Source organism: Zalophus californianus, chromosome 8, assembly GCF_009762305.2.
Source record: "Zalophus californianus isolate mZalCal1 chromosome 8, mZalCal1.pri.v2, whole genome shotgun sequence".
Classification (NCBI taxonomy): domain Eukaryota; kingdom Metazoa; phylum Chordata; class Mammalia; order Carnivora; family Otariidae; genus Zalophus; species Zalophus californianus.
In genome coordinates, this window is record NC_045602.1 from 16,233,951 (window position 1) to 16,343,042 (window position 109,092).

Below are 109,092 nucleotides of genomic sequence, written 5' to 3' on the forward strand. Positions count from 1 at the left end.
TGCTTGTGTTCCCTCTCTCGCTGTGTCTCTTTCTAATAAATAAATAAAATCTTAAAAAAAAAAAAAACTGACCTCGGTAGAGACTGGAAAGGGCCTTCCTTAATTTGGACAGTTTGTTTTCTCCCCAGGTCATAACCACACTGTGGGAAAATTTTTAAAAATCCCCTCTGCTCCAGGTACTGATCCCTTCCTACCACCCCCCAACTCTTGGCAAACCCTGATCTTTTTACTGTCTCCATAGTTTTGCCTTTTCCAGAATGTCGTGTAGTTGGAATCATATGGTATGGAGACTTTTCAGATTGACTTCTTTCGCTGAGCAATATGCATTTAAGCTTCTTCCATGTCTTCTCACGGTCTGATAGCTCATTTCTCTTTATCTCTGAATAATATTCCATTGTCTGGATGTATCCGTTTGCTTATCCACTCACCTGCTGAAGGACATCTTGTTTGCTTCGAAGTTTGGGCAATTATGATTAAAGCTGCTATAAACATAATCTGCCTGCAGTCTTTTGTGTGGACCTAAGTTTTCAACTCATTTGGGTAAATACATAGGAGCATGATGGTTGGGCAATATGTTAAGACTGCCTTTTAATCTCATAATACATGAATAAAATCACATCGGATTCAACTGATACACATATTAGTTAGGAGTCTTGCATTTATATGCATATATGAAAATAGCCCATGTTTATGGTTTGTGTGCCACAGTTCGGATTTTTTCAAGGTCATTACAGTTTTGTAGAGTAACTTGGGAAATTTTCGTTTTCCATGCTCCGTAAAATTTATATAAGCTAGGCATTTATATATTCCTTAAAGATTTACAGAACTTGAGGTGCCTGGGTGGGCTCAGATGGTTAAGCGTCTGACTTCAGCTCAGGTCATGGTCTCCAGGTCCTGGGACCGAGCCCCATGTTGGGTTCCCAGCTCAGCGGGGAGTCTGCTTCTCCCCTCCCTCTGCCCCTCCCCCGTTCATGCTCTCTCTGTCTCAAATGAATACATAAAATCCTAAATAAAAAAGACTTACATAACTTGTCCCTTAAAAGAGTCTGGGCTCATGACCTTATATATCTTCGACTGTCTTTTTTCTTTTCTTTCTTTCCTTTTCTTTCTTTCCCTTCCTCCCTCCCTTCCTTCCTTTTCTTTCTTTTTTTTTTTTTGCTATCTTAACCATTTTTAGGTGTACAGTTCAGTAGTAATTCACATTGTTACGCAGCAGCTATCCAGAACTTTTTCATCTTGCAAAGTAAAACTCTATACCCATTAAACAGCAACTCTTCATTTACCCCTCCCCCCAGTCCCTGGAAACCACTGTTCTGTTTCCATAATTTTAACTACTTTAAATAACCTCATATAAGGGGAATCAGACAGTATGTCTTCTTGTGGTTTCACATATCATAATGTCAAGGTTATTCATGTTGCAGCATGTGTCAAAACTTCCTTTCTCTTTAAGGCTGAACAATATTCCATTATATGTATGGACAACGTTTTCTTTATTCATTCATCTATTGATGGACACTTGGATTGTTTCTACCTTTTAGCTATTGTGAACAAGGCTGCTATGAACATGGGTATGCAAATATCTCTTATTCTTTTGAATATATACACCTGGAATTGGGATTGTTGGATCATATGGTAATTCGATTTTTAATTTTTTTGAGTAACCCCCAAACGGTTTTCAATAACAGCTGCACCTTTGGGTAGATACGTGACATTTGATGTTCCCAGCCGTGCACAAGGGTTCCAGTTTCTGTACATTCTAACCCTTGCTGTTTTCCGTTTCACCGAAGCCATGATGAGTGATATCCCACTGTGGTTTGATTTGCATTTACCTAAAGATTAGTGACATTAAGCATCTTTTCAAAAGCTTGTAGATCTTTGCATAGAACATCTTCAGAGAAATTCACTTTGCCCTTTTTAAAATCAGATTCTTTTTCTTCTTCTTGAATCGTGGTTCTTTATACGTTCTGGATATTAACCCCTTATAAGATACATGATTTGCAAAGATTTCCTCCCATTCTGTGGGTTGCCTTTTCACTCTGATTATTCCCTTTGATGCATAGATTTTTTTTAAGTTAGATGTAGTCTCATTTTGCTTCGTTGCATGTGCTTTTGGTGTCATATGCAAAAAATCACTGCCAAATCCAAAGCCATGAAGTTTTCTCGTTTTCTTCTAGGCGTTTTACAAGTTTTAGGTCTTTCATTTTAGGTCTTCAATCCATTTAGAGCTCTTTTTTGTATTTGGTGTAAGGTAAGCGTCCAATTTCATTCTTTTGCAAGAGGATATCCTATTTTCCTGACATCTACTTTCCCTATTGAATGGTCTAGGCACTCCTGTTGAGGACCATTTGACCCTATATGCAAGGATTTATTTTTGGGCTCTCTATTCTATCCTATCGGTCTATATGTCTGTCTTTATGCTAGTACCACATATTTTTTTTAATAAAAAATTGAGGTATAATTGAAACATAACATTATATATTAGTTTCAGGCATATAACATGCATGAATCAATATTTGTATATATTGCAAAATGATCACAATGTGTAGTTAACATCCAGTTTTGATTACTGTAGGTTTGTAAAAAGTTTTGACATCAGGCAATGTGAGACCTTCCTTCACCTTTATTGACTAGCTTCTTACTTTTATAGTTATTAGTCTATTTTTCTATTATTCCTTAATTCTGGAACTTTATATTTCCATAGAAAATTTGATTTTTAATTTATAGGTAGGCTTGGTTTTTTTTTTTTTTTTGGTGGACTTGTTTTTTAAAAGATTTATTTGAGAGAGCGAGCAGGGGGAGGGGCAGAGGGAGAGAGAATCTTAAGCGGACTCCCCACTGAGCGCAGAGCCCAACACAGGGCTCGATCTCCCCACCCTGAGATAATGACCTGAGCCAAAATCGAGTAGGACACCTGACTGAGCCACCCAGGTGCCCCTATAGGTAGACTTTTTACACAAGGTTCTATAATTTAAAAAAACCTTGCAGTTTCATAAATCCCCATTTGTGTTTTTCACCTATTTTTAAAATTCTGATTTGCCAAACGTATGTCTCATTTTTGTTTTTAACCAGTCAAGCCTATTCCTTTTTTGTGACGTTTATTATTAATCCTTCCTATATTTTTTGTAATTTTGTTATTTTACTAGCTTTTTTTTTAAAAGATTTATTTTAGGGAGGGGGGAGGGGCAGAGGAAAAGGGAGAAAATCTGAAGCACTCTGTGCTGAGCATGGGTCCGGGAGCCCAGAATGTGGCTTGTTCTTACAACCTTGAGATCATGACCCAAGCAGAAACCAAGAGTCAGACACTCAGTTGACTGTGCCATCCAGGCGCCCCTTACTAGCTTCTTAAATTATCTTCAGACTTCCTTGGCTAAATATTTTTCTCTGAATAGCCTTTGGCCCAAGTCCCCCAAGTTTTGATATATAGCACTGTTACTCATTTTGAAGTTGCCCCAAATGGTTTATTCCAGATTATCCTCTAACCTAGGAGTTAAGAACTGTATTTTAAACATTTCTAAGATGTATTTCTAAGCTGTATTTTTGGCCTTCTTTTCTAATTCTCTTCAGTGAAAACTACTGCATTCTATTCAACTGAATTGTGTCCTGGACGATGTCAGAACTGACTTTCAAAGTGGGGGTGGGGGAGCCTCCCAAACATCCCTCCTCTCCGCTAGGGTGATCTCCATGCTCCCCCCCACCCCCTGACCCCCGACCCCCGATGTAAGATGGGCCCACCAGGTGTTGAGACACAACTTTTCAGGGCTTCTTCCCATGAAAGTCCTGGGGTGAGACTGAGGTGAGATGGGCTTGGCCCTCGCGATGGAACTCTTCTCTGTAATCCGCAGTGCCGACTTCACCCTCCCTCCAGATTCCCGCTACTTCCACGCTTTGCCCATCATGCAGACAGGTCACTCCACTGCTCCTGGATATAGGGCAACTCCCTATTGTTAACATCCTGGCAGTCATCAGGACTGTATTAGTACCAAGAAAAAAGATTAAATGTACCAACAACTAAAATGCTGTTAAGTTCCTTAATCCTTTCAACAGTTTTCCTAGTGATTTATTCTGCAACTTGAATCAAGAGCTCATATGCAGAAACATAAATGAGCTCCAATCCCAGTGTTCTGAGGCTGCATGTAGGCAAATTAAAAACCCCTCCCCCCAACCTTTCGTTAACTCACTGTAACAGGAGTCACTCACTGCCCCAGAACGACACAGATCTCATTTAATTCTCACAATTTTAGGAGGTAGGTCTCATTTCCCTTACCTACACATGAAGAAACTAAGGCTTAAAAGATGAAAACCATTTGCCTAATGATGTAAAGCTAAAAGCTTGCAACCTGGGCTAATCCCAGAGTCCTGACTCTGAACCATTATACTCTGATGTCCAAGAAAACTTGAATTAAACTCAACCTAGCAAATTTCTTTCTTCAAACTACAGGGCTATTTCATTTGGTTTAAGTTCCTGGTGAATATTCAGAAAAATGTCCTGTGACTGAAACAGAGAGGAAATGAGAAATTGTCTACAGGATATAGAGGTAATGACATTAAATAAAAATTCCAGTGAATTTTGAGCTTCCTGTAGATCTGTCCTGCAGTTCTCTTAGGTTCTTAGCATCAAGCACTCCTCAGATGCAAGGTTCTGGGTGCAGCCAAGATAGTATTCCCATTTTTTTTTTTAAAGATTTTGAGACAGAAAGCACACGTGCATCAGTGGGGTGAAGGGCAGAGGGAGAGGGAGCAGCAGACTCCCCGCTGAGCAGGGAGCCCGATTCGGGACTCAGTCCCAGAACCCTGAGATCATGACCCGAGCCAAAGGCAGACGCTTCATGTACTGAGCCACCCAGGTGCCCTGACAGTATGTGACTTGACAGATGGGAACACCGAGGCCTAGCGGGCCAGGATCACACAGCCTCCTAGAGGTGTGCACCGGTGCCACAGCGCTCCATGCTTCTCACCTGTGTTCGCAGATTTACTGTCTGGGAGCATCCAAATCCCGTCAGGTTAAATCGGTCCTTGAAAGCTAGCTAGGTAAAGTAGACAGTGAACACTGCTCCTCTGGGGTTCCTGTGCCCTTCCCCCAGCCTTCCTGAGAATCAGTCGTGAGGGCCGAGAATGACTACTATCCAGGCCACCTAGGAAACTTGCTTTTCTTAGGTTCGTAAAAGCTAGGGTGGGAGGATGTAATTTCACCTCTATGATGTGGGATAGGTCAACAATTCCAGAGGGGTTGCTTTCAGCTCAGAACAGAACCAAAACAAGATAAAATTAAAACTGGCATAAAATTAAAAGTGTATGATGAACATGTCTTTTCCCACGTAGTTTTATGTAGATCTCTGCTTTGGAGTCTTATCAAATTATCTGTATGGCTTAAAACAAAATGAATAGCTATAGAAGGGAGAGGAAAATGGAAATGGTATTAGCATTAGCTGAGGATTGGGTTCTACGTACCTTTTTAAGATCCTCTCAATTCTTAAACTCAGTGACCTAAATAGTACTCATCCATGGGACAGGTGGAGTTAACATACCCAAGTTCACAAGGTTGTGAATTGGGAGGTAAACTTCAAATCCATGCCTGAACCCAAACTGTATTCTCCTTCAGACAACACTGTCTCTGGAAGTTCATGTGGAAAGGAGACAAACACCTATAGGTAAAGGTAAGTGATTTGATTTAATCCTCAAAATAACCTTGAAGAAATATCAAGGAAACAGGCTGAAAGTTTAATCCTATGAAGTGTGTAATCACTCTATGTAATTAGACAGAGATCCTAAATACTAATCAAAAGATAGGAATACCATCAGAGTAATCAGTAGCCCCAGATTAGCATCCATGTGATAAAAATGTTTGCTTTTCCTTAAATCAGAGTAAACTTGAATGGGCAATCTGAATTATAATTGAGGTACAGAAGGGTATTTTAGCTAGAGAAAAACACAAGACCAGGTTTATTTCATACAAGGTTATTCACACATTTTTCATTTTCTAATTTATACATAATATACAAAGTGAAGATAACATTATTTCATATGAACCAAGAAGAGCCAGGACTTAGACAAACTGGTCCAGAAACAATCCATATCAAAAGGAGACACTCAAGAGTAAAGTCTAAGTGGTTCTGCCCAATTAAAGTTTCTTTATTCTGAAATGTGATGTTCAGATTTTAGCAAAATTCCATGCCAACTTATTAAATGGTGGAATCAGAGAGGTGGACACCAAAATGGCAGACCATAAAATTTCTACAATAGATATTCTTCTAGAACAGGCCCCAAAGTATTGGGAAGATGGGGCTGTCAATACTGGGACACACGGGAACATCAAAACCCTAGAAAGGTTCTCTTTCCCAGCCATCCCCTAGGGCTCTCTAAAGTTGCAGAGATAACTGCCTGTGCCAACAGAGGGTAGGAAAAAGGAAAACCAGGAATTCAACTGTGCAAATCCAGGAAAGTCACTTATCAATCTCCAACAAGAACAACTTGGATCATGATCAGCTCACAACCATGAGCTGATACTGGAAACAAATTTCGACACGGGGCCAAGACACTCTGAGGCTGGCAAAACAAAGTAGGACGGGGTGAAAGAGCAGCGTTATATGTAAGGGGAAAAGCACTGCCTCTGTGACTGGGACATGCTGATGAACCAGTAGGACTATGATGAGAGGGGACAGTGACAAGTGGTTGGATTTAGTGGACTCAACATGGAATGTTGGGTTAGAAAACTAGAGTAACTCAACATCAAACAAGAAAAAGTATGCCTGGCACCCCAAACTTTATGCCATTATTTTTAGGCTCATGATAGGAACAGCTAAGTGATAAAACCTTTATATTCAATATTGTGCTCAGAAGAATGATTTTCTTCTGCAGACTTCCAATAAAAAATCCCTTACATGTTCAATCGAAGGAGATAGCATGGTTCATTCGTTTTCAGCACTAAACAGAAGTGGGTCAACATAAATGGTTTTATACAAAATACTGACTTCAACAAAATACAAAGCACTTTCTTTATCTTTCAGAAACTGAATATACAAAGCAAGTTTTTTTTTTCCAAAATATTTTCATAGGCAAAGGATTAAAAACGATTTTAATTATACACATATGGTCACAATTTTGCCTTAAAAAGATTGTTGGGAAATGTACATAAGGCCGCTTGTAAATGTACATCATGTTACTGTTATGTCTTTCAGAGAAAAAAATGTTATCATACAGATTTGCTCTTACTTGGGAATAGGCTATTCAAAAATACAGTACTCTTCTGTACAAAGAAAAAAGTCACATCACATTTAATAAGATGGAAAAAGCATTGGCCTCCATGGTAACCAAACATCTCAGTCCAACACTTTCTTATTATGCACAATACCCTGACTTCTTGAAAGTGATCCAAATCCTAGTATGTCCATATTAACAGAGTCAACAACTATGTTATAAAAGAAAATGTTTCCCACAATAATAAAAAGAAAGCTGGTTCATACTTGTGAAACCATATAAAGATAAAAAATTTTTAAAAAATCACTCTCGATTTGGAGAAATAAATTTACATTATACAACACTATATGCCAGGTCAAAGAGGGCAGGGACATAAATGTACACTAAAATGCAAATGTTTCCCAAAGAGATAAAACAAATTCCATTTACAGCATGAAGGTTTACAAATGTACACCTGTACAACCAAGGAAAGCATCACTACTAAATTAGCAAGGCTTTTATAATAAACATTGAAACAAGATTGGCTTTCAAAGTGTAAACTTACATCTATTACTACACACACAATGCATATATTTATAGGAAGCAAAAAAAGCTATCTGAATATGCAGTCATGCTTAAATGTTGAGCTATCAAATTCACTTTTCAGTGGCCCCTTTCACCTCTATCTGGTTCCTACTTTCTCAAAATCTACTATGAAAAAGCAAAATAAAGCTCAACACTTCCTCAACATGTCCTTGTAATTCTATAAGCAAAACAATATACAAATTTCCACTCTTTCTCAGATTGCAAACCAAACTGAAAAGTTAAAAAGGGACTTAACTTTTCAATTAGTGCATTTAACTGAATGGAAGTGTCACCATGATTTTGTTTTTTTTCTACCTCTTACAACAATTACATATGTAAGTATATACAATACTTCTATACATTGCCAGAGACGTTTTAGGGCAGTATTTGTATTAAAATCACATCCACTGTAAATAATGTAAGTTCTTTTCATCTCAAATCATTTAATTCTTGTCTTACTTGCCGAGTTTTTACTTGCATGATAAGTTTGTGAATTACCAAAATACAACTTAACTTTCTTTTTAAAATATTAATATTTATGCAGTTGATTGTTAATTGGTTATAAAAGGCTTCACACAGAGGACAAAAAAAAAAATAAGGACTATATTTCTATATACATCTCTATAAACCTGTTGTGCTATGGGGTCCATAGACCTACCAGACTGCAAGCCAGTTTATTAAAAGAATACTGTACTTTTTCCTTTAAAAACTATTTTTGTGACTTTACAAGGTAAAAATTTACAAAATATGTGACAGCTTTTTTTTTTTGATAGTTACATCATATACAGGCATTCTGTGCTTTGCCAGCAATCCAATCTGATAGGTCTCCACTCAGGGCTGAATATAATTTATAATTCACCACCCCCACCCCCCAAATATACACAAGAACCTTAAAAAATTTACAAATGGATGAATAAAGTCAATAAATAGTTTTGCTTTAAAAAAAATTTTGAAGATTCATGGTTGAGTTGTGTTTTGATAATTCACAAAAGAAACGTTCTTTTCACATGGTTATATCATCTTCTTTCTCTTTTCCCTTTACAGCATTCCATTTGGTGGTCCTCCTATAGGCCCTAGATCTGGGCTATTTTTCAAATAATATTTTTCCAACTTGGCCAGTATATGCTTCCCATATGTGTATTTGCGCAAAGTAGTAATGTGAGGTCGAATCTGAAAAACAAATAATCTGCTTAGTAAACTTAATTATTTTAGTTTCTGGTTTCTTAAAAAAAATCACTCAATATCAGTGATTTAGAAGAATAATTGGATTTTAATATTCAAATTCTTTAAAGAAAGTGGATTTTAATATTCCAATTCTTTAAAGAAAGTTGTTTGCAAAAGCAGTTCATTCTACTGAATCTCTCCAAACTTCTACTCTCAAAATTGTTCAATGAATAAACAAACCGGTTGTTACTTCTAAACTATTACAAATGCAAATAGCAGAGGGGCTCCAAACACAGCAGGAAAGCATCACTAGTTAACTACTAAGTTCTTAAAAAGTTGATGAAGGGAGAATTTTCTACCTCAAGTCTGCTGGATAAAAATTCAATAAAAATGGAGCAAAAGACATGAATGAGCAATCAGATATGTGATGCCTAATACATTTAAATTGTTCAGTATCTAATACTTTTTAAAATGCAAATAAAAGAATCATATCATTCTTTCCACCCAGACTGGCAAAAAAAAATTTTTTAAGATTTTACTCATTTATGAGAAAGAGGGAGAGCGAGCGAGCACGTCAGGGGAGGGGAAGAGGGAGAGGGAGAAGCAGGCTCCCCCCTAAGCAGGGAGCCCAACGTGGGGCTCGATCCAAGGACCCTGGGATCATGACCTGAGCTGAAGACAGATGCTTAACCGACTGAGCCACCCAGGTGCCCTAGACTGGCAAAAAATTTTATAAGGAATAACAACTGGTACTGATGAGATGATGACAAAACAGGCATTCTTCTTATATTCTGGTAGATGTGCAAACGTGTACAGATTTTTTTAGAGCAACCTGGCAGTATCTACCAACACGTAAAATGTTTACATACTTTGAACCAGCAATTCCGGAAACACCTAAGAATTTATTTAGGTGTTTCCTTCTACAAAAACAGGTAATTATGCAAAGACATTCATATACAGCACTGCTTATGACAGTTAAAGAACTAGAAACAATCCGAATATCATAAATGATATTGGTTAAATAATGTAGTTATTAAAAATAAGAATGACAATTTTTGTTAAGTCATATATTTTTTAAGCAGAAATATTTTTAAAAAGTAAAAAAATTTATATTTCTCTTTATATGACAAGAGGTCCAAAGAAGTTGTATGTCCAGTTCTTTTTTAAGATGTTATTTACTTGAGAGAGTGAGAGAGACAGAGAGAGCATGACAAGGGTGAGGTGCAGAGGGAGAAGCAGACTCCATGCCAAGCAGGGAGCCTGACATGGGACTCGATCCCAGGACCCCGGGATCATACCCTGAGCCGAAGGCAGACGTTTAGCCAACTGAGCCACCAAGGCATCCCTTGTCCTGTTTCTTAAATGAACTGATTTAGAGAAAGATTGGGTATTTAATATTTCTTCCAGTATTCTTTTTAACAGTTTTCCCATGGAAATTAACGTCGTTTAAAAGAATCATTAGATTCTAGGGAGCAAACAGCTTGTTTAAAAAAAAAAACCCAATCAAATCAAAATAAATTCTCTCTTTAGGAAAATGTATTGGGTTAGCGAGAAAACCTAATTAGATTTTTTTTTTAAAGATTTTATTTATTTATTTGAGAGAGAGAGAATGAGAGATAGAGAGCACAAGAGGGAAGAGGGTCAGAGGGAGAAGCAGACTCCCCGCTGAGCAGGGAGCCCGATGTGGGACTCGACCCCGGGACTCCAGGATCATGACCTGAGCCGAAGGCAGTCGCCTAACCAACTGAGCCACCCAGGCGCCCAACCTAATTAGATTTTAAAATTAATGTTCAACCCATGTATATGGCAAACCAAATATATTTAAATAAGATAGGGATGGGCAATGCTAAAGTAAAGATAGGTAAACAGATGAGAAATGGATGTGATTTTGAGACTTTAGGAATTTAATGAAACAGTACACCATACCTACATTTGTCTATCCACTGATTTAGATTTTTTTCTCCAGTTACAACAAAAGAGGAAATTAAAACCTAGAAAGCTAAAATTGTAGCCTGAAAGTCACACATATTGAATCATCTATTTTAAGTGCTATAAACTATATTACCTTGTGCATGATTATCTTTCTCTGAGCAGGTTCAGCCATATCAATCATCTTCTGAACCACGTAATTGGCATACTGGTCCTTCATCATGGTGTATAAGGCACTGTGAGGACCATCATTCTGGCAGCAAACTTCGTCAATCAGTAAAGCTCTCTCGGCACGGGAGGCATGAGTAACACACTTTTCTACTACGTTGCTAAAAATTAAGTATATACACAGAAAGTTATTTAAAAGATTTTTTTTTAAAGATTTTATTTATTCATAAGAGACAGAGAGAGCGAGCGAGCGAGCGAGCGATGTGGGATTCGATCCCAGGACCGTGGGATCACGACCTGAGCCGAAGGCAGACGCTTAACCGTCTGAGCCACCCAGGCGCCCTAAAAGATGTATTTATTTATTTATTTATTTGGGAGGGAGGGAGGGAGGAGGAGTGGGGTGGGGAGGCAGAGGGAGCAGGAACAGCAGACTCCCCACTGAGCAGAGAGCCCAGGATCATGACCTGAGCCAAAGGCAGATGCCTAACCAACTGAGCCACCCAGGCACCCCCAAAAAGTTATTTTGTTACTTTTTTCTTTAAAGATTTATTTATTTGAGAGCAAGAGGGCCCACCCCCATGCAGGGGGAGGAGGGGTAGAAAGAGAGGGAGAGAGAAACCCAACTGGACTCCGGGCTGCACACAGAGACCAACTCGGGACTTGATCTTGACGCTGAGATCACAACCTCGGCCAAAACAAAGAGTCGGATGCTTAACCAACTGTGCCACCTAGGCGCCCTGTATTGTTACTTTTTTCTTTATAGCAAAATATCCTTGGTTTTGAAAGAATTTGCTAAACACATCTGAAGATATAAGAGTCAAGATGGTATTCTCTTTTAATTCTCTTACCCTTTACCTTTAAAACAGAAATTAGTATCACAGAGGAACCCAGACTGGATACCCTCAGGTTTAATTATATGCCTCTTAAAATAATGATTGTAATTCAAAAAGGAGGAAATCAGGTCATTATTAAGTCTGAGATTTTCATTAACATGCACTAAGAATTTGCATTGACAGGTTTGGGGAGACAAATCACTTTCTGAATACAGACTTTAAAAATGGAATATATGTGGGCAAACCAATTTGTCATGTAAGAATAAAAGGAATGTTCAGAAAGATTATGGTTATTATTTTTTTAATTTTTATTTTCAAAATTTTATTTATTTAAAAATTTGTCAGAGAGAGAGAGAACAAGCACAAGCTGAGGGAATGGCAGGCAGAGAGAGAAGCAGGCTCCTTGTTCAGCCACAACACGATGCAGGACTCAAATCCCATGACGCTGGGATCATGACCTGAGGCAAAGGCAGACACTTAACCCACTGAGCCACCCAGGTACCCCAAGAAAGATTATGTTCTAATGCTATAGTCTACATGCATTTCTTTGTTTACTGATAAAACCCAAAGAGTTACAAGAACTGACCCCTGGAATTTGAAAATACTGCAATACCTGGCAAATTTGTGTTGACTCAGGGCTAAGACTTTTCCTCTGATTTCAGAAACAATTTTGCTTTTGTCTTCAGGTCGACCATGTTCCAGTACATGCTGAATAACGTAATTGCCATACTGATCCTAAGTACAGATATTTAAAAATTACTTTCCTTAAGTCATTTGTTAAGAATTATTCTTTAAAAAGATGTTAATTATTTTTTCTAAAAATTCAGCAGTATATAGTCAGGAGAACATACCAAGCTTTTTGTCTATGTGTTTCTACAGTGTGTTAATTTAGGAATAAGTTATATTTCCCTAAACTTAACAATAAATAATATTTGCCTATGTTTTGAAGCATTTTCAAAAATACATAAACATTTAAAACTATTAGGGAATTTATACCTGTACCAACTGCTCTGTATGTTGGTGGAGTTCTTCTAAGATAGGTAAGGTCTGCTCTGCAGTACAATGCTCTAGGATGCGCTGGATCACTCTGCAGCCATAAGGATGAGTTGAAAGTACAAACACCTTAAAACAATTGGAAGAAATACATTTCCATTATCTGACATTTTTGGAAAGCTCTATGAGGCAGACAGGTTCCTGATGACATGCTGAATTTCTTTAAAATAGAAGGGTGGGGAGTCACCTTCAGTAAGACCACCACCCTGTTAGTAAAGACTGGAAAGCAGGGTGCTCAATTTAGGAGCTAACAGATATTTTCTTTTCTTGCTCTTTTTAAAAAAAAAGATTTTATTTATTTGACAGAGAGAGAGAAAGGGAGAGATCGAACACACAAGCAGTGGGAGCGAGAGAAGCAGGCTCTCCGCTGAGCAGGGAGCCCAATCAATGCGGGTCTTGATCCCAGGACCCCAGGATCACGACCCAAGCTGAAGGCAGACACCTGACTGAGCCACCCAGGCACCCCTCTTTTTTTTTTTAAGATTTTATTTATTTGAGAGAGAGAATGAGAGGGATAGGGAGAGAGAATCTGAAGCAGACTCCACACTGAGCACTGCCCAACGTGGGGCTCGATCCCATAACCTCAAGATCATGACCTGAGCTGAAACCAAGAGTAGGATGTTAACTGACAGCCACCCAGGCACCCCAGGAGATAACAGACATTTTGATCAAAAGATACCAAACCAGAAGATGGAGGGCATGTAATAATGAAAACAAACAGACTGCAAGGTGAGGGTAGTGCACAATATAATTAGCAGGTATTTATTACTATGTATTAGTTACAAATTGATACTTATTTTCTGTGTTTTATACTAAAGGATCTGAAGTCTTCGTTCCTTTCCTTCTCAAAAATTTGGAAAACACTGCTGGGTTCATAATTCTAAGAGCTGTGATCCTAAAGTAGTATTAAACTATTTCTACAGTTTTCAGCTTCAAAAAAATTGAAGCTATCTATTGATGTACTCTATGAAAGAGGTAGAAATCATTGTATATTTACTGTTTTGTCTCCTATGTTTGTATGACAGTACTGGGTATTATATATCTTGTGACTTATGAAAAATGTGTTAATGCTCAAATTCTAAAAGAATGCCCTGCTAACTAATGAGAAGCCAAAAATCAATCTTACTTGTCCTTTGAAAGCATCAATGATGAACTGTAGTGACTGTGGCTGAACACATTCAATACATTTTTGCACAACATGGTTTCCATTCTGATCTTTCACACATTTGAGTACATGACCATCTAGCTCCTTTACCATTTCACTCTGCAAAAAGATGACATTTAAAAAATTACCTCATCAACAAGCTATCAGGATTAAAAATAGAGTACAAAAGTACACTAAAAGTTTCTTTGCAATTTTTTAGATATCAGAGTTTAAAATCTGCCACCCCCAGAAGCCAACGATGGTATTAGCAAAACATTTTTGCAGGATTGTAATATAAATGACACTTGCTGAAAAGTAACCTAGTGATGCTAAATTTGCCGTATTTAAACAACTCTCTTCACTGTATACACCTTCTACTCCTTTCTCAGCTGACAATATATATAATTCAGAATTCTCCACTTTTTCTCTACTTAGCAACCCCCCTTACCTCAAAAAAATAAATTTTTAATTTTTAAAAGTTACTTATTTAGAGTGCATGCAAGTGGGGGGGGAGGGGCAGGCAGAGAGGGAGCCACGTGGAGCTTGATCTCACAACCATCAGACCATGACCTGAGTGAAATCAAAAGTGGGACACTTAACTGACCTAGCCATCTAGGCGCCTCTTTGGAAATGAATTCTAGGGAAATTTTAGATTTTTGCTGGTTTAACCGGCAAAAATGACCCCTTTTCTTTGTTTCTTTGCTCACTAATAAGGTTAAGCTTATTTACAGTAAGGTTTATTTACTAACTGCGTTTTCTTCTAGCTAGTGATCATCATTTTTTAAAATAAATTTGTTAAGCCTTTATTAAACAAACACCTTAATCCTTAGAGAAAAATACAGGTAGGCACAAGATAATCTGTGTGCCTTATTAGTACAATAGGAAATAGTATTGTGAAGAAATGGAGTACACACATTTAAAGTCTCTCTCACCCAAAGAACTCTCAACTACATACTGATATAATTCTAGAGGAATTAAGCCAAGATATAACACAGATGTTTAGCTATAAACTAAACAAAAAAATAAAATATTCTAAAGAATCCAAAAAATACCATTATTCAGTTACAGGTTCACGTAAGGCTTATTCCCAGTGATTTATATTTTCAAATATTAAAGACATTTAAGATATCTTTATTATTTATTACTGAAGTATAACTGACAGTTTCAGGTGTGCAACATGGTGATTCAACAATTATACACACTACACGTTGCTCACCACGAAAAGTAGAGTCACCATAAAACGTTATTACATTACTGACTATATTCCCTATGCTGTATTTTTCATTTCCATGACTTTTTATTTTATAACTGAAAGTTTATACCTCTTAATTCCCTTCACCTGTTGCCTCCCCCACCTGCCACCCACCCCACCCCCCCCGGCAACCAAGAGCTTATTCCCTGTATTTAAGAGTGTTTCTTCTGTTTATCAGATTCCACATGTAAGTGAAATCAAAGGTATCTGTCCTTCCTTTGACTTATTTCACTTAGTATAATGCCTTCTAGGTCCACCCGTGTTATTGCAAATGGCAAAATCTCATTGTTTTTAAAGATTTTATTTATTCATTTGAGAGAGAGAAAGACAGAGAGAGATATCACGAGCAAGGCGGAGGGGTAGAGGGAGAAGCAGACTCCCTGCTGAGTAGGGAGCCCCACACAAGACTCGATCCCAGGACTCCGATCCGAAGACAGGCGCTTAACCAACTGAGCCACCCAGGCACCCAAGATCACATTCTTTAAAATATCTTTAAAGTATCTAAACCAGCTTGAGGCTTATGGTAGAGGAGATATGTCGACAATAATCAAAATCTGTTGATCTTTCCATTGTAACATATCTCCAATTATTCTACTCAGTATTTCCTCCAAAGAAGTAATACTGTTTCTTCTCACAAATTTTTACACATAAACACACACATAACCATATAAATGTTATTACTGTTTTTCATTCTGCAATTTATTATACAATAATCTATGTGGGTAGAGAATCAAATGTGATCTCTTTCCAATTTTACTAATTACCAATGCCTTTTAAGAAATAATTATTTCCTTTAAGTTTCATTTAATACATAAACTAGTTATATATATATGAAATAGTATCTATTTGGGTTACAAATTTCATTTCTAAAGTCTGCTTAATCTGCTACAAGAGCCACACTAGTGATGCTTCACATTTTAAAAAACTAGCAGATCAGCATTTATCCTCATCCTCTTAATATTCTTGTCTAATTCAAGTAATTTTAAAAATTATTCTGATCAGTTTTAATTCCCAATTTTAATAGACTTTTTCATACAAGAATATGGTATACTCCCATTTATATGTGTTCTCTTTCCTCTTAAAAACTGTGAATTTTGTTAATAGAATTCTTAGGTTACTTTTCCTACTCAGTGAAATTTTTAAGAACTTTATATAATTTTTAACTGGCATATAGGAATGCAACTGGTTTTAAAATTTTTATTCTTATGCTCGCTTTGGAAGCATATATACCAAAATGGGAATGGTACAAAGATTAGCATGGTGTCTGCACACAGATGACACACAAATCCATGAAGCGTTCCACATTTGTGTTAACTGGAATTAAAATAAAACTTAAAAATAAAGAGCACTCTACTCAATGAAAAATTTTTTTATTCTTATGATAGAAATATAAGTACAATCCAAATACACTTTGGAAATACTAAAAGGTATTCCTGATACTACAGAAAATCAAATAAGCAAGTGTAGCAAAAATACCCATCATTTAGCATTCTGCTTACCACACAGGAGGCACTCAAATATCTTCATTTAAAGATGAAAAGATGCTGAAGAAAATGAAGAGGACAGAACAAAGATCCACTGTATAACAATTAATAATGTACTGTTTGAGACAGATTTTTTAAAGTATTTTATTCTAACTGTGGAAATATTTAATGTTTCACTCTAACATTCTAACATAATAAAGTAGTAATTTAAAAACCGAATAAAATACAAAAATTTTGTCTTAACTTACAATTACCTGCTGGTCAGATGAAATAGACTCCAATGCTTTCTGAATAACACGGCAGCCATACATCTGCAAGGCTAAAGGCAGAACATGACCACGAATACGAGTAGCGAGGGCTAATTTTTGATCCAAACTCCCAAACTGATGGAAAAAAATTAATATTAATAAAAATAACCATATTATTTTGTTAAACCTGAATAACCCGCTTCTTGCAGCCTCTTCACTGTATTTTAAAAACATCACATTTGGTAATCATGTAGGAAGGAGGATTTAGGTAAAAGCTAATAAAGATACATCCAAAGCAGCCTGAAATAACTGTGCTGCTTGTTTGTGGGGTTAAGTCTCACTATCTAAAACTTCCTTGTTACTAATACATTAACCATCTGTTATTCTTTTTAAAATAAACATCTTTACTCTTCATTTTAAACAATCTCTTCATCTTTAACTTCTGAGCCATACATTCAGACCAGATAATTCTCAACTATATTCTGATGTTAACTGTGCAGGAAACTTAAGCCAGGCTACAATACAGAAACTTAGTTATAAACTGAAAATTAGCTAAATCACAAAATACACGACATCTAACAAAATCAAAAGGACTATATTATTATTAATTTCTTCACCTACGACTTACTCCCAATGCTTTATATTTTCAAATGTTAATCAGGTTAGTATTAAACTTCTCATTTAAAGTAGGCCCATGTGTTTTAAAACTATTTTTGTGATAAAATATATAGTATAAAATGCCATTTTCACTATTTTTAAGTGCATAATTCACTGGCATTAATTATATTCACAATGTTGTGCTATCATCATCACAGAGTGTTTCCAAATCTTCCCTGTTGTCTCAAACAAAAATACCGTATGCATTAAGCAGTAACTTCCCACTTCCCCCAATACCTGGCAAGCCCCAATCTACTTTATGTCCCTATCAATTTGCCTATTCTAGGTTATTTCATATAAGTGAAACTCTATGGTGTTTGTCCTTTTACATTTGGCTTATTTTACTTAGCTTCATCCATGTTGTAGCATGTTAACAGAAATTCATTCCTTGTGGTTGAATAATATTCTATTGTATGCATATATCACATTTTGTTTATCCATTCATCTGCTGGACCTTTGGGTTATTTCTATCTTTTGGCTATTGTGAATAATGCTGAAACAGACACTAGTGTTTGGAGTCCCTGTTTTCAATTATTTTGGGTGTATATATAGAAGTGGAATTGCTGGGTTGTATGATAATTTTATGTTTATTTTTTAAGGAACTGCCAAATTGTTTTTCACAACAGCTACACCATTTTACATTCCTACGAACAATGTATGCTTATCAGTTTAATGTATGAGGCTTCCAATTTCTCCACATTCCCACCAACATTGGTTATTTTCCTTTATTTTTTCATTACAGCCATGCTAGTAGATATAAAGTAGAATCTCACTGTGGTTTTGATCTGCATTTCCCTAATGACTAAGGTAGTTGAGGATGTGCAAATATTTTCTCCCAAGCTCGTTCATATATATATATATATATGTGTGTGTGTGTGTGTGTGTGTGTATATATATATATATTTTAAATTTTATCTATTTCAGAGAGGGAGCACAAGCAGGGGGAGGGGCAGAGGGAGAAGCAGACTCCCCAGTGAGCAGGGAGTCCAAGGCGGGGCTCAATCCCAGGACCCTGAGACCATGACCCGAGCTAAAGGTAGACGGATGCTCAATGGATTGAGCCATCCAGGCACCTCCCAAGCTCATATATTTTTATATTAAAATGACTCTTACCAACTTTCTGGATTTTTCTAAGCATTAAAAACATATAGTTGGATAGACGTACAAACATATATGTGTGCTTACCTCAAAAAATTTCTGTATAACATAGTTTCCAAAAACATCTGTCATTAATTGATAGGCTGCTTGTAGAATTTCATTAAATACCATCTGTCGCTCAGCTGGAGTAGCTCTCTCTAGTTTTTGTTGAATGAATCTATGTAGAAAAATTTTACATGCCATGACAGCACACTAGAAACACGCTTCTGTAAAAATCTGACTTGAGATTTACATGCCCCCACATATATACACATAAAATTATTTCCAGAAATAGTACTAATGCATTTAGTACTGTGAACAGCCAATTTAAAGCAAAGAAGACAAAAGTTATGAAGCATTTCTTTATAACACCTTAATTAATTTTTCCCTGTAGAACACCTTAATTTGAAATAACTACTAGTTAGGCAAAAAGTCTGGACATAAAGAGGTTTAACACTTAAGTTAGTTCTGGTTGCATTATAATCAATGAAGAAAAATTAGATTTTATTGGTTATTCACATATTTTTTCATAGTATTACTAAATAATATCTAAGTTTAGAGCATAATAAAAGAAGCTCTTACAAATAAATTCTTAGCCACTGTGAGTGATACAAGGTTGATTTGCTACTCTTAAGAATTTTCAAACATAGGGAGATAAAACTATAAAAGGAAAAAACAATTCAAATTTAATGTATGTGTTACAAGTGAAATGTTTCAACTTAACCCACATCACATCAAATACAAATCTATAAAGGAACACAAAAGCATTTAACTTTCTAATATTTTTTTTTAGACAAAGTCTACATCAGGGACACTTAAGTCCACAAATGTAATTCAGCGCAGTTTTAAAAGGAAAATTAAAGTCAGTTAATGTAATAAAAATAATCCAGTAAAAAGGCACTGCTATATATTTGTTATACAAATATTCTCATTATAGAAAACTGGGAAACCATAAATAATTTAAAAACCTGTATTTTTATCATTTGTCCTAATATCAAAGAAAAAATCCGTATCGGGTATTTATTTTTTAAAAACTTCCAACTTCCATGCAGATTAAATGACCCCAGTCAAGAAAAATTTATGCTCTTACAAGGCAGTAATTTTCAAAGCAAAAATGATAATCACCTACCTAGAACCATGCTGGTCTTGAGAAAACTCAACTATGTGTCCAATCAAGTCTCTAAGTTGAAGGTTTGGGAAACGGTTGTTCCTGAAATCTTCCAATAATCTACTTCGGCCAGAAGGCATAATATCAGACCTATTATACCGAAGCCGAGAAGGAGGAAAGAGCTGGCTGCTGGAGCTAAATAGACTGGAAGTGCTTGAAGCACTTCGGTATTTTGCTTCTGCTCCAGGTGCTGCAGAGATATATCGACCACTACCATTTGTCAGGCCTCCTACAACAAAGCAGCTGTGGTCAGCAAATATTTTTGACAAGGCCATTCCTCAAATAAGAGTTTACTTAAACTAAAAATTCAACCAAGAAATATTCATTCCACTAACCACTAATTCCTATATGTTATAAAAGGAAATTAAAATTGGAAGAGAAATCTCACACATTTACTTAATGTGTGTATGGCTATAGGATCTGGGGGGAAAAGACTAGAAAACATGAGAAAAATCAACCTGTATTTGTTCTTGGCAGTTTAATTTGAATCATAATGATAACATCTAATGTCGTATGTTCTTATAAGCTTAGTTTAAAACACAATTATAGCAAGTAACGTCATACATACTAGGATCAACACCAGAACACTAAAGCCACCAACAAAATTTCCAGTTTATTAACAAGATTACAAATAGCTATCAAACTCAGATTTTAAGTCACTGAAATAGAGTTGGGCTGAAATTTACCTGCTGTGTTAATGGAACACTGAGGGTTAAATCAGTCCTCTTTTGTTGGACTATATAAAAAAATGCATTAAGTCGTATAAACCTCTAGGTAAAGAAAACCTCCCCCCCCCTTTTTTTAAAGTAAACTCTATGCACAAGGTGGGGCTTGAAACAAAACCCTGATATCAAGAGCTGAATGCTCTATTGACTGAGCCAGCCAGAGCCCCAAAAAACCTTCTTAAAGAAGTTAACACACTGATTAATTTTTGAAGTTAAAAAAAAAAACCCAGTTAACTAATAAATCCAAATTACATATTATTTTAAAAATTGTAAAGGAATATTCTCCATAAAATACTATTATTTTACCATGAAGAAATAGAAATAAACATTTATTTTTCCTAGAACTTTAATCTTGATCATTTGAAACAAATAAAAAACCTCTTTAGCTTATATTCCATTCCAAACAAAAAATTAAAGGGTAGTCAATAGAAACAAAAAATACAAGCAGGAAATTGCTACTACAAATAACCATTTAAAAGTACTTGACAGTGTCCTTTTAAAAAAGAAAAATGTATAGAAAACCATAAAGCGCAGATTTAGTAGCTCAAATAAAGTCTACCATCAGCTTTATGCTACTATATACCATCTCAATGTAGAGTAGTGCTATATATACAATCGAGACCACAAGGCAGAGATGATGCCAAGGACACACTGTCAGTGCAAAGTTGCCAAGTTATACAGAGGCATTTAAAGGCAAAAAGAGTTATAAGGACAAGGAGCAGTAAGAGAGTTATAATCCTGAACAGTGAATTCCATTAGAACATTCCTCCTTTACTTACAGTCCCCATTGCTCTAGCTTTTTATTGTTGTTGTTGAATTTCCCACCATCCAGATTATACATATTATAATTTATATGACTTTCCAGTCCCCTTTCCAATGTTAAGAGCCACAAAATTACATCCACCTACCTACATGCTAGATACATGGCACCTAAAACAATGCCTGACAGACAGTGGGTACACAATAATATTCTTGGGATTTTACGTAACATTAACTGCCCAAGGTCCAGTTCTGTACTTTCTTAAAAGTGTGTAATTTAACATTTTTATACACCAAAACCACTAACATCAAATTCTCACATTCATTCAAGGTCTATGTAACTATCTCAGTGTTGATGTATAAAAAAATCTAAAGAGTGAAAGAATTCAGTGTTTTAATACTGTCTTGATTTCAATACTCTTTTTTTAGGGGGAGGGATGGGGGGGAGAGAGAATCTTAAGCAGGCTCCACGGCTAGTGCAGAGCCCAACAAGGGGCTTGATCCCACCACCCAGAGATCGTGACCTCAGCCGACTGATTTCCTCAATACTCTTAACCCTCTAGCTCCTACTATTATTTCTATTTATACAGTTCCATGAATATACAGTGCCATGATCTGTTCACTAGCCCATCCGAATCTCTAACAATTCTTCTTTTTCTAGGGTAGGGGTGCTCTGCTTATCATTCCAATCTGTTTTTACAAAGAAAAATTATAATGTCCCATTCAAAGGCCACTTTGATGGTGTCACTTTGCATTAAAGTATCCTGCTAAAGTGCATTCTCTAAAATCTTCAGCCTAATTTTCAAGTCATTATGCTGAACCTATTTCCCAAATTTTCTAGTAGAACCCTAATTTAACTGTTCACTTATTATTATCTCTGTACCACTGCTAATCATTACCTCAAACATAAGGCCCAATCCTACATACTTACCCCCAGGTATGACTATGCCAATTGCTACTTCTAATATCCACAGCAATTTCTCCCATGTCTAGATATTCTTTGATTATATTCTATCAGCTCCCTAATACCAAACTCCTGATACACTCTTTGACAACTTAAAAAGTCTAATAATGCTAAACTGTCTTGAGTTTAAAAAAACCTTAGAATTTCAGTTCTGGAAGCCTTAATTAGTATTTGTATTTACAAAATTGAAAAAAATTCACTCAGGGTAGGATACCTTTCTTTCCTTACAAATTAAATAAGCATTTAAAACCCAATTCATAATATACATTAAACACTTTAAATCTAGCTATCTAAACAATCAAAGCCTGCCACCCAAAACCTATTTTGGGATTGAGGGACATTTTACAAAACTGGCCTATAATCTTCAAAAAATGTTGAAGTCATAAAGGACTGAGAAATAGTGCAAGATTAAAGAAGAATAAAGAGCCATGACAAATGAGTGTCATATGTGAGCCCCCCTAATCAATCTCCTTCCCAATCCTTACTCTTTCCTTTTCCCCTCTGGCAAAGTTTGAATTGTGGTATTGTATCATTGTTAATTCCCTGACTTTGATAATTGTGGTTACATAAAAGAACTCATTTTCAGAAAATATACATTGATATATTTATGGGTAAAGGACAATGTATCTGCAACTTCCTTTCCAAAGTATCAAGAAAAAAAAACTAGATGTGAGTGGAAAGGATTAGGCAGAGAGAGGAGAGAAGAGAGGAAAAGAATGATAAAGTTAATGTGGTAAAATAACATTTGGAAAATATGGATAAAGGGTAGGCTGGAATGTTTTTCTATCAGTGTTACAGCTTTCCCATAAGTCTGAAATTATGCCAAAATTAATTAAAAACAAACATACAAGCAGGCTATCTATATTCATACCATTGCTAGTGGTAGTCTATAAGCAGATGTTTCTGCACCAAATGTGTTAAAGGGGTAACAGTCCTTCAATTCATCACTGACATCCCCCCTTATTACTTACCAATTCTTAATCACTACTTGGGTAAGAATGTTATTGGACATGGACATTTGTACTATAATCTCACAGATGAAGTCACTAGGATCCAAATGTGACATGCAAGCTAGTCAGCCAGTACTCTTGGCTAAAGTTTATGACACAACAGTGTGCTGCCACTTACATGCTATTTACGTAAGGATTTTTCAAGTTCATTCATAACAACTGAGTAAAGGCAAACACCATACAATTATCCTAGTAGAAATAATGATAAGTTTTCATTAATTTCCTTGAGAAGTCTGTTGTTTTAGAATCCTTCCTATTATTAATCAAAAATACAAGATTATAAAATACTAAGAAAAACACAGGAGAAGAAAAACAATGTAAAACTGGAACCACCACAAAATAAATAAACCTGACTAGTTTTTTCCTGATTTTCTACCTCCCGAGGATTTGGAAAGGCAGTTCCTCAACCTATAAGACCTGTGTAATCTTTTAAAAATACAGATTTCTGAGCCTTACTCAAGACCTACTGAATTACCCTCAGTGGAAAAATTTATTAAAAAAAAAAAAATCTGAAGGTTATTCTGATAGAAGAGTTTGGAGGCTAATAAATATAATTCAACATAATTCAAGGTTTCATTTTATACCAGGTTGTCAACCACTATTTCAAATAAAAATGGTAATCCTAGTAGATTTGGACCCCAAAAAGGGTACAACCATATATAGGCTACTAGACAGTGTCTGTTTCAGAAGACAAGGCTCTAGAAAGCTCAAGAAATGGTAAGCTGATAACCAAAGACGACCAGTTAGTTGGAGCAGGCAAAGAATCAGTGATATATAGAGTGGTAGAAAAAAAGCCTAAAATGAGGACAATCTATTTTATTTTATGACATTAATTTTAGTTACTTCTACCCCATAAACAGGTCAGCTTAGTACTTTTAGTTCCAATATTTTTTTCTATGATCACTTTTTAAAAGTATATGGAACATTTAGAGTAGATGGTAACAACCACGAATAATTTGACTTATTGATAAATTTATATGCATATGTTGGACTTTGGTAGGAAAATGACTTTGGAGCAGTGCTTCTCAATATGCACATGAATCACTTTGGGGTATTGGTTACACATTCCTAACTTTAAAAATTTCTCAAAGGACAACACTGATCAGACCTTATTCCTGAGTTCTGGCATCTCATTTTAAATAGGGTTTATGTGTTCAATATAATCAGTTTCTTTGCCTACTTTAGAAAGTCCACTTAAAAACTTAATATTCATAACTGATACTATGCACTAGACCCTGAGGGTCCACGAGGGTCTTTTTAAAAGGCAGGAACCATTTAGTGAGTGTTCTTTCTTGGACACTGAGAATGTGAACTTTGCATAATAAAATGCTATTCGGTGTTGAAATTGTGCCTCCTGCAGTTTGTTGTTTGTTGTAAGCCACTCAGCTGGGGTAACTTGCCTTAACAGCCCTGGGAAACTAACACAGATTTTGGTACTCAGAGTGAAGTGCTACTATAAAAAAAAAATGCCTAAAAATGAAGTGACCTCGAAGTTGGGAAGAATGTGGAGGCGCTTAACAAAAAGGTGCCTTGAGGTTTGGTGGAAATGTGGATATTAAAGGCAATTCTGGTGAGGGCTCAGATAGATGTGAGGAGCACTTATCAAAAGCTGCTACTGTCTTAGAGAGTACGTATGTTTGTCATGAACAATGTTGGTAGAAATATGAATACTAAAGATGCTCCAAGTGAGGTCTCAAGAAAATGAAAAACATGTTACTGGAAACAGGGAAACTAGACTGAAATGTGTTATGCTGGGTGGAAAACAGAAGTGGTATGGATACTAAGATTTCCAAGCAACATGTTAAAGGTATGCTCTGGTTTCTCCTAGATGCTTATGGTAAAATAAGAGAAAGACATAATTCGAAGAAGGAACTGTTCAGCCAAAGAAAACCAGCACTTGATGATCTGGAAAAAATCTTAGCTTATCAAGATAGAACACTGAGGGCACAGAGCCAACGGGTGTGGCTGGACAGTCTCTTGACATTAATGGGCAGCCCAACGATGTTTTTGAGAATTTCCTATCAACAGAAACACTGCCAGCCTGGTCTGAAATGTCAGAGATGGGACAAAATGAAGAATGACTGAGAGCAGAGCCAGAGATGCAGAGGCTAGCGGGGTGGGGCAGCAACAGATCTAGAGGACACAGCATCTAAGCCACAGATGATGATTCTCAGGCCTTGTAACAAACAGGATTTGCTCTGCTGGCTCTCAGACTTGCTTGGGCCTGGTAATTCCTTCATTCCTTCCAATCTCTCCCTTTTGCAATGGGACTGTCTATACTATGCCCCTGTCCTACTATAGTATTTTTGGGTTCCGACTCTTGGGGATGTTGGTTTTGGGTGAATGTACTCTGCATGTGGGCCAAACATGAATTGGGGGAGCCAGAGGGCAGCCTAACTAGGTTGAATGGTCTCCCAAAAAAGTATGTTCAATTCTTAACTCCTGGTACCTGTGAATTTGATTTTACTTGGAAATAGCGTCTTTACAGATGTAACCAAGTTAAAGAGAGGTCATTCTGGATTAGGCTGGGCCCTTACCCAATGACTGGTATCCTTGTAAGAGGAAGAAAATCAGGACAGAGACACACAGGGAGAACGTCACATAATGAGGTAGGCGGAGATGAGAGTGATGCATCCAATAAGCCAAGGAATGCCAAGGTTGACCAGCAACCACCAGAAGCTAGGAAGAGGCAAAGAAGGACTGCCCTCTTTGGTCTTCAAAAGGACATGCCCCTGCTGTCACCTTGATTTGATTTCTACCCTTCAGAAGTGTGAGACAATAAATTTGTGTTTTAAGCCACCTAGTTGTAGTAGTTTGTTAAAGCAGTCCTAGAAAACTAATACATATGCTATCCTTCTTAACAACCCTATGGGACAAGGATATTATCTCCATTTTACGTGTCACACGATAGGCTTGGAGAAGCTAAATACCTTATTCGAGGATGCATAAATAATAATGAGACTGAGGGTTTTTTTTTTAAAACCATTATGTCTCAATAATTCACTTAAAGCTTTTAGTTATAACCAGCTATACCTCATCAAGAACATTTAACACCATATGATGTTCTTAAAATCTGGAATATGCTTCAAGTTATATGGGGAATAAATCACAAAGAATTTTTCTAATCATTATTAAATATGTATTTGCCATATAAAGACACAAAAATTTTACTGGAAAAAGATTGAGGCTTCAGTGAGTTTAAAAACCAATGTGTTTTGTTTTGTTTTTTAAGATTTTACTTATTTATTTTTTTAGAGAGCAAGCAATAGAGCAGGGGGAGGGGCAGTGGGAGAGGGAGAGAATCTCCAGGAGACTCCCTGCTGAACGCAGAGCCTGACTCTGGGCTCGTTCTGGGCTCATTCCCACGACCCTGAGGTCACGACCTGAGACGAAACCAAGAGTCGGATGCTCACCAACTGAGCCACCCAGGTGACCCAAACACCAATGTTATTCTGGTTTAAAGCATAGCCTTCCACATAATATTTAACAGGTTAATATAAAAAGCAAAAAGCATGAACATGGCTGGTATACAACCTTAAAGTTGTACATCTTATGATAATTATGTACAGCAAACATCAGATGCAAACTACAAACCAAAATAACAATCTGTTGTTTCCATTTCTACTGCGTGAAATTGTTTTCTAAAAGCAATTAAGCAACCTTATCTTTTAGCCTCTAGTTAGGCGTAAAGGTTCTAAAAATATAAGAGGGAGACCATCATGACAAAAGATATTTGGATAATCTTCCCTCATTCATCAAAGAGCATTTACAGACTTGAGTTATTAACACAAGAACTGTAGAATTCAGACTAGTATTACATTATTTCTATCACTAACTCACTTGCTAATTCCCATTATTCCAACAAAAAGGCTAGTTTTTGTTTGGTTTCCAAAATTGCCTGAACCTTAATCTTTAGTGAAAGCTACCTCTCTGCTGAAAATGAGGACACTTTAAAAACTGCCTATGAGCCCAAAATCCTAAGTAGTGGGGTAAACTTCACTGACTGCCTGATATAAACATGTGGGCAAAAGTATCTCCCTGCACATCTCAAATCACCCTCTCAGATCTGACTTGAATACCCCTCTTTGGTTAATACTTTTGGTGACAGTTAACAAACCATCAGGCTACATATAACATCTGCATTTCTTTTAATATATTCCTGTTGCGATTTCATGGCCAGCTGCTCTGAATAATTGGGGTAAACGAAAACTTTCTGATCCCACACAAACACAGGCACAATGATTTTCTCTCTTGATGGGATTGTTACACTGGTAGGAAGAGGGCTGAACTGGGAAGGTACTGTGAAAGATACATTTAACCCAGAAAAACCTAGACCTAAACTCATTTCCAAAAACCAAAAAGAAACTGAACAAACCCCCCCCCCACAAAACACACACACACACAAAAAATTCCACAACTGTCATGAAACTTTTCAAAGTGCAGTATTCTGAAGAGTATGATCCTAACAAACTGATCAGAAAACACTGACTGAACAGCCAAATAATGCTTTAATGTAGAAATCCAAATAGAATGTAAAATAATTTTTAAACAAGAAAGTAGCCAATGTCGAAGAATAGATTTATCAATAAAATAAGGAAGAAATAAAACCCCTCAAATTCAATTACCCAAACTTCTGTTGCGATCTGAATACTCTTAAAGCTGTGGAGAAAGGCCTGGGCTTTCTTGCTTCTAATCTAAAATAAGCCCAGAAGTAACTCTAATAGAAGTTCAGTCTCTGGTAAATTTGGTACAAAAAAAAAAAAAAACATGAAGGAAAGATGGTAATTTTAATGGAGAGATTCACTATGTTTTTATAAAATGGAACTGAAGTGCAATAAGAAAAGAGAATTACAATTATTAAAGTGCTGGTATACATGTCTACATTCAACACAACACTACAAACGCCATGATGGTGGGTAAGGCTGGTGCCTTTTTCCTTAAGGAAATATCTCTAGTCAAGCAGTCTGGCATGTACGTATTCTTTATTGGCTGAATGAATTAATATTAGCAAAACTTCTGATCAGACATAAAAATTCTAAAATGGAGGTCAATAAAACTACCCACAAAAGATTAACATAAAATACGGTTAGTCTCAATATAAATTAAGCTTATTCCTATTCTATTTAAAACATCACATAAAGAAGACCCTATGTAATCAGTTTTAATTTATTTAAAAACTAGTTATAAAATGTTTTAAGAGCCTAAGGTAAAAATTATTTAATTTGGATTAAAGGTCAATTGTTAACAAGTGAAAAACCATAAAGCAGCCAATATACCAACCTTTAAACTCACTTTTCCCACCAACTCACAATAGGCTAACTTATATTTTACCATAATTTTATTAAAAATTCTAAACTTAGGGAATATTTATTGAGACAGATATTAGACAGAAATAAAAGCATTCTTTGAGAAGCAGTGTGACATCGTGGAATGAGCCAGACAGACTTGGGCTCAAGATTTTTGTTCTTTACTAACTTCTTGACTGTAAGCAAGTTATTTGAGAGTAACGGATGTGTGCGGGGGGGGGGGGGGTATGTGTGTGTGTATAGTGTGTAAGAGGAGTCAAAGTTCACTTTTCTCTATCTGGGTATTTAACTGCTCCAGCTCCAGTCCAATTTACTAAAAAGACTGTCCTTCCCAAATATGCCAGAGTGGCATGGTGGGCACAATTCAGGTAACTAAATGACTAGGTTTATTTCTGGATCTGTTATTCTACTCCACTGGTTTACTTATCCTTGTGTCAATGTCACAAGTTTAGATACTGTAAGTTTACAATAAATTTTGATATTAACTGGTTCTTCAAGATCGTCTTGACTGTTCTCAGCTGTCTTTCCATTTACATTATTTAAATCAGCTTGTCAATTTCTTTAAAAAGCCTGAAAAATTCTTGAAACTGTTTTAAATCTACACATCAACCTGAAGAAAGGTGTTGTCTTTATAACACTGAATTTTTCAACCCCCAAACATGGTATGTTCATCTATTTATTTGTCTTCTTTAACTTTTTTTTTTATAAAGATTTTATTTATTTATTTGATAGAGCACAAGCCGGGGGGAGGGGGGGGCGGAGGGCAGAGGGAGGAGAAGCAGACTCCTTGCTGAGCGCAGAGACTGATGTGGGGCTCCATTCTAGGACCCTGAGATCATGATGACCTGAGCCAAAGAACAGATGCTTAACCAACTAGGCAACCCAGGTGCCCTGTCTTAACTTCTGTCAGTGTTTTAGAGTTTACAGTGTGAAAGATCTTGCCCTTCTTCCACTGGACCTATTCCTGGATACATTATAAGGAAACAATCACACATGAAGATATTCTCAATATGTTAGTCAATTTTCAATGTCACCCCATGAGACACATGCTGTTTTCATTTTCAAACATTATTTGGCTAAAGCTACAGATCTCCCCTGAAGTACATCTGCATATATTTTAAGAGCTCTATTTCTGATCCCATGTTTATTTAATGTACATTGGTTAGTATATAAACAAAACAATGATATAAATTCTAGGTGAAGTCTTGGCAGATTAAAAGAATTTTTAAGGCACATGAAGACTTACTTGCTATCTCAGTAAAAAGAAAAAGGTAGAGAAATTGAGTGGAGAGCTGAAATGCAAATGTGAAGGTAAGGCCAAAAAATAAAAACAGTAAGATGACAGTAAATAATGACATATAACGAGCAAAAGTTGAAAAAAGCTCCAATCTGCAAAATTCATATCAAGGGTGAAAAAGGCATTTAAAAACACATAAACAAAAAAATAAAAAAAAAAAAAAAGAACACGGACAAAAAGAAAATACTTTTTAATTTTCTCTCATCTATAAACTTTTATCCCTCAAAACCAACTTTTTAAAGATTTTTATTTATTTGACACAGAGAGAGCGCAAGCAGGGGGAGCAGCAGAGGGAGAGGCGGAAGCAGGCTCCTAAGGAGCAGGGAGCCCAATGCGGGGCTCAATCCCAGGACCCTCGGATCATGACCTGAGCAAAGGCAGATGCTTGACCGACTGAGCCACCCAGGTGCCCCAAATCCTCCCACAACTTTAAAATATGCAGTGGCAAGCAGAGTTCAGATTAAAAAAAAAAAAAAAGGCATTAGGGAGACAATGGAGGACAAGATCAAAGGTTCACATGAACACCCAAGGGATCCAGGAACTATAAAAAAGGAAATGTGAACTAGAATAAGATCATGTGTAAATTATGAGTTATTTCCTTCCAAGGTATCTCCTTCCCTGTGGGTGCTGTTGGAAATTTCAGTGGGACAAAATCATTTTTTCTTTGTTATGAAAAGATTAGCATCTGGTTATTGAATGTCAACAGAATCCCTACAATCACTGTGATAAGCAAATACTGTTGCCACACAATTCCAAATTGTTTACCTCCTCATACTTGGTATTTTAAACAACTGCTCCAAGTGATTCTGATGCTGAACCACTGACTCAAATCATCAAGTATCTGCTAGTTCTAAACCTGAGATTATCTTAACTGAATTAACTGGTGAAAACATTCTCAGTCATTAGAACCACAAAGTCACAGATAATGTTATTAAAAACACAGGAGTAAAAATCCATCACTGTAACTCAACTAGAACTAAGATCAATAAATTTGTACACAGAAATGAAACAAATTCTTCCGTGAGCAATAATGTAATTTTGGGATCTCTTCACAGAATATTTATACCAATCAATAAATAAAGGACTTTTAGACACACCAAAGGCTGTGAGGCAGTGCTTTAACATCTCCACGAGAACCTATAAATAATATTCTGTTGAGAGCTGGAATTGTTGTCCTATAGCTAGTTCCTGAGTTGCCTGACTTATGATTAACACATATTATTCTTATTTCATGGAGTAGATAATATATTTGGACTTTCTCAAGAGTAACTAAAATGAGGGCACCTGGGTGGCTCAGTTGGTTAGGCGACTGCCTTTGGCTCAGGTCATAATCCTGGAGTCCCAGGATCCAATCCCACATCAGGCTCCCTGCTCAGCAGGGAGTCTGCTTCTCCCTCTGACCCTCCCCTCTCTCATGTGCTCTCTGTCTCAATTAAAAAAAAAAAATAACTAAAATGAGAAAGAAAGGGATCTAGAAGTTTAGTAATCTTATATAGAACTTTAAAAAAATATAACCTATGCCATTGTTGAGGCACCAGATTTGGAGGCTGATGAGACTACTGTTATTTATACACTTTGTAAAACTGTTCAGTTTATTATAGAATAGTGTAACAAAAAAATCAAGGATAGTATCAGGAGTCAAGTGGTATTCTAGCCTCAATTCCATCATTTACTGGTTTGGGCAAATCTCTTGGGCTCCTAAGGCCTATACTTTTCTTATCTTTAATGGCCACATCGCTCAGCCAGTCTACATTAAGAATTAGGATGAAATGAAATAATGAATACGAAGATGCTTTCGAAAACTATTCAAATGCTATTCAATTATAGGGAACCTATTACTTAAAGGATAATAGTATTTTTTTTAATTTGTTTTTTAAGATTTTATTTATTTATTTGACAGAGAGACAGCGAGAGGGAACACAAGCAGGGGGAGTAGGAGAGGGAGAAGCAGGCCTCCCGCGGAGCAGGGAGCCAGATGCGGGGCTCGATCCCAGGACCCTGGGATTATGACCTGAGCCGAAGGCAGACGCTTAACCGTCTGAGCCACCCAAGCGCTCAAAGGATAATAGTATTTTTAATGAAAGCTTCAAAACAATTTATACTGTTTTCTGCTTTAAGGACCACATAGGACACTTAGAAAAACCGCACATCACCTTACAACCAATTTGGTCATACTTGTTTTAATTTGTAAACATTTCATTCTAAGAGAAGGAGCTTACAAAAATCTGCCAAAGTTTAGCAATTTTAATAGATGTTAACCTGTACTTAATAGGAAAAAATGATCTTAACAAATTTTATTCTGCCTATTTTTAATATAAAATTTTCTGCAATTAGAGGAGAAAATAGGTGGGACGCCTGAGTGGCTCAGTCAGTTAGGCATCTGCCTTTGGCTCAGGTCGTATCTCAGGGTCCTGGGATCAAGCCCCATGTCGGACTCCCTGCTCAGTGGAGAGTCTGCTTCTCCCTTTTTCTCTCCCCCTGCCTGTCCCCCTGCTCTTGCTTGCTTTCTCTCTCAAATAAAATTAAGAGAGAGAAAATAGGTTATAAAAATCTTCTAATCCATAACAAGCTAAAGTACTGAATTTAATTGCTGAATATAAGACATAAAGTCAGAACTGATAGCCACCTTTATTTAATAAACTAATTTCACTAAGCTCAAAGCTTGAATTACACTTTTTAGTACCCTGTGCTTAAGAAAAACATAAGCCAGTTCAAAAATGAAGAGATCCAAAGAATAAGCCATCAGTTTGTCAAGTCCTAAGTTAAATAAAAACACAGAATGTTGCTTTATACCCAGGAAATTGCGTATCAATCTGATTACTATGAGCATAAAGATTAGAGTAAATCAGAAATCACTAACATATTTTAAAAGCTTACTAAAAAAGGAAAAATAGAGAAGGAAAGAATTTGTTAGCTAGCTCCAAGGAGAATAAAATAATACTGGAAATATTTAATGTTTTTTTCACAGAGATGAAGTACCTCAAAATAAGATACTGACTTCTATCAGAGAGAATGATTAAAGAAACAACTGCAGGTAGATTCCCCCCCCCATCTCTACAGATTAAGAAAACATGAAAAAATAATTCATTTAATGTTGAACACTTAACCTGAAGCACAGAATATGGCACTGCTCTTTGCATTTCAAGATAAAAACCATTAATTTTAAATTTCTTCTCTTTCCTTGTTCTTTCCCACTGTTTCTGATTCCCAGTATTTAAATGCTTTTAAAAAGCTATAGTCAAATGGGAGCCAACTGTAAGGGCTCCCAAATGGCCAAAGATGGTACATTTTTTTAAAAAGATTTTATTTATTTATTTGAGAGAGAGAGCGTGCAGGGGAGCAAGAGAACACAAGTGGGAGGAAGGAAAGAAGGAGAGGGAAAAGACGACTTCCTACTGAACAGGGAACCTGACACCGGGCCCAATCCCAGGACCCTGGGATCATGACCTGACCTGAAGGCAGATGCTTAACTGACTGAGCCACCCAAGCACCCCAGATGGTAAAAATTTTAGGAACAAAAAAAGGTATAAAATTGATGTCTCTCAGGCTGCAATGGACTAAAACCTATAAACTACCCTAAAAAAGTCATCAATTTACAGGTAATGATGATTAAAAGAACACGGGTTACAAATTGCTAGGCCATCAACTCATTCTCAGAAGTTAATTCTCAAAGTTAGAAAATAAAGTTAAAGAAATCAAGCATTATCCTGACTCCTGTATGAACTATATTCGAGGGTAACCTCACAACTGATGGAAAGTTCTTTTTTATAGAAAACTTCCAGCTAATAAATGCTGAAGGTATGAGAGAATTAGAGTTTCACCACTTTGCAACCTCTGGAAAAACAGACAACAATTAAGGCTGCACGCCATTAGGGGGATCAGGCTGACAAGTTCACAATGGAGACAACCAGAGACATGTCTTCTGATATGGTGCAATGGAGAGAATACAGAACCCATTTTGCCAAAAACAGCAAAAAACAAACAGTAAGACCAGGGCTCTGGATTTAATTCCATTTTACAAGAAATACAGGAAATAGAGGAACACATTAAATACTACCAAGGTGGGGGGGTGCCTGGGTGGCTCAGTTGGTTAAGCGACTGCCTTCGGCTCAGGTCATGATCCTGGAGTCCTGGGATCGAGCCCCGCATCGGGCTCCCTGATCGGCAGGGAGTCTGCTTCTCCCTCTGACCCTCTTCCCTCTCATGTGCTATCTCTCATTCTCTCTCTCTCCAATAAATAAATAAAATCTTTAAAAAAAAATAGATAGATAGATAGATAAATAAATAAATAAATATTACCATGGGGGAGCAGTCAGCAAAGTTAGGAATGTTGGAAATTCAACAGGACAAAGTTTCTTCAACAAAGAAATGAAAGAAAAAACAGAGGAAGGGGAAATGGCTCTAAATTAAAGGGCATATCAAACAAATGCAATGTATGGGGCCTTATAAGGACCCATAAAAAGACATTTAAGTCAATTAGGGAACACAGAAAAATGAGAAATTATTGATTTTAAAAGATATGATGATATTGTGGCTGTAATTGTTATTTTTTTAAAGATTTATTTATTTGAGAGAGCGAGAATGAGAGAGAGAGAGTATATGAGAGGGGGGAGGGTTAGAGGGAAAAGCAGGCTCCTCGCTGAGCAGGGAGCCCGATGCGGGACTCGATCCAGGGATTCCAGGATCATGACCTGAGCCGAAGGCAGTCGCTCAACCAACGGAGCCACCCAGGCGCCCCTGTAATTGTTTTTAAAAAGGAATTTTATCTCTTGGAAATTTTGTCCTAGGAAATGGAGGAATAAAATATTTCATGTTCCTGGCTTCATTAAAAATGTAACAAGGTTGCAAACCAGGAATATTTTAGTTTATAAAAAAATGAACAGGGCGCCTGGATGGCTGTTGGTTAAGCGGCTGCCTTTGGCTCAGGTCATGACCCCAGAGTCCTGGGACTGAGTTCCACGTAGGACTCCCTGCTCGGTGGGGAGTCTGCTTCTCCCTCTCCTTCTGCCACTCCTCCTGCTTGTGCTTGCTCTATCCCCTCCTCTATCAAATAAATAAAATCTTAAAAAAAAAAAATAAAAGTAAATTAAAAAATGAACAACCAAAACCTATCAATTGAAATGCTTGTTCTTTAATGAAAAAGTGAATAGTAGTCATAAGCTGAAAATACTTATGTTGATCAAATGACAACTATTTTAAAAAACAAAACATCTTTTTTGGAAAGACAGAAGCACACAATGTTGCTATTAGGCCCTTTCTGTGAATCAAATAACTAGCAAAGGGAGAGCTGGTTTAAAAAAAAAAAAAAGTGTGTCATTCAATACTTTTAGAATATAGGTATCAGGAGGGCCTATCAATAATTATAATGGTTACCTGTCTGAAAATCTTACAACACAATAACCTGGAACTAATTAATTCCAACCAATTAAAATAAAACTGAGAACTAACTCCTATCTCATGATACTCTATTCTTAGTATGTGAGCTAAGATTTCTAAAAATGGATATGCAAATTCATTTCCATAGGTATTTTCTAAATCATCTGCCTTGTTAACTTGATTCATGAAGAAATCACCTAAAGGATATACAATTATTTTCTTAAACCAGAGAACATGTAAGTCTTGTATTGTGATTTAATCAGATGAAAGCAAAGATTACTTCCATGAACACTATGTAAAGAGCAAATTTATGAGGGCGCCTGGGTGGCTCAGTTGGTTGGGCGACTGCCTTCGGCTCGGGTCATGATCCTGGAGTTCCAGGATCGGGTCCCGCATCGGGCTCCCTGCTCAGCAGGGAGTCTGCTTCTCCCTCTGACCCTCCCTCCTCTCATGTGCTCTCTCTCTCAAATAAATAAATAAAATCTTAAAAAAAAAAAAAGAGCAAATTTATGAAATCTATTAAATTATTCCAACCTGGCAGGGTCTATATGGTCCTTGTTAACAATATTGCCAATCTTACTATAGCTAAAACTAAAGGAAATTGGGAGATCACAAAAGAAAGTCATCTACAGATAATTCTAATCAGAGGTGTACTAAAATACCAGATTTCCAGCTGAAGCTAAACTAAGGGGTTTAACTTTGGGTACAAAAGTATCAGGCTGTAATGCAGAAATGCTGGCCCAAATGATGATTATTTCTCATAACTGACAAAAATTTCTTCCCTAAGCATCTACACAGCTGGGTTCTTTACAGTCTGAAGAAAAGTATCTTGATTGCTGTTTAATTATAGATACATCTAAAAAGTCATTTGTGTTTAATTTCTAAGTAAGCTATGTAAAATAATGCCATTTTTACAGGCTCTAAGCACAACATAAGCACTAACAGTTGACAGGAATCTGATCTGGAACTTACCTAGGTAAGGACAGGACATGACAAATATAATTTTTAACAAATAAAAACACAAAACTATTATGGAAGACCTATTCTTAGGCTTGTTATGTTCTAAATTTCTGTGTCCATTTCAAAGTTTCAAAGGCATGTCTTACATGGGGGTGGTGGGAGTGAGTGGGTCTGAGTAGATATAATAGCGATCAGGAACTGAGCAGCTCCTATGACCAAGAAAAGATGGTAAATGAACAAAGGTGTCAGGCTAAAAACTAAGTTTACACAAATAGTGCTGTATAGGAGATCTTAGGACCCCACCCAAATAAATTAATAGTTGTATATATTTAATATCTACAAAAGAGCAAGGACCCAGAATTTGGGGCACAGGACCAGCCTTTAAAACTCTAGGCCACTTCACAATGACATATATCTAAACAATGATCACTGCAAAAGATCCTTTTGTTACATGGACACTTATGTATTAATGAACTTAAGGAAAAAACTGCTATACGCTTATGACGGGGGGGGTCAAATATAATCACTAACTTATATTTGCTAACAAGAGCCAACATTACTTTTTAAATCACAAGCTGATTTAAATCTTTCCAAGCACATAAAAATCAAAAAAAAAAGAATCTCAGTTTTGAGTTTACTAAAGTTACAAAAATTCAAAATCTAATTTTAATCAAATAACTTTCCTTGAAGAGACAGGGATTCATACACAGCCTCTGATATCCAAAATCTCTTAAAAATACTGTTAACTACGTGAATAAATACGTCCTGGAGAGGGAAAAGGGTAACCACCATCTCAATCATCTTGGGGTGGGGGGCAATTTTAACATATAGATAGAAACAAGAGTTCTAAATGCTCCAAATTTAAGGGTATAACAAGCCTAAAACATTTTTTTTCTTAAACTAACGACATATTCAAAAGTAAGAGTATATGGACCAAACCCATAAGACTCAACTCATAAACATACTAAGTTCATATACCCTGATACAACCTTTGAGAAAATGGCCAGGCACTCAAAGGCCAAAGCAAAAACCATTGTACTAATCTAAATTATTTGAACTTCAGTTAACTATGTGACTAATGTTTTCCTTTAGGTGTGCAAAAACTTGCAACAGTAAAATTTCTTTTACTATCAGGTTTAAACAGTTGACTTTTCAGATGATCTAAAACACACACAAATCAAAAGCACAGACAAGAAAAAACACACCACTGTATTTCATAAAAGAAACATAAGATACAATAGGGGTCTTTACCTTACTGTACATTAGACCCTCACTTTGAATTTTCACAAGAGTAGAACTTTTTCAAAAGGCTAATATCTAAAAGCAAAAGCAATTTGGCATGTTTTATCCAACATTAAATATTTTACATATATTATAAACACACACACAAACACACTTACATGTATACATACAAATAAAAAGGGTTTTGGTTTTTTTTTTTTACCTAAATGCAAACTGGATGAGGATCCATGTGATGAAAGTGATGGCGGTGGCGTAAGTGAATGTCCTGGAGTTTGGCTTGGCAGAGGCATGCCTATTGGACTTGGAGAGGAGGAAAATCCCAGACTATTGTAAAATGGTTGCCCTATGGGTGCTAGGCTGCTACTAGATCTTTTGTACAAGTCAGAGCTAGTAGATAGAGACTCTCTCCTTGTGGCACTACTACTTGCAGAACTGCCAACTGAAGAAGAAATAAAAAAAACCCTAATTACATACATGTGTTAACTGAATAAAACCTATCCCCAACTCTTGCTGGGAAATAACAGAAGTGATCACAATAATTATTTTTAGAAACATTATGGAGAAGATAATTACTGTGATAACTATATAAACTAACTTATTAATCATAAAAGGGTATAAATGCACCCCAATAAGTAACCAAATACTTAACAGAGCACTCATATCACACATATTTACCACTGACACATATGATTACTGTGCTTTAATACCCTGGTATGATTTATAAACCCTGGAATTGTAAGGTGTCGGCTTTAGGAGACGCTAGAGATTAAATTCCAATAAGGTTAAATTTTGGTAGTGTCCTAATCTCTGGAATCAGGTTCTTAGACTTCAACTCAATGCCAAGAAAGGATTACCCTGATAAATAGATTAATAATACATTGCCTTCACCATTCACATTTAATTTTGCTTCTAGCTTGTGTTCAAACCATAGTCCTTTAAGTCCATATTGGCCCGAATATCAGTCAGTTGTGAAACAGAGATGACAACTAACTTCTCAGTATTTTTCACATTACACATTCTCCCTATCCTTCAACAACTAATTATAAAATAGATATGAAAAACTAACCGTCCTTTTAGAAAATTAATAGCTCTCATTACTGTTATCACACCAAAGACATGTTTTCACTTACCCCTTGGGATCGTCCATTCCTAAGATTCTACCGGTTTTACAAGGCCCTTACTCAAGTGAAGACTGATAAGCCTTTTTTTTCTTAGATAATACACAATTCTCTCATAATACATCTCTTACTGAACTACATACTAAATTCTTTTTACTTAATCCCAAATTCAACCTTCTAGTCTTTTTTTCCTTTTGTACTCCGCAAAATCATAAAGCAATGGTAGAATCTCATTACCATGTACTGATGCATGCTCAAAAAAATAACCCAAGATCTGTTAATCGACACATTGGATAATCAAATTCTTTACCAAGTGTTTAAAAGGGCTGTTCAAAACTCCCAATTCTGAAGTCTCAGCGGCCACATTTTCAAGTGCTTCTTTCCTATTTCTAAACACTGGCCTTTTTTTTGTTTTTTAACTGAATGCCTTTTACACCTAAGGGAATTTCATATTATGTTTCTTGTCAAGTTTTTAAAGAGCAAGCTCTGTATTCGGACCAATATGGTAACATTTTTCAAGAGAATTTTTAAAGTTTCTATTAGGTCTTGGTTTTCTAATCATAAGTCAATTTTAAGTAGGTCATTAGGGTATAATGAAAAAATTAAGAGAAAAATTAAGCAAAGCACATGATGGGTAGACCAAGTTAAGCTTGTAATACAGATAGAAAACAATTACATTGGTTTTGCCAAATTCAAGATTCTTATAAAAGAAAAATACCAGGCTCACACCACTGTATGACGCAAATTATTAAAACACAAGTCAACCTTTTATACCAGCCAGTGTGGTTTCTGAAAGACTGATCATATGTTTTATTGAAAATTGTACATTTTAAGATATCATTAACAGGGAAATACTATACAGCTATATGCATTTTAATAGCAAAACCAAATATAAACACTAATGTAATAAATATTTCTTCTTTGAGTTGCTTTTGGCAAAACTGTCAACATATGCTACATTAACTATGCTAATTTAAAAGGACACTGTCAAAGTGATTGTTCTAGAACATGGCTACAATTAGAATTCCTATTTATTTCAGAAAACAATGTAACTGACAAGGAAAAAGACAACAGCTCTCTAATGAGAGCAGTGGCACTGTCATTCCCCTGGCAAATAACCAAAGAACCCCACAGTTTTGATACATGCAATATTATTTTCCTCCAAAAAGGAAAAGCCAAGCCAAACATTTAAAACTAATTCAGAAATAGTTTTATTTTAAACCTAAAATCTGGCTCCTTTAACTTTTACTATATGCCTAAATTATCTCCAACAGTGTGACTATGAAATATGAAACAAAGTATACCTAAAATATCTAAAAGGCTAGACCAACAGTGGAGTCACTAACTTGTCAACTGTGCATAAAATGTTAAATTACAAACTTCCAACACTTTCTAAATAATGGGTCATAGAAAGGATGATTTCGTTACTATATTATAATGGCTAAGCTTCCTAGCGACTGTGTTATAAGCTGGGGTATTTAACACTGATAAGTGTTAATAATTTCATCATATAGGTAAGAGAATGACTGTGTCAGATTCTGTGTGTGTGTGTATGTGCACATAACCATACTATCGTTTTAGATTTCATAGAGGTTCACAATTGCCATAGTGCTGAAACGGCAGCGGGTAGACCTGTTTTAAGAGTACACACGTGCGGCACTTGAATGAACTCTCACAAAATGTCCAAGAGGAAGGGGAAGATGACAGGCTATGTACTGGCATCCAGGAGTGGCAACTGCTAATGCCTTCTGAAGCAAGGTAAACAGAGGCACCCAAACTGGTAGTCAGAATTGCATAAGCAATGATTATAAATAAGGGAGGCATGAAGAAGATCAGTTTTTGGGAAAGAGGCATCTGCAGGAAGTATTTGTAGGGAACAATATGTTCATGCCAACCAGTTCCTGAATGCTGGGGGAAAGGACCTTAACAACTAAGAGACAAATGGGAATTTAAAGAACTGGATAAGGGGACCTACAAATCTATTCCGACCATCAGTGACATGTTTTATTAGAAAAGGGAATAGGAGATTTATCAAAGCTTTTCTGTTTTTTTCTGAATCATTTACAGTCTATAATCTCTAGTTTAGAAACTAGTTATTTCTACAAAGTTTATCTTTTAAAAGTTATATGTTCTTTCAGTTTTCTTCAGCATGTTAGATTATTTGGGGGAAAATGCTTGTCAACTGTATTAGAAACAAAAAATGAGTCCTGTGGGAGTGCTTGGGTAGAAATAAAAATACTGAAATCCAAAAGAAATGAAAAACTCAAGTAGGAAAATTAAAAGATTGAAGAGTCTACATGTTCACCTGATTTTCCCTCAGAAGTTCTTGTGCCCATTCTTTAGGTAACTTTGTTTCTACAACTGTGATTATTTCCCTATTGTACTTCATTATAACAAAAAAAGCATTCTGCATCTAAAAGTTTATAGCTGTTTTAGACCATTCCTCTTATGAGTGTTGAAAGTTCAGAAGATCCTTTCTTAGAAAACAGGCAAACCTATTTAATAACAACTGGCCCATGTTAGTTTTGCCATTTTCCACACCAGAAAAGCATACAGTATTTTAAGGTGGTGGGAAAACAGATGAGAAGCAGGTATTAAAACATTCTAGAACTTTACAGAAATAGAAAATCTCCTGAGGTCTGAATAAATTGCCCTGCCCCTCAGGAAGAAAGGGCTGCCAATTAACTGTACCAACAGAACTAGGCAAAGTTATTTTTCCTCTAATGTTTCCTGAATACTATGGAAACCTCAGAGAATGATACCACAAGGTGTATCAATAGGGAGTCAATGTGGGCCTCTTCAGACTTCACCTAGTCATTCCTCAGTTACAGAATCAGTCTGTTGTGGGTGAATTATTTTGTGAAGCTTACTTCATATTTAAATTTGTTAAGTATTATATATAAAACCAGGATATGAGAAGAAACATCCTTTTAGATGAATTTTTAGTGATAAAGGCTAAATTATTTAGTCTAAAAGATAAGCACATTGGTAGTTTCCTAGGGGCTTCTGATTAGAACATTTCATTGTATTTTATTTTTATATATCATACCAACTAAAAAACCATAATGAACCACTAGCATTTAATAAGAATATCTGATAAGCATACAAAGACAATTTTTTAAAATACAAGAAATTTAAGATGGCAAAATATTTACTTCCTCAATCATTATTACATAAAGAATAAGGAAGAGCTAGTAATTAGTATAAAATATATTGCTCCAAACAAACCTTACTAAACAAAAATTACAGTAATACAATTCTTAAAGCCAGGGGAAAATGTACTATATCTGGGTAAAAGATGGGTTGTTTGAAATGAGCTAAACATTCATAAATACACTCATAAATACTTAAAGATTTGCAGGAGGTAGTTTTTTTCATACAGAATTACACTAATAAACCAGTATTTTATTCCTGTCTTTTCTACGCTACAAGCTATTTATTAATATTTATTATTAAAAATATACATATACCTCATGTCCACTTAGCAGAGTACACTCATCTTAAAAGGCAACTTACCTGATGAACCAAATCCACTGAGGGCGGAGCCTATAGCAGCACCCAAAGAGCTACTGCTTCCAAAGCCAAGAGATGTACTTCCAGGTTGGCCGGGTCCATGAGAAAATAAAGAACTGCTCTGGGAGCTACTAGTCAAAGAAGAGCTCCCGTAAAATGAATTAGACTGTAGATTGGTGCTTGGTGGCGGCGGCGGCTGCTGCTGTGGTGGCTGAGTGCCAACTGGCCGAAACAGACCGTTTGTGCCGCCTGTGAGACTAGTTGCAGTCCCTCCAGCTGCTGCTGCCGCTGCTGGAAAATAAATTTCAGATACTTCTTGAAACTACTCAAAAGACTATTTTTAAACTATCTCAAAGAACACCAGAAAAATATTATCCCTGAAAACATCAGTTACACTTACCAGCTTGTGCTGCTGCTGAACTAATTAAAACAGGTGTTGGAGCCATTAAACGAACTGGAGCTCCAAGGCCAGTTCTTGCTCCAGGGCCAACCACTAAGGCACCAGTCTGATCATAATAGGCAGTTGGAGCTAGTACTTGATAGCCTAGATAATATTAAAATAAATGTTTACTAATGAAAACATTTATTATAGGAACATGCATGTTTATTTCCCCCTGCATTTGTTTTTATCAACCAGAAAATATAATCGTAAACTGTTAAAATCATTAGTTATGATATGAAAAGCAAACACATCTGAGAAGATATTACTTACTAAATACATGGAAATGTACTAAGAGTGTAGATAAAATTGTTTTCTCTGAATTTTAAGAGCTGCCTTCCACTTACGGACCACAGAATAACAAGGTACCTTCTTCGATACAGAAACTATAGGCTATCAAGCACTGATATTTGAAAAATATTACCTATTAGTTCTGAGAGGAGATTGGAAAGACTTAAGGCATGTGAGATAGAATGCTATAAGAATTGTCGATTATGCAATTTTAATAAGTTCTAAACCAAGTGCTTCATTACCAGCATTCCCTTAGATTTTCATTTGTAAGCATTCATTTAAAAACTTAAGTCATGATATAAACAGATACTTTAAAATCATTAAGGTAACTCTTTTTGTAAAGGTTCTCAAGCTAAAGTTTGAATAAAAATCACGCAGGCATTAGTTTTTATCATAGCCCTAAGCACAAGACAGGTGACAATTTGCACTATTCAGAACTACAGAAGAGTGAAGTTTTTATCTTAGCAGCCTTTCTCAGTGGAGATTCCTTATCTTAACCACAGAACAGAAAGTAACTACTGTGAACAGAAAAGTGACTATTTTGCCAATTCTCCCAAGGATAGTATAAAACAAGTACCACTCTAGATGCACAGGAGAGGAGTTAACTACATACAAGAGATACTTCAATGCAGGAAAGCTCCCCTCCCAGAAGTAGGGTTGAGAAAGGCTGTCCTATACAGCGACAAGGATTCAGGTTCAGCAGCCTGACACCATTTGCAAAAAGGCACTGGCAACCTCTGAGAGTTTTAAGTTTAAACACTACCTTCACCACTAGAGCCAACACTTTCATATGCAAAGGTTGTTTTTAATTAAATACATAATTCTGTTTTGCAATTAGTTTCGTTATAAACGGATATAAATTAGGAGGACCAGCCAAATAAAGAGACGTATAGGGCAAAACCTAGGAGGGAAGGCAGAGCTTTCAAGCCCTCTCCTCAGAGAACGAATGTGATAAATCTGAAGAGAGATTATTAGATATCCAACTGGAGATGTCGAAATAGGATATAAAAGTCTTGACTTTGGAAGAGAGGTCCAAGCTGGAGCTATAAAGGATGAAATCACCAAGAAAATTAAAAAGGGATCTATGGACAAAGAACTTCAGATTAAGAGGTTGGAGAGAGAAGGAACCAGGGAAGAACTATGAAGGAATAGCCAGTAAGGAAGAAAGAAAACTAGAACAATGTGATGTGTTGCAGGCCAAAGAAAAAAGAATTTCAATGAAGGCTAAGAGATCAACAATGTCAAATGCTGCTAAAAGCTATTAAGAAGAGTTGAGAACTGACCAATAGGTTTAGCAACATGGAAGTCATTATGGTAGGGGATGAAAGCCAAACTGGTGAATTGAGTCAAGAATGAAAGAACCACAAACAAGTACAGACAATGCTTCTGAGGAGTTCTGCTGTAAAAAGGGCCAGAGGGGAGAAAGAGGATGTTGAGAGTTAATTTCTTATTTAAAGTACAGAAAATGTACTCAATTAAGCAAAGCACAATATTTGTGTTTAAAAATCTACTGTCGTGAAATAAAACACATAAGAGTACAAAACCCAGGGCGCCTGGGTGGCTTAGTCGTTAAGCATCTGCTTTCGGCTCAGGTCATAATCCCAGGGGCCTGGGATCGAGTCCTGCATCGGGCTCCCTGCTCGGCGGGAAGCCTGCTTCTCCCTCTCCCACTCCCCCTGCTTGGGTTCCCTCTCTCGCTGTGTCTCTGTCAAATAAATAAAATCTTAAAAAAAAAAAAAAAAAAAAAAAAAGAGTACAAAACCCAAAAGTACAATATAATGCCTACAACCAAAAAAACCGTAACCACCATCCAAGTTAAGAAACAGAACCACTGCCCAGAACCCTACCTCTCATAGGTCCCTGCTCTACCGCAATCTCCTCTTTCTCCTTGTGTTACACACTACTCTACCACCCATAAATGCATCCCTCCTTAACCATAGTTTTTGTTTTGGGTTACTCAAAAATTTGCATGTATGATTCATTCGTGTGGTTGTATACAGATATACATTTCCATTATTGTATATGTACATGTACATGTACATATACATATACATTTCCATTACTGCACCTCACTGAATGGATACCACAATGCATTTATCTGTTCTACATTTACAGCATTCCCCGTTTGGGGACACTGCCAATAGTACTGCTATAAAAATTTGGTACATGTATCTTGGTATGTTAAGTGTGCAGATTTCTCTACTCCAAGGTATATATCTAAGGAGTTGACACCGATTGTGCAAATTTACACTCTTGCTACTTTGGTATTAGTTTCAACTGCTCTGTGACTTTAGTAAGTCTTTAATTCTCAGACTTTTAAATCTGGCTAATCTGGAAGATAAGCAGAAGTAATCTGTTGTGGTTTTGATTTTCCCCCCATACTGAGGCGGCTGAGGATCTTTTCATATGCAAATTGGGCATTTGGATTTTTCTTTCGAAGAGGCTTGTTCAAATCTTTTACCCATTTTCCTACTGGGCTGCCTTATCTTACTAGTTTAGAATTCTTTATGTTGTATCTAAATCTTTCACAATTTTAATATATAGCAAATATCTTCTTCCATTCCTAGCCTGACCTTCTATTCTCTTTATGGTGATGTTTGGGGTGATGGTGTCAAATTTATTATTTCCTTTATTTTTATAACAAAATTTCCCTGTATTATAATAGCTTTAAAATTCCACTTTTCATATTTAGGTCTAAAAATCCAAATGGAGTTGGTTACTGAACACAAGGCAGGGCTAGGGTTCAGTTTCCAAAACAACCAATTTCATTTCATCTTTCTTGTAAAACAAGTCATTCCCCACCTTACAGCTTTGTAGGGTTTCTTTGCTATTTGCTGTCCATTTCTTTGGGGATCTCACCTTTGGGGTCTCTATTCTGTTACACCGGTCTGTTTCTCTCTCCATGCATTTAACTGCAGCTTTAGAGTAAATCTGACTCCAGAATAATTCAGAATACAGCAAGTCCTTTTTAGTTATTTTTGTTAGGAGTGTTGTGGCTTCATCTTGACTGACCCTTTGTATTTTCATTAAATTATTCTATCAACTGTCAAAATACCATAGGAAGAATGTGTTAGCAATTTTGACTGTGAATGACTGAAACCACAGGTTAATAGGGGGAGAAGTGACATATTTAAAATACCTACTTGTCCAGAGGTGTCTCTCTTTAGGTCTCCTTTAATGTCCAAGCAAACCTGCTTCCCATAGAAATCATGCACACTTTTTTTTAATTTAGTCATAGGTACTTGCTACTACTATTAAGTAACTAGCTTTAAAATTTTTCATTTTCAAGGGCACCTGGTTGGCACAGATGGTTAAGCATCAGCCTTCGGCTCAGGTCATGATCTCCAAATCCTGAGATCAAGCCCCGCATCTGGCTCCCTGCTCAGCAGGGAGTCTGCTTCTCCCTCTCCCTCTGCTCCTCCCCCACAACCCCTCACGCTCGCTCTCTCAAATAAATTAAAAATCTTTAAAATTTCATTTTCAAACAGTACGCTGTTAACAGAAAAGATTTTTAAATTGATTTTCATATCCAAAAACCTTAACAAGAACATTTTAATTCTGATACTTTATCTAAAGATTCATTTAATATAGTCATTATTTTTTCTTAATGACATTTTTAGTTCTTCTTTACAGAATTTTCTCATTTCTCTCTAATGTTATAGCACTGGCCAGGGTCTCTAACATGCTGAGTGTAAATAAAAATCCCTGTCTTGTTCCCAGTCTTAAAACTTTCAGTATTTCCCATAAAGAGGTAGTTTGTTATCCATTGGGGGGAGGGTGTCAATTCCCCCTTTAGCATATTAAGTTATCTTCTAATCCTAACTTGCTAAAGAGGCTTTAAGTTCCTGTGATTGCTTTCTTTTAATCTTTTAATGTGGCAAATTACACTATGTGACTTCCTGAAGTTCCTCTTGAATTCTAGGGATAAAACCAACTTATTCTTCATATATTATCCTGCTTATATACTGCTAGATCTGGCTTGCTAGTATATAATTTAGAATTTCTAAATCCGTATTTGTGTGATTGGCCTGTAATTTTCCTTATCTATACATGGTCCTTGACAGGTTTTACATTATTTTCTAAATGCAACATATTATCTTTGTTTTAAAAAATATCTGGACACTGATGGTTTTTTAGAAGTTTATTTACGATTTTATTTATTTGACAGAGAGACAGAGAGAGAGCACGCAAAGAAGGGGGGAGTGGCAGGCAAAGGGAGAAGTAGGATCCCTGCTAAGGACCCTGGGATCATGACCTGAGCTGAAGGGAGACGCTTAACCGACTGAACCACCCAGGCACCCCCCCAAACTATTTGGATATTTCTAAGGATTTGTAATCTGAAAGCAGATTTTACGAAGAGATGAAGACTAAGGATTACAGTAGAATAATTTTGACTTTCTAACCGATGTAAATTTAGATGTTTTTATTTCTATTTCTTAATATTGAAGTTTCTTTTTTTTTTAAAGTTTCAAGTTTTTATTTAAATTCCAGTTAGTGGGGCGCCTGGGTGGCTCAGTCGTTAAGCATCTGCCTTCGGCTTAAATCATGATCCCAGGGTCCTGGAATCGAGCCCCGCATCTGGCTCCCTGTTCAGTGGGAAGCCTGCTTCTCCCTCTCCCTCTCCCACTCCCCCTGCTTGTGTTCTCTCTCTCGTTGTGTCTGTCTCTATCAAATAAATAAAATCTTTAAAAATAAATAAACAGATTCATTCCAGTTAACATATAGTGTAATATTGGTTTTCAGGAGTAGAATTTAGTGATTCATCACTTATATACAACACCCAGTGCTCATCACAAGTGCCCTCCTTAATACCCATCCCTCCACCCACCCTCACTCAGCTTGCTCTCTATCAATAAGATGCTCTCTTATGGTTTGCCTCCCCTTTCCCCCCCCTTTCCCCTATGTTCATCTGTTTTGTTTCTTAAATTCCACATATGAGTGTATCACATGGTATCTTTCTCTGGCTGACTTATTTCACCTAGCATAATACACTCTAGCTCCAACCACATCACTGCAAATGGCAAGATTTCATTCTTTCTAATAGCTGAGTAGAAGCCATTCTTCTTCTTTATTCATTCTTCAGTCGATGGACATTTGGGCTCTTTCCATAGTTTGGCTATTGTTGATACTGCTGCTATAAACACTGGGGTGCAAGTACCCCTCTGAATCAGTATTGTTGTATCCTTTGGGCGAGTATCTAGTCAGTACAATTACAGGATCACAGGGCAGTTGTAGTTTTAACTTTCTGAGGAACCTCCATACTGTTTTCCACAGTGGCTGCACAAGTTTGCATTCCCACCAGCAGTGTTAAGAGAATTCCCCTTTCTTAGCATCGTCGCCAACATCTGTTGTTTCCTGTATTGTTAAATTTAGCCATTCTGACAGGTGTGAGGTGGTGTCTCATTGTAGTTTTGATTTGTATTTCCCTGATGCCGAGTGATGCTGAGTAGCTTTCCATGTGTCTGTTATAGCCATCTGTATGTTTTCTTTGGAGAAATGTCTGTTCAAGTCTTCTGCCCCTTTCTTGAGTGGATTATCTGGTTTTTTGGGGGTGTTGAGTTTGATAAGTTCATAGATTTTAGATACTAACCCCCAGATGTCATTTGCATGTATCTTCTCCCATTCTGAAGGTTGCCTTTTAGTTTTGTTGCTTCCTTTGCTATACAGAAGTTTTTTATCTTGATGAAGTCCCAGTAGTTCGTTTTTGCTTTTGTTTCCCCTTACCTCAGGAGATTTTTCTAGTAAGAAACTGCTATGGCCTGATGTTCAAGAGGTTGCTGTTGTGTTCTCCTCCAGGATTTTGATGGCTTCTTGTCTCACATTTAGGTCATTCATCCATTTTGAATTTAATGTTGTGTGTGGTGTAAGAAAATGGTCCAGTTTCATTCTTCTGCATGTGGCTGTCCAATTTTCCCAACACCATTCGTTGAAGAAACTGTCTTTTTTCTACTGGATATTCTTTCTAGCTTTGTTGAAAATGAGCTAACCATATAGTTGTGGGTCCATTTCTGGGTTCTCTATTTTGTTCTATTTATATATGTATCTCTTTTTGTGCCAGTACCATACTGCCTTGATGACTATAACTTTGTAATATAGCTTGAGGTCCAGAACTGTGATGCCTCCAGCTATGCTTTTCTTTTTCAAGACTGCATTGACTATTTGGGGTCTTTTGTGGTTCCATACAAATTTTAGAATTGTTTGTTCTAGCTTTGTGAAAAATGCTGGTGGGATTTTGACAGGGATTGCACTGAATGTGACACATTTTAGTATTTAGATTTTCCTAGTCCTGTAAAATGACTTGGGACATACACTGTCCTTTTCTATTCTCTAGAATTTTAAAAATTGAAATTATTTCCTCCTCAAATACCTGGTATTCACCACTGAAGTTTTATGCTGGCCTAAAGTTTTTGTGGGGGAAAATTTTTGATTACTTAACTGTTTTCCTTAATAGTAATGAACTCAGATTTTCTATATATCCTCAAGTCTGTTTGGTTACATTTTTCAGTATTTATTTGTCCATTTTGTCTACATTTTCCAATTTGTTAACGGGAGATTGTTCCTAATAGCTTCCAATGATTATTTATCTGATACTAGCTATTTATGCCTGTTTTAAATCTTTTTTTATAAGTCTCTCAGAGGCTTATCAATTTTATTGTCTTTCAAAGACAGTAACTTTTGGGATAATCTGACTTTTTTTTTTTAAAGCAGATAAAGGTTGGTTTTATTGAGTAACTGATCTGTGTTCTTGCTGAGGCCTTTATGTACAGACAAAAGAGAGGGAGTTTTATTTCTTTGTCTCTTCCTCCTTGGACAGAGTTTTGATGATTTCCTCCTTCCTGGCCTGGAGCCGCTCTTCACGGCGCTTGCAAGCCTCCTTGGTCTTAGATCTGCGGGCCTCAGCCTGGTCAGCCAGAAGCTTCTTGCGAGCCTTGTCAGCCTTCAGCTTGTGGATGTGTTCCATGAGAATCCGCTTGTTCTTGAACACGTTCCCCTTCACTTTCAGGTACAGGCTGTGGTACGTGTGGCGGTCGATCTTCTTAGATTCTGAGCAGCCGGCGCAGAATTCTCATCCTCCTCATCCAGGTGACCTTCTCAGGCATCCGAGCATTGGCAGTACCTTTTCTCTTACCAATGTCCATTATGTCTGCCCTTCCGGCGGGCCAAAGTGTTTTTACGGCACCAAGCCCAGGAATGGACAGTCACAGGCTTCCGGATGATCAGCCCATCTTTGATCAGTTTTCGGATCTGCTGACAGGAGTTGGCATTGGCGATTTCATTGGTCTCGTTGGGGTCCAACCAGACCTTCTTTTTGCCGCAGCGGAGGACACTGGAGGCAAGCCTCTTCTGAAGCCTGAGCATGCTCATCTCTCCCACCCGGGGCCACGGAAAAGCCCTGCCGCCCGCCGGCACGTCGAATCAAGCAAAATCAGAGGGCCTGACTCTTTTTATTGTATGTTTGCCAACTATTTCATTCACATCAGCTCCCATCTTTATTATTTGGTTTCCTTCTACAATTCTTTGGGTTTTTTCTCTTCCTTTCATAGTTCCTAAGTAGAAACTTATTTTCTAATGTATGCATTTGAGCCTCTTATATTCGTCTTCTGTTGTTTTAGGTGTAGTTCACAAGCTTAATTTTTAGCATTTTCATGATCATTCAATTCAAAAGCTTCTAATTTGTACTTACCTTTCTACTACTGAGAGAGTCTAAAAAGAGCCAGGGACTTAAAAAAAAAAAGACATGGTCCCCACACTCAAAACCTGTACCATCTAGTAGAGGGTGTAATGTATTATTTCCTTAATTCTAAGATGCCACTTTGTTTTAAGACATGACACTGATCTACTAACTGCCATTCAGGGAGAAACAGAAAAAGCTGTTCCACTTTAATTTTAAGACATTTTCTACCTTTAAACATGGTAAAAATAAGTGCAGAATTGAGAAAATAAATCAAATAGCTAAATGAAATAAGGCAGATAGAAGTACTAAAGACAGGTCAAGTTATGTGCTACAGAACAGAGAAGAAAGGATAATTATTGATGAAAAAGCACTGGGAAAGGAAGATTTGGGAAGGCATCATGGAAAGGATATTAAAGGATGACAAGCAAAGCTAATTACACAATGTTTATAAAGCTAGTTTAAAAAAAGGAAAATGTTAAACTCTATATATCTCAATTTTGCTTAAAATGTACAAAAAGGTATTCTAAGTGAAAAGTCATCAGCTAGGGCCAGAGGCATAAAAGTACAAGCATTTTTGGGGGTCAGTATATGATCTAATGTGTTAAAGCATAGCACTGTAGAAGGATACTACCAATTAGATAGTTTGGGATTAGATCACTAAAAGTATTAAGAACCAGAACGGTATAAACTAACCTGTATTTTTGAAAGGTAAATGAAAGGAGAATAAAAAGATGAACAGAAAAGACTGAAGGCAGACAGTTAGTGGGAGGGTAAGGAAGAGGCTGAACAAGAACAGCACAGATGAAAAGAAATGAACAGGAGACAGAATGATTAAGAACGGACAAGTTACTGGGTGCCTGGGTGGCTCAGCTGGTTGAACGACTGCCTTTGGCTCAGGTCGTGATCCCGGAATCCTGGGATCAAGTTCCACATCAGGCTCCTGGCTCAGCGGGGAGCCTGCTTCTCCCTCTGACCCTCTCCCCTCTCATGCTGTTCCTCTCTCTCACTAATAAATAAAATCTTAAAAAAAAAAAAACAGAACGGACAAATTACTGAATGTGGAGCACAGAAGAAAATCAAGAGTTGAAGATGATACAGAGGCTGAAACCAAAAGTTTCTAGTTCAAGAGGATAGTGGACAGCCTCGAGGGCGTGGTACCAAGCATCTGCCTTGCTGAGGTGTGCAGATGGGGACGTCCATGGCCCTGGTCCTCTGGCCTGTAGGCCTGAGGTTGCTTGCTGGCTCCTCTTTCCTCCCCTCAGACAGTCCAGACTATTCCTGGGTAAAGGCGGCCAAGCCGAGGCTCCGAGAGCAGTGGTTTGAGCTCCCACTCCAAGTGGTGAATTCATCTTAATAGTTTTGGAAAAAGCCTTCCTCACAGTTTGTACTTCAAGACTAAAGACACTTAAAAGAGGGAAATTGCATAGCTCCCCTATAGCCAGCTGGACAGCGTAATTTTTAGGAGTCAAGAATTCACACTGGGTTGTTTTCTTAAGACTAAAGCTTGAAAGTCCACTTGCATATGGCACAGCCATTTGCACACTTAAGCGTGAAAATGATCTTCCATCAAGGAGACCGCTGTCTTGAATTAATTTAGCATTAGTGGTTTGAAGAAGAGACCCCCATCTGACCAAACTCAGCCAAATTAGATCAGTCTTTTGGAGCAAGGAGTAAAGCTGTACAAAGGTGGCCTGATCACTTTCTGCTTGCACCACCACTGAGCAGCCCTCTCTAGGATGGCCTCCTACATGCAGGCTGTGTCCTATACAAGGGGACCTGGCTGAGATAAGCAATGAGAGCTGAAATCCTATCAGGCTCCACTCACCAAGCTTAGTTTATGGGTATATGGCCGTATCTACTCAGACGATGTGGCTTCTTTCCTAAGTTGTACCAAGGTACCCTGTATGGGCTAGGAGCAGTTCTGACCATCCCAGTACCATATCCCAGTTCTACCCAGGATTATATTCCTTACCTCAGAGGGAATGAAGATTCTCATGAACAGATTAGGTTTATCATAAAAGATGAAATATTTGAACGGGATTGAAATTGTATAGATAAAACAAAATATTACTGTGGATATGAATTATGTTGGTATGGATATGAATTATGTTGGTATGTATTTATGTGTGTGTATATCTAGTTAAGTGGATACGCATTTTTACGTATCAGAAATTAGCACAACTTAAACTTCGTAAATGTTGAAAATAAAACTATTTTGGTACTGGGAAAAAAGAGGATAGTGGAATTAATATTAATAGTGAAATAGAGTAAACAGTAAGGTAAGTAAATCTGGGAGAGAGTTCATTTTTTGACACTGTCAGTTTGAGGAGTGGCTGAAACATACACACAGTAATGTCCTATATAAAGCCGAAATGTGTTCAGTGTTCAGCAAAGAATCCAAGATGTAGATGTAAACTCAATTAGTTTACTGGTATAGGTATGATGGCTGGAAAGCTGAAAGTAGACAGACGTTCCCCCACAAAAAAGTAAAGTATCTATTGTCCCAATACTGGAAGTTAAGTTCAAAGAGGAAAGGAACTTGGCCAAGGTCACATGACTAAGTGCTACAGCAATTAGGCAGACGTGACTCCAAAGCATCTAGTCACTAAGCCAGACTATCTTTCATTTTTAAGGATATACAAAGAGGAAAGGGAGACTGATAAAAAGCATGAGAAAGGAAAGTCAGGAGAATAAAATATTACAGAAGGTAATGTAATGGTAGAGAGCAGTTGTAGAAGAGTTGGACATCATCAATATGATGAAATACAACAAAGAACTGAGAAAAATAAGAATGGAGGAGAGGAGGTCATACTTTGCAATTGTTACTGAGTTAATATTAGGATTACTGCAAAGTAATCATGGAGGCAGGGCTTAAAAGTAAGGGGTAGAAAGAGGAGCCCAGAGTAGTCTTATCAGTGTCTTCCATAAACTCAGCTCAGTTCCCTTTAGCCTTGTTTCCATGTCCCTCCACATCTATAACTTCAGCTTCACTGTACATTTTCAAAGGTCTCTAATCCACAATGGCTCCAGGAAAGCAGCTTCCCCAAAGCAAGTACATGGTTGGGTAAAAAAAAAAAAAAAAAGAACGAGAACACTTCCATTCTATTATTTGTACTTCAGGGACTGCAGTTTATTAACATCTTCTCTTTATCCAGAGGGCTACATAAGATGATAAAATCAGACCTCAGAATCTCAGAGAAAACAGAATGAATGCAATCGATTGAGAAGTCCTTAAAGTAACATACAGAAGTATTCAGCAGTGTAACACATAAAAGAAACCCTCAACTACACATATTTTCCAGTATATTAAACACATTTCCGAAGTGATATGAATAGAAAATGTAACTACATTACAATTAAATGGAAACTGGAACTCACATTTCATTAATTAGCAATCTATATAACTACTCATATACTAAAAGTGAAAAAGCAGCATATTTAAAAGAATGTGAGGGGGAAAAAAAGAGAATGTGAGTCTTTAGGAGTGGAGAGAATGAAGGAATAGGAAGTGACCTATTACCTACTGATATTCAAATGCAGCTTTAAATTTCACTTTAAAAACATAGCAAGTGCTGCTCTTATTGGATTAAGAAAAATACCTTCCTCCTTCCATTATTATTAAAGTAGTAATTTTCTATCTGGTTTCATAAATACCTACTTCACAAAAAAATGTATTTTGTTGGCCCTTTCTGAAAGTTGTAGTGTGACAATGGGAAGAAATTTTTATAATTTTCTTTGTATTAGGCTTTCAAAGGCATATTTTCAAAGACACTATTCAGGTTATAAGTAACAGTTTAAATACTATAAATGGGCTGAACACAAAGGAACAATGTTCAAATTGGAAAATTTTAGCTGCAAACTTCTGAATATTAACGAAGTGACCTCCTTCTCTGGCAGCAATGGCAAATAGAAGTTTTACCTTACATGCCAACTCTGATTTTATTTCTTGAAGTACTGCTTCAAGAATTCTGGGCTATGTTAGGATGGGAAAATGCTACAGCTTATGCCATATGCAGAAGAAAAAATGGATGCACTGAGGATTCTAGTACATGTATGCCATTCATGTTAAGTCTCATGAATAGTATTGATTTCAACTATTGGCATCTGAGTTCTAAATAACTTATTGCAAGGTAGGCAAGACTCTAAAGACATTTCTTGATTTTTTTCACTCTTCAATGTGGCTACATTTAACATTTCAAACCTATGCAAATTTCTACAATTAACTAACTATAACTATATACCTGGCATGCCGGTAGCAAGACCCTGACCAAAAGCCAAAGTTGGATTTGCTGCTGCGAGTGATTCTGCCTGCTGCCCTTGTTGGCCCTGATTGGGAGTAAGAGGGCGCTGACCTGCTCCAGCTCGAAGAACCTACAAAGGACAAATGATTTCCTTAAAAATGAAATTATAAAGTAACAGATAAATAAATTTATCCTGGGCAACTCTCTATGTATGACACACGGTCTCTGGATATTCTTTGAACATATTTATGTGCAATGAAATGTTGATTTGGCATGAAAAAATATAAAATACTTAAAATCAAAAACACAATCACTGGCTCTTCACAACTAGAACAATTTATTAAGTAACATGGAAATTTTAGAAGGCCTTTGGGGGAAATTATTTCTAGTATTTGTGTTCTTTAACTTACCAATGTAGTACTAAAAATAAGAGAAATTTATCTGGAAAGGGAAATTCAGGACAAGGGGGATTTACTGTTAACACCACCTGTGTAAGTAAGCCTCACATGTAGGTGTGTATATTGTTCAGGTAGTATGGTATTTTCATGTTTGCCCAAAGAAGATATAGGTTAAGAAAGAATTTATTAAATCATGCTGTGGTATAATCTACAAGGACTGAGCCAAAGAACAGCTTCAACAGAACATCAATATAGTATTCAAGTATATAAAGGAAATTTAGAACAAAATTTAGTTGTCAAGTAACACTATTCTTGGAATTAAGTTGCTTCTTTGGTATTAATATGAAGAAATTGACAACCAGAATTCTGAAATCATCAATAGTGTTTCTACATTATTAAAATAGTTCCAGGAAAGGGGGGGGGGGGGGGGGCGCGGCAGCAACTTTGTAGTAAAGATTTTCTATTTTAAGAAGTTAAATCTAATGTTTAGTGAATATATTTTCATCTTGCTTAAAAATATAAAGTACCCAGTAATTAATCTTTTTCTGCTCATATACTAATATTTAAAATAGTAATTTAAATACTCAGAAGAAAATGAAGTGTTAATTAGGAAAATTACCACACTTGAAGAGGTGATGAAAAGAAAATTAAAAATTCCTAGAGATTTCAAGAGTTTCAATAACAGAAACATAGAAATGGAGTACATCCAAATCTTTAAATTCTTATAATTAGAAAAAAATGTAATCAATACTTTATCAATTATATACTAGGTACTGTACTACATATTGAAGAAGATGAAAAGACACAGATCTTGACACGGAACTCATGCAATTTCAGAGACTCTTCAGGTATTAATTTAATGAAGGCAGGCCTATACCTGTTGCTGTCCAGGCTGAGCTTGTGATGCTGCTTGCTGATTTGCTGTGTTGTTTGCCGCAGCTGCAGCTTGCTGCTGAAATAAATTGGCTGGATACACCCCCCACGGAACACCATAATACTGAGGTGGAACCACTGCTGGACCTAAACCCCACACCCCACCCCACCCCCCCAAAAAAAAAGTTACTTACATTTTATAGATAAATGAGGTCAGTTACCATTAGATCATAAAAAGAACAGTGTATAAGACTTAGAGCAAATGTCCTTATAATCTGCTTTTTACTTTAGTTGTAAAGTAAAAACTTAACATCTGCTACATACTTTCTATTTTTTTCTGATTCTATTAGGGGGACAGTCTCATTCAGGCATGTTTATTAAAAGAGAAAGTATTCAGGAGTGACAGCAGCGGCCTTAGTGGAGATGGTAAAGCTAATGTCAAGAGGACCAATGAATTGACAGGATACTTAGCAATGTATCCAACATTTACTGAATGCCAGTTTATGGGTTTGACACCGGCAAACACATAATATTTTCAGGGAACATTAGACATCATAAAATTTTAAGATTTACTATGTTCAATTCAAATTCTCTTAAGAAAGATCATTTTCTGACTATTGAAAAGAATTACAACAATAAAAACACTTTTATCTTTTTCTTTGCAATCTATAACATAAAACTAGGGAACATTCTGGTACCAAGCTTGCCACAACTGTTACCTGAATTGTAAATCTTGAATTTAAAAATATTTTTAAGTTTTTATTAAACACATTCTTCACATTTGAAACAGAATTAGTCACAATTTTCCCAAAACAACTGAAAATCACATGAAAACAAATAAACTTCAGTGTTTATATGGTTAGGAAAATGGGACTAGCGAGTCAAGACAAGAAAGAACTAGGTAATATAAAGCACAGACAGACAAAGACATGTGAAAGCAAAGTAGGAAAAACAGAATGAATTGTTATTGCTCTATTCTATTTATTTAAGATAAATTTGCTTCCAGGAGAGGAAATAGCATGCACATATAGCCCCATCATTAAGCTGATGAATAAGATGTCATGATTACGGATATAATAAAGATGGTCTAAAATTCCACTGGTATGATTTTAGTATAGCTATTTAACATTTTATAAAGTTAAACTCTTGGTTTTACTTTGTTTTGGAGAAAAATAGAGCCCAGTACACAACTGTACTGAATCAACTAAAGTAAAAAGCATTTAAAAATTTAAAGATAAAATGTATTTCTACAATGAGAACTATTAACAGGATTTATGAAGGAAGAATACATTATCAAAACAAGAGTCAGACATCTACCTAAAACCTGTCTGCCCAAAACAGTAGCCAGAAGCCACTTGTGGATAACCCAACTGAGATGTGCTATAAGTATGATATACACAAGATTTTGAAGACTTTGCACGTGTGTGTGTGTGTGTAAAACATTTTTAGTAACTTAAAATTGTATTAAAATGATATTTTAGGTATTTTGGCTAAATCAAACACTGAAATTAATTTCATGTTTTTTACTTATTTTATAATGTAGCTACTAGAAAAATTTAAATTACATTATCTGGCTCACATTGTATTTTACTAGGTAGCACTGGTCTCATAAAGCCTCAGTCCAGAATGCCTACTTACTCTCAAAACTAACAATTTCTTAAAGGGGCTTCTTTTGATTCCACAGACCGTATGATACACCAGAACTTTACATACTAACATCCAGTTAAATGGCACCAAGACAGTTCATCCCTTCTTTATGGAATCACATGCAGATCTACACCAAACACTACTGAATATGACAGGTTAGTTTCAGTCTAAGCAAGCTATCAAACAAGAATTTGACACTAACATTTATTTTTTTACTTCTTAAAACAAAGTCTTGAGTATAAAAAAAAGTCCCAAACTCTTAGGAAAAGTAACTGTTCTATGGTCATGATAACAACTCGCAGTAAGTGGCACTTACTGACAATTCACATCAGTGAACAAAGTAAAAAAAATCATGGTAGTCTTAGAGTTAATGAAATTCAACTGGCAGGCTCACTCCAGTGAACATGCATCTGTGGCTGATACTACCCTGTTTCTGCCTCTGTGACCAACATAATAACCCATACCTAAGACTCATTCATTTGTCTCTATACCCAACTCAGCCTAAAATAACCTCCTCATAACCCTACAGAAGATCAACAAATTGCTTTGCTTAACAGGATAGCACCTGACCAGCACACAACTCTCCCTACTTAAATAAGCAATATAGTTTTGGGTTTAAAAACATTTTTTTCCCAGCTTTACTGCAATACCACTAACATGTAACATTGTATAGTTTTGGCTTTCATTTCAGATTTTGAGTGGTCGCTTCAGGTTTTTGACAGTTAAGTTCTTTCCAACTCCATCCCTCCATTTTGCCCCTCAGTTGGCTTGCACATTTTAATACTGCTAAATAAACTACTTTCTAGATATTCATTCTCTCAAGATTGCTGAAGCTCCTTACCTCATACTCTCCCTGACATGGGTATTTATAGCACCTACCCCCAGTTTATTTTATGAGAAGTGACTTGACTTTGCACTGTCTCTGTGGGCGATAGAAACAGTCACAAAAAGGAAGATTTATGATTGATATAAGATTTCTGAAACTACAAAACTGAAATATAAATCAACTATGTACATGAGGAAAAGAGTTACCAGGCTTAGGCTTTTTCCTAGCATTACAATAGGAAAAGTAGTAAACTAACTCTCTGGAAACTTCAGTTCATTTTAGATAAATGTTTCATTTTCCTAGGAACTTCAAATTGACAAAAATAAAGCTTATACCAGAATTAAAACTAAATCCATAGTAAGCAACAAGGATGAAGAGTAAGTTACCTGCTAATGTTGCTGCTGCAGCCAATCCTGCTGCAGTGTATGGATCAGTCCCTGGAGGAGCAGCACTAATAATATATGGATTTGGCACAAATGCAGCTGGAGCAAGGCCTGCTGAGAATACACCAGCTGTATTTAAAAAGGGAGGAAATAATGAGTGAAAATGTAAAGTATGAGTTTCTTCATTAGGTAAAATCATTTCTACACTAAATTTGGAGTGAGGGAAGAGACTGTATAATGGTTCAACTTCTGATTAAATGAGTGACCTTGGGCATGTAACACAACCTGACTCTAAGATTCTTCGTTTTTTAAACAGGCGTATCACCACGTCTTAAGAGGATTTTTGTGAGAATTAAATGGTCCTGAATATGAAATGACTATATAGAACTAGCACAACAGGCACATGATAAATGTTGAGAGCTAGAACTACTATTGTTCAACAGTAGTTTTTCATTCAATTTTTATTAAGCTATACTATGAGCTAGGGATTCCAGTGAGGAAGACAGATAACCTCTGTCCTCACAAATCAATCCATCTAATGAGAAAAACAAATAAGCAAATTGGCAATTAGAATATAGCCATAGTAAGCGCTATGGGCATAGAGAGAAGGGGTACTTAAGCTTCAGAAGGAGTGGGTAGGATGAAGTGGGACTAAAGGGCAAGACAAGACAAAACTAGTTATAAACAGAAGGAAGACCCATAAACATCTTCCTGGGTTATGTTAAGTAGTTTGGACTTTACCCCCCAAAAGCAACAGAAGAAAAATGAAGGGCTTTAAGTAGTATGGTGATTTTAAGGCCACTTCCGAATCTAATGTATGCCAATGTGAACTTAGCAAAGGCTACGAAAGATTTTAAAATATTCATTTGCAGTACTTAGAGACAAGACGACTGCTGGTTTCGAGGAATCACTGTGTATACCATTTACCATAAAGTACTAACTGCCAGAGCCGTCTCTTCTGGAAAATAATGGAGACAAGGTGAGGGTGAGGAAATAACAAAAGGGGTGTGTTTAAAGTTAAAAGAGCTCAAAAAGGTTCAGTTTAAAAGATAATTAATGGGGTGCCTAGCAGACTCAGGTGGTAGAACATATGACTCCTGATACTAGGGTTGTGAGTTTGAACCCCATGTTGGGTGTAGAGATTACTTAAAAATAAAATCTTAAAAAAAAAAAGATGATTAAGAAGGGGGACTAGGAGTATAAAAGCAAGTGGATATAACTAACTTTTTAAAAAGTATCCAAAAGGAGCACTTATCTTAAAAATTGAGATTCAGAAACCTCATTCTGTATTATAGCAGTTTTTAAATGTTTTGACTGACCCATAATATGAAATGTATTTCACATTGACCTAGTGTCCATATATATATATATATATATATATATATACACGCCACAAATATCTCAAAAAAAAATTATCCTTATAAAGTTCCAACATAACCTATTTTTTACTTAATTTTTCTTTTTATTAATGTCTATAAATCTATTTAATTTCTAAATATAGTGGCCATAACCCGTAACACTGAGTTCATGCAAAGGCACAAAAAAGCCATTTGAAAAATCTGCTTTTAATAGAGGAAGAATTAGAGGGTTCAATAAAATCCCCGCACTATTTAAAAAATCATTTGCTCAGAGTTGCATCTTTAACTATACCTGAGGGCAAAGGTTTCAAGATTTCTTTCTGGTTCCTCTACCATAAATTATCTTTATCACAGTAGAAAACAAAGGATGCAGTGGTATTCATAACCACTCATACCACTACAAAATCTCAAAGCCAAGATGTAATTTTTTTTATATTCCATATATGATTTAAAAAGACTGCTTTTAAAATCTCAAATACTATTAGAGCATGTAAAATGTAAAGCCAAAGTCCTCATGTACTCTTTACTGACCACTGTTTTATCTCCTCCTAAATTTTTCAATTTTAGAAATAATTTTAACACAGCTTTCTCCAACTTTGTTATAAAGCAGATAGGAAGTTTCAGATATTTGAAAAATAAGGAATTAGTTTGACCTAATGGATACATATTAAACCTTCTGTTGAAAAAAACACTTCTTGCATGTTTTTAAAAGCTCACGAGTCATTGAAGAAATATTTACAACATACTAGACATCAAACAATATGCTTGTGTATTTACATATATACCTATTTATGTTTGCACATATATATACATCCAAATATGTGTTTGTATCTGTTTATACATGCACATAAGTATAAAAATACATCCTTTCACATTTTTAAATGAACACACACACATTTTATACTGTAGGCTATGATGATACTTTATTTTTTTAAGATTTTATTCATTCATTTGACAGAGAGAGAGAGAGAGAGATCACAAGTAGGCAGACAGGCAGGGAGGCAGAGGGAGAGGGAGAAAGAAGCAGGCTCCCCGCTGAGCAGGGAGCCCAATGCAGGGCTCGATCCCAGGACCCCGGGATCATGACCTGAGCCAAAGGCAGAAGCTTAACCGACTGACCCAACCAGGCGCCCCCCTATGATGATACTTTAAAATATGTTTTTCACTTGCCAATTAACCATAGATGCCTTTCTATGTCAAAAGATAATCTAGGGCGCCTGGGTGGCTCAGATGGCTAAGTGTCTGCCCTCGGCTCAGGTCATGATCCCGGGGTCCTGGGATTGAGTCCCACATCTGGCTCCCGAGCCTGCTTCTCCCTCTGCCTCTCTCTGTGTCTCTCATGAATAAATAAAATCTTAAAAAACAAACAAACAACAAAACAATCAAGTCATTCTTTCTAACGTATAGAAGGAATGTGATTTAATCAGTCTACTACTGCTATATATTCAGATGGCTCACTATCTTTTGTTATAACAGTGCTCCTATTATTCTTTAAGTACAAAGGGGTTCTGCGTTATCATTGTACCTTTATAAACATTCACATAAATGGAAAATATATATCAATTCTTGTTCAGCATTTCCATATTGTTCTCCAGGAAAGTTGTACCAATTTATATTCTCATCAGGAATGTATTAGAATGTCACCCAGACTCCTGCCAAATTGGACATTACCAAACTTTTTGAACAGTTGTCAATCTGAGAAGTAAAATAAAGCATCAAGAAATTTTTCTTGTTTGGGGCGCCTGGGTGGCTCAGCCAGTTAAGTGTCTGCCTTCGGCTCAGGTCATGATCTCGGGGTCCTGGGATCGAGCCCCGCATCGGACTCTCTGCTCAAAGGCAAGTTTGCTTCTCCCTCTCCCTCTGTGATCTCTCTGGCTCTCACTCTCAAATAAATAAATAAAATGTTTAAAAAACTTTAACAGTTATGTCTCTTTGATAGACAAAGAACCAGAGATTAAAACAAAATTTTTTTCATAAAGATTTTATTTAGGGGTGCCTGGGTAGCTCGGTCGTTAAGCGTCTGCCTTTGGCGCAGGTGGTCCTGGGATCGAGCCCCGCATTAGGCTCCCTGCTCGGCGGGAGGCCTGCTTCTCCCTCTCCCACTCCCCCTGCTTGTGTTCCCTCTCTCGCTGTGTCTGTCTCTCTCTCAAATAAAGATTTATTTGAGAGAGAGAAAGCGCACGAGTGGGGTGGGGAGGGGCAGAGGGAGACGGACAAGCAGACTCCCCACTGAGCAGCACCCCGAGATCATGACCTAAACTGAAGGCAGACGCTTAACCTGCTGAGCCATCCCAGCCTCCCCTCTCATTTAAATTTTTAATCTGTCAGGAAGAGGACCCAATTATCTTCAAGCTATTTTCCACATACACTCTTCTATCGTTTGAGATGTCAATTAAAATTAAAATCTCTTCCCACCACTGCATACTAAACAGACACATGTGCACATGTCTATTGCAAAGCGTTCTTGTCTACTATCTACTTGTATATGCCAAAGCCAGTACAACAGTTTTAATCACTGAAAATAGTGACTTTTGAAATATGGTTGAGTAGGTCTCCCTCTTTCCACTTTAGTTTTCCATTAATTTTCTCGTTTTACTTTTCTAAGACAAACATCAAAAACTTTCAAGTTCTAAAAAAAAAAATCCTACTGGGATTCCAACCAAGAATACATTAAAACCACAAATTAACTTAGGTGAAGTGTCATCTTTATAATGTTGAGTTTTCTCCAAAATGTATGTGGTCCACATTTATCTGAGACGTGAGGAAAAGTTAGTCTTCTATGCCTTGCATATCTTTAGTTACTACCAACTCCACTCCTTAGCTTCTCATTTCTCTCGTCTCTGCCAAGTACTGATTACTATGGGTTTTAAGTGTTCTTGGAGATCTCTTAAGTTTTCTTCTCCAGTTCATTTCATCCTAGGTGACAACTACTCAATAATGAAGCCCACCTAGGTCTTTTTACTTACAAGATTCTGAAGTGGTCGATTTTCACATCATTTTGTTTTAAGACTGCTGATCTTTGATGGCTTAAGTCCTTTATCTCCTAAGACTGTGAATCAACTTTTTACAAGTTCTTTCTGAAACTTTAAGGTTCTCTTATTTCTACATCTTGGGTGTAAATTCCACTGTTTGTTATATGCCTGCCTGCTTTCTGGCTGATCTTTCTTGTTTACACTGTGAATATTGTTTGCGATACTATCTGTGAGATTCTCTTACACTCACCTGTCCATCACGTGGTATCAAGACTGCCAACTACACATCATAAAGTTAAGTCTCCAAACCAAGTCTTATTTCTATTTGCAACCTGGGTGCTCTTACCACACATGGTTAGCATGACTCAAACTCCACTCCTGGTAACGTGTAGGCCCTCTATTGGTTTGCCCCTCTTACAGCCCTCTGCAGACTATACTATAGGTTTATTTCTAATTTACTCCTATGGCTTATCTCTCAATTTCCTAAACTGCAAAAATTTCCCAACCATCTAAACAATCCTTTTTCTTTCCTCTTTCTCTCCCTTTCCAGTGTAGAGGTCTATTTTTAAAAAATAAAAATATACTGTATCTATTATCTCTTTCTGGCCCTGTCCATGAGCCAAGTCCAGGTTGCTACCTATTTTTACATAAATTAAGAACAATTTTAACATTTTTAACAGTTGAAAATAATAATTTGCAACACATAAAAATTATGATGATATTCAAATTACAGTATCCATGGTAAAATTTTATAGGAATACGGCCATACTCATTCATATGTCACTTAAGGTTCTTCTGTGCTGTAACAGCAGATTTGACTAGTTGTGGCTGAAATCATACGGCTTACAAAAATTACAATATTTACTATCTGGGCCTTTATTAAAAAGTTTGTCAATCCCCATTCTAGAAGAATCTTCTAGAGCCACACTATTACAATAGTTACAACCACATACAGCTACTGAGCATCTGCTCAAAGTGGAAAAATGCATACCTGATTTGAAAAGCTTCATATGAAGAAAAGAATTTAAATTTCTCATTAGTAAGTTTTATATCGGTCACATTTAAAATGACATTTTTGGATATAATGGGTTAAATAATATATTCAAATTAATTTCACCTATTTCTTTTAACTTTTCAAAAATGTGGCTACCAAAGAATTTAAAATTCCATGTGGCACATATTATATTTCTATTGTACAATGCTGTTCTAAAATGGGCTTTCAGCCAGCCAAGAGATGACTAGGCAAACTTGGATAATAAGACTAATGGTCAACAATGAATATATTTAACTACAGAACAAAGATTAAAAGGTGGAGTCAATTTTGGTAAATTATGCTTAGGAATATTTCCATTTTTATTCAGGTTTTCAAATTTATATGCATGGTTTCCTAGATGGCTTCACAAAGAAGTTCTGCCAAGTTTTAAAAGACAACTTAAGTCCAATGTTACTTGAAATACTCTTTTAAGGTATTAAAAGGGGGGATAGTTCTAAATTATTTTTATGAAGTGATCATATTCCAAAATCTGACAAAAATGCAAGGAAACACAAACTTAAGGACTAATTTCATGTACACATTATTGACGCAGACTTCCTAAGTAAAACATTAGCAAATTGAAAGAGCTCGTTAAGAGATTATACGCACTTTTATTCCGTGAACATAAGAATGATTCAATTAGAACATATACTCAGAAATTTTAGTATTTGCTGATCAAGAGCTTTCATAGATATCTAAAGATTTAATAAAAGATAGGAGGCCATTTACATTGATAGCAGAAGATAAAATACCTAAGAACTTACCAAGAAATATGCAAACTTACATGAGAAAAACTTTAAAGCACTGATAAACAATACAAAAGCAAACTTGAACAAATATAAAGATACACAATGTCCTGGTTAGAATACTTAAGGTCATAAAGATGTAGATTTTCCCAAAGTTAATTTAAAATTTAAACCCAATCTTCTGGAAGTAAATAAATAAGCAAATTCTAAAGTTCATATTAAAAAAGCAAGTAAGAGGAGAAAATTTTAAACTTTAAAATGGAAGAGCAATGGGTATACTAGCCTGTCACATACTAAAACATACCTTAGAGCCTTCAAGAAATAAAAAAGGGTTATACCAGTCTGTGAGTAGACAGGAATCGCTACATTTCTTTTCTTTTTTAAAATTTTATTTATTCATTTGAAAGAGAGTGTGTGCATGCGCATACATGTGCACACAAGCAGGGAGCGAGAGAACCCTAAACTGACTCATCGCTCAGCGCTGAGTGTGGAGCCATACAAGGGGCTCAATCTCATGACCCTGAGATCATGACCTGAGCCGAAATCAAGAGTCAGATGCTTAACCGACTGAACCACCCAGGTACCCCAGGAATCACTACATTTCTAGTAAGAATGACTAAATATAAGGATAAAGGAAGCTGGTGGCAAAGAATGCATGCTGCTATTAGAAGCCATCTAGAAATGCGTGGTCACCTTTGATTAAAACCAAAAATAAAATCTGGGATGTAGGAGACCTTTATGGATTGACACAGAACAATACTAAGGTAAGGGAAGAGAATCAACTTAGTATATCACTCCCTCCCAAGCCTGCTTCCATAGATTATGATGTGGGGAATATTCACACCTTTTCCAACTAGTTAATAAATTAAGGTCAGCTAAAATCAGGGATAAAAATGGTTACATCATGATGTAACACATACATATACATTTACCAATTTCATATTCCTGATTTTGGTACTGTACTGTAATTATGTAAGATGTAGTTATATAGGGAAAGTTGGATGGGGAACCTCTCTGTACTCTCCTTGCAACTCCATGTGACTCTATAATTATTTCAAATTAAAAAGTTAAAAAGCAAACATAAAACCCCAACATGGATAACACGTACCAATGCGTTAGCAGTAACAAATGTGTAATTATAATAATTCACATTAAAGGCTAAAAGTCAAGGACCAAATAATGAAGTAAAGAAGAAAATATTTTAAGGAATTTTCTTGGAAATCTGATTTATTTAAATAAACATTGTGATTGCTAACAGATATAACATACATTTGAATTTCCAAATTTCCAAGTGTTTGACTCTCAACTTTGACACTGAAAAACTTATGTACCTCCAGCTTTCATCAAGTTAGATTTTTATTTAATCAAGGATACAATAATCAGAAACAGTTAAATCTTTACTCTTGCCATGTAATTACTCTTTGATCTCAATGAGATGTTTTAAAACATAACGAAATAACACCATTCAGTAAAAGAAAAATGAAGCGTTCTAATAAACACTAACACAAGATTTTCTAAGTCTCATCAAAATGATAACTTACAAAGACTCACCTATATGTGGCTGCTGGGCTGCAGCTAATGCATATTGCTGCTGTTGAGCTGCAGTTAACTGCTGAACTGTTAGTGCATTAGTCCTCTGAAAGAGCTATTAGAGAAAACATTTAATACAAAGATTAGTCTCAAAGCATTTCATTTCTATTTAAAAAGCTGTGAACAGTGTATTTAAACAATCACTTTCTCAACTATAAAAACATTTTATTTATAAAACATTAAGTATTTAACAACACTCCTGTTATTCACGTCAATGTCTCATAGTACTTCAGGCTACACCAGTACATAGTTAAGAGGAGCTTCATTAAAGGAGCTTCATGCTTTACCTGCTGCTGGGAATTGTAGTCAAAAAGGCCTACAGTAGCTCCTGAAGAGTCCATGGGTACCTGATTACCAGGATAGTCAAACTGTAAGGAATCCAGACCAACTTGTTCCATGGCATCCAGATTCTGAGTTTCAGGATTTGAAAATTCTTCAACAAGTGGTTTATTAGCTGTAGGATTAGGAAGAGGCCCCAATCCTTCTGGGGGATTAGTATTGGGGCCCAGGCGCTCAACTACTTCAGTTGGAGAGGCTTGACGACTTCCAGGAGTACGACTATATAAAGAAAACAAAGACTTTATGAGTAAAAGTAGTAAGTCAGTCACAGTTGGAATGGGAAAGTAGGAAAATCATGAAAAACAAAGGTTGTAAAATACAGAGGGCAAATCAGGCACCCCAGGTCCCTAACCACTCCACTGCATCATTTTTTTTTCTGTCTAATCTAACTTCTTAAGAACTGACATGGTTTTGTTTTTTTTCATATTACTAATGATCATTCTAATTTGAATAGCATCAAGATTTAACTCAATTTTACAGATAAGAAAACTAGCCAATATCACAATTTAGGGCTTAAACTACCTGAAATTTTTCTCAAATCACAGACAAAATGAATGGTGTGTGAATAGCAGACTATCAAGCGACAAACATGGGAAGACTCAAAACCAAAACCCACCTACCATACTCCTGTCTTGTCCACCAGCACAGAATTTTGCCATATCTTACTTAATAATGGTTCGGGGTGGGGGGGGGGGACCAACAAAAAACACACTGGCCATAAAGGATGGCCTTCATGACTTCAGAGTGTAAAATGTGGGATACAATGGAAAACAACATGAACTAAGATGAAGGCTGACTCCGGACTGTCTTTAAATACGATTTTGAGCAAATCATTTCATCTTCCAGGCCTCAGTTTAAGTGAGACTGAAGGCATAACCTTCTTGTGCTTATTGTTTCAAGTAAGGACAAAAAACGAAGTGTGAAAAGCCTTTATGACAGCTCTCCAAAAACCATCTTTATCACACAAAATTGTTTCAGTTAAAATCATCAAAAAGAAATGGAAATTTGTAACATATTTACCAAGAATTAAGTATGCCCATCAATAAGAAGTATATTTCATACAAAACATCAACTTCCTCTACTAACAAGCCTCTTTAATTTTTTCAAAAATTTACTGGGCATCAACTCTTTTTATCAACATCCTTCATGGTCTAAACCTTATTTTTACTTTATTTCTAGACATAATTTATCCTCATTTACAGTGTCTTTTCTTCTACAAAAATATTTTATGCAAGATCTTTTCCCTCACAAGAAATAAGTTTGTTCTGAGGAACGTGAGTTCACAGTATATGCAAACGTAAGTACATTAAGTAAATGACAATAACTATTTTACCTGGCTTTCAGTGCCAGTTGTTAACACCTATGTAACTCTGCCCCAAAGTTCAGGAGCTTCACATCAAGATAAATTTGCAAACATGTGCAGAGCATTTTACAAAGTAATTACTTAATAAAATTACTTAATTGTAAGAATCGGTTTCCAGATATTTAGGTGAACTTAAATTTTATTTAAAAATCAACCACTATCCTTGCAATATTTAGAAGAAATTTCTACTTCCTTTCCCCTTTAACCATACCTAATTTTTCATGTGAATATTCAAAGGTTTTTCATTCAGAATATATATGAAAAGAAAAAAAAACCTGGAAGGATCTTCTTTAAAATTAGCCTTTTAGGGGTGCCTGGGTGACTTCAGCTCAGGTCATGATCCCAGGGTCCTGGGATCGAGCCCCACATCGGGCTCCCTGCTCAGCGGGAGACCTGCTTCTCCCTCTCCCACTCCCCCTGCTTGTGTTCCCTCTCTCACTGTGTCTCTGTCAAATAAATAAATAAAATCTTTAAAAAAATAAAATTAGCCTTTTAAAATAAAGCCTGCTATAGTTCTTCCCTTCCTTTCAGTTCTACACTCCAGTGATTATATACTGATGCTGCTATCAATTAATGTACATATTAGTGATATGTTAGCAATAGTGACCATATGGCCACAGCTATTAGTCTGAAACATTTTTACACTAAGTATAATACTGTATGTAAAATATTTCATAAACAATTTAAAACGCATACCCCAAACTTAATGGAATAAAATTAGAATGCTAATAAATGTAAAAGCTCATAATATGGAGAAGCATAGCCTTTCATACAAACAACTCTAATATACCAATAAGTAGAGAATATAATAGAAAAAAGGCATTGCGCTATTAAGTGGTGCTATTTTCTTGCTATAGTTAATGGTGTATTAACACTTCAATTATAAATGCATACTCTGAAGGGCTCATAATCAACTCAGTTTAAATACAGGCCCTTGATTAAAACTCAGATTAGGCAACTGCAGAAAAGTAAAATCAGGATAACGTTCTAAAACAAACTAAAAAGCATTAAATTTATTTCTTATCAAAGAGGTTTACTGGTGGGCGCTTGGGTGGCTCAGTTGGTTAAGCGACTGCCTTCGGCTCAGGTCATGATCCTCAAGTCCCGGGATCGAGTCCCACATCGGGCTCCCTGCTCAGCAGGGAGTCTGCTTCTCCCTCTGACCCTCTTCCCTCTCGTGCTATCTCTCATTCTCTCTCTCTCAAATAAATAAATAAAATCTTTAAAAAAAAAAAAGAGGTTTACTGGTTTCGGATGCTTTTTTGCACTTAGAACAGATACAAATGGCACTGTTTTAAGAAGCATTTTACTCTGCTTTTGATAATTAAAGGCAATAAATGTAAAAGCATACCACCCACATATATGGTTATACTCAAGTTAACTGAGATTTCATGGTTCACAAGATCTCAAAGAAACAGCTCATTTTCAGGTATAAGCCCCAAAATATCCGACTAATGAAGTATAAAGTAAAGGAATTCAGGATGAAGAAACAAATCCCTAATATCTAGGTAAATGTACACTGTCTGATCTGAGATCAAAGCTAGAAGAAAATACTTAATTACCATAAAGAGACAACTAAAAAGTTACAACTTAAAGAATTCTAAGCTTAAAGCTAACTTTCTGAAGTCTCTAATATGTTCCCTACTTCCTAATTTCAGGAATATTAAGTATTACCATAAATTCATATATACTAAGAAGAAAGGTCACAGGTCCTAAGCTAATTATGTTTCCTCATTTCCAAGATTAAGAGTTAGATGGGGGTGAGGGGGGGAGGATACAATACAGGGGTAGAAGGAAGAGGAAACTCCACAGAAAGGTGCTCAAGAGCAACCCCGAAAGGAGTTTGCCAAGAAAAACCAGATTAAACCTAAAATTCACTAAATTTTAGCAGGGAGGAAAAAGTTAAAATTTAGACTACCATATTAGCAGAAAGGTAACACCATTTCTAACATTACTCCTTTAATGGAATGCACTGTTTTAGAGACTATTTTGAAGAATTATTAAAAAAAAAAAAAAAAAGGTTCACAATCAACTAATACTCCTTAGGAAAAAAATTAAATCTTCTTCTGGATTGACACAAGGTACAAAGGGAAATAAAATAAACCAAAATTGGAAAATGTCTAAATCAATCACATTAACTAGTAGTAATCATCCCTAAAGAGATATGCTTTTCTTCTTGAGAAAGTTAAAGTCTTACTTAAAATCTTTGCAATCGGCATCCATTCCATTTGGCAAACCTCTGCCATTTATTTTAGAATCATCATCATCTCCTTGTTTAAGATCTCTGTTTTGGTCCTCCTCAAATGGAGAAGCCTTGCCTTTTTGATCTCCTTTCTCAGGTCCATCTGTTTCAGCATCTCTAGTGCCCTGAGGAAAAAGAATCTGTTTGATTCTGAATATTTAATAGAACACAAAAAAAAGCACCATAAGGTGACCTAAAACTACGCTATAGTGCACGTAAACAATAAAAACATTGTACCTTATTTTAATTTTGTAATCAACTAATTTATCAAAGGCCAAAAAATTGAGCACAAAACAGTGATTTATAACAGAAGGGCTAAGGCAACCTTAACTATAGCGGTGCTGGAAAAGCAGTAACACCACAGACAAGATTGAAATTCTACTTAATGCAGATGATTTTTAGTTACTTTCACATCAAACACTACCATGAATAAGCAATTGTAATCCTGCAAATTATGTTTCGTAATTATTATGGCTTGATTTTTTAACATGGCTAAGGTTATATTCCCATTGGTTCTACTATTTCATGTATTTCAAGAAGTGGCCAAGAGAAGAAAACCAGAGCTCCAATAACTGCAAGATTTCCTTGAGCTCTGGAAGAGCCAAAAAAACAAATGGACTTAAAGATAACCAAATAACCACTAATTATTAAAAATACTTACAAAAGTTCCCTTCCTAAATCGAGAATCCAATTTATCAGCAGGAGAAGAACTTAATACATATTCTACCATGCTCACACCAAGGCCTCCACTTTCTGATCGCGGAGACAGTATTGCATTTACTTCACTGTTTCCATGAAAACCCTGTCCAGATCTTCTCTGTACCATAATAGGCTGGGACATTGAATGGTCTGTTTGGAAGGAAGAACACAATTACACATCTGTACTTTTAAACTAACCAAAATGTATTTACATAAATTAATATACTGAAGTAAAAAAAAAAAAATCAGTATACTGTTTTATTTTGAATGTTACTATAATCTTAATAAAAAGCTTTCATACTGTTGAGACTCACTGGCCTGGGTACATTTCTTGGGAATACAGACAGAGCCATTTGGTTAACAAAAAAAAGTAAAAGCCGATATGAACAGTCAAACCAGAAAGGTCAACGGAGACAGAAACATTAACCTGAAGGCTCTGCTGCCTACAAGCATCTTGTTAAAATATTAAAGCTTTCTTTGTGATTCATAATAATTCAAAACAGAAACCTAGCACATCTCAAGCTCAGAGTTATATACTGGACAGATTCAGAACACATGGCTGTACCACTATAAACACAAACAAATATGTTTGGAAAAAATCAGTTAATATCAAAGAATTTTCTACTCTGGGTGTAAAAACTGTCACCTAAAGATTATTTTTAAAAGTCCCTTCTAGGGGTGCCTGGGTAGCTCAGTCAGTTAAGCGTCTGCCTTTGGCTCAGGTCATGATCCCAGGGTCCTGGGATCCGGCCCCACATTGGGCTCCCTGATTGACAGGGAGCCTGCTTCTCCCTCTCCCTCTGCCTGCAGCTCCCCCTACTTGTGTGCACTCTCTGTCAAATAAATAAAATCTAAATAAATAAATAAATGTCCCTTCCTAATTTAAAAGTTTTCCATTTATTTTTAACAAAAATTATTCATCTGGTGTGAATACCTTTTCAACACATTTTTATGACAAAAAGAAAAAAAGCAATATTTAAGATTAGAGAACAAATGGGATACAAATATAAAAAAACATTTGAGGCAACATTCAAATATTGTTTTTTTAAGGCACCAATAAGCTACCTCTGGTTCATTTGTTATCACACAGAATACTATTAGGTCCAGTCCTTAAGAGGCTGAACTATCAACGGTGGTACTCGGCCATTACTTCATTAAGTCTTATGTTTTTAAATGACTACTACTTTTGTTAAAGCATATTAAAACATTTCACTGCAGTACCTTTATCCACAAGAGATTAGTCATTATATTTTTTCATTCAATCATTCACCCTTTCATTAACATAGTTCAAAAAAATGTTGGTTTATGGTCTCTCGTATGCTGGGCATTGCGCTATGTATGGGGAATCCAAGAACAAACAAGACAGTCCCTGCCCTAAGACAATCATAACAGAGTAAAAGTGCATCAGTAAAAATGATCCAGGATACTACGGAAACAGAAAGAAGGAGCATTAATCCTTCCCAGTCTTAGAGTGAATCCCAAAGGAAGTGACATGAAAGCTAAAGAGTTAAAGTGAGCAAAAAATAGGTGAACGTGAGGGTGAGAAAGAGAACTTCAGTTAGACTGTGCCTGGGTGGCACAGTCGTTAAGCGTCTGCCTTCAGCTCAGGTCATGATCCCAGGGTCCTGGGATCGAGCCCCGCATTGGGCTCCCTGCTCAGCGGGAAGCCTGTTTCTCCCTCTCCCACTCCCCCTGCTTGTGTTCCCTCTCTCACTGTGTCTCTGTCAAATAAATAAAATCTTTAAAAAAAAAAAAAAGGTAACTTCAGTTAGAGAAACTAACCATATGATAAAGTCTCCTGCAATCATGGAAAGACTCTTCTTTAGAACAATTCCTCTAGAACAAGGAATATCTTACTCATATTTGTAACATACTTGGCATTCAATAAATGTTCTATAAACAAAATAACTTCTAATTTTTCATTCATTTCTAATTTCCTATCTCTTGGTAAAGACTAATATTCATCTTCAAAATTTTATCCATACAGCCAAAAAAAGTTAAGTTGCAAGAGGAAGTGGCACAAGAAATTAAAAATACAAACTTGACACTAAAAAGAAATATATAATGTTGCTTAAATATTTTATCACTTGTACGAGTTGTCCTCCAAATATAACATACCAAAAATATTTCCCAACCACCCATCTTGAAAATAATCTCTCATTACCGTAATGTTGTGCTCAAGATGTTTTGCTTCAGAATGCTTTAAAAAATATTTGGTTCTGGTAAATAAAGTAATTAAGCATTCAACCTTCAAAACAAAAATTAAAACATGTCTACCAATCAAGTTTTCGAGCACAAGTAATTTTATTTTATTTTAAAGATTTTATTTATTTTTGCGAGAGAGAGAAAAAGCACAGGGGGGGGGGGGCAGAGGGAGAATAAAGAAACACCCAGGTAATTTACACTCAAAATTTAAAGTTAATTATCATCCAGTAATATTTTACTGTGACAAAAACTTCTAATTATTAAGTAGACCATTAGATAAGGGTTAATTTACATTAAAAATGTACATTATAATGACTTATAAAATTTTCAACAAAGTCATCAGAAATTTGCTCCAAATACTGTCTGTCCAGGGGTAGGCAGGGTTTCAAAAAATTCAAGTAAATTCATAATTCTCACACATAACACCAATAACTTACGAGAAGTTCCCCATGCAGTCTCTCTCCATTCATCATCCCCAAGAAATATGCCTTTTTGTCCATCTTTTGTTGAATCATCAGGTTCCCAAAACTTTTTGGTAGGCAAAAGCTATTTGGGAGGGAAAAAAATATTAATTGAAGTTTCATTCTAATTGCAAATTTATTCTAATTCTACGTGAGTGAAAGAGAACTTACCACCAATATGTACAAGTGAGTTTTCAATACTAAGGAAAATTCAGAGAGAACTATTTTCTATTTTTGTCTTGTTAATAATAAAATAACTCCCCACTTAATGTTTGGGTACTGGCTCTAGTAATTCTAACCCTGAACACTAGTCAAAGTCCACTTCTGACTTTTCTACATGTTTGAAATGGTTTTACCATCATGTGACTTTCTTTATAAATTTCTTCAAAAAACCTACTAAATTTCTTAATATAGATAATAAAAACATCTATACAAAAGGTAAAAACCTCTCCTTTACTTCCTCTCCTTTACTGTCCTTGGATCACCTCCTATCCCATAGCTTCCATGATAGAAAATACATCTTCACTTTTACTTCATTTATTCAATGGAAGTTAACTTCATGACTCTTCCTAGGTCTGGAATGCTAGCAATCTATCAATTCAAAACAGGAACCTGTGGATGGTGGAAGACACACAGAAAGGAACCTCAAATACTTCTGAAATAATCTAAAAGCCCCATGCTCTATCTACCATATATGTGACAGACAGAGCACATAAAAATTATGTTGATATAATGATTCACTGATTATTCAAAATGTACATTTGGCTAATTCCTAATGATACTTTATCACTCATCCTAGCCTCTCCTGTCTACCTTCCCTGATACTCAGAGAAGATGGACTGGGGATATGTTTGTTTGAAAACAATAGATTGGTTTCCTGAGGCATGCATTTAGCATTTTAAATAAGCATTCCTCAGACCTCCTCCCTCTCAGCCCGTAATTAGGTACCCAGTCTTTCAGTGGTCATAATTAAACCTGTATATACTTCTAACACTATACTTACCACACTAAATTACCTGTGTTTGCCTCCTTAGGGGCATGGTAACCTTATTCTCAGAGAGCTCACAAACATACAAACTAAATGTAATAAAACAAACTCGGTAAAACCCGAATTGGATCTGAGAAATAAAACTGTGTGTTGGGTGTGAAAGTGTGAGTGGAAGGCGAGGAAGATAAAGTAAATCATGAATAAAGGCACAACCTAATAAATTGCACTGTGTGTACAACAAGGTATGAGATGATGAACAGATGAGGGAATGTCAAAGCTGATGCTGGTAAAGCTTTCTAGGTCAGATCCTGAGGAACCTTAACGACAAGTTAAAGAAAAACTGCACATTACTTTGAAATAAGGGAATCCACAGAGGTTGTTAAGAGTGATACTGTGTTTCAGAAAACAACTCAAGTTGTAACCTATAAGAATAATGGATATTCTAGACTACAGACAAAGAAATCAGTTTAGCAGAACTACAACAGGGCCAAGATGGTAAGAACTGGAACAGGGTACTAACAGAAAGAATTGAAAAATAAAATGGTTTGAGAGGTATTTAGGAGAGTCAGCAGGATATGATTACAAACGGGGAGGAGATTGATAAAATTTTTAAATTTGGGTAATAAGGTAAATGTAGTACTACTGACCAAACAAAAAACCAGAACCAGCTTTGATGGCAGGGGGAAAAGTTCAATTTGGGCATGTTCCTAATCTACAGATTTTTTGCTAAACTATATAATATATTTAATTTTAAAGGAAACCAACTTGGGCTAGTTAAAAGAAAAGTTTCTCCATGTTAGGAACTGGGCTGGGCTGCAAATGATTTGTGCACAGACTTTTAAACAATAATCTGCTCTAACAAAGATCCCAGCCAAATGCAACCTCTGTTCCTTCGTTTTTTTTTTTTAATCTCACTATAAAAGTTCATGTACAAAATGTAAAGCTGATTAATACTAAAACACTGTGCCTGATATAAATAATTGAACATTCATTCACAGTAAAACCCAACTTAATCCTTCAAAATACCATTAAAAAAATGGCTCCTGAGAAAATAAAAAGTTTTTATCCCACACATCATGAAAAAAGATTCAATATCAAAGTACAGTAACAAATAAGGAATTGAGAATAAAATTTTAACAACTTAATAGAAGCAGTCATCATAGACACAGAAGTGGCTTAAAACTAATCTTCTAAGGTAGCAGAATAGAAACTCTTTGAGGAAACCATTCCAAAGTCTTTGTGATAAAAGTTCTATGTAGTGTTTTAGTAGAGAAGCTCATATATCACTGTTTTAAAATACAAATTGTACAACTAGGGGAAAAAAATCTATGTTAAGCACTTATGCAGTGTGCCTACTTTCTGCCAAGCACTACACTATGAATATCTTTTCATTTTGCAAACACTTATAAGATATCATGCAGAGGAAAACAATTTAGTAGTTAATAAAATTAACACTTCTACTGACAAAGGCCTGTACATTCTAGAAACAACTTTTTGTGACAGTTTAGACACTGATTCCAAATACTTTCAGAAACTACTAGTTTGTGACCAAGAATAAATTAAACTAAAATGAACTAAATATAGCTTTCTTGCTGCTTGCTGTGCCGGCCACGCGCTCCCGTGTGCCCCCCGTAGCCATGCCTCGCAAAATCGAGGAAATCAAGGACTTTTTGCTCACGGCCAGGCGAAAGGATGCCAAATCCGTCAAGATCAAGAAAAATAAGGATAATGTGAAGTTTAAAGTTCGGTGCAGCAGATACCTTTACACCTTGGTCATCACGGACAAGGAGAAGGCAGAGAAACTGAAGCAGTCCTTGCCCCCAGGTTTGGCAGTGAAGGAGCTGAAGTGAACCTGGCCCACTGATTTGAACTGTATTAAAGTTTTAAAAATTCAAAAAAAAAAAAAGAACTAATTATAGAGGAAGGCAATAATTCAGGATAGAACAGAAACAAACAAACAAAAAGATTTAGGCAGTACACTAGTTGTAATAGCAGTAGAGATTTGCCCCTGGAGACTCTTTTACTGTAGTAGAAATGGGGAAGAATATTACAGAAAACAAGGGCTAACAAATCTTAAAGATCTGTAAAATATATGATCCACTACCACTTCATATTAGTTCCGTAATTCACAAAAGCTTTAAACCAAGGTCAAGCAATTCAGTATTTGTCAACCTGCACCTCTGTCCTGCCAACTGAGAAATGACTGGGTGAACACACAAATTCATCCCCCAATTGTCCACCATATTATTCGTTCTTTCTTTCAAAAAGCATTTATGGCTTTCCCTCTCCACTGTCAAATCAGTCAACAACCTAGCATACTGCCTCAATTAAAATTTATGTAAAAATTATTACACATTTATGTAAATTATTACATATTATTTATGTAAATTATTACATAAAATCACATAACCAACCAAATTAACATAATCCCAAGAATCAAAGAATCTGAAAAGCTTTATGTCTACAATATGGTGTTTTAAATTAAGGTGTTCATAAAACATCCAAACTTGGAACACTTTTGAGGAAGGGGGTGCTATTAATAATTATGCCACGACAAGAGATATGCATCTGGACTGTCTGGGCAAAATAGGATGTAAGATGACTATCTATGGAAGTTCAGAAAAGAGAGGCATAGATGCTAATAACTAAATGTGTAGAGAACAAAAAACACAAGGTAATTCCCTATAACCCCAGATTAGTTCTTTTCAAGACTTTCATCTCTTCTGTTAAGAAAAGAGATCAACACTTCTTCATTTTTTCAAATCATACAACTTCCTCAATCTTCTCCATTCCTCATATCCTTTAACAGAAAACATTAGATGTCATCACTTCCAATAGGAAGCAATATTGTAAATAGTCAAGGCATTCATGAGTTTATACCATTCCATCACTACTATACATGACCTTAGGCCAGTTAACCATTCTGAGCTTCAGTTTCCTCATCTGTAAGGATAATAGAACAACTGTCAGTTTCTATGAGGCTAGAATGTAACAGCATAAGTAAACTGCCTAGAACAGTATCTAGCACACAGCAGACACATAAGTATTAGATATCTTTACTACAAAAAATAGGAATCTTCCAGTATTATAAAACATAAGTAACACACTGACCAGCAATATTTAACTGGCTAAGAACTATGACATCATTCATTATAAAAATTTCATCTATAGCTATTTGCCTTCTTTTTCAAGTCCATTTGAGTATTGTAGGAGAATCGTGAAACAAAGAACAGATGCCTAATACAGTCCATTCTGCATAAGGAAACAGAACCAAGGTTACACATATGGCTAGTAAATGGCTGCATTAGGATTTGAACCCATCAATCTCTATAATTTTAACGTTCATTCTCTTTACACTTAACTACCATAGAAGATGGTTCTTTTCAATCACAGTCTAATTCATCAGTATTTCTGAAAATTCCCAGTATTAGAATACCACTAGATATAATAAACTTTAATAATATTATCATGATATTCTGCCTATATAATGTGGGTATTCATTACTGCGGATAAACTTTAAGGTAGAATCGTTAAGACAAAGATTTATGCAGACAAAACGATGATCTATCTTCAAGTAGCTGGTTTCCATTCCAGTCATCCCTAACAGATCAGATCAGAGCTAGAACATTTGAGATATGTGTAATTCATATAAAAGGTTATTCTTATTACTGTCTCCAAAGAAGTCAGTCTTACTTGAGGTCATAGCACTAATGATAGATCAGAGAAAACAGACGTCTCCTTACTCCCCTATCCAGTATTCCACTTCACCACACCACTTAGGATCTCAGCACATAATTTTCTTTAAATATTACTGTGTAAGAAACAAGGGGGCATTATTTATCATACTAAGCTATGAATACTCCCCCCAAAAAACACATTAATTCAGTGACTTAAAGTTAAATTCTGGGTTTCCTAAAGAATTTCAGGCAGGGGCCTCTTTCCCCCTATTTAAAAAATAAACAGGAACATACAGTCTGTGTATAAAACAACAGGTATGTGCCTCTGCAGTGTAGTTTTATTTTTTAAGATTTTATTTATTTATTTGACAGAGAGAGAGCACAAAAAGGGGGAGCAGCAGGCCGAGGGAGAAGCAGGCTGCCCGCCGTGCCGGGAGCCCAATCCCAGGCTCCTGGGATCATGACCTGAGCAGAAGGCAGACACAACGACCAAGCCACCCAGGTGCCCCTGCAGTGTAGTTTTAAAACACTATACTAATGAAACTGAGTCCAACCTCCTATGAATGAGCTTTGCTCTTTTTAAGCGGTATGATGTAATACAAATTAGGAAGTCTTTTGACAAAAACATGCTATGGAAAAATATGGAAAGAATGAGTTTATGAATGGATGAATATACAGATCTGTTCCCATTTCTGGATGACCAAATAGAAAAGACTGCCCTTCTGATGATGGGTCAGCACAAAATACCATGATCTATAAAACCCAGTACATTTGAAAACAGTCCTGTATGTAATGCAGTGCTTTCTACATTAGAGATCTACAACAACTTAAGACATAATAAAGAAAACTTTATTTTTGAAGAAAAAGTCAAGAATAGGGCAATCCATTAAAAAAGGATGTCACATTAAAAAAATAAACAAGCAAGTTTAGAAAACGGAAGAGCCAGAAACTCAGGGCTACTTTTAATTTATTAAAATGAATGGATTCTGGGATAAAACAAAAACAAAACACCTCACCTGTCAGGAAAGGAGGAGAAGACTGGTGAGAGAGAGACAGGCAAAGAAGGAAATCCCAGAAGGTTCCCTGCTGCCTGTGAGATGAGGAAAGATAGAAAGGCTTGTGGGAGACAGAACCCAGAGACAGAAACCTGAGCAGGTTTCTTATCTATCTCCTAGAGGTAACAGAATTAGTTGGTAAACTGTTAAGAAAAAATAATTAGTGAGTAACAGCTTATTTAAAAATACATTTCTACTGAATGAAGGTCACAGAAGCACTGACCTACTGCTATCTGCCCAAAAAAGCAGGCAGTCTATACCCTAGCCAGCCACTTGTACTCTGCATATCTGAAATTTCCATTAAGAAAGCCTAGATTTAAGTTTAGATCAACATACTATTCCAACCCAGCTTGTCTCTTTTCCAAAAACATCAAGTGTACTTCCTCCACCCTCAAGTAACTAACCAAACTCTTCCAACTATTTCTGATCATGACATTTTTTTAACTGCAAAGATGTCTTTGCATTTATCAACTACTATTTGGAAAGGGAGGGGGAAAATGAGCCAATCGGTAAATATATGTACAATGTAGATCTAGGAAGCAAAGTGCTGGGGGGGGTCTAGAAGAATTAAGTTAATGGTGTGACTTTACTTGCTCTTAAAAATCAAGTTCAAGTTTGTCAGAGACTAGGCTGAAACACTGTTCAAACCTGCTTTCAAGATAGGTTATTCTACTTTTTAAAGACTAAGTAGCAGTGAACAAAACAAAAGCCCTTTTCAACTGCTTCTTTTTATTCGCCCATAGGGTAAATAATGCCTAAGCAGCCACTGTATTGCAGTGAAGCTCTATAGTTTTTTGTTGTTGACTAAAAAATTATTCCCTCTTTCAAATCTTTCTTAGGGACTAAAATTTTACCTTATGCACTAGACTAACAAGTTTACTTTGGCAATACTTATGCTTAAGTACCTTAACTCACCCTTAAATCAGTCCTCTGAAAATGACAAACTCTTTGGAAAACGCTGTTCTGGAGAAGGGAAGGGTTAGCTAGCTGCAGGGTGCCCTCTTGTGGCCCAGAGGAGTGACTGGACTCTTTTTCTGCATCTGAAGAGCACACAGCATTGGATGGAGTAAGTCTCATGAAGGTCTCTAATCTACCAAAGTAAAATAATCTCCAGGAGCAAGCAGTTAATTACACATCTTATGTCTGTTCACTGTTATGTTCTATTAGCAAAGTCCACATTATGTTAGTACCATAGAACATGACAAAATAAAGATGTGACCACAAGGGTTTTTATAAGCGATTAAAGTTTTCTAAATATAATTTAGGTATATGGAAACAGCATTTTTGATGCCTTATATTATGTTATGGTGCAGTTAAGTGGGATGCCCCAATGAAAATCATATAATAACAGGACCGATAAAATCTATTAAAAAATTCAGAGTGCTCACTGTGTGTCAGTCATTCAAAGCTAACAATCTACAGAGAAGACTAATATAAAACAAACTGTAACAAAGTAATATAATATGTATAAAGATCTATGAAAAGTCAGAAGAGGAAGTAATTAATTCTACTACAGATAGCAATGGTACAATAGTAAGACTCTCATTTCTCAGCACAGTCTTGTATAGGATTAGAAGTTTATTAAGCAAACAGTAAACGAGGAGAGATTTTTGGAAGAGAGAATAGTGAACAATTAAGCGTGGCTGAAGTCAACAGCATACATATATAAAACAGCAGGACAAGGATAAAGAAAGGTTCTTTTCAGGGCAAAGTAATTGTGGTTCATTACCAAAATATAAAACATTAATTTCTAAACCAAGTCGATCAATCAACTAGACACAATCTCACTAAAAATTACTGCTAGGGGTTAAAAAAAAAAGCTGAAATCACAATACAGAATTGTATAATCCAAGATTTAAAAAACCCACATCATGTGGAAGACATAACCACTATTTTCAAGAATATTTACGGTTAAAAAAAATGAGTCTCAATGGCTCAAATAATCAAAGTGAGGTTTATACATTCTTAGTTTTCATAAATACTTACCTCTCCCATTCCCCGAGATTCTAATGCAAGAGCTTGAAAATCATGATTCATTTCATCCACAGATCAAACCTGTTCAATAACAAAAACAAAAATCAGTAAAATTTAAACAGACTGCAACAAATATTTTTATATTATATTGCTATTACTGCTATTAGCATGCGCTGAGATGGGCAGAAATCGATTTCTCTATGAAGATAGATTTTCCTAAATAGAGCACATAATAGCAATCTACATTAAAATGAAAATTAACACCCTGGAGTCAAAGGTTCTTGGGCTATTCTGTGTGCCAAGAGAAACCCCTACTAGCTGAGCAAAATAGATGGGAAGTAATAAAGAATAAAGGAAGCAAGCTCAAATACTAAAATACAGTCTGTTTTGTTTTGTTATAGCTCCAACTACAAAATTACTATTTTACTTAACATTTTTCAAAACTTCTCAGCATTTCATTATTTGTAGATCTTATACCAATGATAAAAAGTCACTGAAAATATTTAAGTGGTGATCCAGTTCAACCTCAAAGAAACATACAAATTAATCAGCTGTGAGAGCAATATTGAAATTTCCATAAGAGTAGCTCCTTTCCCTTCTCCTTCAACTAAAACTAAAGTGTATTTTATCTTTCCATTTCTAACTGTTTAGTTTATCATTCACTTGACAATGTGTTCTTGAGTCAGAGGTCCTTTGCCTTCTAATGTTAAGTACTGCTGGAAAAAAAAATCACTCAACACTCAACACTGAAGCTACTACAAATTTAGCCTTCCTGCTTTTGGGCCTTACAATATAACCCTATCATTTCCCCCTTTAAAACTCTCTTTAAAACTCCATAGCACGTGACATTACAAAGCACGCCTCCGTTCCTATAATACTGTTCTTTGTTGCTACTTTGTCTCTTAAAATTCTTCTTTCTACTTTACGGTGTCTCGATGCTTTTTCTCAGGCTTCTTCACAGACTTCAACTTGTCTCTTCAACTCCATTTTCAATGTTAGAGTTCCTTAGTACTCTATCCATGGTAGTCTCCTCTCTACCCTTTATCGTACGTAATCTCATCCACTCTCATTGCTTTCAAAACCATATATATGCTTAGGACACTGGCTCTAACGTTTCTATTTATGAGCCAAATTTCTCTCCTCTTAAAAATTTCCAATTATCTCCTTCCCATTCCCTGGGCAAAATTCCAACATTACTCTTCTTTCTTCCCCACTTACAACTTCATTCTTTCCTTTCTTACACCAATATCCAGTCACTAATATCAACCTCCTACCTCACTTAACATCTAACCATTTTCCATCTGTCTGGTTGTTGTGTGATTGTTTTGTTTTGGGGGGCCACAGGGGGAGAGAGAGAGAATCTGAAGCAGATTCCACGCCCAGGGGTGCAGCCCGGCACAAGGCTTGATCTCACCACCCTGAAATCATGACCTGAGCCAAAATCAAGAGATGGATGCTTAACCGACTGTGCCATCCAGGTGCCCCACCAGCTGTCTGGTTGTTTAGACTACCATCATTTCTTACCTAAAATATTGCGATCATCTCCTAACTTCCCATCATATGATCTAATCTTCAAAGTGTAATCAGCCATCTTCCTCAATTGTACTTTGTTCATGTAACTCCTATATTTTAATCCTTGACGCCTACCTTACAAGGGGATAGAACTGGATTCAATTATAGTTCTGGCAGCTTACTAGTTTTCTAACTCTGGACAGGTAATCTAAACTTGTTTTTTCTCAATTTTGGGGGTAGGGGAGGGTAATGGGAGGGTAACAGCAGCTGCCACATGGCTTATTGGAAAAGCTGAATTAGATAACAGAACACTTAAATTGGTACTGGGTACATAAGTATTCAGAACTTAGCTATTAAAGTGGTGCCTGACTGGCTCAGTCCATAGAGTATGCAACGCCTGATGATTCTAAGTTCAAGCCCCACGTTAGGTGTAGACCTTACTTAAAATAAAATCTTTAAAAAAAGTTAGCTATTAAAAAAAAACTCTTCAGGGGCACCTGGCTGGCTCGGATGATTAAGCGTCTGCCTTCAGCTCAGGTCATGATCTCCAGGTCCTGGGATCAAGCCCCACATCGGGCTCCCTGCTCAGCGGGGAGTCTGCTTCTCCCTCTCCCTCTCCCAGCTGCTCATGCTCTCTCTCACTCCCTCTCTGTATCTCTGTCTCAAATGAATAAATAAAAACAATTCTAAAAAAAAAAAGGCTCTTCAATCTTTTCATCAAATGATACTTGAACAATGAGATATCCATATGCAAAAAATGAACCTTAACTTAAACATCTTAATGTAGGGGCGCCTGGGTGGCTCAGTTGTTAAGCGTCTGCCTTCAGCTCAGGTCATGATCCCAGGGTCCTGGGATCGAGCCCCACATCGGGCTCCCTGCTCGGCAGGAGGCCTGCTTCTCCCTCTCCCACTCCTCCTGCTTGTGTTCCTGCTCTTGCTCTCTCTCTGTCAAATAAATAAATAAATCTTAAAAAAAAAAATCTTAATGTAAAAGTTAACTAATGGATCATACACCTAAATTTAACACCTAATAAGACTTCTAGAAAAAACAAAAGCTGTGCGACCTAGAGTCTGATAATGATTTTTAAGATCAACATCAAAAGCAGAGTCAATGAAAGAAAAACTGATGTCTAAAAAATCTGACTTCATCAATAAAAAAACACGCTGTACAAAGGACACTGATAATAATGAAAAGACCACAGACCAGGAGAAAATATTGGGAAATCACATATCCCAATACAGGACTTGTTCCAGAATATATTAAAAACTCTTAAAAAAAAATAATAACCAGGGCGCCTGGGTGGCTCAGATGGTTAAGCGTCTGCCTTCGGCTCAGGTCATGATCCCAGGGTTCTGGGATCGAGTCCCGCATCGGGCTCCCTGCTCCTTGGGAGCCTGCTTCTCCCTCTGCTTCTCCCTCTCTCTCTCTCCTCCTCTGTCTCTCATGAATAAATAAATAAAAAAAAAAATCTTAAAAAAAAAATAATAATAATAATAACCCAATTTAAAAATGGGCAAAAGATCTGAAGAGATACATCAAAGAAGATATATGGATGGCAAATAAGCTATTATCTTGTTAGAAAAGCTGGATTCATTAACAATTCTCACAAAGTGAACATTTCATTTACTCAGTAAGCTTTTACTGGATCATCTGCAATGTGTTAAGATTTTGCAGAGAGGGCGCCTGGGTGGCTCAGTTGGTTAAGCGACTGCCTCCGGCTCAGGTCATGATCCTGGAGTCCCGGGATCGAGTCCCGCATCGGGCTCCCTGCTCAGCAGGGAGTCTGCTTCTCCCTCTGACCCTCTTCCCTCTCGTGCTCTCTATCTCATTCTCTCTCTCAAATAAATAAATAAAATCTTTAAAAAAAAAAAGATTTTGTAGAGAAAAAAGCGAATTAAAATATGGTCACTGTTCTTAAAGAGTTTAAACGAATTGCACAGGTATCCTGGTAATTGAAGGTGTAGTCCTTTAACCTAAACCCTCCTGCAGATAAGTATAAACTCTGGACAAATATTAAACAATTTGAAGGTGATGGGAAACAACAACAACAAAAACAAACTGGAAGACAGTCTACACTTAGAAGAAAGAACTGGCATAGAGTGAGTTTTTCAATGGGTTTTTCGCCTGAGGACAGGCCTGGGTTTGGAGGTGGGGCGCCAAAATTCCTATAGAGAATCCAGTCTTAAAGGCTTGAAGAACCAAAGGACAGACTTTGGGGCAACCAGAGATGCTGGAAACTGAGGAAGGAAGTCTCAGAAAGGAAAACCACCTGTAAAGACAACATGTAAAGACAAATATATAAATACATATAAAGCTTTATTACAAACATGCTTGCAGTAGTATTGCTTGCAGATTACTGAAATTCTGAAATTATAAACCACATAACTGCCCTACAATAGTTAAGTGACACAACACATTTATAAAATGGAATATCACATAACTATTAAAAATACTTGAGTTTGCAATTAAGAAAATGCTTAGATAGTAATGTTAATAAAGATTGAAAGGAGGAGTGGCTGTGTAGCTCAGTCAGTTAAGCATCTGACTGCGGCTCAGGTCATGATCTGGGGGTCCTGGGAGGGAGCCCTAGGAGTCCTGGGATGGAGCCCTGCGTGCCCTGTGCTGGGACTCCCAGCTCAGAGAGGAGTCTGCTTCTCCCTCGCCCTCTGCCCCTCCCCCCACTCACGCCGGCTGGCGTGCTCTCTCTCAAATAAGTAAATCTTTAAAAAAACAAAAAGACGGGCACCTGGGGAGCTCAGTAGGTTAAGCGTCTGCCTTTGGCCCAGGTCATGATCCCTGGGTCCCGGGATCGAGCCCCACATCGGGCTCCTTGCTCAGTGAGGAGGAGCCTGCTCTCCCTCTGCCTGACACTCCCCCTGCTTGTGCTCTCTCAAATAAAACAAAATCTTTAAAAAATAAAAAATAAGTTAAAAAATAAAAAATAAACAAAGACTGAAAGGAAATAACCCAAAATTCATACAGTCCTTAAGTGATCAGAGTACGTCATTTTTTTATCTATTTATCTGTATTTTATTATCTTTCTACAATGTATCTGTATGGTCCATGAATGAAAGGAGAGGTTTTTTTTTTTGTTTTTGTTTTTTTGTTTTTTTTTTTTTAGAGAAAGAAATCACTGGCAAGGGAGAACAACAGGCAGAGGGAGAAGCAGGTTCCCCGCTGAGCAAGGAGCCTGATGCAGGACCTGATCCCAGGACTCTGGGATCATGACCTGAGCCAAAGGCAGACACTCAACTGACTTGAGCCAGCCAGGCTTCCCAGGAGGGAGATTTTTATTAAGAAAAATGAAAAGAACCTAATAGAAGACAAGAAATTTTCTCAAGAGTGAAAAAGGACTGGATCTTTTTTTTTTTTAATATTTTATTTATTTATTTCAGAGAGAGAGAGGGTAGGGAGAGTGAAAGCATGAGGATGGGGAAGGGCAGAGGGAGAAGCAGGCCTCCCGCTGAGCTGGGAGTCCAATGCAGGGCTCAATCCCAGGACCCTGGGATCAGGACCTGAGCCAAAGGCAGGCGCTTAACCGACTGAGCCACCCAGGCGTCCCAGGACTGAATCTTTACTTTTCCTTACTTCCAGGTTTTCATCTGTGGTCCAAATAAATGAGGTTATGCCTAAGTTAAAGAACCTACAGATAAATGTGACAAGTCTCTAGGAGCCATTCTTACTTTTGTGGTGAATCACGCCCCAGGGCAGGGGTCAACAAACTTTTTTCAGTAAAGAGCCAGACAGTAAACATTTTAGGTTTGGCAGGTCATATGATCTATGTTCTCAATGACACCTCTGTAGCACAAAAGCAGCCATTTGATACCGAAATAAATGAGCATGAATGTGTCCCAATAAAACTTTATTTACGAATAGTGAAATCTTAATTTCATGTATTTTTTATGTGTTACAAAATATTCTTTTTCCACCCAACCATTTAAAAATCTAAAAACCAATTCTAGAGAAGTGGGCCAAAAAAAAACACAGGTTGTGGGCCAGATCTGGACTGTAGGCCAGTTTGCTGACCTCTGCTCTAGTGGATTCACTTTGCTCTACAAAAAAAAAAATCAAAAGCAGATAATCCACTCTCAAATATGAGCAAGCCAAAAGTTAAACATTAGAGCTTTGCTTCCAACTTTTTCATCTACACTATCCCCAGGCATATGTCTTCTTATAATGAAAGTTACATTTAAATGGAGGCGACTGAGTAGGTTATGAGGAAAAGACTTTAAAATACAAAAGAAAACAAAATCCACAGAAGACTCAAACTCAGTTTTGCAGGTTAGGGTATTACAATTTATTTCAATCTTGAAAAAACTGGAGGATAAAGTGGGCAAAACAGGATAGAAAGTAAACACTAACACTCAGGCCAATAATCTCCATGTTAGTAATAATAAAGCTGAGGGGGCAGGAGTCACACATATACCATTAAGTGGGACTCTCAAAAATTTGGGAAAATGCCAATTTTCTATGTCCTATGAAGTTACAAATCTTGGTATCATTTGGTGGCAAGGGAAAAGAGTTTGGACATGAATTTAACAACTTTATCCAGAATGGTTAGATCTTAGGAAGAAAGAACACTTTTTTCTTCTAACAAGCAACAGAGTATCTAGCATCCAGGTACAGAATATTGAATTGACTATGTTAATTTGAAGAAAACGTATCCAAAAGTTATGGTACAAAGTATTACTTGGGGTGTAAAGTCTGTCTTCAAATTTTTTTTGTTTGCATCAAGCCGTGAAACGCCCCCAATATTATTTAATAAACAATTGGAATTAGCTCATATAGAAGATACATAATAGAAACTTTTCTATGGCCAAGACTCTGTAATCTTAAGTAAGTCTGAATTAGAATAGTTTCTTGAGGTTGATTCTTTGTTTCAAAAAAAAAGAACAGTGTCTCATTAAATTATAAAATTTACCAACATTAGCCAACTCTTTGTAGGCAACATTACTGCTAATTACATGAGAAAAACAGATAAAGCACCTTGAATAACAGGTTAATAACTTGGTTAAGTTCTAAGTTTTCATATTTACTAACATGTAATTCAAAAAGTTTACAAGTAAGTTTGTGTAAAGAACCAAGAATATGCGTTAATAAGTACATTTATATCATTAAGAGTACTAATTTTTCTCAGACAACATCTGATCCAATTCCTCACCATATGCCTACTATAAAAAATAAGGTGGGGGGAAAACCACTTAGAGCTACAATAAATGGTATTAAAGCACTTTCTACTACCAAAGGACACTAATCACATTTTCACAGTATTTTAAGGCCATAGCAGAAATTAAGCTCTGGGGTCAAAGGGGCTAGGAACTGTGTCTCAGCTATCTATAAATACTCAATATATATTGAATGAAAAAGATTTTTTATGGTATGAAATGCAAATTCAGATCAAGAAATCAAGTATCAGATAGTAACTGCTTATAATGCCTTCATATGTATTAATACACAATGCTCATTCTAATGGAGATGTGAACAAGGCTCTTCCTCAGACTTTCTGTAACAATGAAGACATTTATCAACATAAAATGTCTGATAGCAACTTCCTATTGGCACTACTTTTCCATATTAGTTCTATAATACCCAAAGGCTACTGCTATCTTGTGCATCAATTACAAAAACAACAAAATTACATGAAAACTTAATTAAATATAAGCCAATACAAAGAGTAACTTAAAAGGCTTATGAAATATTCTTGGTAGTCATCCATCTTGGATAGTTTTTAATGAACATAATCATTGAGCAGTAGTGGTTTCCAATGTAAACAGAAGCTAAAATCCTTAAGAATATCTTCATTTCTTCAGCATATTAAATCACTTTAGCAAATTTGCCAACAAATTTGTTTAGTAATTATCTTTTCTTATCCACAACAAAAGTAAACCTATCCAGGCTTACGTATTTGTAGTAGACCATTAGCCTTCAAAGATTTTACATTGCAAGCTTCTACTAATCACCATCAACACCTAGTAATTTACTTTTTCTGGGGGCATGAATTGAATCATACACTTTTCTTGTGTGTGTGTTTGTGTGTATGTTTTATTAAGTGTAACTTTAAACATTTTGAGGCTTTAAGAAATTTTTTAAATTTAATTCTAGTTAACATACAGTGCAATACTGGTTTCAGGGAATAGAATTCAGTGATTCATCACTTATATACAACACCCAGTGCTTATCATAACAAGTGCCCCCCTTAATACATCCCCATCTAGCCCATCCCCCACCCACCTCCCTCCATCAACCCTCAGTCTGTTCTCTATCAAGAGTCTCTCATGGGCGCCTGGGTGGCTCAGTTGGTTAAGCAACTGCCTTCGGCTCAGGCCATGATCCTGGAGTCCTGGGATCGAATCCCACATCGGGCTCCCTGCTCAGCAGGGGGTCTGCTCCTCCCTCTGACCCTCTTCCCTCTCATGCTCTCTGTCTCTCATTCCCTCTCTCTCAAATAAATAAAATCTTAAAAAAAAAAAACTTTCATGATTTGTTTCCCTCTCTCTCTTCCCCCCTCCCATATGTTCATCTGTTTTGTTTCTTAAAATTCCACATGAGTGAAATCATATGGTATTTGTCTTCCTTTGGCTGACTTATTTTACTTAGCATAACACACTCTATAGCTCCATCCACATCGTTGCAAATGGCAAGATTTCATTCTTTCTGATGGCTGAGTAATATTCCATCTCATATATATACACATCTTCTTTATCCATTAATCAGTCGATGGACATTTGGGCTCTTTCCATAGTTTGGCTATTGTTGGTAATGTTGCTATAAACACTGGGGTGCATGCACCCCTTCGAATCAGTATTTTTGTATCATTTGGGTAAATACCTAGTAGTGCAATTGCTGGATCACAGGGTAGTTCTATTTTTAACATTTTGAGGAACGTCCATATTGTTTTCCAGAGTGGCTCCCACCAACAGTGCAAGAGGGTTCCCCTTTCTCTGCATCCTCGCCAACATCTGTTGTTTCTTGTGTTAACTGTATCCATTCTGACAGGTGTGAGGTGGTCGCTCATCTTGGTTTTGATTTGTATTTCCCTGATGATGAGTAATGTTGAGCATTGTTTGATGTGTCTGTTAGCCATCTGGAAATCTTTAGAAAACTGTCTAATTCATGTCTTCTGCCCATTTTTTAACTGGACTATTTGGTTTTTGGGTGTTGAGTTTAATAAGTTCTTTATAGATTGTGAATACTAACCCTTCATCTGCAAATATCTTTTCCCATTCTCAAGGCTGCCTTTTAGTTTTGTTGATTTGTTTCCTTCACTGTGCCGAAGCTTTTTATCTTGAAGTCCCAATAAGTTCATTTTTGCTTGTTTCCCTTGAATCATACACTTCTCTAATGGTGCTGAATAAGTCACTTAACTAGTAGTTGAGCCAAGAACCACATCAACATTTTTTGATATTTGCTACTTGTTTGTCCACATACTTCATGGGGTAATTATTATAGATGCTTGTTTTCCCAGCAATAAAAAACAGTATGACTGACAACTATACTAAGGAAAAGTCAAGTTTTCATGTTTTGAATAAAATTTGGCGTGTGTGCACACACACACACAAACACAACTATTAATATATAGTTTTATTATATGTATTATTATATATATAATATATATATATTATATATATAATATATATATATTATCATATATATATACACATATATAATATATATATAATATATATATATATAATATATATATTAATATATATAGATTCCCAGAAACCAGAAATCTTCAAAGACCCTACCTCAAATCCTCTAATAAAATTAGAAATTAGATTATTCCAACATCAGCATTTAGCCACTAAATACAAATTTACCAAGAATTTCCATGCAAGGCTGCGTTAGCTGAGGATAAATCTCACAGAGGACATATTCTCAAACAGGCAAAACAGGATATTTAACTTACCTAAATGCAAATATGAGGCAAGATTTTTTTTTTCCTTAAAATTCTCCTGAAGGATATTACCATGTATTTGAGTCCTTACAAAGTATCTTGTTTTAAAAGGCATTCTCGCAATTGCTTTATATTGAGAAATAAAATACTGCTTAAGGAAATTCTTTTATTTTGAAACACAAAATACTGCTTAGAGAAGATCTCCAAACTAAATCGACCTCAAACAAACTTTTAGATAACACCTAAGAGAAGCAGGTCAAATAAATTGGAAGTGAAGATGACATGCCTGAAAAAACTGAGATAACACAAAATGACTCCAATGAGTCAAAGATACATGTGAAATATCAAAGATATATTATGAAATGAGCTCCCCCAAAGGCAGTATTTCTAAATTAACATTTTAAGTAATTTAATATGCTATCATCTTAGAAGTAAAACAAGCAAATATATGCCCCATGATAAAATATGGAACAGCACCACCATCTATGAAAAGTTGTCTCAAAAAAATAACCCACTAAACCCCAATCTCAATAAAGCCAATAAAGTCGCCAGATCTAAATACTGTTTATCAGACATATGAGCAATATAAAAGCACAAAGTCAAGAGATAATACAAGAAACTAATCATCTAATCCAGAATGTGGAAAGGGGGAGGACAGAAGAAAGAATATTATTCAGACTAAGAGGCTAAAATGTCAAATATATTGTGGAAACCTTGTCTGAATCATGATTTTAATAAACCCAACTATAAAAAAGACTTTTTTGAGGGACGCCTGGGTGGCTCAGTTGTTAAGCGTCTGCCTTCGGCTCAGGTCATGATCCTGGGGTCCTGGGATCAAGTCCCACATTGGGGCTCCTTGCTCAGTGAGGAGCCTGCTTCTCCCTCTCCCTCTACTGCTCCCCCCGCTTGTGCTCTCTCTCTCTGACAAATAAATAAAAATCTTAAAAAAAAAAAAAGACTTTTTCGAGAAAATCAGGGAAATCTAAATGCAGAATGAGTATATATGATATTCATGAATTTTGTTAGTGGTAATAATAGCAAGAGGATTATATATATTTTTTTTTTGAAGATTTATTTATTTGACAGACACAGCGAGAGCAGGAACACAAGCAGGGGGAGTGGGAGAGGGAGAAACAGGCTTCCCGCGGAGCAGGGAGCCCGATGTGGGACTCGATCCCAGGACCCTGGGATCATGACCTGAGCCGAAGGCAGACGCTTAACGACTGAGCCACCCAGGCGCCCGAGGATTATATATTTTAATAAGTTCTCATCAGGGGCACTGAGTGAGATCAAGAGTTGGATGCTTAACTGAGCCACCTCGAAGCCCCAGAGAATTTATGCTTAAACTGGCCTGCTGTCTGGGAGTTGCTATGAAACACTATTTTATAAAAAGTAAAATACTAGATTTCACGTAAGGTTGAATATCAGTGATAGATACCTGAAGATGCAATGCATTATTCTACTTGTGTTTAGTATTTCCATAATAAAGCTTAATAAAATAAATATAACAATATGACAGAAGGCCATGTGAAACAGGTGGTATTCAAGCTGGGCCTTGAGGGATAAGCACAATTTGAAACCACTCCCCCCTTTTTAAACATTTATAAACTGCAGCTTATAAAAGTAGTTACTCCCCACAAGGTTAACGGACTTAGGTTCCAAGCTATTGTATAAACTCAGTATCACTGATTACTTTCTCAACCATATTTTTGACAAGTGGCATATGAAATTTTTTCCCCAAACACTGATTTCCAAATGAACACAAACATCTTTGGACTAATTTTTATCAGACACCATCCCCCAAAGAGAACTTTTTTTTTTTTTAAGATCTATTTATTTGAGTGAGCATGCACCTGTGGGGAGAGGGAAACAATCTCAAGCAGACTCCCTGCTGACTGTGGAGCCCAACATGGGGCTTGACCTCACAACCCTTGAGATCATGACCTTAGTTAAAATCAGGAGTCAGAAGCTCAACCAAGCCACCCAGATGCCCCCAGGGAATAAAGTTTATTTCACTCAATGTCATCCCAGAGATTGTACTAGGCACATTATATCTAATTCTATTATCCAGCAAAGTAGGTACTGTATTCTTACTTTATAAATAAGGAAACTGTGGCCAATTTCCATATCCTAATAGACAAAACTACTAAAATGGCATTTTTGATACTGTCAAGACTCCAAAGGCTCCATGTTCTTTTCCATACCAACCAAGCATAAACCATAAGTCAGCTTATATGTTAACTGTACAACTCTCTTCAAGCTCCCCCCCCCCCCCCCCCCGCCCCCGGCCCTGCCCATCATCCTTTTGCTTACACTATTCAAGTCCCCTGGACAGGTCTTTGCCATTTATCTGTTCATATGCAAATACTACAAACTCAAAGTTTGGCTCAAATGCCACTTTTTCCATCAAAACCTACTCCCAAACAATCTTTTTCTTAATTCCCATGGCATTTAATTGGTATTTTCAATGTATTAGTAACATATTACCTGTTAAGACTTTTTTTTTTTTTAAAGATTTTATTTATCCATTTGACAGAGAGAGAGCGCACGAGCACAAACAGGGGGAGCAGCAGACAGGCAGAGGGAGAAGCAGGATCCCCGGCTGAGCAGGGAGCCCGACGCAGGACTCGATCCCAGGACTCTGGGATCATGACCTGGGCCGCAGGCAGACACGTAACCAACTGAGCCACCCAGGCGCCCACCTGTTAAGACTTTAAAACTTCGGGACGCCTGGGTGGCTCAGTTGGTTGGGCATCTGCCTGCGGCTCAGGTCATGATCCCAGGGTCCTGGGATCGAGTCCCACATCGGGCTCCAGTCCCACATCGGGCTCCAGTCCCACATCGGGCTCCAGTCCCACATCGGGCTCCTTGCTTGGCAGAGAGCTTGCATCGACCTCTACCTGCTCTGCCTGCCACTCCCCTGCTTGTGCTCCCTCTGACAAAAAAATAAAATCTTAAAAAAAAAAAAGACTTTAAAACTTCTCCATATCAGAATTAGGATAGGAAAAAACATGTAGCACAATTATGCAAACTATTCTGGTCACACCAGTGTTCCATGAAATAAGGGAGGGGATCAAAGGAAGAATACTAAGGATAGTATTAATAAGGAGAGGGAAACTGATCACATTATCAACTATGAGTCCATTTAAAAGCATGAGATAAATGTATTTAGGCATATATGGGGGGGAAAAAAGCCAGGATATAAGTGAAAAGGCAAGGTGAAAAGCACTCTATCATCCAGCTTTGTAAAAACAGGAAAAAAACATTTATATATAGATAGAAAACAATCAGAAACTGTGACACAAATGTTATTAGTGACACATCTGGGAAAAGGGAATGCATGATTTTTATTTTATATTCTCTAATTATTTACTCCTTGAATATTTCCCACTCATTACTTATCTCTTTGGAAAATATTTAAATAGAGGGGCGCCTGGGTGGCTCAGTCGGTAAGCGCCTGCCTTCAGCCCGGGTCATGATCCCAGGGTCCTGGGATCGAGCCCCCCATCAGGCTCCCTGCTCGGCAGGAAGCCTGCTTCTCCCTCTCCCACTCCCACTCCCTCTGCTTGTGTTCCCTCTCTCACTGTGTCTCTCTGTCAAATAAATAAAATCATAAAAAAAGGAAGAAAACATTTAAATATATACATGCTGGAAATCACTAAACACATTTTATATAGTTCTTACTGTCAAGTCAGCTTGGAAATCAATGGCCTTACATGGTAAAACTCAAGTATTTCATAAGTCCACCTACACATGGGGCACCTGGGTGGCTCAGTTGGTTAAGCGACTGCCTTCAGCTTGGGTTGTGATCCCAGGGTCCTGGAATCCAGCCCCACATCGGGTTCCTTGCTCAGCAGGGAGCCTGCTTCTCCCTCTGCCTGCCGTTCCTCCTGCCTGTGCCTGCACCCCCCATGTCAAATAAATAAATAAAATCTTTCAAAAAAAAAAGTACACCTATACATAAGGTATGTACAACTTACAAAGAAATACACCAGAAAAACATCTTTTCCATAAACTAGGTCATCACTTAAAAGAAAAATATTCTGGTCTTGTTTGTAAACTTCTAAGGGTTTTTAAGGCAATATAAAGGAATTTACACATATACCCAATATCTCTAACCACACCTTTATGACACTTTGGGTGTTAAGAATGCAAAATCTAATTTGTAGATCTAAATATCTTCTCATCACCCGATTTAAAGGCATTGTACGTATGTAGCTAGCACTTAGTTTCTAACCACTTCATGTAGGTTAGTTCTACCCTCTTTGATATATTCCTCAAAGTGTGTAAAAAAAAAAAAAGGAACCAACCAAATCGTACCTTTTAAACTCAATATATACTTGACAGTATGCTGTGACAAACATGATTTACATATTTCTAGCCTTCTTTTTTTTTTAAGATTATTTATTTGAGGGTGCCTGGGTGGCTCAGTTGGTTAAGCAACTGCCTTCGGCTCAGGTCATGATCCTGGAGTCCTGGGATCGAGTCCCGCATCGGGCTCCCTGCTCAGCAGGGAGTCTGCTTCTCTCTGACCCTCCCCCCTCTCATGTGCTCTCTCTCTTTCTCTCTCAAATAAAATCCTTTAAAAAAAAGATTATTTGAGAGAGAGCAAAAGTGAGAGAGATCACAGAGGGAGAGAGGCAGAAGCCAACTTGCTGCTGAGCAGAAACCCGATGCAGGGCTCGATTCCAGGACCCTGGGATCATGACCTGAGCTGAAGGCAGATGCCTAACTGACCGAGCCACCCAGGCGCCCCCATATTTCTTGCTTTCAAAGTAAAGTTTATAGTATTGTTTCTGCTTAGTAAGTATTGAGAAAGGCTTAGGAAAGAAAACACAAACTGTTTTTTAGGCTTTTATCTTATTTTTTAAAGATTTATTATGGAATGCCTGGGTGGCTCAGTTGGTTTAGCACCTGACTCTTGATTTTTGGCTCCGGTCATGATCTCTGGGCCTTGGGATTGAGCCCCACGTTTGGCTCCATGCTCAATGCAGAGTCTACTTGAGATTCTCTCTCCCTTTGCCCCTCCCCCCATTCGCCCTCCCTCTCTCTCAAGTAAATCTTAAAAATAAAAAGGATTTTTGAGAAAGTGCATGCATGAGTGAGGGAGGAGGAGAGGAGCTTAAGTAGACTCCCTGCTGAGCATGAACAGCTCTATCCCATTGCCCTAAGATCATAACCTGAGCTGAAACCAAGAGCTGGACACTCAAACGACTGAGCCACCCAGACATCCCATGGTGAGTTTAAAAAAAAAAAAAAATTGCCATTACTCCTATCGCCCAATCACTGATCTGAATTCCCAATAGAAGCCAAAATACTCACCGTTCTATCCTGTTTTCATTCCTAACAGCAATGTGAATGAATTAAGACTAAATGAGATTAACCACTCAAGGACGCTAACTTTTTAAGTTTTGTGCCCTAAAGGCTTAACCATCTGTAAAACACACCACATTAAGATTTGGGACGGATCAGAGGTATGCATTTCTTAGTATATACAAGAAGGACCTGTTAACTGATTCCCAGAAAACTAAATGTGCTAACATTTTGGAAATTTTTCATGTATCCCCAATTTTAAGGCCACTAGTTCTCAAAACCTCAGTGCATCAGAATCTAGGTAGAAGATTTAAATCTGCACACTCAGTTCCCACTTACATAAAACTTATTTGAATTACTCCGGGCAGGGAAACAGGGACAGATTTTTATTAGTATTTTTTTAAAGTTCTCCAAATGATGCTTCCCGGTATGGAAAGGACTGAGACCCTTACACATTACCATATCAGTTATAGCTAAGGAATATATCCACACACACTCTACTGGTTTTCCAAATAAAAAAATTTTTAATCATTCATCATGGTGTAACAGATGAATCTGAATCAAAGTATCTAGAATATGGCTCCATGTTTGTCCCAATCTAGGTGAACGAACTCAGAACAGTTGAACACTGGTCCTCTTTTCCCGTTTGCAAATGAGAATATGCCTCCCTCACAGGATTACTTTGAAAAATAAATGAGATAATATATGAAATTAAAATATAAGTGCTTTCTAGAGTATTAATGATCTACCATAATGAGCAAGTATCTTCTTGTTTAAAAAATCAACATAAAATCCTCTAACCCAGAATTTCTCTTCTGGGAATTTACCTTACATAAACAGCACCAACACAAGAAGGATGAACAGCATAACAATAGTTACTGCAGCACCGCTTCCAGTGCTTCAAAAATAAGAATTGAACAACTCACCTCTGAAACGAATAATACACTCTATGTTAATTACCTGAATTTAAATATAAAATAAAAATAGGAAACAAAAAAAATTGAACACAAACTCAACAGAAAAGTGGTTTAGCAAAATAAAAATCTGTGTATTGAATGCTGTAAATTATTAAAGTTACATATACAAATACAGTAAAATGTCTATGATATTAAATAAAAATACCAAGTTGCCTAAGGTGTTATCATACAATCCCCCCTTTTTTTTTAAAGATTTTATTTATTTATTTGACAGAGACAGACACAGCGAGAGACGGAACACAAGCACAGGGAGCGGGAAAGGGAGAAGCAAGCATCCCGCCTGGCAGGGAGCCTGACGTGGGGCTTGATCCCCAGGACCCTGGGACCTTGACCCAAGCTGAAGGCAGACGCCTAACAACTGAGCCACCCAGGGACCCCAATCCTTTTGTTTAAAAGAGAGAAGCAATACCATAATTATGTATTTGTGTGGACTATAACAAAATAAACACTGAGCTCTGGTAGGATAGGAGGTACTACTGGCTTTATCTTTGCATTTTTTCTGTGTTGTAACGCTCACTAAAGTTAGCAAAATAAAGCTTTTTTTTTTAAAGGTCCTATATTAATACTGTTTAAATGCACTATAGTTCAGAGGCTTTTTTTTTTTTTTTAAGATTTTATTTGACAGAGAGAGACACAGCGAGAGAGGGAACACAAGCAGGGGGAGTGCGAGAGGGAGAAGCAGGCTTCCCGTGGAGCAGGGTTCCCGTGGAGCAGGGAGCCTGACGCGGGGCTCGATGCCAGGACCCTGGGATCATGACCTGAGCCGAAGGCAGACGCTTAACGACTGAGCCACCCAGGCACCCCATAGTTCAGAGGCTTTATCACAGAATAAAGTACCAGTGATCCTGTGTTATTTTTTTTTTTTAAAGATTTTATTTATTTATTTGAGAGAGAGAATGAGAGATAGAAAGCACGAGAAGGAAGAGGGTCAGAGGGAGAAGCAGACTCCCTGCTGAGCAGGGAGCCCGATGCGGGACTCGATCCCGGGACTCCAGGATCATGACCTGAGCCAAAGGCAGTCGCTTAACCAACTGAGCCACCCAGGCGCCCCCTGTGTTATTTTCAATTCACTTTAGTACTAGGTTGAATGCGTAAGAAGTGAAGACTTGTCTCAAATGGTTGTCTAGCAGTTTTCAATTATTATACGTAATCAACCAGAATCAATATAGCACCAAGGAGAAATATCCTAAGAGGGGCGCCTGGGTGGCTCAGTCGTTAAGCGTCTGCCTTCGGCTCAGGTCATGATCCCAGGGTCCTGGGATGGAGCCCCACATCGGGCTCCCTGCTCCGCGGGAAGCCTGCTTCTCCCTCTCCCACTCCCCCTGCTTGTGTTCCCTCTCTCACTGTGTCTCTCTCTGTCAAATAAATAAATAAAATCTTAAAAAAAAAAAAAAGAAATATCCTAAGAAATGTTAGGGTGTAACAGAACTAAAGAAGTCATTTCAATGCATGATCTAAGACAACTGAGAAAAAATAAAAACCATTCTAAGCAGCAGACTCGAATGCAGTTTTAAAAGGGATTTTTTTCTAAATGTTCTTTTTATTTTTCTTATGGTATTATTTATTTATTAGAAGAGAGAGAGAGAGCACGTGCACGTGTGCACAAGCAGGGGGAGCAGCAGGCAGAGGGAGAAGCAGGCTCCCCACTGATCAGGGAGTCTGATGTGGGACTCGATCCCAGGACTCTCAGCTCATGAGTTGAGCTGAATGCAGACACTTAACCGACTGAGCCACCCAGGTGTCCCGGATTTTTTTCTTTAGACCAGAATTTTCCAAAGTGTTTTCCTTAATCACCAACTCACAGTGTTCTTTGAAATAAGAGGTTCCCTGTCCAATACATTTATATGCTGCTCCCTGGTACCCATTTGTTCTTTTGCAAGCTGAGCACATGGTCATTACAGAATTCATTCTCACACAGTAAGTCCTACAGTTAAAATGGCTTAACTTTAATCCAATATTACCATAACTTTCTTCTGTAAATATGTTAATGCAAAAGAAGTTATTTTGAGCAGTATTTCTAGTCATTTCCAAGAAAAAGAAAAAAATTAGTCAATTATATAACATATTTCAACTCTTAACTTTTGTCTAGGAAAACCTCACAACTTAAAACAGTTAAAATAGGGGCGCCTGGGTGGCTCAGATGGTTAAGCGTCTGCCTTCGGCTCGGGTCATGGTCCCAGGTCCTGGGATCAAAGCCCCACATCGGGCTCCCTGCTCAGCGGGAAGCCTGCTTCTCCCTCTGCCTCTGCCTCTCTCCCTGCTCATGCTCTCTCTCTCTCTCTCTCTCTCTCTCTGTATCTCTGTGTCTCAGATGAATAAATAAAATCTTAAAAAAAAAACAGTTAAAATATATTTAGTTTATGACTACTATGAACAGTCTATGAAAAAAATATATGAGCTGTATAAACTTTTCCATTAAGTAAGAGTAATCTTTTAGGTAAAGAGTTGTGATTTTTAAAATTCCTCAAATATTCAAGAACAAGCCTTTAATTGATGATCACTTTTTCCCCCAATAACTTTAAGTGATGTGACTTAACCAATTTCTTAAAGATGTTTCAGTTTTTAAAAACTTTCCAGGGGCGCCTGCGTGACTCAGTCATTAAGCGTCTGCCTTCAGCTCAGGTCATGGTCCCAGGGTCCTGGGATGGAGCCCCACATCGGGCTCCCTGCTCAGCGGGAAGCCTGCTTCTCCTTCCCCCACTCCCCCTGCTTGTGTTCCCTGTCTCACTGTGTCTCTCTCTGTCAAATACATAAATAAAATCTTTAAAAAAAAAACTTTCCAGGGCGCCTCGTGGCTCAGCTGGTTAAGCGTCTGCCTTCGGCTCAGGTCATGATCTCAGGGTCCTGGGACTGAGCCTCATGTTGGGCTCCCTACTCAGCCCTCTCCTTCTGCTGCTCCCTCTGCTGCTCCCCCTGCTTGTGCTCTCCCTCTCTTTCTCTCTCATGTAAAAAACAAAACAAAACAAAAAAACAATTAAAACAAAACAAAAACTTTCCAAGTTGTTGCTTAGAAAACAACAAAAAAACAAATGCCTACTGGCCACCTAGCTGGCTCAGAAGAGCATGCGACTCCATCTCCAGGATGTGAGTTTCAGCCCTAAGTTGGGTATAGAGATTAGTTTATTTTTTTTAAAGATTTTATTTATTTATTTGACAGAAGGAGACAGCAAGAGGGAACACAAGCAGGGGGAGTGGGAGAGGGAGAAGCAGGCCTCCTGAGGAGCAGGGAGCCCTGCTTCTCTCTCTCCCACTCCCTCTGCTGCTTGTGTTCCCTCTCTTGCTTTCTGTCAAATAAATAAATAAATAAATAAAATCTTTAAAAAAAAAAAATAGATAGATACGGATGCCTGGACAGTTCAGTTGGTTAAGTGTCCTGGGATCAAGTCCCCTATCAGGCTCCCTGCTCAGCGAGGACTCTGCTTCTCCCTCTGCCTGTGCTCACTCACTCTCTCTCGGACAAATAAATAATCTTTATAAATAAATAAATAACTTAAAAGAAAACCAAATGCCTAGGCTACAATGTCTGAAAAGAGAAACCAAATCTGTTAAGTTTCCAGGACTACCTTATATACCAAAAAAAGGTCTATTCCTGAGTAGACTTTTTTTTAAAGATTTTATTTCTTTATTTATTTGAGAGAGTGAGAATGAGAGAGAGAGAGAGCACATGAGAGGGGGAAGGGTCAGAGGGAGAAGCAGACTCCCTGCTGAGCAGGGAGCCTGATGTGGGACTCGATCCCGGGACTCCAGGATCATGACCTGAGCTGAAGGCAGTCGCTTAACCGACTGAGCCACCCAGGCGCCCCCTATTCCTGAGTAGATTTTAAATGAAACTTGCTTTATATGCGTTTAAATAAAACAAAATTTTTTTTTAAAGTAGGCTCCATGCCGAGTGTGGAGCCCAACTCAGGACTTGAACTCACAACCCTGAGATCAAGACCTGAGCTGAGATCAAGAGTCAGACGCTCGGGGCACCTGGGTGGCTCAGCCGTTAAGCATCTGCCTTCAGCTGAGGTCATGATCCCAGGGTCCTGGGATCAAGCCCCGCATCAGGGTCCCTACTTTGCGAGAAGCCTGCTTCTCCCTCTCTCACTCCCCCCGCTTGTGTTCCCTCTCTCACTGTGTCTCTCTCTGTCAAATAAAAAAAACTTAAAAAAAAAAAAGTCAGATGCTTAACCTACTGAGGCACTCAGGTGCCCCTTAAATTAAAAAAAAAAAAAAAACTTTTTAAAGATTTTATTTATTTGAGACAGAGAGAGAAAGCATGAGGAGAGGGGAAGAGGGAGAGGGAGAAGCAGACTCCCCACTGAGCACGGAGCCCAAAGTGGGGCTCAATCCCAGAACCCTGAGATCATGACCTGAGCCTGAGGCAGACACTTAAGTGACTGAGCCACCCAGGCGCCCCTAAATAACAATTTCTGAAAGGTACATGAAGTATCTCATAGGAAATATACACACTAAAACAAAACTAATCTTAGGAAAATAACAAAATAGTAAGTAAACTCTTAAGTTTAACTTCTGAAGATACAAAGATAAAAGGGAAAACACAATTACAATTCTCACTATCCATAGGAAAAAAACATACCAACAATTCCTCATAGGTAACCCTATTTCTAGCACTAAGCTTTCAAAGAAATTTTTTATATGGGATATTACAGAGGACACAGAATTATAACAGAAAATCCCAACAACATTCTCTCAACAGATGCAAGGTTTCGTAATCTTATTTTTTATAGTCAGTCCCTCAAGGAAAGCCATGCACCTAACTTGTAACACAATCCAGGGAAAGCAATTCCACAGTTAATTCTGTAAGGGTTCCAGGACAATATGGTCTAAATCTTCCCAGGTTATAATCTTGGATATCCGAAGTCTTTCAGGATTATCCAAATCAGAAAAAGCCTTTAAATCTGGTGGGTCCCCCTACTTATTTCTCCAGTCACTTATGGGGAGGGGGAAGCATGTGTGCATGCGCACAAGCAGGGAGAGCAGCAGGCAGAGGGTGAGGGAGAAGTAGGCTCCCGCTAAGCAGGGAGCCCTACATGGGGCTCGATTCCAGGGTCCCCGGATCACGACCTGAGCAGAAGGCAGACTCCTAACCACCTGAGCCACCCAGGCACCCATCCAGTCATATCTTTTTTTTCAAAGATTATTTATTTATTTGACAGAGAGAGAAAGCACAAGTAGGCAGAGAGGCAGGCAGAGGGAGAAAGAGAAGCAGGCTCCCCACTGAGCAGGTAGCCGATGCGGGGCTCGATCCCAGGACCCTGGGATCATGACCTGAGCCAAAGGCAGATGCTTAACCGAATGAGTCACCCAGGTGCCCCCAGTCATATCTTTTCAATTTTCCCTATTTCCATGTCAAGTTCCGCTATTCTCCCTTATCAGGGTCACTACCCATACTAATCCCTCCAGCTGCATGCCGTTTCACCTATCTCGACTAAATTAATTTCTCCAAGTCTTTTTTTTTTTCATTCTAAAAGTAGGCTCCACGCCCAACATGGAGCTTGAATTTATGACCCTGAGATCAAGAGTTGCATGCTCTACTGACTGAGCCAAAAAAGGCGCCCCTCTCAAGTCTTAAGACTAACTTAACCTCATGTGAAAAGCTCTTCCTGACCCCTGCAATGTCTACCTTTAACACAACATGCGTAGCACTTTGTGTACTGCACTGCAATCACAAGTTTAATCATCTTACTCTTTGCTTTGCTATAAACTCAATTAACAAGGATCTGGTACCACCAGGCGCCTGGGTGGCTCAGTTGGTTAAGGATCTGGTACCACCAATATCTAAAAGTCTGGCACATCACAGGCCTACAAATCTCAAAAAAAAAATGTGTGCAAGTTTCTGGTAGTCTACTCTAATGAGAAGATAAAACTTAGAATATCCAGAGTAACAAATGGGACTGAAAGTTCCTCAAATAATACTCCACGACCATCTTGTCAACCAGACTTAAAATAAAAATTAGCTAACAATTTATCTTTGGCAAGTTCCTACACAGAGTACTCCCATTTCCGCTAGTGTAGGAGCAATGTAACGTAGAGATTAAATGAAGGCACCCAAGACTTTCCCCTTACATTCCTTTTCAGCAATCAACTGTATTTCAACTGCAAGGTGGTCCAAGAAAACATCTCCAGGGAAAACTGCAGCTATCATCTTCTCAAAACTTCTAATCTTGCTTATTTTATATCAGTTTTAAAGATTCAGATGGTACTACAAAAAATTTACTATTTTACATTTACTCAAGCTTAAAGTGCTGATAAAATACTAAATAGATGTTAATAAATGACCTGATCACCAAAATGGAAAACACAAGTAGCCCTTATCTGTATATAATTTTTGGTATTTAACAAAATCAGACAAAACCATCCATATTTTTCTCTACCTACAATTTGCCTTATCTGACTGCCTAGAAAAGACCTATACTTAGGGTTAGCTTGTCTCTACTCATTTACCTTCTTTAATGTCTGAATGAATAAAACCAGTTGCATCTTACAGTCAAGAGGATATCCCACTGATCCCTAAATAAGTCTTTCAAAAACCATGCCTAAAATCACAGATCACCCCTTTTGAGATCTAAAACTCTTGATATGAAATGTCCACTACAATAGAAATCACAAAGATCTGGGGTGCCTGGGTGGCTCAGTTGATGAAGCACTGCCTCTTGATTTGGGCTCAGGTCATGATCTCAGGGTCCTGGGATCAAGCACTGCACTGGGCCCCACGTTCAGCAGCGAGTCGGCTTGAGGATGCTCTCTGCCCCCCACCTCCTGTGCTCTCACTGTCTCAAATAAATGTTTAAAAAAAAAAAGTGTAAAAAGAGCCTTTTATACCCCAACCCCTGTCACATCACACACCATTTTTTATATACTCTGGCAGTCAGTTGCAGGTGTTATTCTCCTGAGCAGGTGTTCAATAGATGGTTTTGTAACATTTTATAGTCCATTTCACCAATCCCTTCCTGGAAGGGAAGTTTTGTGGTTCAAATGCATCTTTCGCCTTAGGTAGGTCATGACTGCCTTTTTTCTTTCCCTGTCCCATTTTCAGTCCAAAGTATTCTGACATTCCAACTACCCCTTCTCCCTTCACACTTCCCCTTTTCTGTACTTGGAAGCGAAATCCTGGGATATGAACATAAGGTGTACACCTTTGCATGTTTTTCTAGTACTCTACTCCAACATCTTTTATCTCTCTAAAGTAGAATAGTAAGAGAATAAGAAGTAAAAATCCAGGGGCCCCTGGGTGGCTCGCCCTCTGCCCAGGTCATCATCTCAGGGCCCTAGGATCGAGCCCTGCATCAGGCTCCTTGCTCAGCGGGGAGTCTGCGCGCGCGCGCGCTCTCTCTCTCTCTCTGTCAAATAAATAAAATCTTTTAAAAAAAGTAATAATCTGTAATACGTAAACTAAAAATGGATGGGATTACAGCAGCTAAATTTGCAGAGGTGAAATATACCAAAGAAACTATGATTTTTGCCAACGTGCTTGAATAACCCATGCTTTTTTAATTCTTTAAAGCACTTTAGAGGAGTGCCTGGGTGGCTCAGTCGTTAAGCGCCTGCCTTCGGCTCGGGTCATGATCCCGGGGTCCTGGGATTGAGCCCTGCATCGGGCTCCCTGCTTGGTGGGAGCCCTGCTTCTCCCTCTCCCACTCCCCCTGCTTGGGTTCCCTCTCTGTCTCTGTCAAATAAAATCTTAAGAAAAAAAAAAAGGCACTTTAGAAAAATAGGGAAAGGAGCCAGGAAATGGTCAAATAAAACTTTTCATTTGAGAAAAAGGTCAACAAAAGACAAAAATGTCCACAATTTCATTAAGAATTAAATGACTTGGGACGCCTGGGTGGTTCAGTCTTGTTAAGCATCTGCCTTCGGCTGGGGAGAGTCCTAGGATTGAGTCTGGCCATCAGGCTCCTTACTCAGCAGAGAGCCTGCTTCTCCCTCTGCCTGCCGCTCCCCCTGCTTGTGCTCTCTCACTTGTGCTCTCTCTCTGACAAATAAAATCCTTTTTTTTTTTTTTAAAGTTTCACTTATTTATTTGAGACAGAGAGCGAGAGAAAGAGCACGAGCAGGGGAAGAGGGAGAAGCAGGCTCCTCGCCAAGCAGGGAGCCCAATGCAGGACTCTCCTGGGATCATGACCTGAGCTGAAGGCAGATAGATGCTTAACCGACTGAGCCACCCAGGCGCCCCACAAATAAAATCTTTTTTTAAAAAAAGGATTAAATGACTCTTTAGAAGGTGACATTGTTTAATTAGGCAAGTCTTAATTTTTTTTTAAGATTTTTATTTATTTGACAGAGAGAGATATAGCGAGAGAGGGAACACAAGCAGTGGGAGTGGGAGAGGGAAATGCAGGCTTCCCGTGGAGCATGGAGCCCGACGCGGGGCTCGATCCCAGGACCCCGGGATCATGACCCGAGCCAAAGGCAGATGCTTAACGACTGAGCCACCCAGGCGCCCCAAGTCTTAATTTTTTATTTATAAAGAAGTTGGATCAGTTGGATGAAAAAGGCACTAAGAAAAAAAAATACATTAACCTTATGTCTGTAAAAACACTGCTACCTGAAACTCTGAGAAGAAAAATGCACTTACCATGAAACTATGTAATAATTCTATACTGTTTCACTGGAAAGGCTTCAAAGTAATAGCTCTGTAAATTCACTTTTCCCACTACAAAAGCAATACATTTTAAGTGAAAAAACCTACTTTCCTAAACATAAAAATCACTATTAAAATATTAGCTTCTAAATGATAAAGTTTGAAGGAAAACTTTTTCCACCACATCAGAATTCAGAAGTGAGAGACACAGGAACCAGACTGATAGCAATTCAACTATCTCCTTTTACTGACCAAGCTACAATGGAACGACTAATTTAGACCTAGGCCAGTGGGGTTCCTACCACCATAGCCCTTAATTATCCTAAACCAGTCATAGATAGCACTGGACAACTGATGGTCCTCCAAAAAGGCGCAGAGTCTATCATGGTGGCCTCAAGAAGCAGAACAAAGTGCTTTCTGCAGGGGGCAGACTTCCAAAGAGAAAGAGAGAAAGGAGGCTAAGTCAAACTCTTATCAGTTCCTTCTTACAAATTCACCCGGCAAGAGTCAAGTGGGACAACAGGAGCCAAGTCAGACTGTTTTTAATGCCTTAAAAACAGCAAGAAATCTAATACATCACAAACCAATTTATTAGTTATTAGTACAATTTTTATATTAATCACACACGTCAGTAAAACAGCCACAAACTGCAAGCCAAAGCCATACGAGATACACTCAGTTATTTAAAATCCTAAATCTTAAGAACATGAAAAAAATACCGATTATTTTGCTATGTTAGAAATCCAACAAATTTAAAGGTCATTGAATTAGGAAGTATGGAGAACTTGAGTCTAGGAGACAGGAACCAACCTCCACTTAAAATTATGAAGATCTTGTCAATGTCTATAAAAACAAAACTATCTGGTCACTGACCAGATTGGATTTGGATGTCAGACCTGGCCCAAATCTCTATTATAGTTACTTCTAAGTATCTACACAGGAAGACAAATTATTTCAACACCAGAAAGATTTATAAACAAGTATGGAAGGTTTAAGAGAAACAAAATCCTAGTATTACCTTTGTTGAGACTGCACAGTTTGGCTTACCTAAGAAAAACTGGTCTATTAAAGTGTACAACCTTGTAAGACCAATTTAAATATGGCAGTAATTTAGACTTTTAAGTTGAAATCTTACTAAATATTAAAACATCTAAGGGAACTTCGCACTCTAACTATGTATAAAAATTAAAGTTTAAATTTTCTTGAAAATGTTCAAGTTTGTTAATAGCAAATCTAACTTGAAGATTAAATAGCCAGACTTGTACAAATAAGAAAAAAGAACTTAAAAGCTTAAGAACCAGGATTCTGAAATATAACTGATTTTTTAAATCACTGTAAACCTTTACTGGGTACAAAAAAACCACCCTTCAGGACACCAAAGGACAATTCTACAAAACTTAAGTTCACCAAAAATTGAACTTTAAAAGACATTCATGCACAAGGGAAATATCAACAACTATTCACGCTGCCTGTGCAGATGAAATCATCTTTAAAAAGAAACCAATTAAAAATATTTGTCCTACGATTCTTAGCCAGAATTCCTTAAATCGTCCTGCGATACTCCAGGTCACATGGTGAGTCACCTATTAAACACGAAATCTAAGCAGTAAACAAGCTTTTAAAATCCTTAGGTAACTCCCTTTATTAAAATTGTTTTTTTGATATACCTTTCAGATACTATATTCCTCGTAAGCGTTTAAAAGCATTTGTCTTATAAAGCTTTCCCTAAAAACCTTTACCGAAAAAAACCTATCACCAGTTTTATGTTAAAATCTCACAAACTCCGAAATCCTGACTTTAACTGACATGACTGTCTTATTACACCTACTATGCTCGCAATATTAACCCCCAGAATGTTTAAATATGTGTTAGAATGAAAAACGAAGTTAAGAAAAATGGGTTTTCCCTAGCTGTGTTCTAACTTTTACACGCGTTTGGGAATAAAACTTTAAACAATTCTTCCAAAATTTGGCCCAATTCAGACACAAAACTATTGCTAAAATGCCTGAAGCTTCTAATCTTTTCTTTCGTTTTAATTTATACACCTGAGTGTCGAAATCTGTTCCGGTAACAGAAACATAACATTCCTTAATAATGGCACCTAACGTGTCTAACCCAAGTCGCTGTTTCTTTCATACCCACACCTGTCTGCCGAAAGCTTTTCCCGGACACACTCGGCTCCCCGAAAATTCCCACACTTGTTTTCATAAACCCACTCCTTCCTCTTCGCCCACTTCCAACTCGCACACTTCTCTGGATCTACCGGCCTCTCCCCTCTTAACGACCATGGGCTAAACGGACAGCTCGGTCCCTAACCCCAAGCGCCGAGAAACCCAGGACTAGTGGGGTGGGTCCCCCAGCGCCGAAAGGCAGTGGCGTGGGGGAGGAAAGGAAGCGGGAGAGCCGAACACCCCCCCCCCCCGAGCCGGGCGCACACCCCCTTCCGGCACCCCTCCCCCCGCATTGTGCGAGCGGGCCCCGGGCCCCAGGCCGCAGCCTTCCCGGGCTGCCGCAGGCCCCGTCCGCCCTCCCGCCCTGCGGGCTGCTCCCGCCGAGACCGCCACACAAAGCCCGGGAAGCCAGCTCCTGCGGCGCCAGAGCACGGGGAGAGGGAGCAAAGGCGGACTGACTTACGGGGCTGCTGCGGCCGCGCTGCCTCAGCCGGGGACACCGACCGTTGGGCACACGGCGGCGTCGCTCTTGGCCGTCCTTCCCTCCTCCGCCTTCGGTGGCGGCAATATCTTCTTTCTCCACCTACCTCCCTCCCCCCCACCCCACCTCCTCCTTCTCCTCCCCCTCCTCCTCCGAACCACCGAAGTACCGAGGGTGAGACACAGAGACTCACAACAACATGGCTGCCACCGCCGCCTCCCCTCCCCTCCCCCCCCCGCCCACCGGGCGCGCGCAAGGCACTCCGGGAGAAAGGGGAGGGGGAGCACTCACCGAGGTGCGGCTCCTCTCAGTGGCTTCCGTCGCTTCTCCCGCGCTCCGGGCGCCGGCCGGCGGGAGCTCTACGCGTGCGCACGCTCTCTGCGCTCGCGCGTTTCTGCCGCCCCTCAGGCGTG

The 109,092-nt window shown here is 37.3% G+C and overlaps 2 protein-coding genes, 1 non-coding gene and 1 pseudogene across 9 annotated transcripts; 2 read left to right on the forward strand and 2 right to left on the reverse strand.

Annotated features, from left to right (window-relative positions):
• Positions 1 to 5,910: 5,910 nt before the first annotated feature.
• PUM2 (pumilio RNA binding family member 2) lies at positions 5,911 to 108,816 on the reverse strand. 7 transcript variants are annotated; one of them, XM_027623700.2, is made up of 22 exons: positions 108,662 to 108,816; positions 81,753 to 81,821; positions 80,682 to 80,806; positions 74,023 to 74,131; positions 71,343 to 71,530; positions 70,637 to 70,806; positions 67,025 to 67,295; positions 66,699 to 66,792; positions 59,042 to 59,167; positions 56,187 to 56,329; positions 54,912 to 55,041; positions 42,666 to 42,809; positions 42,269 to 42,556; positions 37,837 to 38,073; positions 19,957 to 20,224; positions 18,876 to 19,005; positions 17,034 to 17,168; positions 14,032 to 14,169; positions 12,849 to 12,974; positions 12,466 to 12,587; positions 10,988 to 11,180; positions 5,911 to 8,928 (listed from the first exon to the last, which is right to left on the reverse strand). In XM_027623700.2, the coding sequence occupies exons 5-22, from the start codon at positions 71,520 to 71,522 to the stop codon at positions 8,797 to 8,799; spliced, it is 3,027 nt and encodes a 1,008-aa protein (XP_027479501.1). In that variant the 5' UTR covers positions 71,523 to 71,530; positions 74,023 to 74,131; positions 80,682 to 80,806; positions 81,753 to 81,821; positions 108,662 to 108,816; the 3' UTR covers positions 5,911 to 8,796. The 7 variants fall into 7 exon arrangements, with proteins under 7 accessions (XP_027479501.1, XP_027479499.1, XP_027479497.1 ...); XM_027623698.2 differs by lacking the exon at positions 80,682 to 80,806 and having other exon boundaries at positions 56,187 to 56,275; positions 108,662 to 108,814; XM_027623696.2 differs by lacking the exon at positions 80,682 to 80,806 and having other exon boundaries at positions 108,662 to 108,814.
• Positions 16,507 to 16,610, forward strand: LOC113938797. Its single transcript, XR_003525002.1, has one exon. It is a non-coding gene; the product is annotated as a U6 spliceosomal RNA (small nuclear RNA).
• LOC113938309 lies at positions 49,690 to 50,360 on the reverse strand (annotated as a pseudogene).
• On the forward strand, positions 76,622 to 76,940 carry LOC113938310 (60S ribosomal protein L38). Its single transcript, XM_027623704.2, has one exon. The coding sequence runs from the start codon at positions 76,672 to 76,674 to the stop codon at positions 76,882 to 76,884; it is 213 nt and encodes a 70-aa protein (XP_027479505.1). The 5' UTR covers positions 76,622 to 76,671; the 3' UTR covers positions 76,885 to 76,940.
• Positions 108,817 to 109,092: the final 276 nt, after the last annotated feature.

Coding starts and splice junctions, on each gene's coding strand:
- LOC113938310 (XM_027623704.2), top strand. CDS start 76,672: ATGCCTCGCAAAATCGAGGAAATCAAGGACTTTTTGCTCACGGCCAGG.
- PUM2 (XM_027623696.2), bottom strand. CDS start 81,803: ATGAATCATGATTTTCAAGCTCTTGCATTAGAATCTCGGGGAATGGGA. Junction 42,810..54,911: donor TCTTGCTACCGGCATGCCAG/GTATATAGTTAT, acceptor AATATTATCTAG/GCTATCAAGTACTAGCTCCA. Junction 17,169..18,875: donor TTATACAGAAATTTTTTGAG/GTAAGCACACAT, acceptor TTTTTCCATCAG/TTTGGGAGTTTGGATCAAAA.